The 119,096-nt window shown below is 40.4% G+C and overlaps 4 protein-coding genes across 6 annotated transcripts; 3 read left to right on the forward strand and 1 right to left on the reverse strand.

Moving 5' to 3' along the window:
• Positions 1 to 549: 549 nt before the first annotated feature.
• On the forward strand, positions 550 to 21,959 carry LOC139198606 (ovochymase-2). Its single transcript, XM_070827503.1, has 25 exons — positions 550 to 662; positions 2,896 to 3,026; positions 4,345 to 4,438; positions 5,106 to 5,246; positions 5,487 to 5,584; positions 7,860 to 7,986; positions 8,433 to 8,624; positions 9,726 to 9,938; positions 11,674 to 11,814; positions 12,736 to 12,981; positions 13,093 to 13,278; positions 14,572 to 14,681; positions 14,985 to 15,085; positions 15,689 to 15,966; positions 16,217 to 16,380; positions 16,523 to 16,706; positions 16,804 to 17,022; positions 17,981 to 18,115; positions 18,255 to 18,476; positions 18,561 to 18,743; positions 18,875 to 18,987; positions 19,076 to 19,170; positions 20,088 to 20,377; positions 20,679 to 20,839; positions 21,756 to 21,959. Exons 1-25 carry the CDS (start codon positions 590 to 592, stop codon positions 21,951 to 21,953), a joined length of 4,095 nt encoding a protein of 1,364 aa, XP_070683604.1. The 5' UTR covers positions 550 to 589; the 3' UTR covers positions 21,954 to 21,959.
• A 946-nt stretch (positions 21,960 to 22,905) lies between these two features.
• Positions 22,906 to 77,633, forward strand: fam13a (family with sequence similarity 13 member A). The gene is made up of 24 exons (XM_070856538.1): positions 22,906 to 23,103; positions 27,374 to 27,569; positions 30,185 to 30,394; positions 32,228 to 32,405; positions 34,981 to 35,128; positions 37,506 to 37,589; positions 42,004 to 42,224; positions 48,185 to 48,226; positions 56,367 to 56,408; positions 56,525 to 56,722; positions 57,918 to 58,122; positions 60,990 to 61,048; positions 61,435 to 61,474; positions 66,174 to 66,333; positions 70,926 to 71,142; positions 71,222 to 71,363; positions 71,588 to 71,669; positions 71,764 to 71,969; positions 72,206 to 72,289; positions 72,983 to 73,078; positions 73,994 to 74,077; positions 75,246 to 75,442; positions 76,111 to 76,212; positions 76,335 to 77,633. Exons 1-24 carry the CDS (start codon positions 23,077 to 23,079, stop codon positions 76,456 to 76,458), a joined length of 3,144 nt encoding a protein of 1,047 aa, XP_070712639.1. The 5' UTR covers positions 22,906 to 23,076; the 3' UTR covers positions 76,459 to 77,633.
• A 1,007-nt stretch (positions 77,634 to 78,640) lies between these two features.
• Positions 78,641 to 104,306, reverse strand: herc3 (HECT and RLD domain containing E3 ubiquitin protein ligase 3). 2 transcript variants are annotated; one of them, XM_070856354.1, is made up of 26 exons: positions 104,263 to 104,278; positions 104,132 to 104,157; positions 102,250 to 102,598; positions 100,340 to 100,499; positions 99,835 to 99,911; positions 98,703 to 98,924; positions 98,061 to 98,152; positions 97,598 to 97,728; positions 96,614 to 96,765; positions 95,709 to 95,782; positions 94,952 to 95,076; positions 94,722 to 94,781; positions 92,397 to 92,508; positions 90,913 to 91,102; positions 89,566 to 89,729; positions 89,343 to 89,456; positions 88,825 to 88,848; positions 88,627 to 88,725; positions 88,319 to 88,489; positions 88,077 to 88,220; positions 86,937 to 87,103; positions 85,821 to 85,887; positions 85,456 to 85,538; positions 83,273 to 83,456; positions 81,187 to 81,289; positions 78,641 to 80,620 (listed from the first exon to the last, which is right to left on the reverse strand). In XM_070856354.1, the coding sequence occupies exons 3-26, from the start codon at positions 102,467 to 102,469 to the stop codon at positions 80,412 to 80,414; spliced, it is 3,144 nt and encodes a 1,047-aa protein (XP_070712455.1). In that variant the 5' UTR covers positions 102,470 to 102,598; positions 104,132 to 104,157; positions 104,263 to 104,278; the 3' UTR covers positions 78,641 to 80,411. The 2 variants fall into 2 exon arrangements, with proteins under 2 accessions (XP_070712455.1, XP_070712454.1); XM_070856353.1 differs by lacking the exon at positions 104,132 to 104,157 and having other exon boundaries at positions 104,263 to 104,306.
• Positions 104,307 to 105,879: 1,573 nt separating this feature from the next.
• Positions 105,880 to 115,799, forward strand: ppm1kb (protein phosphatase, Mg2+/Mn2+ dependent 1Kb). Of its 2 annotated transcripts, none has more exons than XM_070827559.1 (7): positions 105,880 to 105,966; positions 106,966 to 107,478; positions 107,589 to 107,689; positions 109,638 to 109,803; positions 110,741 to 110,885; positions 112,777 to 112,911; positions 113,697 to 115,799. In XM_070827559.1, the coding sequence occupies exons 2-7, from the start codon at positions 107,015 to 107,017 to the stop codon at positions 113,826 to 113,828; spliced, it is 1,143 nt and encodes a 380-aa protein (XP_070683660.1). In that variant the 5' UTR covers positions 105,880 to 105,966; positions 106,966 to 107,014; the 3' UTR covers positions 113,829 to 115,799. The 2 variants fall into 2 exon arrangements, with proteins under 2 accessions (XP_070683660.1, XP_070683661.1); XM_070827560.1 differs by having other exon boundaries at positions 105,917 to 105,966; positions 106,991 to 107,478.
• The last annotated feature ends 3,297 nt before the right edge of the window (positions 115,800 to 119,096 follow it).

Consider the following 119,096-nt stretch of genomic DNA (forward strand, 5'->3'; position numbering starts at 1 on the left):
CTCTTAACTTGAAATGCAAGTTATATAAATGCTGAACTTGAAAGTGTGAGTTATAACAATATCAAAATGTGAGTTTGTTTGACTAGGTAAATGAGGTTTTCTTGCACTGATAATGTAAGGTTAGTTGTTGTTTTAACTCTGAGTCCAAAGTTAAATCAACTTAGACAACTTAAAAAACAATGTTGAGACAACTAGAACATTGTAGTCATATCAACTAGATGGACTTTAATTCACGAGTTGAAACAAAGGTTGTCTTCAAGTTGAGTTAATTTGTGTTTTCAAGGCAGCAGGTGAACTTTCATTTGCAAGTTGAAATAACATGAAATGTCTTACAGTGTTGTCATTATGATACTATGGGATTTATGGCTCATCCAGTACGACATGCGAAGGAGCTCAAGGTTCACCTGTGCTTTTAAAGTCCAGACATGAGTCTGGCTCTCCCTGTGTTGGTAATAAGCTGATGAATTGTTGGAAGTGGCTCAGTTTGGTGGATGTCCACTGTCATTAAGAAATGGATGCGGAGCGGTGTGATCGCAGGTCCAAGGGTTTGAGCACCCTGGAGAAATGTCTGATATTTCTCTTCGTGACCATGACCGGTGTCTGCATTGGCCTTGTGGTCGTCTACTTCACTGAGAAAGCTGACTCTTCTACTCATACAGAAGGTGAGTGTGTATGCTATGTATCTGAGGTACAAAACTTTAACTTTAAACTCAGCCGAACAATAATCCTCAACATCACAGTAATATAGCCAAAAGATTTGTATGGAAACACTGTAATGTTGAACATTTCACAAGAAGGAATAAAGTTTTTATTATCAGAGATTTCAGTCGTGTCTGTGTATCTGGACATGCTGTTCAGTGGCTGTGGGGAAATGCAACAAGACAAGACAGCCACAGTGAGGGATGTCAGTGGAAATTTTAAAGAGAGGTTCCTGAGGCCACTGCGTGACTGAGTTACACTGAAAGCAAGTTGTCAAATTGGACCTGCAGTCTCTTTTGATCGATGACAAATTTCACTGCTTTTAGCTGTCGAGTATTTTGGCTGCAGAAGACATTTTATCATAACTTCACCGGGTGGCAAATGACGGTCTCAAGATTCAAGAGTCAAGAGGTTTATTGTCATTCATGTGAAATTGTTTGAATGGGAGCTCCATTACAGGAAGATGTGTATAAAGAAAAGGTATATATCAGAATAAAATAAAGATATATAATATTTATATAGAGAGCAAGTAACAAAAGCAATAAACTGTAGTAAAGATATGTGTGCATAAATATCCAATAAATAGAAAAGTATAACCGTCTAACATCAGATATAAGACAGAATGCAAATAATTAAGTTGCTTATGTAGTCAATGGAAAGGTGCAATACAAGCGTATAGCTCCCGGCAAGTCGCCCTCCTCCTAATCTTGGACTTATCATTACTAATCTGCATTGAGACTTGGAGGTTGAACTTCAGACAGTGTAGGAAATTATACAAAAGGCACACAATCTTCTCTAGGGTTATTTTCTATCTTTCTTCTTTTTATAAATCTTTGAAATTGTATGAATAAAAACTATATACATACACATATACTGTATATTCTAATAAATCATATAACAGGTCTCTGTCTACCTGCCAGTGATTTAAACACTGAGTCAACGTAGACTAAATTCTTGGAGGTGCATATCATGTAAAATCAATGATAGCTAAATAAAAACTCGCGCTGAAGCGAAGTCATCCTTATCAAACTAATGCAGACCTGCAAAAATCAACACACAAAAAAAAAAATGTCACAAATGCTGACAAGATTTTAAAACGTTGGCTTTAGAGATGCTTGGCCCAGACTAAAATATCTCAACAATTATAGGATGGATCACTATTAACTTTTGTATAGACATTCATATTCCCCAGAGGATTAATCCTAGTGAATGCAGCAGTGATTACATGACTTTTTCTCAAGCACCACCATCAGGTCAGTAACTCAAATTACCAGCAGCATGGCTGTAGACTCAGAGATGTCCTTTAATTAGAAATTTGAAACAGGATATTTGGCTGGAAATCAATTGGGGAAATTCAACTTATCAGAGGAGAATTATTGATAATTTGATGTGATGTGTAAAAGACATATGTTAGGATTGTTCCCAGCTGTTGTGAAAACAATATTATGCAAATATCTTGGATAAATGAATACATTATTGGCATTGTCTCAGTTACTTATTTTCTTATCCTTCCATTCTCTTTCCTATTCCAAGGAAATTATAATACAGAGCCGAACTAACAACAAACAGACCTGCATCAGTACTACTGTACTACACAATACCTGTGGCCCTGCACAGTTCCAGTAATTTCATCGTAATAATGTATGTGCTATCACATCAAAGTGTTTACAGTAATACAATACACCAAGTAGTACCTGGTCCTCCTCCACTTCCCCTCCATCTATTTCCAGTTTCATTTTGATTTAAGAAACCCATTTATTTCAGACTATTTATTCTGGTCTTCTTCAGTGTGAAATTGCTTTGTGAAAGCTGCCTTGTTTTCTTTGGAAATTGAAGCAGGTGAATTGTTAGAGTTTGCATGGGTAGAGTATGAGGACTAAAGTGGAGAAATTAATATCAGCTCAACCAATTTGCTTTTAACGTTACAAGTCATCAGAGTCTTCTGCGCACCTATGTGACAAGTGTGAGCTGGTGTTACCGTGTAATACAGCAGCAAGGTTGATTCTCCTGACACTGTTGTAACCTACAAATAGTTGATAAGCTTGGGAGAGGGTAATGGACAAGGCTTCGTTTCTCTAGAGGCAGCAGCATTAGTTTGTCCATGCAGGCTAGAGGCTGGTTTTACTGTATAATAGAGTTTATGTGTCTCTACTTAACAACTACATAACACAGTAATCCTTTCTCACACATTTCCAGGGCTGGACTCAGGGTGTGGTGGTCCTCAGGACCTATCTGGAGAGTCAGGCACCTTCACCAGCTGGAACTATCCCAGCAGCTACGACAATGGCAAGAGCTGCGTCTGGCACATCACTGTGGACCCTGACAAGGTGACATGTAACCGATCGCTGCTCTTCCAAACCTCCACCTGTGAACTCTGTTGAGTTATAGTCCCAGAGACTTCAGGGTACATTAGCAGCCATTAGTATGACACACCCAAATATCTTGGCGCCTTTAAATGGAGACATGTTTCTGGTGTTCAAGATAAGAGAACTGCAGAAATGGCAGAGCCAATAGAATTTACTTATTATTATAATAATTATCAGATGGCAATTTAATACGTGATTTAATGATTTGTGATTTTTGAGTTGCTTTGTGGGTAATAAATGCGGGAGTGGAATAAAAAAAGGCATTATCTGTGGTTCTGCTGCATCGTTCATCTTGAGTCAGACAATGTCGTTGCGATACTAAATCTTTTAATAATTATAACCTAATCTTTGACTGAGCAGTAGTAGTATACATAATAGTATACATAATCAAAAATGGAAGAGAAGAATTAATATTACATTATAAGTAAAAGCAAGAATGAACAGTTGAGCTTTTATTGGGTGTTTACATGTAAAAGTATCAGTTGATGTTGCTGTTCTCAGATTCAGAGGCACAGAATTTCACAGATTGGGTTCAGAGCTACAGAAAGCAGCTTCACTGCGAGTCTTTGTCTTACAGTACAACATTACAGAGTGTTAATCAATAGATTTTTATGAGTTTTATTTATAACACACAAAAGAATCAGAGACTGACAAAACATTATCCGGTAATGGCCCAAAATAATTTCCTCTCAGTTTCTCCCAGTTTCAACACGCTCATCTAGTTTTTTTTTTACAGGACGCTGCTGATCAAAACAACTCACTGGTGTCTTTATTTCAGACAGAGCCTTTTATAGTGTTAGTGCCTGGTGCCTAATCAGTAGAGTTTGTCAAGTTACTGTTGGAGAAACTGTCTTATGTGAGGCCAAGCAGTGGAGGACAGCTGGGATGAATGCAGCAGCAGCGTCGTGGACAGATGGCTGCCTCATCTCCTTCATTCTCCTCAGCTTTCTTCCCCACAGCCAGAGGAGGAAACAAAATCCCTGAGTCTTATTTCACCGTTAGCATGGCTGCCTTGCTGCCCGCCCGATGCAGCGGCTGCTTTCCTCTTGCTCTCTTTATACCTCTGTCTTCCTTGTACTATCTCGAACACACATAAACATACCTAGAGAGGCACGCACAGACAGGATTGCCCATACTCTCACCGATGTGCAAATGCATGCACTCATATACTCGCACCGAATCTTTCTTCCTTCCCTTCCCTGTCAGCAGCCTGTCTCTCTTATCAGCTTCTCAGATTGAAAAAAGAAAGATGAAACACCTCTGCGCGTTTCTGTTGCAGGTGATCCATCTGTGGTTTGAGGAGTTTGCTTTGGAGAACACCCAGCTCTGCACAGCAGACTTCATTACACTGCGAGACTCTCTGGGAATCATTGGTAAAAAATCTCAGGGGAAAAATGAAATAAAAAAGGTGTTGATTTTTGTCACAGACAGACAGACAGACAGACAGACAGACAGACAGGCTGAATCAGTCCACCCATCCATGGGCAAGTGAGCCACACAGTCCTGCTGGTCCACTGCACACTGCTCTACTTACAGTAACACACACTCCACTAGTTCTCCAGACAGACTGCAGAGATTAAAGCAGCATACTTGGTTCATAGACATCTTTGATTTTGAACACGTACCCCTGATGTTTGGCTTTTTTTCAGTTTTCTTGGAGGCAAATTTACCATGGGCGAGTCAGACGGGGAGATATGGGGGGATGTATTTTGTAATTCGAGTAAAAATGGAAAAGACTCATATTCAAAGCTCTGCTTCTTGGCATCAATACACTTGACATTATTAATAAATGCAATATTCTTTCACACTAATAAATTAATGCCAAGTAAACAACAGTAAATACTTTCATATGAAATATATGTAAAACACCTCCTGCAGTAATAAGACTGAAAGAAAGTTTTTGTTATTTTGTGTTCATTTTTATGCCTCTGTGGGGTCCTTGTGTGATATTCTGTTTTGACAATCGACCCGTTTTGTCATTGCAAAGAAGGAGGCTGTGCAGAATTGTCTCTTTTCACATCATTTGTGTGGTATTTGCAGGTAAATACTGTGGCTACACCAAACCGACGCCAGTGGTGTCGCTTACAAGCCGACTAACGGTGTACTTTGACACAAATGACAGAACGACAGACCAGGGATTCAAGGCTCATTACAAAGCTGTGGCTCCAAAGCTCACATCAGGTAAGAGGATGAGTGGAAATCCATTTCAACAAGGAAATTGCCTTCACTCTGGCATAATGTTGGATGTCTGTCTTACATTGTGATTGACCTAGAAAGTAAATACTGTAGGAATGGGTGCTGGATGCAGAGGGGTGGAAGACAGAAAATGGAAATGGGGTTTGTAGGTGGGGGTGGAGTGTCATACTGTGGGTATCCTTGAGGTGTATGTGGAGCTGAAGTGCCGTCCATCCCCGTTGCCAGAAATAGCCGGAGCCGGTGGCTTTCTCCAAGGTGACCAGGGGGATCTGATGACCCCCAGCTTCCCTGAGAAGAACTATCTAAATGGAGCACTATACCAGGTACTGTCACACGTGAACAAAAAGACAATAAAAGCTCAGACGTGACAGCTACGTGGTAACAATTTCTCACTTTACATCAGAGGAAGCACTGCTGACCTTTCTCTGAGGATGTTGGTTGTAGTACGTCATTCTGCACAGTGTAGACTCTGCAACAGACTGCAAATACACATTTTCCTCAGATTACAATTTACCCTGAATATTTAACCTGTTGAACTGATATGTTACTAATATTTCATTATAAGTTGCAACAAGTGATGCTTTTATGTCATGACATGTATGTAAAAGGGGTTGATCACTTGACTCAGCAGTTCCCCTCTGCTTTATCCTTCAGCTTTACTATTTTCACTCTAACATTCACATGAGCATCATTTCCAGACTCAGTAGGCTGTTTTCAGCGATTTCATAACTTAAGACCTTTTTTATTTTTCTGTTTTCTAACTTCAACTTGTTGTCCATGGGCAGACAGACACAGTCAGCAACTAGCTGGGTAACATGGAGCATTTAGTGTAGAGCCTAATATTCCCCTCAGGAGTAGGTGGAGTTCAAAAGAAGAGCTAAAAATATGTAAAAATAGGTCACCAAAAAATGTCTGGGAATGATGATGCTGCTCTGTCACAGCTTGATGTATAAGGTAACTGTTTAGCCATAACAAGTTTAGTGCTATAAGGTGATACAGAGTTGTGTTTACAGGTATTTCTGCTGTCCCCATAAAAAAGAGTTCAGCAAATTGAGCATCAAGTTAAGCATAGCTACAGGTAATTAGCCTATTAGCATTAAGACTAGAAATAGCTGAATCAGATAGCATGGCCTTCTCCAATAAACCTGCCAGTACCTCTTAAGCTCATATATTTTATTCTATTTCAGTTCAAACACAAACAGTAGTAACAATAGCAACTATTGTTTCATAGAGTCTCTGGACTCCCTGGAGTCCCTCATCACTCTTCGCTGATATGTTTACAAGACATATTGGGGAGTGATGATTGAATATCTTGCCCCACCTACAGGGTGGACACTGGGGCTGAGAGAGCAGGCATAATGCTGATGCAGGGGCAGTGAGGGCACTGACGAGGCAGAGGGAGATGTGGGAAATTTTGCTAATTAAATAGACGATGCGTTGTGTCTTTAGTGGGGCAGCACAGTGGTGCAGTGGTTAGCACTGTTGCAAGATGTTACTGTTAGCAAGAAGGTTCCAGGTTCTAATCCATTCTTTCTGTGCCTGCATGGGTTTTCTTCTTTGGGTACTCCAGCTTCCTCCCACCATCCAAAGACACGCAGGTTAGATTAAGCGGTGACTCTAAATTGCCTGTAGGTGTGAGAGTGAATGGTTGTCTGTCTTAAAGTGTTGGCCCTGTGACTGACTGGCGACCAGTCCAGCTGAGATTGGCTCCAGCCCCCCAGCGACTCTTAAAGATAAGCGGTATAGACAATGAATGGATGTTTGGTAGATGGTCTGGAGAGTGAGGCACGTCATGTGTAGCATGTGTTTGCCTGATCTAGCTCCTTTTTGGATGAAATTTTTAAGAGTGAACACATGTTTTAAGTGTATTTGAATGGCTACATTTTGATTAACATATGAATTGTGCTTTTCATGAGGCTCATTGATGACATGGATGCAGGTTTAAGCTGCTGGATCAGTTTAGAGAGAGAGATGAGTTTTTTTTTTTCTTTTTTATTCCTCGTGATTTGAGCTGTACAATTCAACTGCAACTCAATATTTGGAAGATGTCCAGAACATCATTATATTATTATTATTTTGTTAGTGTTGAGTAGCAAGTGGTTCTAAACAAACCCAAAGATTTTAGATTAGCATTTCAAAGGAAATCCATTAGCGTTGGAGTTCAACACAGTCATGGTGACAGCATTTGTGGTCTTGATTGGTGATTAATGCAGCTAATCAAATCAGAGGCCATTTTAATGTCAGGGTTTGCATGCAGAGTTTCGAGGTGTAGTAATATGGTGTCACTTGGCTGTCAACATGATTTCATCTTGCTGTGCTTTAGCTCGACAGGTCACCACCTGTCTAAACAAGAGAAGAATCAGTGGTAAAATTAGTTATGTGTTTATATAAGTGTGCCAAAATGCAGCTCATGTTACGATAATGAGGCTAGATTTAAATTTACTGATTTTAAGAATCATCTGGTATAAACAAAGATGGTGTAGCCATTTGCACTCGTGTTCTTTAAAATCAACTGCGCATTAAAGGGAAAATTATCTGGTACAAACAGGTGCAAATAATTGTTCTGTGTGTGTGTACTGTATTTCTTTGTTGGATCAGTGGAGGATCACGGTGCCTGAAGGTGAGAGGGTTCGTCTGACATTTACGTCCTTTGACCTGGTCCCTGAGGTCTGTGGGGACTTTGTTCAGGTCTACGATGGCGACAAGGCCGGCTCCTCCTCTATAGGTAAGCACGACATGGTTCACATTTCCAGTGCACAGTAAGGAGCACCAGAGGAAAAGGATTTACTTTGCTTTTTATAAAATTAATATTGGTTTTTAAATAAACCACAATATTTTCACACATCAGCACAGATAATGTCAAAGCTGGATGTGTAATTAGAAGGCAAAAGGGATATGTTGGAGTTTCAAAATAGACTGTGGGCTTTGTTCAGCATTAGTCCATGAATAAGAGATGAGCTCAATTAAAAGTTTGAGAAGTTGTACAATGAACAGAGATTCTGGAGTCTATTTTGAACAAATTGAATGTGAGTCTGTCTGCATAGACTTCATTGATAAAGCAACATTGATCAATTGTCAATCATCTGAACTGAAATTTAGGGATGTCGCTGTTATTGCTCAAGCCTCTGTGATTGTTTATTACTTTTTAACACTGACCATAATCTATCAAAGGTAAATTCTGTGGGGGGACGATGCCAAAACCAGTGGAGTCCAGCGGCAACACCATGGTGGTCCGCTTCAAATCTGACAACAGTTTGACTTCTAAAGGATTCAGAGCAACTTACACCAAGTCCAGCCGTCCGCCTGTTGTTATTCCCACTACAACACCCACCACACAAACCTCTCCACCTGCCACATCTTCTGGTAAGCATTGGCTCCAGATCTACTTAACTACTGCTACTTAATTCTACCTATTGTACAGTTAAAATAAACAAGGAAGCCAGGATCCGTATTCACTCATAGTTCCATAACACCGTTTGGTTCGATGGACTTCTTGAGCCATCCAGCTGTTCCCTGCATGTCTCTGTCAGATATATTTGATTGCTTAACTATTAAATTACAGCATCAGCATAGATACTGCAAAAAAAAAAAAAAAAGCTTCGAAAGAAAATCATCCATCACAACCTTTCTTTTTTGCTGACTTTAGAGCTGGTTTATCAGACTGCCAAAGTGTAATCAGTTATCTGATGTGGCTGTGGCTCAGTGGTAGAGTGGGTCGTCCCTCAATCAGAAGGTCGGGGGTTTGATCCCCAGCTCCTATGGGTCAACATGTCGAAGTGTCCTTGGGCAAGACACTGAACCCCAACTTGCTCCTGAAGCATGGCTTCAGTGTGTGAATGAGTATGAAAGAATAGTCTCCTCCAAAATTACATTCCTCCTGTATGAATGATGTGTGAACGGGTGAATGAGGATGTCATGTAAAGCGCTTTGAGTAGTTGAAATAACTAGAAAGGCGCTATACAAATACAGACCATTTACCATTTACCATTTATCTCTTGAAAGTTAATTCAGATGCCCAATAAAGTATAAAGCTCATATGGTCCATGAGGGTTGATTCCAGGACAATCAGAGCATGTTGATACACCTTACATCACTGCTATGCTTCCCTGTGCACAAACACAGCTCTTATCAGGTGACACCGATCAAATAGGGATGAATGCAAGTGGCCCTGTGCTTAGGAGTGGGGAGATCCCCCCTGAGGTGTAACTATTCATCACTGTATTATTTGCAGACAGAGTGGTTCTCTCCAGTGGCCAATTAAGGTACTACATAATGAACCTGTTCATGGAGCAGTTTTGTATCAAAGCACGTTGGTCCTCATCAATTAAACTAAAGAGAATAAACTCTATTTAAGGGAGTTCAGACGCACCGAAAACATAGCTTATGAAAGACAATTTACATAATGAGGCGTCAATATGATAAAATACTGTTTTCAACATTGCTTCCTGTACTGTCATTGGGCAGGTGGTGGTCCAGAGATCCTCAATGGGCGTAAAGGAGTGATCCAGTCCCAGGGTTTCCCAAATCCATATCCTTCTCATCTAAACAGTGCCTGGAAGATATCTGTGCCCAAAGGATTTCTAGTTAAACTGCAGATCACTGAAATGGCTATCACAGGAGAGACTGGGCAATGCAAGGAGGACAAACTGGTCATCTCAGATGTTTACAGCACACTAGGTGAGCCATAACATTTACAGTTTCATCACAGTGATTTTTTTTTCTATTGTTATTTTCATGTTATTTTTAACTTACAATTTAAGTTTGACATACTGCATATTTGTGTACCTTTATCTTATAACAAATGCATCTCATGTGTCTTTTCTGTTTCTTCTGTTTTTTGACAGTGTCAATAACAGCCACTATGGATTAGATGCTATAAACTCCCCTTGTTCTTACATTAGGAATTTGGGTGATCTAGCAATGAGACAAACAAAGCAGCCCAACATGCAGTTGATATTGATTAGCCTAAAATATAATACTTATATCTGGACTTTGGCTTATGTTTGTTCCACGTTGCTAGACTAACAGCTGTGGTAGCACAGTATAACTCAATATCTGTCCCCGCTGTAAAACGGTTGATTAGGATCTTCTTTGCAGCGAGCCCTGCAAACTATAAATTACCTCTACTTGTTATTCACCTTCGTGGCTGCAGTGAGACTGATACAGCTTTATCTGCTGCTGACTTCTCAAGGACTAAAGCGCTGAGGTACAAGAACACATACAGATAGGTGATGAGCGTGTGGTAGTGGTGCATCCTGCTATTTCAGGAGGTGTGTGTTTGTAGAGAGAAAAACGAAAAGTCTGAAAAATCATTGCTTCAAAAGCGGGAATATGTAACTTATAAAAGAGGAAATATCACAATATTCATAAGAAATAAAATGCATCGTAGCTTGTATCAGTTCACTCTTCTTGGTCTCGTATGAGCAGCAGGTAATAATAGCTAATTTCAGCTAATGTTGGCTGAATTTAGAGACATAATACGCTGTAACTGACATTAGAGAGTCAGCTTACTACCTTTATCGGCGTCTACTGATTTAAATGTTTTAGAGTTTACCTAAGCTATGGCTAAAACTGACCCCCTTTAATAGGAAACAACAGTCATGTTAGTACTGTAGATCCCACTGAGAATCAACCCATGAATCTACAGCTTTTGAAAGTTTTCATGCAGAGGCAGATTAAGTTAAATATCATTGGTTACCGTGTGTTAGTGGAATTGCATCATCATGACATGATCATATTTTACAAAATGTTACTGATAAAATAAATCATTCTGAGCAAATGTGATGAAATATCAACAAAATTAGTTCTTAAATTTCAAATTGTTTAGTATTTAAGTCAAGGGTTCTCTGTGATGTAACACTGGACACTGTTGAAAAATATTCATAAATGACTTTACAGTGACATTACAACAAAATGAAAATTATCCTCTGAAAATTAAAAATGTGTTACAATTATTCATCAATGATTAAAGACTAAAAATGAATGTGAAAGATTGATAAATAGGCATAGGAAATCAGTCTGCAACATCTGCAGAGGCACAATCACACATTGCATAGCATTATATGTCTGCTAGTAGTGTTTTCTAGCTTCACCAATACATGCTGTCCTTTGTATCCATGGGCTCTCGGTGGGAACAGTGTTATTTTTTCACCTGATTTTGTGTTCAGTAGCTGATGGAGTCACACTCACAGACAGTAAAGTCACCTTCATTTGTTAGTGTTTCAGCACCCCCCATCCATCAACCGCTAACCACACCTGACACCCATGACCTCACACCAGCACACACAGTCGTACACTCAATAGTGCTCACAGTATCTTCCCTTATGTTTGGCTCCATCCTTCTATTCCTGGCTCTACTCTCTGCATTTACCTCACATGTTTTACCTCCCTCCTCCCTCTCCCTCATCCTCAGGCACACACTGTGGCTACATCCTTCCCCCTCTCGTGGTCAGCGCCAGTGACACAATATCTGTCACCTTCCAGTCCGACAGTCGCCTCACAGACCGAGGATTCTTTGCCAAGTGGGAGGCTGTGTATCCTGAGGATATCGCAGGTACTGAGGACACACAAACACATGGCCACGCACGCTCACACACAGCGCACACACACATATAGGGACATAAACAAGAAACACACCTCAGTGCTGAAGCAGAGCAACACCCCATTAGGACTAACCATAAAACATTTCACACCAAGTCATTGTATGACATTGTAGATTCAGGTCAGGGTACAGGGTGAAGGATAAAAAACAAGATAAGCTCCTTTATCTTTTCTCCTTTATCATGATTATCAGCAACAAAAATGATGTAAGAGACCACATGTAGTGGTAGAGGAAGAACTAAAAGTAGCAATACAATGTAGAAAGGCTCAATTACAAGTAAAGGTCCTGCTTTTAACAAAATTATTATCAGCAAAATGCAAGTCCTTATTATTCAGAATAGAACTGTTAATAAAACTTTCAATACATCTTACAGTATACATGCATTATCATGTAAGTGGCACTTTGTAGATGGTGGTAGATGGTACTGATTTATAACTATCATATGTATAAGATAAGATAAGATTTATTGATCCCTCAGTGGGGAAAGTTTGCTGTTACTGCAGCTCAAGGGGACAGAAATAGTTAAAGAAATAGAAAATTAAATTAACAAAATATATACAGAAGATATCAGCCATATTTTATTAGCTGAATTGTATTTTCTTTATCATAGAAATTAATGTAGAAACAATAACTGTTTTGATATTCACCAAAACTGCATATACTGATACTCTATATCAGCACCAACTAAAGGACTAAAAATTGAGATTAAGCTTTCTACATGAAACTCTGTTTACATGTTGTCATGATGAGGTTGTATATTTACTCCTAAAGACTCTCTCTTTTCACAGGGAGATACTGTAGCTCGTTTACACTTATCTAATTACGATCTCGCATCTCATTTAGTTTCTCCATTGGTCTCTCTTCCTGTTTCAGAAATCCAGGGCTGCGGCTTTTCTTCCACAGAGCAGACTGGGGTTATTAAGTCCCAGAACTGGCCTATGAACTACAAGGCAAACACTGAGTGCATGTGGAACATCGCTGTGCCTTTTGGGAAGAAAATCACACTGACATTCACTCACTTTGACCTAGAAGCCAAAGATATCCTGACATTTAAATGCTATGATAACATAATGGTGTACGACATCAACGGTCTGACTAATTCGCTGATTCAAAAGCATGGTAGGTTGGTTTGTAGAATTCCTACATGTCATTTTTTAATTACACTACACTGTTATTGTATCCGTGTTGCTTTATATGTTATAGACAAAGTATTCTTTCGATACATTTCAGGTCCATTTTGTGGGACTAAGCTGCCTCTTACCATCCAGACAAAGGGCCGCAGGCTGGTGATTCGTTTCCATACAGACTTGTTCACTGAGTCCAAAGGTTTCAGGGCCTACTGGACAACAAACCCCAGTTTGCCTCCTCCCACCGAGCCACCTGCCCCCACCAACCCCTGGGACAACATCCCCATAGGTGGAATATCTACCTGATACTAACATCTGCATAACACTACAGTGTCAACAGTGAATTTATAGCTGCAGTAATCTGTATTTTTCATACTAACAGTAGATCAGTCGGGATGTGTAATGTGAAAGTGCTCACTTATAGTGATGCTACATTTGAGTTTAGGAATATTTTCTGATTTAATAATCAAAAAATAGTCAACAAAATTCTATTTGGTTGTAGCCCCAAGGATAGCCAGATTCCACATAGCTACAGTATACTGGCCTGTGTGTTTTTACAGTAACCACATGTATTGTATGTTCCAAATGTGAAATATTGTATTTTGTATTTAGGATGCAACCTTATATTTATTTCCAGTTTCTTGACCTATGGCATCTCTCCAGCTGCCTGTCTTCAGTTTAACAGAGCAGTATTTCCACCCAGTCTCAATGACCAACACTTAGTTTCAAACAGCTCCCTAAAAGCTGCACAGAGGCCTGCCTTATATTCGTCTGATTCATGCCTCCTCCCAACCTCGACCCTTCATCACACCCTCCCCTCCCATCTCCTCCTTGCTCCGCCCAGAGGTGCAGTAAAACAAGGTGATGTGGTGTGCTGAGAACACTACGTGAAGTGGCCTAGTGCTTCACTTTCCCTCCTAGCTGGCTGTCACCCGATCCTCATTCTTCATCCAGCGATGAGCCCCAGGTGGCTCAGGCTCCTGCCAAGCCAATTGCTGAAATGGAGTTTTATGGATGCACTCCGCTGCCTCTGGGTTTTTTTTCCACCCTGGCTCTGTCCAGAGGTGCCCTGTGTGTTGGGAGAAGGAAGGAAAGAGAGAGTAAGAGATGGAGGGAAAATGTGAGCTAAAAGCGACTGAGACAATTTAATGTCAACTCCTTGGATGACCAAAAGAAATTTATATCTTTATACGTACCAGTACAGGGCCTGTTGTTTGTTTGCAGCAGGAGCGTGGGATCAGTTTTGCATGAAGATGCACTGAAAAGACTGAATAAAACAGGCTAGAATATTAGTGGAAGCCAAAAGCAGAGGGACATGGTTCACTGCAGCCAGCAGTGTCAATCAGGTGCAATTGGAAAATTATTTGAAAAATATGAATCAGAGCAACACAACAGTCAATCAGAGTGTCAGAGCCAGTGACTGAAAGCCACTTCCCTCCAGCACACGGGCTTATCTGTGAGCTACAGATATCTCCTGTATATTCAGGCTTTCTTTATACACAAACAAACCACAAGCAAATTCATACATGCACAGACAAACTGACACGGGATAGATTACAATGGTTTTCTTCTCATTTTCTAGACTGGCCAAATACATGTGGGAAACCAGCCATTCCTCCTGTTATTGTGTCACGTATTGTGAATGGAGAGAGAGCCAAGGCACACTCCTGGCCCTGGCAAGTGTCCATGCAGGTGAGAGACTCCGCTAATAAGTGTAGAGAATTCACACAGAGATACTAGCTAAGTACATCAGCGTTTATAACAGAGAATATTAGTGATTTCAAAAGGGCAAAATCAGATATACTGTAGTTAAACCAGCAGAATTACTGTCTATTCACAAAATGAAACCTCCTATACCGTTTGTATATCTCGTACTCATTCATTGCATGAATATATGCTTTGATATGCAGACATCAGTCAATTGTTTATATCATTTTTAATGATCAATAAGCAACTATCTTTAGTGAAGTCTCTGCTTGTTGCTGTGTGTTTCAGGTCTGGCCGGACAGTCGTCCAGATCCCACATTCCTCCACACCTGTGGTGGTACCCTCATTCATAAGAACTGGGTACTTACAGCTGCCCACTGCTTCATAAGGTAAATGCTCTGTTTGATCATCCTCACAAACACTTTATGTGCAAATTAGTTTTAGAAATGTTTGAGTTGAAGCTGCTAAAGTCATTCATTTTAAAAGCAACAGCTATGCAAAGTAGTTCAGGTTTTTAATGCCACTTTTTGTTCCCTCAAAGTTTCGTCAAACTTTCTGGAAGCTCCATTTGCGTAATCTCAAAGGACAGTTATTGGTGTCTGTGCTTTTACTCCAGGCTTAGTACAGTGCAAGAGCAATGCCTTGTTAGAAATGCCTCAATGCCTTGGCTAATGGTCTATAGTGCCCTTTAGAGAGAGATGCTGGTGCACTGAGGAGCCTGTGAGCTATATTTTTCTTCTGCAAGCCAGGATGTATACAAGGTTACGCAGCACAGAGGTGTGATACCATACAAATCATTATATGCTGTGTAGGGTACAAATGTGTTTGTTTTTGTAAAACTAGAATTCCCACAGTGCAAAGAGACACTGATCCAATATCCTGTCAGCTTGTATGGTGCAGTAACAGTGACACATATCTTGGCCTGTATACTGTGTGTTTACTGTAAACTGTGAGGTAATACTATTGATTAATCTGCTCATTTTCCAACACAGATACGCTGATGAGTTGCAGCGCTGGCGCATGTGCCTCGGCAAAAACAACCTAAACTACACTGAGCCAAGCGAGGACTGCTTCAGCGTTTCTGGTATCTATCGCCACGAGGGCTTCAAGTATCCCACGGTGCCCACAGTGGAGTTTGACATTGCTCTGGTCAGGCTGGACGGAGACGTGATACCCAGTGATGAGATCTCGTACGCCTGCCTTCCCTCTGAAGAGGAAGTCCTACCTGGGGGCAAGAAGTGCTATGCCACTGGCTGGGGAGACGAAACTGGTACTCCCACATTAGCATATTTATACATATATATATATATTAAACTCTAGTCTCACCTTTTTAACTACTTTGAACTCCTTATTTTTTTTACTCACTGAAATTATACAATGATAAACCACCTCAGGAGACAGTTAAAAATTCATTGTTGTATATTTTGCATGCCCTCTGCTGGGCTTCCTGTGTTTATGCTCCTCAGTGTGTCAAGTTAAAGGTTGTTGTAACAATCTTAATTGTTTTGTGTGATTAACAGGTGATTTGATGAACCCTACAGTTTCAGAGGTCTTAAACCAGGTTGCCCTGCCTGTTGTGCCGTATGACACCTGCAAGAGGATGGATTACTGGTGGTTCCAGGTCAAGACCTCCATGATCTGCTGTGGCTATACCCTGCCTGATGAGCTCAAATCTGTCTGTCAGGTAAAACAAGTCCTCCAGGAGTGCAGGACTAATAGAAGACAGTTGTTTTATATAATTCTGACCATCAATGAGGTGATTTTACAAATCTAACTTTACACAAACGTGCTGATGGTGTTTTGGTGTTGATTCATGACTTTGACAGGGGGATTCAGGTGGTCCTCTGGTGTGCCAGGATGCCCCCGGTGGCCCTTGGGAAGTTCATGGTATAACCAGCTTTGGCCCTATTGGATGTATTATGAATAAGAAGCCATCCGTGTTCACCCGCTCCTCTGCCTACCTCCCCTGGATCAAAAATGTCATTCGGAGGGATATCTACAATGAGCACAGTATGAATCCAGCTGGTCTAAACTGACCCTCTGACACTAAGTATGGTTCAAATGCAGAATTCATTGCTGGTTTTCACCCTCTGTCCTCCCTATGTAGCATCTGGCTGTGGAGGGGCAAAGGACGTGAATGGCACAGAAGGCAAAGTGTCCTCCATGGGTTTCCCTGGAGCCTACAACAACAAAGCCAGCTGCCAGTGGAACATCCAGGTGCCTGTTGGCAAACTGGTCCACCTCCATTTCCACAATTTCACCCTGGAAGAGAGTCAGATGTGCATGAATGACAAAGTCAGCCTCACAGACAGATTAGGAACTCTAGGTATGTGAATATCTGTTTCCTTTTTGTCTCTGAAGGATAAATTTGCCGAGTCACCCTTGATGGGATTACTTTATGTAACACCACCTCTCCCCCTCTCACACACTTGAGCACAGTTAATACAGTCTATTAGTATGTGCTCACAACACATGACAGTGAAGTCACACACTCATAACTTGCAATGCAATTACCTATTTCAAATTAAAAACATCAACATTTTAGCCTGACTGGCATGTATATAGTGTTTGAAATGAGGGGAATCAACTTGCGAGGGCCTGAAACAGAAATATGGACTAGAAAAATACAAAAGAAGAGTCAAAATATAAAACATTCAAATAAGAATGTATTTACAAAATCTATATCTACACACATAATGCTTCAATTCAATAAGGTTAAGTTGACTCAAATATAGAGATTGATTCTATTTTTCAAGTCAATGTGTGATTTAGAAATTTACAATATCAAAAACAACAAAGCAAACATAACAAAATAGATACACGCTGATATATACTGTATGTGCTATATGTACTAGAAAACAAGAAAGTCAGTATTACAAAGTCACTGTTACCAACGTGAATTTAAACGTGCATAAAATGTCACACTAAACTAAGGGTCTTTGGAGGTGCTAGAAGCTTCCTGAGGCACAGCAGTGCTTTGAGCTGAATACTACCATAATATGCTCACAATGACAATGCCAGCATGTCGGTGTTCAGCAGATATACATGCAAACATTTACTAAAAACCAACTAAAACCCAACACATCTAGGCAAGTCAACCTTATCCATCAGACTACAACATGCATCTGGTTGTGCAGCCCTGCTGTCGAATGACAATAAATGAACCTTGTACCATGAGAGGAGAATAAGTAGAAAAACAAACAATAGAATTTCATGTTTGCTCTCAGGACAGTGGTTTCTTAGAAAAGTCGGCCTAACAGTTCTTCACGGTCATTTCTCCTCAGGCACACACTGCAGCCATGTACCCCCTAAAGACCTGGTGAGCAATGAAAACACACTTCACATCAGCTTCTCCTCCAATAACAAGGTGGTGGACACGGGCTTCACCGCCACCTGGAGGGCAGTGGACCCTACAGAGGGTAAGACAGGAGAGAAGTAAACCTGACAAGACACTGAGGGAATTGTCTCAAGGCAAAACTAATGTACCTCATTGTCTGCTTTTTTTTTTTTCCTCTTGTCTCTCTCTCTCTCTGTTCCCTGATGTCTACACACACTCAGCTCCTTGTGGAGGGAGCTTCAGCAGTGCTCAGGGTGAAATCATGTCTCCTAACTGGCCCGCTGACTACCAAGCCCAGTCTGTGTGCACGTGGCATATCAGCATTCCTTCAGCAAAAAGTGTCCACGTGGCCTTCACTCACTTTGAACTTCAGGCTGTTCACGCGTTTGGAAAATGTCTGGACTATGTGGAGATCTTCAATGGAGAAACCATGGCATCGCTAGGTTGGTTATTGCACTTCAAATGATCTTGTATCTATTTCCTGCTCAGTTTTTTTACAAACTCTCGTTGCTTTTTCTGTTCTGTAGGTCAATTTTGTGGCTTTGCCCCCCCACCCATGATTAACGTCCCTAGCAACACAGTCATCATTCGCTTCCTTAGTAACGCAGACAATCAGCAGAAAGGTTTCCATGGTTACTGGACCACTGATACTACCGTTATCCCAACTTTACCTCCTCCACCCCCTAACCCATGGGACAACATTACTATCAGTAAGTGAAGGCCTGTAGGACAAACTTGAAACAGCCCTGTCCCTGATGTGGTGGTATTATCTGGTGTTACTGAATGATAACAGATCATAGCTTATTTGTAGATAATTTAATTGTACATTTTCTCCTCAAAGACTGGCCAGTAGATTGCGGAAATCCAGCAGTGACTCCTAATGGAACCACGATAAGGGTAGTTAATGGGATAGAGGCCACACCGCACTCCTGGCCCTGGCAGGTTTCCATGCAGGTACTGTCAGTTCTTGTCTCTTTGTGTGCCTGATTAACAGTTATAGAGAAGAGCTTAACTTGGAAAAAATGTGATTTCTCTTCCCCAGGCTTCACCATTTCCCCCCATACCTTACATGCACGGCTGTGGAGGCTCTTTGATTCATGAAGAATGGATCCTTACTGCTGCTCACTGTTTCATGTTGTAAGATACAACTACGGAAATCCTACAGTACAATCTGTTAGCAGTAATTAGTGTATTTATTGAGTATTATTGTAAGATAAGATAAGAGAGACTTTATTTATCCCACACAGGGGAAATGTACTTGTTACAGCAACAGAAGAAACAGAAAAGGTGCAGAGACAAAGTGACAAAGTGTCAGGAACAGAAGCAGTGCAAAAACAAGGGACATGAAAAATACAGATATACATATAAATAATATAAAATATGTGAAAAAAAATAAAATATATATATGAGTGTATTGCAAAGGATTTTGCAAATAACAATATATCAAATGACAATGTGAAAGGAGTCACTGGAGATGAACCTACAGAGAATTATCACCTGAATTTGCAGCCTCCCTCGACTTAATGAAGCTTTGTATTGAGTTTCAGCTCGCTGTTTAGCTTTCCTTTTCTGCAACTTTACTGTTTTTGTTCACCCTCTCAGGTCTCATTATGTCGTTTTCAGTGAAAAATCTCTAGAAGGCCACTGCACACTGCCTGCTCAGCACCAAACAGAGGAAAGAAAAGTAGTGACTAGCTGGTGAACATAGTTGAGCTTTTAGCAGCCAAAGAGACAGATATTTCCCTCAGGAGTTGGTGGAGACCAAAAACAGAGCTCAAATAGAGTGAATATTGGACTGGATTTGCTGGTTACAGATGTGGCTCCAAATAAATAATGCCACAACTGTTCACCAAGTCAGCTTGAAAAATAATGATTTGTCAGTGTTGTGTACACAACTTGTTTCTGCTGGCCACAAGTGGCTGAAAAATCAGTTATTGCAGATTTGAAAGCTGAAACACTTGTTTTTCTTATTTTTATTTTGACTTGCAGCATGTATAATAGCCAGAGGGAAAAGTAAACCATATTCTAATTTTCAGTTTCCATCCCCTTTCCAGCCCGCTGAATAAACCCTTCTACTGGCGCATGTGCTTGGGGAAGCACCACATGAACTCCTCCATGGACGTTCCCTCAGCAGAGGAATGCTATAAGGTGGATGGTATCATCCGCCACGAGGGGTTCGTTTACGAGCAGGATCGCACTGACATCACCAATGACATAGCTCTGGTGCATTTATCTAAGCCTGTCAATATGACGAGGGAGATCAGCCCCATCTGTCTGCCCACACCAGGGGCTGTGAAGCCTGCTGGGACACCTTGCTTTGTCACCGGCTGGGGAGACGAGAAAGGTAGACGTGATCATGATTTCCATTTCCTGCGCTGTCCCAGAAAGTAGACACACTGCACCAGTGTGATGCTGTTTTGTAAAATTGTGCCTCCAAGTTTTCTTTCACCTTTTCATCTTTTGTTTGGTAATTCTACTGTTTTTTTTATTTTGATTGAATTTTTCATGTGCTGGGTATGCTCCAAGATAAGCATGCCTTGGCTTGTTTATCAATGTTAAGGAGAGCTGGGAGTTTATAATAGTGTGCATATCTGCGTCCTTTCTACAACAACTTCAACTTTATTTTTTTTCCACTTCTATCTTAGGTAACCTGTTCCCCGTAGTGTCTGAGAAGCTAAATCAGGCAGCCCTTCCTATTATTGACTTCCAGACCTGCAGTAAGCCTGCTTACTGGTGGGACATCCTCCGGCCCTCCATGATCTGTGCTGGCTATGAGTCCCCAGATGAGCTCAAGTCAGCCTGCCAGGTGAGAAGACACATTTAAATGGACACACTGGAATTTTTTTGTTGCCGATTATACTTGTTGTTGAAATCCTCTTGAAGCTTTTCTCACACATTATGTAAGTGAACAGGCCTCATGATTGGGTTGCCTTTTATATAACATCCTGTTTTGTTTGCGATCATTCAGCCTTGATTGCAAATGGCTGCCTGGTTTTCAGGCGTAATTGGACGAGAGAACACAGGAACATTGTTTATTTGCCATAATGAGCAAAGGTGCAAGAAGGGACACGGGAAAATATTTAGACATTTAAAGAAACACTTCAGTACAGCACTGAAGCCTTTTAATAGATTTAATTTAATTTAATTTCAATAGAGCTTCATAAAATGGACGCTAAGGTCTCAAACCAAATGCTGTGATAAAAGGTGCATCCTGATACACTGTCTGTGGATACAGACTGCATTAAACTCCCACTGCTGTGTTTGCATTGTAATACAAATTCTGACAATTATTACATCTTGGCCCTGACAAACAAAAGAGAAACTAACGCTAATACTGAAACGACTAAAAACTAAACTAAAACTATACATTTTGAACATAAAAACTATGTTCAAACCCACTCTGGAAAAAACTGAAACTAAACTTAAGTGAAAACAAAAATTAAATATGAAATAAAAGTTAAAAACTAATAAGAAACTTCAATAACTGTGATGCACAAAGGTGGTTTTGTGTTCATTTGTATGTCTTTTGTATGGACTGTATGTCTGTGTTTAATGTCCAGCCTGAACAACACCTACATGTGCCTCCCTTAAGAAAGCCCTGTCACCTTTTAAATAAAGGTTGACAGATTTACAGTGGCTGCCAAAATCCAGTGTTCGCCTAACCCTATCCGCTTACCTGCACAGCATGGCCTTCATCACTTCCCTCTCTTGCTCTCCCGTAGGGTGACTCTGGAGGTCCTTTCGCCTGCGAGGCTCCTGGAACGAACACAACCTGGGAGGTGCATGGTGTCGTCAGCTTTGGAGCTCAGGGCTGCATCAAAGACAAGAAACCCTCAGTATTCACCCGTGTCTCTGCCTTCAGTGACTGGATCAACGACAACATCAAGAAGTTTATGTATGAAAGTGGAAAAACCAACTAAAACTCAGACCTTGGAATAAAGATTTCAACAGTATTTATATGTATTTTCTCTTATTTTTTTTCTGCTGCTACAGAGCAAGTCATTATACGTTTTTATTTATGGTTCATGATTAAGCACTTATCTCTGCTGCTAAAAGTTCCATTCAGTGTAAAACTTTCTTAAGTTATTACAGACACAGACACAGTCCTATAGAGCATTTTCCCTGGCAGAGAGGAAATAGTATCAGAATAACTTTTAATGATTTATATTTATTATTTGCCGTACATTTTGAGGAAATTCCACAATCTTTCTCTAAAATTAGAGAGCTGAACTTGACAAATGATGCAATAAGTTTGATGTACACTGATCAAAACTATAAACTTCACATTTGACACAATTTCACACAATTGTTCTATGTAACTCTTTTGCTGTACTTTCCAATGATTCAGATGCTTAAATGTAGATTCTTATGATTGTTATATGAGTTTGAAAGTTTCTAATTTAAATCAAAAATAACCTAAATTACAAAGAACAATGTTTGATGTTGTTTAAATTATATTGAATATAAAAAAAAAGACTCATTGTCCGAAGGATGACTTTATGTTTCTTTCTCAACAATACTCATAATTCTGTTTTCGGTGTGTTATTTTAGTCCTGCTACAGTTTTGCCTTTGATTTTGTTCAGGCCAAGCTCCCAGCTCCCACTGCTCACAGGCTCCCTCCTCCTTTTTTCCCTCAGTTACAAGCAGATGAATCCTGCAGGCACACATTTTTAAAGTTTGGGGTTTTAACCCCTTCGTCACATGACCGGGCCACTCGGCCAATAGGAGAGCTCGGCTCAGATTTCAGCCTAGGAGGAGAGAGGGGAATAAAGAGGGAGGAAGAGAAAGAGACAAGCACTAATCTGTGCTCATGGTTTGGACAGTCTGCCAGTACTGACAGCACTTTTTTACACTCTCTCCCGGCGTGGATTATCTTGTGTTGGGTTTGTGGACTGTTTGGATGGCACGTTTTAAGGTGAAAGGGATTCCCACCACTGGGAAAAGTCCAAGAGTTTGTCCTGGAACAGAGTGAGGAGAGGAGGGAGGATATCAGCAAATTTTCTCCTCATCTTTTCCTCCGCAGGCGTTTCTTCAGTGAAAGAATGGGGGCAGGAGCTCTGACCATCTGTGTGAGTAGAAGCTACAAAGCCTGAATTGGCTCAAAGATCTCACATTGATCCTGTGATTTAGGGGCTAAACAAAACATAACGGGACTGTGCTGTTCAGTGTCAGTCTATACACTCTTTTGATGGCGTGCGTGTGCTGAATGTCCTAGTGGACACAAGTGACTTTTTAATATGTCAAGGGTGGACAAATCTTCTTCTCCCTGCAGTAAAACAACCTTTCCCTCAGTAAATTAAATTGTACTCACTAAACACATGAGTACTAGCACCAAGATGAATACTTTCACTTACAGTCTTAGCAGAGAAAGCAGATTCCTTGCCAACCAATGTTACTTAAAGTTTTTGCAGTAGCATATCAGCACTAAAACAGGAATAAATACACACAGCAAGCTGCCCATAACCTGTAATTTTTTCCTAGCAGTGATTCAGTGTCTCAGTGAGGTCACTCTCCACAAAAAGTGTTCAGTCTTTACAAGAACGGAAACTTTTTGTGAAACTGTGTGAAGCAGAGACAGAGTTGAGCAGCTGTTGCCTCTGGTGTCTGTGGTGCTTTTGCTACCAGTTGCTTCAATGGCCACCCACACAGGGGCCGAGGCAGAGACAAGGGGAGGGAGAGGGTGGAGGGTTGGGAAAGGAGGGCACATGCTTGGGCTTGCTGTCCTCTTCATGAGCAAGTTAAAGACACAGGAAGATGGTCTTGCCTGTTAGCGGTTTACTTGTGTTTAACCTCTGCACAAAGTGTTTTCTGAAAAGTATCCTGACCAGACACTTGAAATTTTCGAGGCATATCCTCAAGGGGAGACAGCAGCCTTTCAACAGTCATTAGCTCCCAGAGTCTCTCAATAGTCTCCCTTAACAATAGGTTTCTTTCTCACTGTCAGAAGTGGCAGTGTGAAATATTTTAAGGTTGGGGGAGGGGAGAAGGAGATGAAGATTATTAAGCTAATCACAGCAGAGACTATCCTGGTAAACAATAGAGACAAATGGGTACCACCAGGAAGTGTTTCCTTTTATTCTCGATGGCTTTGCTTCACAAAGGCTCCATAGCAGTTTGTGTTGCCAAAGGTCAACGCAGCAAAACTGGTTATAATTGAATGCAAACATTTTTAATTCTGAACATTAGCTACAGTGCATAAAGAAGGGTGACTCTGTGGTGGGAGCGGTAACTCAGAGCGAGGAGCGTGATGTTAATATATTCAGTTTATAGTGACTTTCACACCAACATATGGTGACAAAAGCACAAGTATGTGCTTGCAAGGCAACCTGCTCACAGACAGGGTTTCACATCTACTTGACACTACAGCTCAGTGTTGGTGTGAAGGTGGGAACACAGAATACATGTGTTGTTGGCACATTTAAACTCTTGTTTTCTCAGTTGTAACTGCTAGATGATGGCAGGGCATTCAGGGTAAAGAAAAAGAAAATGTCCAGCATTGCATCTGCCATGTTGTTCCAGTCATCCAGGATTGAAGTTTAAGGAGTCTTTGGAAGCCTTGTAGTTTGCTTTTACAATGTTATAGTTCTTCGTATATTGTGTTGAGTATGTTTGCTGGTTAATAATATTTCACATCACTTTGCCTTTTCATTTTAAAGTTTTATATACATATGCATACATATACAGTATGTATACTGTTTTTTTATGTGCTTTATTTACTTTACTTGTATGACTTGCTTTTTGTTGGATATCTATTGTTCAGGCTGGTATTCACTTTTTTTTGTCTTGTTTAGGATTTGTTTACATCATTTATAGTAAATCACCTTTACTTCTTTTGGATATGTTATTGGTAATTTGCTTGAATGGACCTTTAATTTGAAAAGTGCCAACCAGGTATTTACTTGTGACAGACTGACTATGATAAAGATCTGATAGTATCGTCAGGTCTCCCTTTTTGATCACTATTACAACATTTTTTTAAAAGTGTTAGAAACGGTAAAACGTTTTTTGAACGGCTGACATAGGGTTATGTGTTCAGGATGACATACATCTTTGTATGTATATTGGTGTGTGTGTGTGTGTGTGTGTGTGTGTGTGTATGATAGTAAAGACAGATTTAGGGGACATCTGTTCAGTAAGGCCTGTCACAGTCAGACGTAGCTCAGACTGGCTTAACTCTTTAACACCTGCATGAGTCGTAGTACTATTGGATGCAGTTTTGCAGCTCTAAGACTGTTCAACCTATTAACATTACTACCAACAATGGGGTGCTACACCTGTACAGTATACTATAAAACTGTACAATGAAAGTTGTTTTGTGTTGTCAATCTTCAAAATATATCAGACTTTAAAAGTATTCAGACACAGATTTAATCTTTCTTCTACCATATTGTTAAAATTCACTCAAGGCATTAGGGTTTAGGGCAACTGGTTGTGTTTGATTTTGAGAAAATATAATTGTGGCAACCCAAACCTTTTATACTGTCTGCTAACATCTTCTCACCGCTGAAGACATAGCAAGTCTATTTATCTATCTATCTATAGTTCAGTGTCCATTAAGTTGTGGTGCTTTTTAGGCAGCAACCCAAGCATGGAGCAGCCAGAATCAAAATTCAAGTGTACTTAATTACCATTAGGGAGGCTGCAATTGGCATATTTTTATGCACCTGTCAAAGAGGAGTTGATGACTGAGCACCATTAGCACATTTCCTGTACCAGCTTGTCAGATGCATGTCACATTTATGCTGCCAGAGCATCTGCCGTGGTAAAGATCTTTCCTGCTTAGCCCTCTCAGCACCATCTGTGAGTTGGGTTTTAATCAGCTGATCTGAGTGTGGCACATGCCTGTACCCATTCTGTCCAAACAATTGGCCGAACAGGGAATAAATTCAGTGGTACTTCCTCTTCACCAAACACTTCTACCTTTCCAGCTCAGCAAACCCACTGTGTCACTGTGGACCTCATTGTGGCAAAATCATAGCCGGGGCCTCTCATTTCACCGTGTGGGTCAGTTCACTCGTTTGAAGTGGTGAACTCTGGAACCACAATATGTCACATGGTGCAGTCGTAGCTATGGATACAAGAGTAAAACTTGCTCTGAAGCACAGGAAGTCTTTTCCTCCTCACCCAGTGCCCGAATCTTGCTTCTGGTTTGTGTGTCTTAACTCTCTTGCTCCTAGTACCAACTTCGCAAAGACAGAAATGTCTCTTGAGTCTGTATATGCTGTAGTTGAATGTACCAGACGAATCCGTAGTTTACCGGGCTCTGCCTAATGTTGGCTCGTTACACAGGGATTTCTGTGTGCACTCAGTGTTTACACTCAGAGAAAGACAATGAGAGTGTGTTTTACAGTCTCTGCATCTATTGATACAGACAGCATGTGGCGCTGTTTGCCTTGGCAAGTTATCAGATAAGACGAACAACAGCTGGTGAGTTAACACGCCACATACACGCTCAGCTTTTGGTTTACAAGGTTCGTCCACTGAGGGGAATGGGCTCAGCCTGGCAATTAGAGCACAGCAGTGGAAAGTAACGAAGGACATTTACACAACTACTGTACTTTAGGACAAGTTGTGTTTTACCTCAATGTTTCAATTTACTCCATTACATTTAAGAGGGAAATATTGTATGTTTTACTCCATCCACTGCCTTTGATGAAAACTATGTAATGAGGTTTTGAAATATCGTGTCGGGAATAAATAGCATGTCAACTTAGCAGATGGCTGAGGTGGAACTCCACATACACACATATACACACACACACCAGAATGCATCAACATTACATTACAACTTTTACTTAAATAAAGAATCTTCTACCAGTAAAGCACATAAACACACACACGCCGACTCCTGCATGCCTCTCGCTCTCTCAGTTCATACATGAGCATCATAGACTTCCGACAGCACACAGTGGTAGACATTTAGACTGATAACGCTTTCAGCTCAGCACACCATCCATTCAAATCAATATTCATAGTTGCCATCACTTCACCTGAACATAGATGTGTGTTTCTACATTTGACTGTCTATTTGTGCAGTAGTGTGTGTCACTCTGGCAATACCTTCTAACCAAAGGTGTTGCATGGTAACTTGATATTTGTCGTAGCAACACCTGCACGGCCAGCCCTCCTCTCTCTCTTCCTCCCAGCTCACTCAGCACACGTTGTCCTCTAAGTGCATGGTAGTAGAGACAACACCACACACATCTATGGAGCAGAGTGAGCCTCCCTCCTCCAGGACAGGTGTCTCCGTGGTGTCTAACCTGATGCCGGCTCCAGCGCTGCCCTCTGTGCCCATTAGTGTCAGTGGCTGACTGCTGCTCTCTGCTCTTCTCCCTGCAGCACAACAAGACAGCAGTGCTGGTTAAAGAAGACATGAAGAAGATGGTGCAGATGCCCATACTGCGACCTAGAGCAATGGCAGGCAAGCACACCAAGCTGTTTGGAGCGTCCCTGATTGAGCTGCAGGAGAAGGGCCTGCTGGAGGATGGCGTGCCTCTGGTGGTGAGGAAGATGGTGGAGCATCTCTGCAAGAATGGTAAGGAAAAACAGAACAGAAGAGAATAAAGCAAAAATTAGTTGTTATGCTTGAATCACTGAATTTTCACTTAGTATAAAGAAAATTATACCACTTTTTGAAAGTCAATCAATGAAAACACAAAGTGAAAAGAACAAAACATTAAATTAGCATTTTTATAGAGAAAAAGAAAAAACATTTAGAAAGTACAATATTAGTACCCCCACAATGGGATTAGTTTCATCAGTGTGCTGCCACCTCAGTGTGTAATAATAACTTTAACAAAGGTCCATGCAAACTTGATGTATTTCACAACTCAATTTTCAATTTCAAGTGTTTGTCATTTGATTTTCATATTGTACAGAAATCAATGAAGCTACTCCCTTTGGTGACTGGAACAGCAGCAAAGTATATTAGACAAAAGTCTAAAAGTGTCTTGCATGCAATATAAATTGATCAACAAAAAGGCAAGTTATACATGCATGATTTTATTCTTAGGCTAAAACTTGATAACACATTGGTGTGGTACATGGCACTGACCTACTTTATCATATTCTTCTGTTTGACCACTAGATGTCAGTACAAGGAAGAGGAACTCCTTCCTCATGGCTACTGAAACTGCAAAGTTATCCTATTACTTTACACTTTACACAATCTTCAAAAAAAATTATGTAAGCGTTGAAGGAAATAATAAAGTTGCCTCTGGAATAAACAGTCTGTGGTCCATCCAGAGTTTAGGCTGTGAGAACTACATCCCTGAGGTTTCTGCCTCCACTGCGATGCCATGATGATTCGATATCATTTTGTCTGAGCTGCTCAGAGCACTAAAACATGTAAAATAATCCAAAATATGTCAGAAACTGTGTCTCTGCTCTCACAGTCCACCGTTGCTCTTGATAATCAAAAGAGCACACTCAGCTGTTTTCATGGAAACTATTTCTTGGGTAAAAAGTAGTTCCAAAACACTGCGTACAAAGTCTGTGGATAACTCAGAACTTTGAAAATCTTACCTTAAAACGCAATGAGAGCTGACCGCATGAAACATAGGGTTAGGGTTAGGGTTAAAATTGAAAAATATACATGGAGTGATAACTACGGAAGACGAGATGGGCCATGGCTGTAATCTCGATACCACTAGTTGCGTATTTCATTATCTTGAGAAAACAAAATGCTGATCTCTCTAGATAATGAGATATGAGATAAGATAATGAATTTTAGTGGGATAAATATGGTGAAATTATTAATGAGTGTCTGGTTCATTTGATTAGGCCTTTTTAGATTCACCATCATGACTGTCAGGGACACTACAGTAAGAAAAACAAGAACCTTTTCTTTTCTAGTGGTAATGGGTTGTTTCCTGGAGATAACTAAATATCTTCTGGAGATTGTGGGAAGTTGATCTGAAGATAATAGTTTTAAAAAAAAAAACGAATTTGCAAGAATGGCCGTTCCAGGCTTCCGTAGACGTCACTGAATTAAAGCATTGACATTATATACAACGTGTTCTTGTACAGAATATACAAGAATATAAACAGTCTATGGAGTTAAGCGAGAAAGGACAATAGTTTATGTCGTTGTAGTTTGGGTGAACCACCGTCTAACTGGGTGAACCTCAGTTTTGAAAGGTATTGTTAAAAATATGGTCTCTAGTAACATCTAGTGGTTACTATGGCGACCTACAACAACAGCGCTAAACTGGATTCCACAGCCAGTGACGTAATTAGAGTGTAAATTAGCCTACCAACATTAACCAACTAGATAATTAGTGCAAAATTGGTTAAACGCATAAGGAAGTTTCTGTCACAAATGTCAAGTTGACAGCCTCAGTTCTGTAGAGGTAAGGCTATAAAGTTCAGCACATTTTACCACATACAACGTCTCTAAATTCTCCTCTCCTCTGTCCTGTGCACCTGAATCAAGAGGGATGTTGCTAACTAGCACAGTTAGCTACATTAACAGAATAAGCTAGCAAGAAAATGTGCCATGTGATTAGTTAGCTAGTTAGCCAGTAGCTAGTATAGCTGTTACCACCAAAGGTTTGTGACTAAGATTAGCTTCATCGTTAAGCTATTCATCCTAAAATAGGTGCAATGTTGAGCTAATACAGCGCTAAATAAGTATAGAGGAAATAAACGGATGATAGTATCATTGTTGAATCATAGCATAAATATGAATATAACTGAATTGTTTCCTTTAACTGGGAACATTATTTGTGCTCTGTAAATGTCAAGATAATCAGCCAAATATATTTTGATAAGTTATATTCATAGTATACAAGCAGAAACTTTTACTACATGAAAGATAAAGGGGTGAGAAAAGTCATTTCTAACCTCTGGTGGCAAATGATATCTGCATCAAATTTAAAGGAAATCATATCAGTAGGTTGTTCTTAGTTGGTGACGCTCAGACCAACTTCACAATCATAAAACCAATAACAGGACAAAAAAGAACCAGGCCTATAAATCAATTATTCTGCAGCCCTCCATGCAAAACATGATAAGACCACATTTAGAGGGTCATCTTATTTGATTTAATCCCAAGTTCTGTTGTTGACTAGATGGAAGCTGGCTCTTAATGACATGAGCTAACTGTAACTCAATGCTACAGTTCACAGTGCTTCTCTGATTTCCCTGCAGCCTTGCAACAGGAGGGTCTGTTCAGAGTGAACGGGAGCGTGCGTGCTGTGGAGACCTTGAAACAACGTCTGGAGAGTGGGGAGCATGTGGACCTTCTGTCTGAATCTGATTTGTGTACAGTGGCCAGCTTACTCAAACGGTTCCTCAGGGACCTGCCAGAGGGTCTGGTAGACTCAACAGTGCAGCAGGCACTGATACAACACTACCAAGGTAAATAAGAGACAGTAGGTTCTGTTTTTTACAATGCCAACTTGTTGCTTATTATTTATTCTCTCTTATTTGCTTATCATTTTTAAAGGGTGTGTGTTTATTTGAGTTGAATTATCCCACCAGCTCAAGCTGATCAGGTTTTACACTTTTACAACCATCATGTGATACCTATCCTGAACAACTTTCCACATCCACAATGTGATATTAATACCCTCACAAGTATAGTGAATATCTAGGTCATGACTCTGGATGATAATTGAAGCTATCTTTGGGGGCTGAAATATACTGCCGTCATCTGCACCAGGCAGTGCATATATTGGTGCTGCTGAGTCAAGTGCATGTATGAGAGAGAGAGAGTGTGTGTGACTAGAAAAGTGATGGAACTCACATATCTGGCATTAGTCTTGGGGTGAGTGATTTGGCAGGTGAAATGCCTGTGCTCACTCTCTGCTCTCCTCCCTCACTGGGTCCCTTTAATGGAAGAGGAGTGTACATTTTTGCCATCGTATGCACTTTTCCCTCATACACCCCGTAAATATCAGCCTATTTTTCAGGGCCCGTGGCCAAAAGCTGCATCTGAGAATAGAGAATAGAATTTTTGTGTACTTTTTTAAAATTTGTCTGGCCTCCTTACAAGTATTTAGCAAATTTAAAACATCAAATGAATGGATGGATGGTTGCAGATTGATTAGTAGTGTCACTAATATAGGTTGTGTCAGCCAACATTTAAGTTGACAGTGGCTACACATCTGATTAAGAGCGTTAAGACATGAGTCACATCTTCTTACTAATTCCTTTTAAAGTAGTTACTCCTGATATTTTCTACAGATAGTCATCTCTTATGTCCACTTATTCTCTCGGTTTTAGTGTTGACGCTGTCATGTTTTGTCATGTATTCTTGTTTTTTTTTTTTTTGTATTTTAAAAAACAGAATGAATAATACTGGTGATACCTCTTATTTTCAGAGTGATCTCTTAGATAAACCGAAACGACAACTGCTTGTCCCGCTCATTGTCCACGTTCAGCATATGTCATTCTCTGCAGTGATTTGGTCCTCTGATTGTCTGGCTTTATGCTGGCATGTCTTTAGATGTGCATTGTGTTTGTTTAAGTGGCCTCTACACATGTATAATTGCATAAAGTGGGTTCTTTTTCTATCCCTCAGTGTGTGTTTGTCTAATACACTAACCTGTAAAAACTTGATGACGATAAATAGTTTCAAGCCTCGTCACAGAAACCCATGCATGTACTTCACACACTCGTGCCCACACGTGCACACACAACAGCAGTCTTGGTCACACTAAGCCAACATTTCACCCCTCCTGCTCTTGATTCTCAGACAAACACACACACATGCCCGCCCTCATACACATGCACTCACGTAGATGTTTGCGTCACTCATTCATTCAGGATCAGTAGCCACATCCGTTTATCCAATTCTGACCCAATTATGTATCCCGAGTAATAGCATCAACATATTTTCAGGCTTTTTGCTCTAATGCTCACGTATTACTAGTTACCACAACTCAAGATTAAAAATTACAGAAAAAACAGAAAACTATTTACTAAACTTAGGATTTGAACATTATTCACTAAAAGTCTATTTATGTTTTACGTTTTCCTGCTTCAAAGTAAATCAAGTTTGTCACACCACTCATCAATCCTTATTTGATTCCTGGTCGGTTGATTGTGTCTGAAAAAGCTTGAGCAGAATATCCATGTTGAGACTGAAGCATTTGTCAACTTTTCTACTAAAATCTTTTAGCCAGGAGTTTCAGTTTTCCTGAACGGATGTCAACCATGAAACTTTGATATCTTGTTGTGCGTCTTTAGAGTGCGGTGATGACTTCTCTTGGTCAGATATGAGAGACCTGCTCCTCCAGCTACCAGACGTCCACCACAGCCTCCTCCGCTACCTCTGCCACTTCCTCACCCTTGTGGAGAGCCACCACAAGGAAAACCGTATGACTGCCTTCAACCTCGCCACTGTGTTTGGACCCAGTGTTTTCCAGTGAGTAGAATCTTTTTTTAAGGTAAATGTGGTCAAGGTGTCAAAATAAATATCCATGGGCCAATCTCACCATCACTTTAGCGTTCCTCTTTTTGCTTTCTAACCTTCATATACTACCCAAACATGTATAGACAACAGCTTTATTGAAGGTTTAATACCTTTCAACCTACATTGATTGATTTTTTTGGTCTCTCTGAGGCATCACACCAAGCTGTAAACACAACATGGACATATTATTGATGATATGATGAGTTGATATGGTGAATTGGTAATAGCGGCGTCATGTTTCTGACAACATGATGAGCTTAAGTCCAATATTCACCCTCCTTTTAGGTCTGTTTTGGTCTCCACCGACCCCTGAAGGAAATAGCCGGCTCTTTGTGCTCCACTATGTTCTCCAGCAAGTCGCTAACTTTGTCTGCCTGCCATGTGGTGCCGAGCAGGCAGCGTACAGTCAGTTTATGAGAGCTTTTTTTCCTGAAACTGTTGCCTGCTGTTGCTGGGAATGAAGTAGATGAGAGTGATCTGAAGCTGAATGTGAAGTTGCATGCGGAAAAATCAAAACAATGAGCTGAAAGAGATTTAAATGCTCCATAAAGCTTAAGAGAAACTGTGAAGTCATGTGATAGATTGCTGTAGGTATTTTAATATAAATGACACCCTTCACATTACATTGTGATTTTATCTATTGTTGATGTGAAAATATTGGTGGGTGAAGCTTTCAGCTGTGAATTCTGAACATTTTAGATTACAGCTTGTGATGAAGCAACAACAATCAAAACAATAAAAACATGAATCCATTAAAACATTAATATAGTCATTTGAAATGGTAAAGTTGTACTAATCAGTATAAGTACCAGTATAACCGCCTTATGCTTGTATTATTATCGTACTAACAATCCAATTTCAATCACTAGGTCAGGGTTAAGTTAATGCCACAGTCTGACATTGGTTTTAATGATTAACACTCAAGGACAGAGGAAGCGGCCTCACTAAACTAGTTAAACTAAACATATTCATCAAAGTTTGCAGTCCCTCCCACAGGTCTACTTTAGTGTGCTCATGCCATTCAAGAACATAACTAACATTCCTGAAAATTTTGGCAAGTTTGGTGTCTTCACCGTGACCTTTAAAAACATGTTTGTTGCAGTCTTAGACAACTTGACCCAGTCTGGCAACAAATATGCAGTCATGATATCCAAAGTTGAGGGATTCAGTCATCGCTGCCCTATTTCTGTACAGTGAGTTAGATATAAAACATTGGTTTCATATGTCGGAGTTGTAGGATATGTGGAATGATTCCACTCTCATGACATGTAGTACTCTCAGTCAAGTTTAGCCCACAGACATCACAGCTGCTTTTGTACATTTTGTCAATAACTGAAGGCCCAAAGAAAAGCTTTGTGTACATTTATACACAGAAAAAATGTCTTGGCCTGTATTTCAGAATGGGAGAAAATCTTTTCCCTACAGTACCTCCAACATCTAAGCAGGTTATTCAAGAAAACAACCTATATTGCAAAACACCAATGAATCTAAAAGTATTAACATAATAGTTGGACTACATATTGAGCTGCTGTAAACACGCACAGCTGTTGCAAACTCTGCCAGCAGGTGGTGCTGTAGCTTAGTCAGTGAAGATATAATTACTGTGTAATATCTGTCAGTGACACAAACATTACCTTACATTGCTCTTAAATGTCCAATTAATAAGCTTCTTTATATTTTATTGACACCTACGTTTGAAGTTCTCTGTTACCGTTTGAGGAAGAACTGACTGAAGACTGATTTCCTCTGTCAGTGCAGCTTTTGATCTCCATGAACCACTGAAATCAGATGTTTGACTCTTGAAACTCTGACATTATGAGGTGATGATCAGAGGTCACGCACTTAAGAACACTAATTGAGTCTAGTGAAAGATGTTGATGTCACATGACATATGATAATCAGTTGATGTTAATGTGTTTTCAAATGTTGTGATGATGTTCATAAATAAATTATGCATCAGTGGCTTCAGCTGCCTCCCTGCAGCTGCTGAGTTAAGTACCTCTGTTGTCGCTCGTCTATTTATGATAGGCTTACTGGGCAGTGAGTCAGACTGACTTGTGGGTACCTCCAGTAATGAATGGCCAGGCTGGGGATCCCTGGCTAGTAAAAAGATCAGGACAGAATAGAAAGGAAAAAACCGTCCAGGATACTCTTTCACACTGTACAACCTGTTCTCTGCAACAGAGGCTGCCAGTGCTTGTTATATAATTAGGCCTACAGTGAAGTCTAAAGCTCAGTGTACATCTCTCACAGCTCTTCAGTAGCATCAGACATTATACTTAGTAAGGCAGCTGAGTTCTGCTTTGCAAATCAAGTCATCTAATTGATGACTCACTTTCAATTTCAGTGTCAAAATCACTGTTGAATTAATTCAATGCTGCAAGGTAAAAGGAGAAAATAAAAAAAAATAAAAAAGTAATTAATTCACATATTGTCAACTTTATTTTTACGGCTACTTTCATGTGTAAAGAATGTGATAAAATCTCTCTGAAATCATTTTGGTTGTTAATTGTCTCTCCTCTCCCAGTGTGGCTCCTGGTTTCGAAGCAATGACGGACCAAAATATCTGTAACAAGATCATGGTCAAGCTCATCCAGAACTACAGCAATATGTTTGAGGCGGACAGAGATGGAGAAGGCAGCACAGAGGAACAGCCAACTCTCATCATTGTCAAGGTGTTGTATACTCATAGGAACACCAGATGCTAATGTTTATATGAAATAGATCTGTGTCGGTGGTCAGTTCAATGCAGTGCAGCTGGTAAGACGACTAACTGAGTCACACGTTGTGTCCATGCATTTTAAACAGAATGAGTTCCTCTCTGGCCTGTCCGCACCCTCTGCTCACCCACTTTTTATAAAGTTTATAAATACAGAGTTACATAATGTCAATCTAAAATTGATTTAACTATTGATTTTACATCAGAGCCTCTCAAGAATGACTCCTCCACAGGTGGCTGTTTTGAGTCTTTGGTTGTTGATTTATGTTTGCCGCTTTAATGGTTGATGTCTTTATTGATTAGCTGATTTGTCTGGCCTGCTGCTTTTCCTGGCGGTATCTTGCTGCTGCATCTGTAGCAACCTGAGAAAAATGTGGCTGGAAGAAACAAACCATGAACAGCACAGGGAATTATTTTTATTGAAAATGCAATAAGAAAGTGTAGCATAAAATCACAATGAATATAAGTTTGTTCCAGTCCACTAAACAAGGCTAAATAAGAGGAATAGTGAATGCCACAACAGCTGCAATATGAGTATCTTTTTTGCTCTCGTGTCAAAAGTGGTATTGCAAAACTTCTACCAAATTTCCACTTTTGAAAAGACATCCTTCACCAGAGTTTATTGCAAATGTCTTCGCTGATTAATGACTGTGTTGTTGAAATGTGACATGGGCCATGTGATGCCACGGTGGGGTGACCAGGCAGTGACCTCTGGGATTTAGCTCCACATGGGTCTCACAGAGTACCTCACCTGCCATTTTTAACATCATCAAACACTGTGTTTGGTTCCCATGTCACACTATGCTTAACATGCAAAACAAAACAGCTGAAGATGCAAAACATTTGAGAAATCAAGCAGTCACATTCAACCTGAGCTCATGAAATCCAAAGGTCCAGATTTATGGTAGCAGAAAAATGTTCTTATCTTTGACAATAATAGTGCCATTTTTTGTGATACATTTCAGTCACAAATGTCTGTGATTTGTTGCGAGTTCCTGTAAGAGCACAGTCAAATGAGACCCTGCTGACCTACGGGAAACCCCTTACTCAGATTGCGATCGTCTTACACACAAACATGCACACATACACAACGGCAATACAGGCATGCACAGCCTACGGAGGCCCCTCGCCTCCTGACCTTCCTCGTATGTGCTTCTGAGTGCAACACATATGATCATCGGTGCTGCCGTTTCGCTCAGTCACAAAATGCTGACGAGCAGGACATCAGCATGAAGGTGTTTATGTGAGTGTATGTGTTTGAGGATGCAGATTGTCAGCAGGCTAAAATCTATTCTGAACTCTGTCGTTAAGGCTCACAGAAGATTGCAAATGTGACCATCTTCTCTGGTCCTCTTTTTGGTCCCAGGAGGCGCACATGACACATGCAGACACAAAAAAGTCACCAAACCGCCCCAGTGCAAAGACACTGACGCCAGTTCCCAGGACAAAGGTGCATGTTCGGCTTTACAGCAGCACGCCTGCATGTGTGCGTCTTTGTTCATGCGTTAATTCTCCTCAGTGTACCTGTTATGGAAGTCTTTGTCTGAGTCAGTCTGCTGTGAAATGCTGTGTTGTTGTTTATGCGTGACATTCCCAGCTCAAACTTGCAAATTCCCTTACATAGTCCTTTGTAACACCAACCATGTGATCTGTGTGACGTGATTAACATAACATACCGGTAGTCATGTTTTGGAAAGCTGTTTTCTAACACCAAAGCCATTTCTGTTCGTCTGTGTAGGTTTCTGTGAGCTTTAAAGACGTTATCAGTGTCAGCTGACTTGTATGTACTGCCTGTAATGGTAATCAGGTCACTCAGTGCAAAAAGATAATGACCTTTTTAATACTGTAGTGAGCAAATTACATTAATGATAAGTTATCAGTTGCTCCCAGAATAGAATCTTTAGAGTCTTTACAAGTAGCATTGTTTGGATTTACATTTCCTTACACTTGTTGATATTAAGAAAGAGGTTATTCTGTCCTACAATTGATAGACAAAACATCACGTGCACCGCAAAAGTATTTCTGATTTATTTTTTACTTTATACTTTTGACACTAAAATTTTACAATAATAAAATGTTTCATTATATTTCCCCAAGAGTGGCCACTGTAGCATGCCAGACAAGTCAAGATTATGATACAAGATGTAAAAATGATAACAAAGTATCTGCTTTAGGTTATATTAAGGTCATATATCAGTTGTCCTGGATTGTTTGAAGTGCTAGTAGCTGCCTTAGAAAATGCATCCTTGCGTATTTAACTGTCTATCATACAAATAATGTTCTTTAAATGCACTTTAAATCGTAATCTCTTTTCTCTCCATACATTTTCCAAGGATGGAGATACCCCACCACAAAATGAAGAACTTCTGAACAAATCTTCCACCAACACTACAAAGGCACGGCCGAGGAAAAGGAAGGTACAGAAAATAACAGCATTTGTCACTGTCAATTTTCTCGTGTTAAGGATTTGCTGGTTTTAAGGCTTTTCTCTGGTTGATGTCTATTTCTCACTCTTCCCAGTACATACTTCCTGCTTTCTTATCAGCTTTATTGCCTTGGTGCTGATTAGCCTGAGGTCATCTCTCAGACAGCCTCTGATGCCTGTGTCCTCGCAGCTTGGTCATATGATCCATCCATCCCTCCATCCATTCATTCGTTGTCTATGCCGCTTATCCCTCAGGGTCGCGGGGGGGGGGGCTGGAGCCAATCCCAGCTGACTTTGGGCAAGAGGCAGGGTAAAACCTAGACTCATCGCCGGTCAATCACAGTGCTGACACATAGAGACAGGCAACCATTTACACTCACACTCACACCTATGGGCAATTTAGTTGGTCACATGATGTGATTTGATAAAGTCAGTCTGCTGCAGGAAACAACAACAAGCTTATGTGCAGTGAGAGACAAACATGGGCTTTGGTACGCTCCTCCAACTGTGTCGAAGTATTATTCCAGATGAACCCTGCCACAAAGCTTCATTTGATTTTAGATTTGTTACAATTAAGCCTTAAAAATGTCCTGTTTGTGTACATGAGGAGGGACATTGAGCTCTTGGTTGATCAATAAAAGAGCTACATTTTATGAAGTTAATACTGCTTTAAATTCAGTTACTTTAATCTTGCATAGATGCAAACTTAACAGCATACATGTTCACATCTGTGTATATGCTTCAAGTGATAAAATAATGGGTAATTTCTGTGAGGTTGTTGACAACAGAAACAGACTAAAATGATCTTGGTGTCATTGTTTCAGATACAATTTTGAATAGATCTAATGCCATCAATGTGGTTTACATATCAAGACCAGTGTCGCTGTAGAGATAAAAGAAATGCTGACTAACCATAAGATAAGCTCAGGAAGCTAGAAACATCTGCTGATGCAGGATGTTCGCTTCCTTGAGAGGTTTGTGAAAAATAGTCTGCAGAGCTAGTATGTAACTAAAGCTTATGATTTTTTTTAAATGCCAAAAGTTACTTTAACCTTTATATTAAGAAGGCAGCTCCTCTGCCCTCACTATGCATGTAGGTGCTACTCGCTATGCAGTAAGATAAACACAGTCCCAATAAAGCTGACAGCTGATTGTCTTTGAAGACTTCAATGCAAGCAATTGTTAAAACCTGAGAACAAATGCTGAATCCAGAAACTGGAAGGAAGTTTCACCACTTAAAGATCAACATGAAGTTCTTGTAGAAAGTGCAATGTAGTACTTGATTTTAGTACACATTCACATTGTCCACAAGAGTAAAAAGAGAGAGAACAGTTACTTAACTAGACTACATAATTTACTAGCTAGAATGTTGCATTAGCAACAGATTAGCTCCAGATAGTGTGTATAGTGGCTAGCTCAGTTAGATCATAGAGGAACTGAATTCTTCTAAAACACAAGTCAACAGCTGTATTAAAAGAACTACTCACAGATGATGCTCCTACAAGGACATCTGGGCAGTGGATAAAAGATCATCACAAAATCCTGGATGCAATAGTGAAGCTGCAGCAGCAGCTGCTATAGAATGACGCCAAGGCTGGCTGCTACTAGCAACAAAATGTTCACCTGAAACCAGCTCTACAACCACAAAACTAATATGACAATATCTGTAGTTCAGGAGCTTTTGAATTACTAAAACCATTAACTCGAGTATCCCACTGCTCATCCCTGCAGCTACAGCTGACACAAACAGACACACAGACACTTCCTATGAAAATGAAAATGACTTTTTGACCTCCTTAGTAATTTATCAAGTGATTCATCTTCACTGTAAATATTAACCTTTATAGCTATAGGACACAAACACTGTAGAACCACTTCCATAAAAGCTGTTTCACTTTAATGGCCAGACTCAACACTGCTTTGGCCTCAATGCTTCCTGCTAGGATGAATACAGTTCATCAAAGAGTGAGTTTTGAATTCATCACCGTTCACACATCACTACCAGGGCTGCATTATGTGATTGTGATTGCGGCGCTGTGAGGCAGAAGTGTTGTAAGTCTATAGATTTAACAATATTTATTAGCCTCAGGTCAGGTCTAGTGGTGAGAGAGAGCCACATGAAGAAACAAAGACGCCCACACACACACACCCACACAAGCACCAGTTAGAGAGCCCTAAACATGCCAGTCTTAACAGTTTGATTTATGATCCACCTATCATTAAAAAGCTTCAGTAATCAATGGGGAACGTAGTTTGTTGAACACAGAGATGTTTATGTTAATGCATGAGCTTTGGACACCACAAGGAATACAGTATACAGTAATGCCTTGTTGAATTAATACAGTATTGTAAAAAAAAGCCTTAGGTTACTATGGTAGGACCACGAACATTTTTTAATACTTTTTTCAAAATAGAGCAAACATGCTTATTCTAACACTCACTATTTTGAAGAAATATAGTGATAGTATTTGTGGTGGCTGTGCATGCAAGAACAGTTATGGATCAGATTGCAAAGATTGCTTTTGAAAATCTAGACACCTGGGAAGTCAGTGAATAGAGATTAGTTATCAGAGGAAAGGGCTGTTTTAAAGCCAGCTACAACTGCCTTTTCATTGTGGCATGAGCATGCCTAAGTAAAATATTAAGTTCTAATTATTCTATTTGACTTTCATAGCTGTCTTTAGTATTTCATAAGATATTTCAGTCACAAATTTATAGTTAATCCATTATTTAGAAACCAGGTCATATCCTCATGTTGGTCTGTCAGGCTTCTTTGTCATCTGGCCTGTTTGTGACCCTACTTGTTGTTGCTCTGTTTGAGCTTTCTTTTATGCATAGGCAGAAACTGAGAACCAGGAATGGAGGCAGCATGACGGATCAGCGGTTAACTCTATTGAAACTGACCTTCAGTTTGAGTTTTAGCTATGTCTGTCTGTGAGTTTCCATGACGGCGACTGAAAGCATCCGTTGTTCAGTATACAGTCACACTACGTCATTTCTTTATATCACGTGTGTCTGTTGAGAAATATTATACACTATAGTGGACCTGAATGATCTACTGTCTATAACGTAGCTTAATTACCGCCATACATTGCACAAATATTTACATTTAGATGAATTGGGGTTGAAAGGAATGAAAGAATTAGTGTTCAAAGTGTTTAAAATAGTTTGGATTTGAATTCCGTATAGTAGTAGTATTTGTTGTAATGAGTGAATAAGTTGACAACTTCATTGCCAATTTTTCAATGACACAAAATCTGCCTGCATTAATGTGGTGATTTCTTTACTATATTTTTCTTTTTAAAGAAAAGTAATAGCACAAACACAACAGACAAAACACATGATCATAAAAAACATAGACCAGCTAAGGCACCATCTCACCAACTCTGGTGAAGTTCATTGTCACAACAACCCTCTTCTACCTGGATTTTGGGAACTTGTCCATGGTTTCTCCATCACTTCCTCCTTGAAAAAAGTAGACCATATATCCACATGTATTTACCCTTTTTCTCTCCTTCTCTTTTCTCTGTGGTTTTCTGTGAATAGCAAATTTAGATGAGTCAATTTCAAAGCCCTGAGGGGTAAAATCCATACCAGGTCTAACTAAAGCTTGTGGAGCCAATTATGTTCACAAAGATTCATCCATTAAGTGCACCAGTGACTAAATGGGGACAGCGTCCATAGATTTTGGTCCAACCCATTAAGTTAAACCCTAAATGGAAACGTTCTGCTGATAATTGGTGTAAAGAAAAAAAAGGTAAGCCTTTTAATTCAACCGACAGACGCTAATCTAGAGTGAAGCCTCTTTTGGCATTGGTTGTTTTTGACGATTATCAATAGCAGCTGCTGGCGTCAGACCCGTTTCATTCTCTGTTTACCACAGCCAACTGGCTATTTGGCCCTGGTCTTCATGAGCAGCTAGTCCATTATATATATATACTGTCAAAAAGGTCTGACACATTCTTTAAAACTTCTCACAGACTTCCTTGATTGAAACTCAGTTAAAATGCAGAAGGGTACCCCCAGTGTGGCTGTGATTAGGTTACGGTTCTTCTCCTACACTACTATCGGTGGTTCACGCAGTTTACACCCACTCAGAGTCAGCACGGTAAGGCAAACATCAATCTAACCTTTCAGTTTTACAAGCTAACTTCTTTTCCCCTCTCACCTCTTTTGTTGTTATTTTATTGCTCTCTGCTTCACCTCACTTCATCTTCGAATGCATGTTTTATTGTAACCCGAGCAAAGGTTGAAAGCTGCAGCGTTTTTCTGTGTGTGGGTTGTTGTACAAGCTTGAATGTGCAGAAATGTTAGCTGCCGTGTATCATTTACCTCTCGTGCTGTCTCATATTTCCTGTCACAAGACTCACCTGTTGTTGGTGTCTCTTACCCACTGTGTAAAACAGGTGAGGAAAGGGAAGAGTGACGGCATGATTCAAGTCATCCCTCAGCCCCGCCGCTCTGCTGGGTTGCCCCATGCAAGGCGCCTGTCCATACCAATAGTTTTGCCCCTGACCTCTGAGCTGAAGAGCCCCAGTCCAGAGGCCATGGACACAGCTACCATTCCAGTGGCCCGCCAGGACACTCCGGACATCAGCCCCTCTGGCAGCATGGATGCCGTCAGCAGGTCAGTTTGTCAGGTGAAAGCACGCACCTGTGTCTAAGAAAATTACTGATGGAAACTGCTATTTCCCACAAGCTGCAATGGGATAATTATAATTTTACTAAAATTATTTTATGATCCATTTCAATTATAAAAATAGAGCTTAAAGCTGCATTAATCCTAGGTATTTACAAATATGCAGGAAATGAAATACTATGCAGAGTAGTCAGAGAATAATGTATTATATTTATACATGCTCAATGTGCTTTTTTACATTTTGTATTATTATTCATAAAACCTGTTTTGAAATGCATATCACCAAGAGCAAAAAGTTACAGCTATTCCTGAAGTTTTATGATATCATTAAGTCTTATCTGTAGGCATGATCATTTAAAACTGCTGTAAAATAAAATCTAAGGTCATATAATACAAAACAAAACGTATCTCCTACATAACATTAAACATAAGAAACTCCCAATGTGGAAAAAGAGGGGGGATTCTAGCCGTGTTAAATAGGTTATAACCACTGTTTGCGTAGGTGATGTGCTGTCAGCTAAGGGTGAGGGTGAAGAATCTTCAGTGTCAGACAGCGATCAGGGATCTAAAGCCCAAGCCCCGTGGCAATGTGCCTTTGGCATGCAAACAAGCCTATTATAAGAAGCTGAAACTGGAACCACTTGGTGTCGAGTGTCCTCAGTCCTGGAATAGCAAGGCTACAGCTGTGTCTGTTGTTGGGGCTCTTGCTGCTTTGACCGAGGGCTTAGTCTAGTATTAACCTTGGCTGTGATCACACCTGCACTGTTTGGCTGACTACTGTACTGTCTAAAACGTCTTCTCACACACTCCAAACCCAGTTCATCCACCGTGTTTCTTTTCAGTGGAGTGGTGTTTCTTCCTCTTGATATTGTCCCTCCTTCATTATCAAAAGACTGTATGTAGAATTTGTCTCAGACGAAAAACTACAAAATATAACACAGAGCAAAGTAATAACCGTCATACGTGTGATGCTGAAGACGAGAAATGATGACTCTCTTTGAGCCTCTACTACAGCTTGTCGAACACGCCAGTGCCCTTTAGCGTGACATTAATCAGAGTGTAAAACCGTGTCAGCACCAGGTCCATTAGCACATTACATAAAGGTTTGGTATGTCATACACAGTAGTGCGCTCTCACACTAGCATACTGAATCTCACACATACTAGCATACTAAATTACAAATCTCACTGCATCCACTATATAAATATATACATTATTTTTTAATCATATAAATGTAATATAATTTGTATAATTGCATTTGTGGATTGTATTTTTATTTTAGAATATGTAGTACTTCTGTAAGAGTTTATTGGCAATATTTTTTACTTTTATCAAGTTAACAGTTCCAAGTAGTGATTCTGTGTTTAAAAAAAAAAAATCAACCTTAAGATTTTCTTTGTTCTTTATCGTCAAGATAGTGAACAGCATTGCATATGTGATCTAAAGGTTATTAAAACAACAGGGCCAGCCAGTCACTCTTATGAGATCAGATGTTCCTGTCTACATGATGTGGCAAATTTAATACTTACAAGGTTGTAAGAGCTTTCCTCACCACGTCAGGGAACCAGTAAATCCTCTGGTGGATTTCACCCACACCCTTGATTTCTCCTTGTCAGGTCGCATTGGGTGACTGATATACACACAGCAAGGCAGGGGACCCCAGTGAAGTGCGTCAGCAATCTGAACTCTCTGGTATTTATTAACAGACACCTGCAGTTTGCAAAAAGACTAAAATGATTTTGCTATCTTTGATTCAAGAAGGCATTAAGGAATCTGATGCTCAATAGTGTTAAATTTTAAGTAGTTGTGATTTTGGCCCATAAACCTATATCAAATATATGACAATTTTCCATAAGTGGATCCACCTGTGTTTTCATATCTGTAACTGCTCTCATGCCTGCTTGTCAGCTTGCTGTCACTTTCCGTATGCATGTGTCAGACAAATCTGTGACAGCATAGTGCAGCTCACACAGCAGCACAGCCACTGCTGAATTAAACATATCCGGAACGACAAAACAAAGGGACTGCTTTTGTTCGACATTTAATGTCTTAATTTAAATGCTAAATCGTCATAAATGTTACATTTCATACATAAATGTTACTTTTGTCAGGCTAGGAATATGAAATCAAGAATTTAGAAAGTATGTTCTTGTTGAGTTAAAAAGCATTTCATAAAATGTATATATTGCATTTGACACATGCATGGGTCATTCCAGGGACTACCCCTGTCATGAGTCAGTCAGCTCGCTCAGGCCACAGTCAGCTCACAGCAGAAATCAAATCATCATCCTCAGGGCTTCTTATTAGAGGCTTTAATTTTAGATCTTCCTATGTGTCTACGCTTTGACCTCTGTACTTTATCAGAGTCTAACGTCTGACCACATTAACATCTTTAATATAACACCACTTCATCTCTTTATCAGATACATTAAACCAGTAATTTTGTATGCCCCAATACTCTCACTTGTACCTGAAATATGGCACTAACCTCATCCACCACACAGGCCACGTGAGCCAACATTGCAGCGTCATGTGAACTTATTATGTCCTTAGCATTGCGTAGTAGCAGGTAGGGGATGCATACTGACTTTTGTGTGGAGTTGCCATGGTTCACTGAATCTTGTGATGTAACCATTGGGTTTCTTAGAAGCTCTTTGGAAATAGGTGGGAGTGAGGAACATTGCAGTGTGGTGTGAGTGCAGGTTCCCTGTGGGTAAAACGGCATTGTTGGCAGCCTGTCAGGAAGTGTCATCCATCAAGCTCACAGCACATATTTACAGTAAGAACCTGCTGGCCGGATCAGACTGGTTTCCTGCACTTTTGATGTTAGTGCCTTTTATTCCAAATCTTTCCTTTGTCTTACTAAGATGTTAAATTTATGAAGAGGGTCAGTCAATCAGCTCATAGGATATCCAGAACTACTAAGTCAAAGCCAACCAGATTTGTTGCTTTATTCTTGAATATATTCACATTCATCGAAGAAGCCTCTTTTTCATTAGTCAGAGCCGCTGCCCAGCAACAGACTCAGCTAAGCTACTAAGCTGAGACAGTAGCACAAAAGTCTAGAGAGGTTGTCAGTCAGCAGTTGTATACAGAAGAACAGCGAACAAGCCACGATGGCAGTGGAAGCTGTGAGATGCTGAGATCTCGAATAGAGAACATTAAAAGACAAAACGATTTGTCAAAAAGTCAAAAATGAAATAGATTAACTGACATGGAAATAAGCATTAGATACAGTTCCAATATCAGCAAGTATGTGGAATTGTTTTGGCCGCTGCTTCACACCTTGATGATGCTTGGTCATATGACACACATTGCTACATCAAATTTACTTATCCAAATCAGGTCTCTAAACTCCTCTCACTGGTATTTCTGCTAATCAAATACATATGTTGTATTTTTCTATTTTACTTTCAATGTCAATAAGGTATAGTATAACATAATAATCCTAATAAAGGAACAAGCAAGATGCATGTGTTACTTAAACTCCATTTTCCCTGATGGAATGAGCGTATACTAAGCATAGCTTAGCCAGGCTTATCCAATAAATACTTAAGGTCTGCACCACTACACATTTTGTGCTCTGCAGAGATATTCTAAGAATGTCCACTGTAGAAAATGGCAGAAAATGAACTTGTAGCAGTGCAATGTAAAATGCAGACTTCCATTTTAAATTTGCCTTGCCCTAGCCAGACTTCTTTTCTTGTTTATTTTTCCAGTAGCTGGACAAAGAATAGCTTTACTTGACCGGCTTTTGAACAAAGATAGTGTAATAATTGATTCCACGGTAACTGGCAGTATTGATCCAAAGACACAGTGATGGAACTTCCAAAATAGTGTGCACATCAGAGACGGAATAAGAACTTTAATTAGACCGCAGTGAGTGTTGTAGAGTGATTTTGGATAAAGTGAGGCAGGGCGGAAGGAGAGGGACCCTGCCAAAAACTACAGGAGCCAACTGCAGGATTTTGTGTCCAGCATCCGCTAAGCCAGACCACCTTTGTCTACACATTTTTAAAAATGTTTAAAAAGTGGAGCGTGTCCAGATTGACCAACTTGTCATTGGTAGTTTTCCGTTCGCCCCAAGGGATCAGACCCTTTCCAAGTGCCCCTACAAAGCTTCTCGTTATCCCTTCAGTAAGGTAGTGGGTAAGCAGGATTTCCGCTTTTGCAATTCACAGCGGCAGTGATGGCACACATTATTTTAATACGCTTGCCAGACTGTGTAACACCAGTTAAGAACATGGGTGTGGGGGAAAAAAAACGCATTCACCACTGAGGCTCTAAAAAATGTGTTTGTGGTGGATTACACCTGCACCTAAAACAAGGCTGGAGGAACACATGCACGCTTCCTGTACATTGTGTCATTTCAGAAGACTTCTGAAGTTCAACGAACTTTGGCCCATTTTGATTTGTGCCTGACTGAAACTTAAATCCTTTGTTTTGAACTTGTTGAGGTTCTGCCCAAAGGGCCAAAGTGGTTTCCCCTCCCCTCAACACGCCTGCCCCTTACAGTAAGCCACATGACGGCTCGTCACGTACCAAAACACATCAGAGAACCAAACGTTCACTGAATAGTCTGCTCAAAAACAACTCTTTCTTCTTTGTTTTAGAACATCTGAGACTCAACATGTTTACAACCTACGTTCAGAATGAGTTATTGAGGATTTATGAGTTATCTCATATTTGAAATTGTTTCAGTTTGATTGTTTTTATCATTTTTTATTTTCTGTTCCTCTTAAAGACCTCTAACAAAACCAGCAAAATAGAATATTTTAACAAAACATTGCTGCAACTAGCAATTATTTTTATTATTAATTAATCTGCAGATTATTGTCTAGATTCATCTGTTTCTTTTATTTGCTTGAGAAAATGGCTGAATTGTGTGACAAAGGGCCATATGACCCAATGACTTTCAGTTTACAACTATATAAACCAGGGCTCTATTGATGAGTGAGATATTTTGCAAACTTTTGCGTTGGAGAACAAACAAGTTGCCAAAAAGTCTTGTCATTCAAAAGTTATGAGCAGTTGAAATGTCAAAAAATGTCTTGAATGTCTCTGCGTCTGCTATACCTGGTTTGTCAACATTTTTTTATCCTGATCCTTTTTCCATATACTTTCTGTTGCATATTTGTAAATTTAGAGCACTGGTACAGTTCATATCGTCACATCCAAACAAAAGTCCCAGAAAAGTAATAGTAGGGATGAACAGCGTGCTCAATACCAGGACACTAAAAATGACGCTGCCACTGCATCATATTTAAAAATCCCATTAACTGAAGATTCATGTCTTATTTGTTTAAAAGTTCACAGCAAAACACCAATCTTGAGTTGTCATATGGATTCATTGTAGCAAGACATCAATTAATTTATCAGTAAATAAATGGCTCATATGGCTCATATAAGTGTTTATAAAGGCAGTCATTATTTAATATTCCATTATTTGTTATAGGGTCCAACAGATCAGGTTTGCTTGCAGTGTTTTTTTGTCTTGTTTTGACTTTAGAGAAGATAATACAGTATTCATCTGTGCTTAGGCAAACAAGACAAGGTGATTATGACATTTCTTGCCTCTAAGTGCCAGGATATGAAAATGTTAAGCAACCTCAACACTCAGTGCCAAGACTGAGTTCCTCTTATTGTTGCATAATTTCATCATGTGTTGCTGGCATACATCCAGTAGCAGCAGCCAGCCTATATTCTAGAGCAGCACACATTTTTCTGTTGGTTCATAATAATTACCAGAGACAGGTTCCACAAAGGCACTGATCTGTACCACTGCATGGCTATTATTCTGCAGACAAAGCCAGCCTTATGCTCCTATTTTCAGCCCCAGTGACATGTAGTGATGAGTGGGGTGGGGGGAGTTCATGTTTTTATGCTTTAACACTTCATAGCCACATCCTGTAAGCTAATTACTTATGGGGTTTGTTTTCATATTTCAGCTCCCAAGAAGAAGAGAGGCCAATATCTCCTTTCTACATGAGGTAGGCTTCCTCTCTCTGCGTTTGAAAGATGGTAGGACTGGGTGGGAGTGTGTTGTTTTGGACTGGAGGTGTGGGGGAAGTGGCTGTGTGCTGCCTTAGTGTATTGTCATCAGAAACAATGGAACCACCAGTTAGAGGGAAAGCGGGGCAGCGCGCACATGCAACAGTTTGCTCACCACTGTTTGGTTATTGTGGTGGAGGCAGCCGCTGCACGTTTCAGACACACCACTCAAGCAAAAGACACGTCTTGATGACGACACTGTTTCAGAATGATGTGACGGTCACTGAACAGTTGCTGGGAGGATATTAACTAGAACTACAGAGATAATCGATTAATTATGTCAACCAGTGTTCAAGAAAAAATAGTGAAAAATGTAAACACTTTCAAATTTGCTTCTTTTTTTGCATCAATGTAAACAGAATTTATTTGGGTTTTGCGCTGTTAGTCAAACAAAACATTTTACGATGTCACTTGAGGCTCTTGGAGGTTGCATTTTTTCAGTATTTTTTTATAGACTTGATTAATTTCTTAATGAAAAAAATGATTGGCAGATGAAACAAAAATTAAAATGTCAAGTCAATGGAATCGAATATATAGTAACAGTCAGGTTTTTTCATATGCAAGTGATAAGCTTTGCACACAACTTGACCACAAGTTTAATTATCTGTATTATAGCACATTTAGCCCTCAGTGTATGTTGACCTCAAGCCTTCAAAACTCAGCAGCTTGTCCAGTCAGTGTTAACAGCTGGTTCTTCAGTTAGTCATTTAGACTTGGCACATTTTGACTAGAGTGTTGTTTGCTGATATGACCTTAGAGCTGATATGGATTGTGTGATTGTGTGATTGAGTGTGTTTAAAAGCTTCACAGGATAATTGTCACTCAGAACTGACAAAAAGGGATTGTAATTCAACTTTATATACACTTTATTATTGTATGCTTCAAATAAAAAATGCATGTCCAAGCTTAAACATGAACGCTTTCTTTAGATTTTTACAGCCTGATTAAATGTTAATATTGGACAATCACAGATAATTTGTAGATGGTGTTTTGTAGCAGCAGTAAACCAGGATAGAAAAAAAACCCTTTGTTTTAACTTTGAGTGGAACATCTTGTCTCTTGGTTAAAGTGTGACAGAAACACAAATCCTTTTTATCCATAAAGGAAGGTCGAAGGTCCCAACTAGTGCACTAATCCAAGTCCTGGACATGTGGTCAGTCATACAGTCATCTACGTACAGTATGTGTAGTGAATAATACATAACTATAACCTCTTTTACTGTGTTATGGGATATGTAATCTCTTTTTATGTATTACATAATGCCAGTACACAGCAAGTTACAGCACTGAGTAAACTGGAGATGATGGTTTACAAAACTGCTAACATTTTGAAAGTCACATAAAGTCCCATTTAAAACATTTTATATGTCTCTGTAGCTCATTATATGGCGGGTACATATGCAAAGGTATGCATACATGTCATGTGTATATGGTGTAAGTGCATACAGTAACCATATATGTATATAGCCACTGTAATTTTAGGCTTAAGGCTGAAAATAGTTTAAATTTGAACTCTGAGGGTAAAGTTGAAAGGTCAAGACAACTTAAAGGTCATAATTGGGGTTTGTTTTGCTCACTTTCACAAGTATCTATGTTTCATCAATGACCTCTCAACCTTGTTAGGTTGTCGTCAGTTTTGAAAATTGATTCATGGTTAAAATAATTTATCTGTGAACAAGACTAGGAGGAGGGGTTTCTGAAGTGTGTCAAGCAATCCTGAGGAGGCATCATGGATGTATTATGAGATGAGACCAGGATACAGCACTGAGGCTCAGCCTTGCTTCCATTTTTCCTGGGACGTGGAGGGTTAACCTTTCCAAAACTCAGGATTTTTTTTTTGTCTGAATGACATCACTGGGTGTTGTACAAGCCATTCGCCAGCCAGGCTGGGCCTGAGGCATGATTGGATGAACATTACTGTGTATATACCGTGGGCTTTTTTTTGGCAAATGCGCCGGCACACAATTCTTATTGGACTGAATAGGTGCCATCTTTGGGTCCGGTATCCAGTTCTTTTGGTATGTCCATGGGATACATACTGTCAGCATAAAATACTTGCAACGACAGTGTTATCTTGCTCATGTTTAGCACTTGATATTAACAATTTCTTAGACACAAAGTACATTAAATACAAATTGAAATATTGACCTGGTTATGACACTAGATAGAAATGGACTACAATTATTCCAATTAATTCTAAGGGGACTTAAATGTTATATTCCTGTATTAATTTCAACCCCTAGTCTGTCTCACTCTGAATCACAATCTCTAAATGACTAAGACCAATTTCTGCTGACTCTTTGTCCTTACTTTTACCTCTCTCTGTCTCTCTCTTATTCACTTGTCTTGCTCACGTTCATCACTGACTAACTCCGTGGCCTACTTGTACTTTGTCACATACACACACACATACAGACTTTCTCTCTGCTGAAGTCTACTTGAATTTCTTTACATACTCTCAGGCTGCCACATGGGCCACATCAACCTCAGTCCAGTCAAAATGGATCATAGATCAACATAATTTTCTTCTTTGTGTGTTGACCAAAGACTCTAAAGGTCCTGGCTAATATCTGACTGTGGTGTAATGCGGGATTACCTGAATGGACGCCCCTGGGTACACAGTGTGGGGGATTTAACTGGTATAAGCCTCTGCTGTGGAAGCTTTGGAGTTGTTTCCGCCTTAATTTTTATGTATTAACGAGCACTTGACTTTAAAACACCAACCCAGACATTAACTACACAAAAATATTGTTTTGTTCTCACTGTTATTTGCATAGCAATTTTCTGAGTCAAAAGGCGCTGAATGAAGCAGTTACATGAAGCAAACTTTAAGCTCTGCTGGCTTTTTAAAATCACACCCAGTTAAACAAAAATAGTACAATTAAACTGCCAGACATATTATTTCATGACAGACCTGACTAAACAGTTTATTAAATCTTGAGACACCATCACACTAAGAAGAACAGCTGAAGAGTTGTAGATCACTCACATGACACAAACAGTAACTTTGTGGAGTACAGACATGATTTTGCCCTGGGCTGCAGTATGCCTAATATCGATTCTATGAAGTGCACAGACGGTCAGACATTGTTACAGAACACTGCTGTACTCAAGAAAAGGATATTTGTGCTGGAGAAGTCATCTGAGCTCCACAACACTCTGCCAGTGACTTCGATCGGTCACCGCAATTAAACTTGACAAGATTTTAAGTACACAGCTATATCTAATTTATGCCGTAAATGAGACTTAAACCTCCTGGGATCATTTGTGTGCCAAACCTAAAGATAAGTGCAACAAATTTATGGATTCTGCTCAGCCAACTCCAATATCAGACATCTGGCAGACAGCCAATGAGACAAAATTGGAGATGATTACAATACATTTATTATATAATATGAATATTATGAAGAGTGCCAGCTGACATGAAAAGGCAAGAAAGTCTCATGTTGAGCAAAAAGGAAACACTAAGAGATGATTCAACCAGTAACTGGTAACAATAGTCCTTTGCTTCCCAGATGTTTGGTCAACAACACAAAAAAGAAAATTCTTCAACTGAGATAAAATGCCACAAAATTTATCTTATTTTTCTACATGAGGGGGCCAGTGATATTAACAGAGAGCAGTCAGAAGTGCTTAAGCAGGATTTCATTGAACTGTCTTGTCTGGGCAGGCTGGGATCGACTGTAAGTACATCGATAACTTCAATGTTTTCTGGGGATTAAGGCACCTTTTCAGGGCAGATGGCTTTCACCCATTGGATCTGGAGTTAAAGTATTGATGGACCATTTTTTGGTTCAGTTTGTGACACCCATCGGCCAGGCCTAAGATGATCTATCCCAGCACACAGAAGCCTTGGCGCCACAAAGACAAAACATAGCAGCCTCAATGTCAGTATGTTGACAACCAGCTCATGGATCACTCTTCTAATTCTTCCTCCTTACTTCACTCACCCCTCTCTGCTGTCTTAACTTTTTTGGGAGCCACAGATAAAATGGATGCGCTGCTTAATGCCGGCATTAATTTCACCTCCCTCTGTCACTGCCAAGTCGTGTGCCTCCACCCTAGGCAAGCACATTCTGTTAACACCAACCTTGCCGATAAGGGAGCCGACTAAATGAGAGTACAGCCCTCTCCTGCCTTTCCTGACAAGACTGATAAAGCCAGCAAGGTCACCAAAAGTTTGTCTCATCAGTCTCCCCAAATGTTAATGGATGCCCCTAAGCTGCACTGCCAAGCAGGGCTATCTGACTTCTTCTACCAAAATATGTCTCTTCTTTCTCCCAGTGGGAATGCTCCCAATACCTCATTGCCCCACACTAACCCAGAAGCAGGCTCTTCTTCTGGACTTAATATTCCTGTTTTGATAAGTAGTTGAATGAACAAGATGCTGTAAGTCTGAAAGATAATTCTGAAGATAATTAATTCTGAAAAATAACCAAAGCTGATATCAGTTCCCTGTCACTCACAGTCTGTCTTCAGGCCTGTCAAAAAATGTTGACAAATTGGTAAAGAATGCTTAGCTTTATTTAACATCAGGTCTTTATACGGCAAATAATTCTTACCTAAATAATTGTGTTTATGATATTGACTCAGCATGTGATGGAGCCCTGGATCTATCTATCTATCTATATATATATATATAGATATAGATATATATAGATAGATAGATAGATAGAGAGATATAGATAGATAGCTATATAGATAGATATAGATAGATATATATAGATATATAGATCGATATATATATATATATATAGATAGATAGATATAGTCCAGTACACCATACATACAACAGTGAATTGTTCATTCAGGCCTTTTCTTACTCACTTCCGTCTTATTCAATGACTTTATAGATAATTTCATTGGTAAAATAATGAATGCTATTGATGCCATTGGCCCTACTAAGGTAAATGTAGCAACATGAAAAAATGCCATGTTGGTAAAAAAAAAAATAATAATAAAGAGGGACTTTGGAAATACAATTTGAACTGAGAAATGCCCTCCGGAAAACAGCAATAATGCAGCATAATAATGTCACTTATTTGTTACTGTAGACTGACAAGCCCCTGAACTTTGCCTTGTTCTTCACTGACAAAATTTTGTAAAAATTAGTCAGGTTTGGCCCCAGTGTTCATGTTTGCTCTGAACTGGTCTGACTCGAGCAGATCTCGACCAAACAACTCATTTATGACTTCTCTTTTTTTATCCTTGTTTAGGAGTTATGATGGATCATAGTCATCCCTTTAACTTAAATAAACAGTAGTAAGTTTGTTTTCAGATCAAACGCTCAGGCTATAGGTCAATGGCAGTAAAAAGGTAGGGAGTGACTCTAGAGGTACTCACTTACTTTATAGCTCGCATAAAGTTTTTATAACCTTTGAAAGAAAGCACATAATCATTGTGTTACAAAATCACCAGCTGATCAGCTCCCGATTACGGTTGGTGGTACAATTTTATATTTTTAGGATATGTGTGTTAAAGAAAGGATTGTTGGCTTGGCTCAGTCATATTCTGGTTGTGATAATCTCGTTATGTTTCTGATGCAGTGATTCATCCCTTTGGCCTCATGGTCTCACTTGCCAGTAGTTCATGACTCATCTGCCACCATTAGACTCCCGGCAACAATCCTGTCTCATACCAGATTGGTTTCACACCGTTGCATCTTCAGTTAAAACTAAAGTGCTGTAGCCATTAATGTTTCTTCCTTTGGTGATTTTCCAAAATGCCACACTTCATCTACTGTGCCAAGTCTATTTGGGATGATGATAGCTGCCACAAGAATATTTCATTACAACTTACAGGCAGTCACGCTCACCTGTTTATTTCATTAACGCCCTAAATGTGGCACAAGCGGAAAGAAACCTGATTTCTCATTAAAGACCAATAAAGAAGATTTAATGTATTTCAGGGTGTCATGAAAATGAGCTACAGTCCAGTGCACCATATACAGTACAGAGGGGTTTTTTTTTTCGTTGTAGTGAGACTTAATGTGTTACTATAAAAATCTAGGTGCCATACAGTGTTTTAAATTCCATACAATGTTTTGAGGTAGAAAAAATCATTCAAAGACACAGAAATGGTCCAAAGAATCTATTTACTTGTGCCATTTTTATCAGAATTAAATGTCTCTGATAATTATGTGGGCACATACAAAGAATATGACTTTGTACTTGTGGTTGTCAATTGGTCTTAGTGTATTTGGACAAATAATCCTGCATCAAACCACTTCCCAAGGAGATCAAGGAGACCGGTTCACCTATAGTGCCCAAAGATAAAACCGAGGGGTCACAAAATGACAAGAGATATAAGAAAATGTGTATTTCTGTCTATGTTTGTGACTTTTTCTGTTATTTCTGCCCTTTTCTTATGAGATATGATATTTACCAGTCCCGGCTTCAAAAATCCTCTGAATGAAATAGTCTGAAAGGTAAAACTCATTATTCGGTTGCTAACAACAGTCCACTCCAAGGCTGTAACCTGGGATGAGGAGTCAAAAATAGACAGTGCTTTGTTTTATGGGGACACAGTCCAAAAAGGTGGGAACCACTGTCTTAAACTGTATCTTATATAGTATCAGTGCTGACATTGCAACATAGGGCACAGTGCGCTTGATACATATCCTAGTTATATGATTTACCCTCTCATTACCTTCATATAAAGAGCAGATTGCAGCATGGAGGGCGGTCCTCGAACAGTGCAGACAGATCTAGAAACTTATATATACCCATATGTCATATTTTAGGTCTTAAGGGGTCTATTGTACTTGATGAATTCATGTTTCTAACATTTGCAGGCATTAAGGTCTAATGTTAAGTCAACATTAGTCAGCTATTAAACCATTTCTGTTGCTTTAACCTGTTACATGCAGTGCCAAGTCTATTATTAGGTAGTGGGCTCATATTTTTCCCACTTTGCCTGGAGATAATCGAGCAGTTTAGTCCTTGGCTTCTGGAGCTCCTGTGAGCCTTTGCTGAACTTCCTCCTCTCTGTCTATCCTCTTTACTTTCCAGCTGTGTGAATAAATGAAAGTGACAATTCATGAGCTCAGATGTTAAATGTGTCAAAAAAGCACCAGACATTTACAGCCTTGTGTTTATGATTTGAACTTGCGAAACCCATCAAAGTGATTATCTGGTTATCACACGATAGGGCGTGTGCTCATCTCATCTCATTCACTGTCCTTGCTTATAGCTTTGATAATGTCAAAGCCATTTTACACAGGTCCACCACAGTCACCTTCACAATGTACCATCACTCCGTTATTATCTCTTCCTTTTATCAGTGCACCGTACAGGGCCTCTGCCAAGCTGTGCTGTTACTGTCAACACCGCTGTTTATGGAAGACTTTTTCAGGTCACCCCTATACATGTTGAGAGGTAGCTGTACTCCAGGAAAAGCTGACATGACGTCTATCAGAAGGTGAAAGCTGTAGGGATCTTGCCTAGATTTACTATCCTCTATTTTGTATTCATTTTTCTTCTTTGACAGAACCCTTTAGGAACATCTTTAGGCTTGTTAGTAGCAAAACAAATGGAAACTGAATCACAGATAAAGGCGCTTTGGCTCTTTAGGTTTAGGCTCTTTAATCACAAACTGTTTGGTTAACATGTTTGATGCCACCGTCTGACTCTCAATGTCGTAATAACCCAATATCTTTATATTTAGATAGAGATATGTTAAATTAGATATAGACACACCCCTACACACATAAAATAACCACGTGTCATCCAACAATTAGCTCATTGTTTGCTTGTGACTGTCCTGCAGGTAACATGCCTGTGTGTGTTTTGGGAAAAAGGAGACGGGGAGAGATGAAGCCATAGATTAGCATAGAGAGTAGTGACCCTGTACTCCACTGTAGGACTTACTGGTAGTCATAGAAGCCGGCCACTTTGCCCCCAGAGGACCTACTTATGCTCTGAACACAGCTGAAGTTAACACTCACTGATGCACACTAGATGCCTGGATCACCTAGTGCCAGAACCAGAGCCTGGGGGGATTTTCAGCGTTGCTCAGTGACCTGTTGTAACCACCTGTTTCTGCAACATTTACTCACCTTGTCATCTTGTTTTTCTTTCAGTAACCACCTCTCCCCTGTCCACTGCAGACCAGAGGTGGTGAAGTAAGTGGGCTTTACTGCTGTCACCATAGCAGCATGCAGAGGTCATATAATTAATGAATATATTTAGTCAAATTTTTTAACCAACTTCTCCTCTGGCTTTTTTTTTGGCCATTAAGTTTTCTAGACAGGACGATAAGTTCAGCAGTGGAACAGCATGTCTTTCATGTAAGCCCCTCGGAGGATCAAAATTCAGAGGACTGTGACTTGAGCTCGTGTCCACCATCTCCAAGGGTGACGCCCACTGCTCGGCAGAGACGGCGATACCAGAGAGAGCAGCAGCAGGAGGAGGGGCTGAGACGCAAAGAAAGAAACAGGTACAATGATTCTGGCGTCACCATGATGTTGGTGGTTGATGGTACCCCGCGTGAAATTAGCTGTTTGTCTGCAGTCGCAACACTCAAGTGTACTGCAAAGGTCAGTTCTCATGCCTTCATGTTTAAGTGTCAACCTTCATTTTTAGTGATTCTAGTGCACAAAATGTCCTTAATCTTTCTTATTTTATGACACAGACACTAGAAAATATTTTACCAGAATCGTGAAAAGAAATATTTAAAGTCACTTGTTTTTACTCATCCACTCACAAACAACAAAACCATTCAATCCACCCTCCCCATCACCTGCTGCATTACATAAAACGTAAAAATGTAACAGGGTGACTTCCACATGAGAAGAGAGATAAATATATTAAGACAAATTATATAAGATAAATATGTAAAGAATAAGGGACTGAGATAATGATACCATAACAAAATAGTTTAATATTACTTGCTTGTCACTCAGTACTCCATTAAGCAGAGTGGTTGACAGACTAGAAAATTAACAATTATGGGACAGAGTTCAGTAAGGTGACTCACCATAAGCCATTACAGAATGCCATCTGTTATAGAAATTATCTGTGGAACCCTTCAAGACATCAAACCCTTCAATAAGAGGCATATTGTGGACATTCTTGATATTAGTTCATTTCTAATGAAAACAGAATATTGTTATGACATAGGCAGATCTTTCTCATCTAGCCATGTGCTGGTAAAGCACATCAAGATTGCATTCATTACTAGAGCCTGACTTCACCTCCTCACTGCTCCTACCACTTCCAGTTAGTCTTGCGGTAACAGTAAACAATCGCAAGGTTTCGCTCTGTGCAGTAAGCTCGTCCACTGAGACACAGTACAGTCATAACAACTGGAGTCATCGCAGTAAGAAGCTAATCCTTGTTGATGGAGATCTGGTAGAGTCTGAGAGATCAGTGACACATGGATTAGAGGAGTCCATTAGTCCAGAAACAGCGGAAAATGTCAATAAGAATGTGGACAGTAAATAGAATTAGCACTAAAGCTAAACAGCACATTAAAAGGCAGAGAAGGTATAAGTAAATGAAGTATCGGCATGACCTTGGCAGTAGGTTTCCTGACACATTTCAGCTAATGTCAATCTGATAAAGATAGACCAAAGTGAGATGGAAGGCAGATGTCTCATTTCCTCACCAGTGTCTTTTCCTTCTGAGAACAGAGCTGCATCCGTCAGATCAGACACCAACAAGGAGAACATCCCGTCAAGTGGTGGAAGCAGTTCAGGCAGCGTGGGGGAGGACACGGGCAGCAGCATGGACTCACAGGGAGGCCAGAGTGGCCACAGTGAGCGAGCCCCCAAACCCAGGAAGTCGAAAAACAACCCGACTCTGGTGCAGCGCACTGACAACCAGGACACCCACGCAGTGAGTCATCACGCCTTTTCTCCTCATCTCTTTTTTTATCTTTGTCATTTGTCACCGTCTTGGCAGTGTCTCTCCTACTCTTCTCTGTTATTGTGTGCAACTGTTTTCTCTCTCTGTTGGCTTACTTAAATCTTTTTTTCTCTCACTATGACAGCTCAGTCTTAGGTCAATAGATAAGCTTAAGAAAGCAGGTTTCCTTCAGCTGTTTGTAGTAATATCCAGGCTACTCCGGATTGTAGTGAATTATAAAAATGCTGCAAACTTAACATAGAAAATAATTTACAGGGCTGTCATTGCAAACAGCATCCCCCCTAAAGCACCTGTGATTCAGCGAAGTTGTTAAAGCAGCAGCTCAACCCCCCCCATCATCCTTATTTCTGACTCACTGCAAATAATTGTCAGTTGCTGTTAACAAGAATCAGTAAATGCAGAGAGCGGCGAGTCGGACGATGACAGGAACCAGTGCAGCTGCCTAATGGCTCCCTGCCATTCCCATTGTACAGCGTCTCGTAATATGCAACACTAATTGTTAACCACTTTTTCCAGAAGCAGTACAAATGCAAGGGCCACTTATGAGTGCGCAATTTGCTGCAGCTTTTATCCATCAAAGAATTTGATACACCAGAGAGCAACTTGTCGTTTCAGCTTTTGTCATGTGGATGCTCAGTGTTTTGGCTTTGGGTTTGTTTAGTGCCCAGCATTTGTATCATGTAGTGGGCAAATGATTGAAATACAGTAAAGTACTTCTTGCTTATAGAGCAGTACTTTTCACTGAGAGGTTTTATTGGCTTGTTTTTTTTTTTATTGTCTGGGCCTCACAGTTACCACACAGAAGTAGCTTCTGCTATGGTTGGGTGCTATAAGATATGAGGGTATCTTATATCTCAGGTTATGATACATCATATATGCAATTTGTACAAATCAAAGAGCAGATTTGTTTATTGATTGTTTGTTGAAACACCTTGATTTTTCAGGAATTTCAGTTACAGGATTTGGAAAAAAAAAGCAGACAATCCTTTCAGGTTATTTTGTCTATAAACAGTTTCTCTCAAAATTTACTGGAAACTGTATATGTTTACAATATTGTGAATTTTCGTCCTGACTGAAGTGTGTTCGTAGCACTTGGGATATCGGAAGATAGCTACGTCTACGAGTCCAAAAAATATTATAAATGCAGTTGCAAGAACAATACTTTCCTCTCATATCTCACAATGTGTGATTTGAAAGAGAACTTTTAATTAAGCAAATGCTGGAGTTTACTGATTAGTCAGTATATTGTACAGTTAAAAAACGTTAATTGGGTTAAAAGGAAATTGTCAATGTGTTATAATATCATTGAGGTGATTTTACCTTTTCCCTGTGCAGTTCAGTGAAACCACTTACATACACCGGTTACATCACATATTCAGTCTTAACTATTTGATATAGGATGTGTAATATAATGTAGTTTGTACTTGGGATATCAAATGTGAGAAATTACTCTTTCTTTTGGCCACTTCAAGCCCTGGTACCATAACTGCATGAACAGACGCACATAAAAAACCAAACAGTGGTGATGTATACTTCATTGTGAGGGTAATCTGTTCCACAGAGACTGCAGGAGATTAGTCTGAAAAATGTTTTTTGTTTTAATCAGTGGAATTTCCTTGTAGGAAATGTCTGTGGTGATCTTGCTCACCTCTCTTGCGCCTTCCAGCTAAGATACAGTTAGTCATACCCAACAGTGGTGTAGAGCAGTGAGAGCTCGATGCAAGGAGTGTATAAAGGCGGTCAAAGTCACAACGAGGACATAGTGTGAACTATGCAGCTGTAGTAACATGATCCAGTCCTCACAGACTCCCTTACGCTACAGCTGCATGAAAGCAAGTTGGATTATTATTTACACTTGCCTCATAAATATATGTGCCAATGTAAAGTTCAGCTGGATGGTGTCCTGACCTACAGCCAAGCTGATGGAAATAGATTTGTTCAGTTTACACTCTAAGACTCAAGGAACAGAATCCCCATGCCAACCTCTTATGTAGCAGTACAGATGACACCCAATGCCTTGACACAAATTCGGTACAGTATGAATGTGATAGCTGCTACAATCGGGATTGGCTGAGTGAGGCTGCGCTGAGGGGCTGACAGCAGAGGTTTGAAGTTAGCAAGGGTCCGCTGGTGTGAGCAGCCGTCTGAGGCACTGAGGGTAATAAAGGGCTCTGAATGCCTCTTGAATGTTATCTCTGATGCTCTTCATAGTCAGCATGATACAACAATATATACCTTCTCTTTGGCCAATGGGATCCTTTTGATAAATTTCAGTCATCAAATCACCTATTTTGTGTAAAGTTATTCATACAGCCATATCAAAGGTAAATTTTTATTTTCAGTGTTAATACATTTATTGTTTAAATTACCCCATTTCACGCTTGTCAGACTGAAATATCTTATCAAATATAGGATGAAATGCCATGACAGAATAAACATGGTGAACATGGTAAACATTATACCTGCTAAACATCACTGTGTTAGCATCGCCTGGCAGAACCATTAGCATGGCTGTAGACTGTTACTTATCGACTCCTAGGTATTTTTCGTGTTCTGTTTATTTATCAATCTATGCAATTATGGTTCCTTGTTTCATATTTCATATGACAAGAGCAAGAACTAAAGGTGGTCTTTGTATATCAGCATACCAGCCTGTGAAGTACGTTGTAAGCCTCTGCTTGTTGTACATTTATTCATATTAGCTCCAATAACCTGCCCATGAAAAGTGTAAAGATGCTAATCAAAAAAGGAGCATAAAAGCATTAAGCATCATCTATAGTATATATGTAATATAATCAGCTGTGTAGATAATTTATGTTTGAAATCCCTTTTTCCAGTTCAAGGAATGTGTTGGTGAGAGACCCGGAGGAAACCACATGGAGACATTTCAGAAAGAGTAAGCTCTTCAATACATAATTTGATCCCCTTGAAGATATGTTTACAAAATGACATCACGTGTTGAATCACTTTTGAATCACTTTATCTCATCTTTTTAACCTTTTCCTATAAACTCACATGTTGTCACACCTGCTACCTGAATATTTGTTTTACATTGATAAGCTACTGGCCACAATCTGTTATCTTGAGACATCTGCTTGGTATACTATAATGTTTATAGCATCCACTTTATCTGATAAAGAGAGGCAGCAAAGATATATGTATGTGTATGTGTAACCTGTGGGTGTTTTCTGAGGTTTCTTACTTTCTTACTTACTGAGATAAACAGTGTGATCAGTCAAAAGCTTCTTTACTGAAGTGATTTCTGTGTTGGATTTTTTTCAGGAGTGACATTTTGAGAAATGATGGCCTCCCTTCTTCACAGGTAGGTTCAAGATAATTTCCTACGAGTTTCTCTCTGTCTGTGAGTCTTTTGTGTCTTTATGTTCTCCTCTTTCCTCTTCTTATGCAGTAGATCTGGTCTGTCATGCATGTGCAACTTAAAAAATACAGTATCAGATTTTAGGGAGCTGGGTGTGGAACAAAGGCAACGGCTGGGTATTCAATCTCTGTACTTCTTTGGTAGTGACTCAAATGTGTCACCAGCACCAAGTTTCGAATAACGCTAAAGTATCAAGCATCTTTAAAACAGTTCCTGATATGAGTTTGCACAGGAAAAGTACTGTTGTGGCATCTGCCCTGAAATCCAGGAACTGTGTACCACACAGTGCTCTACATAAGACAGATAAGGGCATTAAGGTTGGATATAAAAGAGACACAAAGCAATATAAGAATTTTTAAAAGAACACCTCAAAATAAAGGAATAAAATAAGCTCAACTGAAATACAAGGGAAGATTAGAAAATGCAGAGAAGTGAGAGATAAATAAATAGTCCCAGATGTAAAAGAAAAAAAAAACAAAGTGGTAAACACAGCTCTAACCACTGACATCTGTTTTGACAGTGTGTCACAAGCCTCCACAACACCATGCTGCTCTCCTACTCGTCAGTGTTTTGTAACACGACCACAGCTGATTTGCTGAAAAGAAATTTCTCAGCACTTCCATAGAAATGTATATTGAAAAAAAGGGAGATTTTAGATTTTCTCACTAAAAGGGATTTACCCACCATTACTTCTGCACAGACATACAGTAGTTCCTCAGTCAGCTGTTGGGAACATTGTGCAAAGCCTGTACTTTTCATTTAAAGCTGTGTGTTGCCGTGAGTGTGACCAGACAGAAACCAGTCACCATCTCCGTCTGCTCGTTTCCAGTTTTAATCTGGACCGGCACCGCTGAACAGAATCATGCAGCACTGCGCCATGACGGCGACTTTCTTTCTGAGCAGCCCAGATGGATTTTAGTAGCAGCTCAGGCTGCAGCTCTTCCACCACCACCACACTGTGCCACTGAGCGGCCATCTGGAGCCGGCCTGGCGCCGCTCTGAGAGGAGGCTGGTGCAGCAGCCTCTCAGCTGGTCAGGGTTACAACATGAGCATGATGGTTGCCATCAGGCCATCTTTGAGCTGAGGTCAGTTTAATTAATTAATAGACTGATCCTGTCTGCTGTTAATTTAATGTGCAGTATTTTGGTGATCTGGCAGAAATTATGAGGTCTGTCATTTAGTGCTTATCTGCTTAATCAGTCATTTGTCAAAGAACAACGCAAAACATTTATTGTTTGCATCTTCCCAACTGAGAGAATTACCTTTTCTTTTTTTTCTTTTTTGAACCAATAACACGACTCCTCCGTCTGAACATCCTGTACCAGCAACCTTATAAAAGTGAAGTGGTAAATGAGGTCTGCAGTGTGTTTCACTACCTCACGTGGGCAACACCGGCGTGTCAATTACACGCCAACACAAATATTATAGTGGGCCTTTCTTGCAGCAGAGCAAGTCTTGATGAATTATTATTTTTGTGGTCATAAAGGAAACCAATCACCCCAGAAAGTTGTGTGTGTGTATGTCAGTCCTCTACATTGTGTGTGTGTGTGTGTGTGTGCATGCATGCGTGTGTGTGTGTGTGTGTGTGTGTGTGTCAACAGTCTGTCTGGATGCCATCTCAGCAAAATGCCCCTTAAATTCCTCAATGTGTTTGTTTGTACACTATGTGTGTAAGCCTCCCAAACGCAGCTTAATCATTGTCTAATTCACCCACCCCCCACCTCCCTCCCTCTCTCTCACACACACACACACACACACACACAGTAGCTCCGTCTATCTCTCCCCTCCTGTGCACCAGCTGGACCTCTCATGATGATGTAATCGTGGCTCAAGTATGTTTGAGTGAACACAGTGGCTGATATTACAGGGAACAGTGCTGTGTGTGTGTGTGTGTGTGTGTGTGTGTGTGTGTGTGTGTGCGCGCACGTACATTCGAATTTTATTTGAACACAGCATGACAGCAGTGAGCTGTAACATCTGTGCTCCTGTTAATCCAGCGTGTTACTCCCCTGAGCACCTTGAAGTGGGTTTACATCGTGTCCTCTACACTGATGCCTGATGTTAGTGAGTCTGCTGGTGATGATTGTCAGCAGATTAATTAATCAGTTCAAACAAGCGGGATTAACTAATCATCAGATCTTTCATCAAACCTCATGTAATGAGTCATTTGCATATAAAAGGATTTGACATCAAAAGTGCAGCTTGCTGAAGAAACTTTTTGACCTCTTTAAAGCAGATAATATTATCATAGAGGTATTATGTCACAAGACATTCAGTTCAGTAGCTCTTCTCTCAACAATCCATTTGAGACTCATAGCATTACATAACATTGACCCAGTAGACTCCTCTGTTTCAAAGTCTAATGAGTCCATACTTTAATTGCATACTTCAATTACCGTCAGCAGTGCTGGTAACTCTTAACAAGAAGATACACAAACCTCAGCAGTTGACAGGGACAGAGTGGCCTATAGAACAAAGCAGGCACCATGGATTAAAAACTTAATGGTCAATATAAGTGACTTTGGAACAGACAGCCGTTATGTTAACGAGGCAGTATGTGATGATTAGGCTTTGAATATCTGTGAATCTGCATACATGACATTTTCAGTTGTTTTTGATTGAGTTACTGGCTTTGCACCAGTTAGAACATTCAAACACACTCAGTGAAAGTTCAGTATGGACCTTGGAAACATCAGCACCAGCATTTCTCTGTCCACTGAGGAATATCTTGAAACATGGTTAAAAGTTCCAAAAAAGCTTTATGATGGACTTTGCTGAGATTCTTTTTTGTGGAATACAGTTTTGTTTTCACTGTTTGACATTTGCATGACTTACTGGGACACTGGAGTAAAACCATCAGCTATTATTAATGTTAGTAGTAACACCTCTGCTTTTGTGAATTATTTAACCACCAATATACAATTAATATGTCAAAATAATGACCATGATCAATGATAATTTCTTCCTTCTCATGTATGGCCTAGTTTTCACTTTTGTTTCTCCTTAAGTGAAGCACATAACGATCCCACCAAACTAACCAGTAGCTACCGAGTGTTTACTGGTGCACACTATTAGCTCTTAAATTAAGTTAGACCTTAAATTTAATTTTCAGAGGATATTTTTAATATCCACAACCATATGTAAAAATATTTGCTTACACAGACACATTAGATCTTTGTTGGTTTCTGATCTCTTTCATTTTGGTTTGTTTGTTCTGTGTTTTGTTTTTGTGCACACTGGTTTTAGAAACTCATGCAAGTGATGTTGTGTCATTGCTCTGAATGTTATTTAGAATAATATTGGATTTCTAATAAGAAGAACTTCAGTGTTGCTTGATTGTGCTGGTGCAGTATGTACTTTCTCATGGAGACAAGGGGAGGGGGGGGGGATTTGTCACTTGAAAACAGTGACGGGAAGCACTACTCCTATTAGTCGATCACAGCCTGCACGTTGTCCCGCTGCTAACACCACTTTGCATCCTACGTGTTCCCCATCACATCAAAGTTATTTCCCGTTTAACAGCTGAGGAGACTTGATAAGTTGCAGATTTTGGCCACGTGCCCCTCAAATCAGTACAGGACCACACACATACACATACGCACACATACACTAATTATGCTGTTACACTGTAATCTCTCATAAACCTGCCAACAACAACAACTTAGTATCATGAACAAAGAAACAAAACAAGGGCTGCTGTAACCAGATTCAAGTGCACCCCTTGCTGTAAGCCGTCTGTGGCATTTATGAGGTCTAGTAGCAGTGTGTCTTGATCTGTTTTTCCTAAAAATAGCTTGGTCCCACGCCCAGACAGAGGAAATGGGACCCTTTGGGTTTAGTGCTAAGTGATCCATGGAAGCGTTCTAAATACATGACCAGCTGAGTATGTTGTTTCCCCAAATTATTTACATTACACTAGAATATGATTACACTGCTTTGATCGTGGGTGATAGTGAGTGGACTTTGAGAAAGTTTGAGATAGGAGTAGAAAGAGGAGAGGCCGGTGGATTAGGGGTAAACAATGGAAGGAAATAGAAGAAGTCATGAGGTGCTGAAAGTGACGGCTTGCATATAATATCTCTTCTTTGAGCTAAATGTTTCTCTGCAGAGAGAGACAAAAAGGGAGAGAGAAAAAAATCACCCAGTCAGCCTACGTGTGCTGGCTCACAATCTGGTTGCTTTTTTTTTTTTTCCTCACCTCCCTCCTCTCCTCCTTCCCTCCCTCTCTCTCTAACACCCCTCCCCTCTGCTCTTGCTGCTGTGAAACAAACAAGTCCAGAGCGGCGCTAGGGTGGGGAAGATATGCATGTCAGGCAAGAGCAAAAGCAACGAGGACTACTGTGGAGAGAAGAGAGAGAGAAAACAAGGGAGGGAAGGAGGAAGGGAGGGAGAGTGGGAGGGGTGAGGGATTCCAGTGGGGGAAAGATGAGGCGGAGCCAATTCACTCCAGCTCTCTTGCACACAGCCAGAGACCGATGGGCGGATGTTTTGGCCACAGAGGCAGCCAATGGGAAGCAGGGAGCAGCCCCCTCTGTTAGGGCAGGGCCAGTCTGAGGGAGTGTGTGGCTCAACTTAAAGAGTGTGTTCACAGGCTGATCATCGTCCTTGAGAGCTCTTTTCTTTTCTCTCATGGTTGTGCAGACGCTAAGGATGAAGATCCAGGAGTCGCCCGTCACTTGTGACACGGGGAGGGTCGGCAGCGGAGAGGTTCGAGGCTCAGAACCGGATTGTGAGAAGACGAGCTGTGAGGACGTGCCCCGGCTGGACCTGACAGCACTGACTGAGGACAACAACTGGGGAGGTGAGGCTATAGGCCAGCCTACTGTTGTTTTTATGCTCAGTTTTTGCTCAGACTTGCAACGCTGCTTTTCTAAGTAGGTCTCATGCTACATGGAATACACACCTTTTCACAAAAACACACATACGCACCCCAGACAACCCACCCACAGCTCTCCACCCAGCTCTGCACATGGGTGTCTGGGTAGCAGCTGCACACCTTCTGTTGCCTGTCCTCCTCCACCTCCTCCTCCTGGTGCTGCTCCTTCTGCCTCTCCTGCTGGATTTAATTGAAAAAGATCCTCTTAAGTCCTCCAGCCACCTATATCTGGAGGAAAAACTGGAGGCGTGCTTGTTTGCTCGGCTGGCAAGATAAGGCAGCGCTGCAGAGAGTGTGTTGTTTTTGCTGCTGTTGAATGAGACTTCATGGAAATCTTGAATCTTGTCTTCGTCCCTCAAGAGAAAATGTGAAAGTGTAGCCAAGTTTAGAGCTCCACCTGCAGTTGTATTTAAAGAGCAAACAGTGGGTTTCAACCAGGATTTAGCATTTACTTGGAAATTTCTGGCACTGAATGGTTTCCAGACTGAGCTGCTGCTATATTTCCCAGTTAAAAATCAATCATTATAAGGGTGGCTGAATGGTGATAACACTGCACCAGTCAAAAACACTGAAGATGCCTTGCTTGCATTCAGAGAGAAATTTTCAGACTAGTCTCTCAAAGTCTCATATTCGCTCCAGGAAAAGTGATGTTGACGTCTGTGCATGTGCATTCAGCGGCAACTTTGCACACGATCAAATGTAAATGAAGTCTGTCTTGATTTATTAAGTCTGGTTAATTTATTGATGCTGGCTAATCAAGTGTAATCTCTCATGCAGAGTTTGCAGAAATAGTCATGAGCATTGCATTATTGATACATCTCTCCGTTCTCCATTCTGCTGTCAGACCTTCTTTGAGTTTGTTATTAATGTATTTGTTTTTGCAGTATTGGCATTTGTACAGAAAGGAAATCATGCACAATCGCCATGCACTGTGATTGTTAGGACATGCACTGTGATTGTTTGTTAGGACATTGCGACACAGGGGAGGTAGGTGGAGGTTTCTGTGTTGAGCACAGAAAGCCGAGTATTTTTGCTGAACTAAACACTGGAATGATAACCAACAGGTTCGTTCATATAGTGAAATGCAGTTAGAGAGCATGTTGCATCATGTGTTAACATTTTTCCGCTGCAATGCTGGTCTTCACTCCCACCACCGTCGCCACCACTGTTTCCTGTTTGATGTGGCAGTTGGAGCAAAATTGTTCCATGCATTAAATGTCTTAACTTCAACAGCCTCTTGTTTAGAGCATTAGCAGACGATGGCGTGTTGTGTGGAGCTCTCTAGTGGCCAAATGTGATACATGAAAACAGGTTAGAGGAGGTTGATGTCGTTGCTTTGCAGCATCTACTCCGTATCAGAAGGCATGTCAGCTCTTTAAATATTAAACATTAGATATATACGATAAGATAAATTAAGATTAGATAAGATAACTTGAGAAATTGTTGTGCAGCTGTTGCAGTACAACAGAGAAAGTATAAATATAGAATATCAATAATGGTACTGGACTGGCTCTCTCAGTTCAAACATGGTGTTTCTGATTGTGCTTGTAATTAAATTGCAATGTAGCAGAGGCTAACTTTCTACAGTGTTCAGGAAATCTACAAACCAGATGGCTGTTTTACACAGACATTATGAAGATATTTTGTATTAGATCTCTAGCCTGTTGTGTTTTTTTTTCTTGGATTTTCACCTCTTCTTAGCATCCCTGTACATTCTGTCCTGAATATGTAACTGAGGTCATGGCAGCGAGGACGCCACTGGGAGCCTCCATGATTGGCTGTGACAGGCCGTTCAGACATACAGTGTCTCCTTTAGGTGCATGAGGTCTCGAACAGATCAGACCCAGTGAAGCATGAGGCCAAGAAGGCCTTGCCATAGCACGAACTGCAACTGTGAAAATGAATCGTGCAAAGTTGAACGTGTTGGTTTTTTTCTGGCATGTTTATCAGAGAGCCAATACACATGAGTACAGAGGGGTTTATGTTCTGGCAAAGTGAGGCAACCGGAATAAGCAGTTAATCAAGCTGTATAACGGCAGTAAGTATTGTTAGGGCATGTGTGCATACTGTACAGAAGGTGTAATACTGTACAAATGGTCTCACGGGTGGTTGAGGGCATTAGGCAGTGGTGTGAGAACTTTGTCCCAGTACACTTTGTGCCAGCGCCTGTCATGGTGACCTGATATTTGCTGCTGATCTGGCCTTTCCTGTCTGCCAGCGATGGTGGAGAGACATTAGCAGACATTTTGACAGGGAGAAACAAGACTCTGAAGCTTTGTGAGTTAATTAAGGTTTAGGGAGATGTTACTGTTACTTTGATGATTATATATGCAACAAGGAGATTGCATGCTGATCCTTTCATACTTCTGTTTCCTTGTTTTCATTCCTTCATCTTGTCCTTTGCCTCTCTTCTCCCCTCTTTTCTTCTTTTTTAGATTCTCCGTTCTTTAACACCCCCTTCCTTGATTTCAAAAGCATTTTTCATCCAAGTTGTTGTGATGGTAAGTGTTGTGTTACATCACTCTCTGTGCTGACTTGCATTGCTACAAGTAACACGTCAGAAAGAAAGAAAGAAAGAAAGAGGCTGTCTGAATGACCTTTTTGAGTGCATGGCAACATGCTTGAATGATCTGGAACATTGTGGCCGAGCATCGCACACACAACAACCTTTAGCGAAATGGCAAACTGGCATGTTTTTTGTTCCGTTAGTCCAGTTAATCCTGAACCATCAGCGAGCAGGCAGTTGATTTAAAGGATTAATTTCAAACGCCATGGAGCCTCACTGTCCGGCCACACCGCACTTGCACTCCGAGCGAGATAATAGACCTCAAAGGAAGACATTCGGCGTGATTGAGAGTTTCACCTGCCGCTGTGAGCGAGCTCTAACATGCCTGAGAGTTGCTACTCGATAAACTGCACGTACCTAGAAGTACAAGAGGACTCCTGGGACCAAAGCTGGAATTTGAGCTACGTTGCCTCTCATACGCCCAGCTAAGAAAAATATGCATGTGCAGTTTTAGACTGGGCGTGCATATTTTCATGGGTGCTTTCTGACACCTTGAACGTTTACTCTGACGGTTGGTTTCCTTCAGAGCTTGTTTTCGCTCTCTCCATCTCTTCTCCCTGTGTAACATCTCTGTATATTTCCAGAGTCTCCTGTGATGTTATATGTCCCTCTTCTTCTATGAAGTCTACATTATTTCTCCTGCTGAGTTTATGTTTCCTATAGAGTTTTCCCTTCTTATTTTAACCGCGAACTCTCTCAGACAACCCGACGTGTCTCTGTCTAGTCTTTCATGCACGTGTACTTGGAGAGTCACATCGACCTGGTCTATGTCTCACCATGCAGATTGGAAACTACAAGACAAACGCCCCACTGTACCTCACAGCAGGGGTCGTGCCCCGACATTATCCCATTGAGAGCAAGGGATTATTAATAGCCCAGGGATTGTCAGGGGTATCTGCATGGCTATTTTCACCAAAGATAATTATTGCCAGGATGGAGACTGTAACCAGGGGATGAACAGAGAGAGGGACGGTGGGCGTGTCTTACCCACAGTTTCAGAACAACATCTGTGACTGTCGAGCCCCAGAGGAAGTTTTTTTTTTTTCCCCACAACGAGCATTAGAGAGAGCAGCTTCATCGCGTCAAATGATTTGCACAACGGTGATCCAAAGAGATGTTAGCAGGGAGAGAAATTACCTTGGAGGAGAATAAGTGCTGATGTTTGGAAAATTAACTTATTGTTGGACTTTCCCTGAACAGTTTGACGCATCTTGTATGTTACTTACTCGTATCGTTAAAAAAAAAAAAAGAACATATTAAAGCAGAAAAGTATATGCTGGTTTCATTACAATTTGGTTTCAAATTGGCAAAATTCCCCCATTTGTTGCATGTAACTAATTTCTTTTCTTATTAACAAAGACCAACGTAAATCGTCTGCAGCAATTTACTGATGAGCTGATTTTGCTGCTTTTTTTTTCTTTTTAAATGATGCACAAAACCTGGAATTTGAAGAAGTCACGTGCACTCCTCACTATTTTCACACACATTTTTATAGAGCAAAAAATCTGCAGATTCATCAGTTGTGAAAAAATCATTAGTTTTAGCCATAGTATGAATAACAGTCCATTTAAATTATTGGTCATTTGAAAGTTGTTTGTATAGTGAAATAGTTGTAGTTCAACCTTTTGAGTTATAGTTATTGTTACTGACTAACAAATGAACCTAAAAAATATGAAAGGATTCTGATTCAATAAGCAGATTTCATACTGGATTTAGAGTTCATGAAATGCTATTGAACTCTAGAGGAGGACGTGTTTTATCCTGTTAGTCTGTAGCTTCGGAGCTCTCGGGGTTAACATTGTGAACCTGCTCTTACTGTACTAAAACAAGTTATGTGTTGTCTGGTGGCAGCATGCACCACATTTCTAAAAACCTTTGTTTGCCGTTTACATCGTCTCTCTGACAGCAGAACAAAGTAAAGTGACACATTTTTGTTGTGCGTGTTACTCAGAACCAGTCCCAGCGTACTCATCACTGCAGAGGGAGAGCATGGACCGCGAGGAGGCCCGGCTGTCCCCTCACGCTGGGGGACGTCTGATCCGCCAGCTGCTGGAGGAGGACAGCGACCCGATGCTGTCCCCTCGCTTCTACGCCTACGGACAGTGCCAGCAGTACCTGGACGACACTGAAGTGCCTCCCTCACCGCCAAACGCACACTCGTTTGTCAGGTAAACGCATGGCGTGGTTTCAATTCCAGAGGCGGTTTGAAGAAGCTGCCAGTGACATTAACATTGCATGTCTCTCCAGCCGCAGGCGGAGTTCGTCTCTTGGTTCCTGCGATGATGAGAAAGAGGAGTTGACATCGGCCCAGCTCACAAAGAGGATCCATGTGCTGAAGAAAAAGATCCACAGGTTCGAGGAGAGGTTTGAAGAGGAGCGGAAATACAGGGTAGGTACAAGCTTTTCATTTACCACAAAACCTGATAAATAAGGTTATTGACTTTCTGAGGAGACTCTGACAACTCATTAAAATAGATTGTAAATGGAAAATAGAATTCTGCAAAGTTTTATGTGGGACCATTGGCGTTTTTTCAGCCTCATAAAAAGCACACAGAGCTGGATTTATATCACAGATTTATATCAGGTGCTGCTGCTTTTTCATTTCTTGTCCAGCCCTCCCACGGTGATAAAGCTGCAAACCCAGAGGTGCTGAGGTGGGTAAATGAACTGGCCAAGCTTCGTAAAGAGCTAAAAGGTAAGACGCAGACACAAACAGCACTCCTAAACACAACTGAAAAAATGTACTAAAATCAGCAGAGCTCATGTCTGTTGCTCCTCTCCCTCATCAGAAAACAAGCTGATGAAGTCCGAGGAGGACCTGCCGCCTCTGACCCGTCAGCGCAGCAACACGCTGCCCAAAAGCTTCGGCTCTCAGCTGGAGAAGAAACCCCAGCAAGAGAAAGTGCCAAAGCCGCCGGTGGAAAGCACCCTGGAGACGATTCTGAACAAGCTGCAGGAGAAGAGGGAGGAGGTGAACCGCCCCGAGGACATCAAGGTAAGACCGTGACCACGTGACACACTCGCAAGGATGAATAAATAAAACATAGACAGATGTATCCAGCGAGCGGACGTTTCATGTAAGATAAACAGCATCAATTTTAAAGCAGGCGGCACGTCTTGAATTTATTACGGTGCTGCAGTATGTGTGTTTAAACCAAACCAAAGGAATGTCAGTGCGCTGCAGAAAGAACTCTGAAACATTTTTACTTACTTCCTGTCCTCTGCTGACAGGATATGACACGGGAGCAAATCGGAGCGGAGAAAGTCGCCCTGCAGAAAGCTCTCCTCTACTACGAGAGCATTCACGGTCGACCCGTAAGTCCTCCTCCACATCCTCTCCGTCAGATAAACACACACAGATACATGAAGGCCAATTCTTGCTGCACGTCTGATCTCGTGGCAGCCATGTTGGCTCAAACACTGAAAAACTTGTTTACCGCTTTATTATGACCCAGATTTCCAGTCAAGGGTGAATAATGTCTCAAGAGTCCAGAGTGCATGCGTCTGGTCAGCGTTCACGATGTGTGTGCCGGTTATTAAATTAATGAATGTGTTTTGTTTTTTTTACTGCTTGACTTTTTAAACTTGATCTTGATTTGGAAATGCAGCAATTTGTGCAACAGAAAATTTGTCCCCTCAGGAGTTTCAACAGCATTTAAAAGACAACTCTGCTGAACTGTAACGGAGCTGACACACACTTTGATGTCAGACCAAATCCAATTGCAATAATTGTGCCGTCTAATCCCTGCTAGTATTGTCGTGTATATATCAGGAAGTGCAGCTGACCTTTCTGCCACCTCTGTTCCTCCTCACGCTGCGCGTCTCCCCTGGTTTGTGGTTAATGACCTTCGCACTCTGAGCAGTTGTTGTGGGCGAGTCTGGGTTAGCTGTCCTTTTGTGTTACGTTAGCGCTGTAGCTAGTTAGTCTGCAGGGAGACAGAAGAGGACAGAAAGAAATAACGCTGTGCTAACAAGATGCTTTTGTTTCCCTCCATTTTGCTGCCTCAGGTGACCAAGAGCGAGAGGCAAGTCATGAAGCCCCTGTACGACAGATATCGCCTGGTGAAGCAGATCCTGTGCAGAGCCTCCACCATCCCAGTCATTGTAAGTGTCACATCTTAACCTCCCTCCTTTCTTTGTTCCTCAGCAGCTGTCCAGTTGTCCCACTGCTCTTGGACAAGCGAGCGGCAAAGATCACTGCATTGTCAAAGCGTCTGCAGACACTTAATCCCAGCTCATGCTGGCTTTGGTGCCCGCTGTGGGAACCGGTAGCAGCCGTGCCACAGACGCGTTATCCACCTTTCAAGGCTCTAAGTCCAGCTTTAGCAGCTCAGTGAATCCCCCGGTCGTAAAGGAGCTCATAGCTCGTAGGTGGCAGATTGAGTTCACAGGAAACGACACGATGAAGAGCTGAGTGCAGGAGAGGGTCAGAAAGTGGAGAAATGGTCAGCTTTACTATGAAATAAAGACGTGTTTTATACTTTAAACGAAACGGGGAAAAAAAATCAGTATTATTGATGCTTCTGTTGCATTAGTAATAATTCTGCCTATAGATATATGCTTCCTTTTCCCTATTGTTTGTGTACTCAACTATTTAATAACAATTTATATTATGTAAGATATGATCTGTATAATGGAGACACGGTATCTCTTATATAATACACTACTGTTCCTCTAATCCCCATCATGCAAATTGGAACTAATGTCATTCTATACAATACATGTCAGGGTGCAGCACTTTTATTATCCTGGAAAAGTCAAATAACCCTATACCCATATTCAGGGCTCTGTTTGTCATGAATAATTAGAATTATTGTTGTTGGGACGTTCTGTGGAAAATAAGGTGATGTTAAGCTGGAAAAGAAAAAGGAAAATCTGCTTAGCTTCAGCTCCGATAAAAGTTTGGACAGGATCTGGTGAAAGCTGGGAGGCAGAGTTGCATTATCTCGTGGTCTTGCTGTAAAAAGCAGAGTGAGCGTCTCAGCGTGGTTAACGCTTCCTTCTGAACCGTCACCACAGGGCTCTCCCTCCAGCAAGCGCAGAGGTCCCCTCCTTCAGCCCATTATCGAGGGCGAAACCGCCCTCTTCTTCGATGATATCAAGGTGAAGAGCTGCTGCCGCTGCTTTAATAATCAGTCGCCAGCTCCCCCGCCCTGCCCTGCCCTGCCCCGCCTCCCCCGAACCCCACCCTCCCCCTTATTTAACCACCATTTACCCCTCTAATGCATCTGATTGCTGCCTGTTGATTGGGTAGTTGCCTGTTTCCTGCCACCAGCATCTGTAGAGACGTTGAATCAGTAGCTGCCTGGATCTGATGTTTGAATCTGTGATTTATTATTATTTTATTTTAACTTTTTTGAATGAGCACTATGTTGTGTGTTGTGTTTTAAGGGATAATTCTGGTTTATTACAACATGGGTCTCATTTTTAGAGTTTTGGTCATTATTCCTAACATTAATAATATAATTTTACTGGGTTAAAAACAGAATTTAAATAAACCTCCAGGTTAGTCAGATTTAACTGGAAGAGAGAGGAGAACTACCTGTAGTATAATTAATCAAATAAAGTAGTTAAGACCATTGATTCCCAATCGCTCTTTGGTGGGTATGTGAAAATATTGATTGGGTAAACAGCAGTTATGATTTAACTAAAAAATAAATCCACACATTTGTGTTTTTGAGGAAAGAAAACAGCCAACTAGCATCACAAATTAGTGATCTTCAGTATATACAAACCCACGGTGTAACAGTAATAACTTTGAAAACTTGTATTTCAGAAGCATTTTTGAGCTTGTTTACAACCTGTCTGATCATCTGAGTGTGTTGAGTTGATGTTGTAATGAGCAAAAGAAATGACGAAGCTACAAGACCCACATCTTGAACCATAAAGATACTGTAGGGGTTTTTCAACAAACTAAACTAAATGGTTCTTCTCACTGGGTTTTGCCGCCGTTTAACGTACACTGGTTACAGTTGGGTCAGGACTGACAGGGTGTATGAAATCAGCTCTTGGTGGATTGTGTGTCTTCCAGTCGACTGCCCTCATTAACTCCATCTATACATGAGACATGAATCACAAACGAGGACCATGGGAGTGTGTTTTGCTGGTGTACCGTGTTGATTTATAACCATCGATGACTAACTCTGCACGATCATTACGCACTGCAGTGTTTGAGCCCGGAGGCCGGTTGACGGCCTCGGCTTTTTAACGCCACAGCACGACGTGGCCTTTTCACGCTTGGCCACTGTTTGACCTCTTTCTGCTCCCGCAGGAGGAAGAGGACGGCTCGGAGGACGACGGAGACTCGAAGACCCAGTTCACCGTGACCGTCCGGCCCGACCTCAGCGTGCTCGGCTTCCTGGATCACATGGACGAGGACACGGACGGTTTCATCTCACCCGTGGATGAACTCTCGCCCTCTAAGAACACGACGGACATGAGGCTGTCCAACCTGCACGCTGCCACCACGTAAGACAACAAAGACTGACCGCACATCTTAACAGTGCTGGAAAGGAACTAAACACAGTTATTCAAGTCCTGTATTTAACTAATTTAGCTACTTTGCTTTGAGTATTTCCCTTTTATTTTTATTTCCCTTTTATGTTACTTTATTGTGAACTACCTTTATTTGCCAGCTTGTGTTTGTGATTTCAGATTGAGATTTTAAAGTAAAAAAGAAATGATGATTTTATAAAATGCGACAAATTGTTAAAGATTAAAGACCTTAATAGAAATCAGAGCCTAATTTAGGCCTCTCGTTATGTTTAAGATGTCTGTGAATGGTCAGAATTTCCACTAAAAAGGCATTTCTCCTTTTAAACTTCATTTAAATAACTGTGTTACGCCTGAGGAGGTCAAATTATTTAGCAAAGCAAAAAACGAAACAAAGAAATTAGAGAAACGTCTCAGAAGTGACTACAGAGTTGTGTAGCAGAGCTTTGGTTTGTCCTCTTTCCTGCCACAGTAAGATTTTAAATGCAGGATTTTTACTTGTAATCGACTATTTTCCCATGTTGTTGTATTGGTGCGTTTACATAAGGATCTGTGTGCTTCGTCCACCACTGCATAATAAACCTCCAACACCTTCAGATGTTCTGGTGTGAGGTCTTTAAATGTTTCTGCTCTCTCCGTTACAGACAGGAACTCGTCGAGCAGCTCCAAGAGACCCGAGAGGAGAAGAAGAGGCTCCGCAAGAACCTGAAAGAGTTCGAGGACCAGTTCTTCAGACAAAATGGAAGGTAAAAGAGAAGAATTTGCTCAGATTACATAAGAGAGAGAGAGAGTGAGTGACATTCGCTTAATGGGTTTTCCACAGCTGAATTTTCTCCGTTTGCTAATGTTTGTTGTCTTGTTCCCATAGAAATGTGCAGAAGGAGGACCGCTCCCCGCTGGCAGTGGAGTACAACGAATACAAGCACGTTAAAGCCAAGCTGCGGCTGCTGGAAGTCCTCATCAGCAAAAGAGACTCGACTAAGTTCATCTGAGGAAAAAAAATAAAAGACTTTTGAACAGACTGACACTTCGGTCACTGGAGAAACGGTCAAACACATCTCACCCAGCCGGAGAAAAGATCCGATTTTCCTCCCCGCCGCTCGTTTAGTTTTTGCGGCTGGTGGGGAAACGGCCCGTTAATCCGTTCTGTCGAGCCCAGCGGGGTTTTCCCTCCGGAGCCCGCTGAGAGCCGCCGACCCACGACTGATTCAGAGTCACCTGCTTCACCTGAGAGCTTCACTTCCAGCCAAACCTCACTGACTGAGCAAAGACGCACACGAATAACCTGAATCACACTTTTATTGCTAATAATTTATTTCTATCCTTTTTGAATGTTTTTATTGGAACAGAAAAGTTATTTTTCTCACGCTTTACTGTAGAAGTCTTAAAAAGAGAAAAACCTTGTAAGTAAAATAATAGATATGAAATGATTGCTATTTTTAAAGAAGGATTTTTGTGATCAAGATTTCTGTGTATTTTTTTAAGGGAGACGTTACTATTTGTATAACTTCAATCAGCTATTAACAGTATTCACTAAATGAACTCTATTTCAGTTCTGAACATCATATAATGTCTGAAATAATCTCATGTCGCTTCTCTAGAAGTCTAATCGAGTATTTCCTCACTAAAAGAAGTGGTTTCTAATTTAAAAACAACCCAAAGACAGTGACTCAGAGTGCAAACAGCGAACCAAAATAGCTCATCGTTTTCAATAAAACTCCTTATTTCCTTCATCGCTGGTACTTTTAAGCATTTAACTGTGTATTTTATGCATTGACGTGCTTTTTCTTCCCCCATTTACTTCATGTCAAATAAGCTATTTCTCGTCTTGAAATCACTGGTATGTTTTTGCTCACACTGACAAACTTTGACAAGGACGTTTGTGAGATACCCGCTGAGGACAGAAATGGTCCCTTGTTTCCTTCTCGTCCTCTCCGGAGCTCGTTCGTGTTCTCTTGTAAATACGGATCACTGTGTATGTTTACATTTCTGTGAGCGACTACATTTTTCCTCTCTTTCTCCAAAATGGATGATTATCAGTGTGAATTTTGTTTTTACTGAATGTCAACACTGGCAAGGCTTAATGAATTCTGAGTGTGTACATTTTAGTACATAAATTGTATTTGTATTTTGTACATAATATGAATGAAATCATATTTTTACTGAGTTTCTGGGCTCTGTGGATTTCTTTTGTGTGACTGGGATGATTTGGAAACTTCACCTGCATCATAAATTCATACATAAATTCTTCTTTGTGGGCTCGCTGTTAAATTCTGCAGCATTGCTAATGTTACTCCACTGATCTGCAGTCTGCATGAATGAACATCCAACAGTGTTTTGGTTTTAAGCACATTTTCTCAGCTGCTATAAGAGGTCCAGGATCATGCTTTCTCAGTGATGTGTGTGGATACACATGAGCCTGCATGTGTGCCAAAGTATCAGTATCAGCCGTCAACATCAGAAAACTCATCACAAAAAGGCATCTAATGTGATGTAAACGTACATATATTTACAGTTCAAATATCAGTTTGAAAACATCCACTCAGTAGCAGCTTTCAGTCAGATCGCATGAGCTTCCTCAGCAGACAGAGTCCCTTCAGCCATCTTGAAAATGTAAATGTTCAAACTCTCATTATTCTAATAATAAACAATTCTAATAAAACTAAAATTTATACCTTATTTTGCAGCTCAAAGTGCTTTAAAAGAAGAAAGTATTAAAAACAAGGCATAAGAAGCACAAACAGCAAAAGCAATAAATAATAATGAAACAAAAAAATACAGAAAAATAATTATGTTAAAATGAATTCATTTTAAAAAAAAAAAGTCTATAAAATCAAATCTATCAGCACCAGCTGCTTCTATGATTCGTGCTGGAAGTTTGTTCCAAAACTTTGGTGCGTAACAGCTGCTTTTTTCAGCTGCTTTCTTCAGTTTCCTCTGCTTCATTGACGGCCTGATAGACGAGTAGAAGGGACTTAAAATCAGTCCTCAGTGTTGTAGGTAACCAAAGAAATGATGCTGAAACTGATCTCAGCATTTTTCAGCTTTAGTAAAACAAAGTCTCTCTCACACACACACACACACTGATAGAGGCCGCCATGCTGGTCTGGCCCTCCTGACTTAAACACTTTACTTTAGTAATAAAATGACGAAACACACGGGAGATGTGCTTTCACACTGTATAGTTTTATTTAAAAAGTTGGCCGGAACAGAGAGTTGTTGTGTAGATTTCAGACAAATATGCAAAAAATCACATTTTCTGTAGCACATTAAAAGGTGCAAAAAAGTCGAGGGCTGCACAAACCTTTGCATAGGACTAAACTCTGCGGGAGGAATCAGCTTTTCAGATTAACCGGACAGATACTGACTGGACGTGTATAAGGTGAGGACATGCAGTAAAGAGCGAAGCAAAGAGGATCAGGTGTCTCAGAGGGGCCCGTTAGGTTGGAGGCCTTTAGGAGAGGAGCCCGGAGTCGTCACTACATCACTGGGCTGTTTCAGGGTGTTATTGCTGAAAGGATGCGTCGGTGTGGCTCGTCAGTCAGCACACATCAAGTCATTTACTGTCTCAAGTCACTTATACACCACTGTCATGTATGAAATATATAAAAAAATATATGTATATATATGTATGTATATATATATATATATGCAAGACCATTTCACACACTTCACACCAATGCATGACCTAATTAAACATCATTTCAGATTAAGAGGTTTGACTGTAGGAATAAATACAGTATCAGGGTGAGTTTTGGAGTAAGTGACATGATAAATACAGTTTATCTGCATGTCTAGGGTTGCAGGTCGTCGGCCCACGCTGTTAAATATGCACTTAATGAGTCGTCCTGCCACAAATCACAATTTCATTACCTTAAAGTTGGAAACTAATTACAATTACGACGATTATATATTTCGTTTTTAAGTTCATTTTGGGACGTACATTTATTCTGGTTGACAGTTAGCTCGGCTCCGTTACACATGAAGCTACAGCGAGCGACTTCTCCTCCTCTAACTCTCCTTCACAAAGCTAATCAAGAATTTTCCCAAAATGCCAATAAAGTTTTTTTTTTTTGCTTGTTTGTTTTTTTTTTTTGCTTTCACTCAAAAACATGCACACAGACGATAACCACTAACACTTCAAAAGTCCGCTCTTCGTGTAGGTTTTGCTGTAGAAGGCAACACTGTTGAATGCAGGTTCAAGACAAAGTCAGCTGCTCTGTGATCCTCAGCTGGAAAAGTGATGAGCGATTGCAAATAATATTCACCGTTTTGTTTCATCCTGCCCGATACTCCTCCATTGTCCTCTATTCATTTCACAGAGGCAGAGAGGACATGCTGGTGTCCAGATTTAAAAGGGTCGGCGGGACGAGCGCTCCTCTCAAGGGTAGAGATTATATTCAAAGTGCTATTTACATACATATGTACACACCTGTATTTTGTCAAAAAAATAACCACTCTATTTAAATTAAAAGTAACAAAAAGCAGATATATTGTCTCAAGGTTACAACATAATTCTTCAAAGGTGAAAAATAGAGTTTAAGGAGTTGAATATAAAATACACAGCTGTGCAAAAGAAAGAAAGAAAAGAAAAGTAAAAAACAAATAAAACTGCACAAACACCCAAAGCGAGTTTCTCAACCTTCTCTGGTCTTTGATTTTAGGTCCCTAAATGTTTGTGATCCCGACTGTTATGTGGACGTCAGCCTTTAAAATATCTCCCCAATGGTCCTAAAAGGTTGAGAAACTTTGCCCAAAGCAATAAACACAATAACACTCTGCATTTTTCAAAGATAGACCTTTCGGATTCAAGATGCTTAACAATCTTGTCAGAGCGTACGAGGATGGTGACCTTCAGCCCCCCCACCCCGTTACGATCCTCTGACTCTGACATGGTGGCGTATTGCTGTTAAAGTGCATTAAAACTGCAGCAGATCTCCCCTCGTCAGACCAGGCTGAAGCCCTCGTACTGCTCCACGGCCTGCGTGAGGCGGCGGCGCAGGATCTCTTTGGTCTGGTAGCGGGGCATGTCGAGCAGGTTGTAGCAGGTGTGGGCCACCGGCAGGTAGTGCTCCTCCGCTGTGGTGGACTGGATGACGATGCGCAGGCTCTCCATGCCGTGGATGGGGATGCGGTCGCTGCCGGTCAGGAACACTGCAGGACGCAGGCATCATCAGTACAGTATATGAGACGCAATAAAGGATCTTATAAATATATTATCTCAAAGCTGAAAACAGGGACGTTTCTCTTATTCAGTGAAAAGCAGAAATTTTAGAGGACGGCGATGACATGAGACATGACATTATTATCATCATTATTATTGTATTAACATATTTATTTATTTTATTTATATTATTTTTTATTTATATATTTATTTTATATTTATTTATAAATATTGTAAGACTGTAAATCTATGCATTCTTGCAATGAAGTATACATATTCTTAAAAAAAGACTGAATTAGATCACATTTAAGCTCTGAAGGAACGAAGCTGTAGGTGTACGTATGGGTCTTTAATTCAGCTCGTACAACCATTTTCACAGCCTCATATTCTACAGACTTCATACAAAGGAGTTTATGCTCCCTGAGACCTCTCTTCCTCCTCCTCTGATGCTTCTCTTCTTCCTCACGCAGAAGCGCCCTCCGCGTCACTACAGTATCTATCAGACGAGAGCGTGAGAATTAAACTGTCGTGCGGGTCGAGGCAGTTCGGTGCTTACATAAGAACTGCTTCTTCTTTTCCAGGGGGAACTCGTGGAAAACCTCCCAGAACAATTGCACCGTTGGATGAGTGGCGGTGTATTCCCCTTTGTAAACAGCATTCTGCAAAGAGAGAGGACGTGGTGATGAAAAGCTTTCAGTGTTTTATCATTTACTAAACCATCTTACATCAATCAGTCAAACTAATTCCTCAGAGGCTTGCATGCATCTTCCCCACCTGCTGCCTAAAAACTGTAGACACATTTCTCTTCGGTTTTCTCATTGATGTGATGCTGTAATCTGACGACAGGGACTTCTTAATGTAACATCTTGTCGGTGACAACGGATGAAATGGCAAACTTGTTTATTTGATTCTGGCCCAATCAGCATCATCATCATCAGGTCATAAGTTTAAAGGTCCCATAGTTTAAAGGTCTTTTCAACATAAATATCTGCCCCCAGTGTGTCTAGAGACCCTCAAACTATGAGAAAAGACCACCCTTTCTCTTTTTCTCCCACTCCATTTCTCAGTAAATGTGTATGAAAACACTCTGTTTAGATTTGGCTCCCCTTATGATGTCATAAGGGGATCTGCTGATCATGTGACCTCCTCCAACCCTTGAGCAGGCTGATTGTTCCCGCCCACTGAAAACCTCCTGAGTCCATCTCGCTGTACGCCACTGTATTTTCCTCACTAATGCCAACTTCTTTCAACATGAAGATGTCAAATGCAAGCAAAGCAAACAGATGTTCAGAAAGAGGCTGAAAACAGCTGCAGCAGCCACGTCTGAAGGAGAAAAAGTATGTTTCTTAAACATTAAACCTCTTCTGGTAGGACCCTCTGGTTTGAACTTTAAAATGACCTTTAATTCGTCCTGCTCTAGAAAATGTTTAACACGCTAAAGTTGGATGGGAAACATTAGACCTGCTAAACATGCAGGTAGAACTGTGAGTGTGTTAGCTGTGCCTAAAGTTCGCAATTTTGTGGTGCTGTCTGAATGTATAGTGGTCTCAAAATATCCCATAATGCATCGTGAAAAGTAGTGTACAACCGATGGCCGCTAACTAAGCTCTATATACCGTCATGCAACAAACGTACGTCACACTGCAGAGAAAATGACCCAAGTAGTGTCCAAAAGTGTTTTTTTCATGTTTGCGGATGAGCACAACACAACCTTGGTCTTGGTATCTGATTTATTACAAGTCTGTCTATTTGGTAACCTCTAGGTTTTCTAATCTGTGCGGTGCTGCGATCTTGGCCTGGACATGTTTTTTTTTAGCCATGTTGGCAGCGTGTCTGCTCGATGGTAACGTCAGCCAGCCCACCACTTTGGTCCAAACTAAAACATCCCAGCAACTACTGGATGGATCACCATGACATAAAATAGCATAAAATCTCCATACTTTTTATCACACAGCAGGTCGACATTAGACTGTTTCATGTGCAAACGAATGTCATCCCCACCAGTCTCAGCCGTACTTTCTCTTTAGCGCTAACTGCCAAATGTTGGCTAGATGTCAACATTTGAAGCATTTTACCAGCTGACATCAGCATTTCGCTCAAAGTGCGGCTGTAACTACAGCCTCACGGGGCTTTCTGGGTTAAAAAAAAAAGTCATACACACCCTCAAAGGAAAAACTAAACCCTTTTTTAGTGTCCTGAATGAGCTGACAGGACAGAAAAAAAAACTGCAGCGGCTGAACAAACCGTCCTCATGAAAGTCTTTGAAAGTTATCATGTTATAATGACTTGTGTGTTATTGTTCACCACTGCTTTGGTGTAATAAACTCTTTTTTGGTCAGTTACACTGTGAGCACTGGGACAAACTTGCCAGATGTTGATGACGTTAAAGTCAAATTTCCAGCTCAGTCCGATGAAACGTGATCATCATCACTTCCACAGCTGTCAATTTGCAAACACTTGCGTCACTGAGGATTTAAGGATTTATACTTGGTCATTCCAATCAGGCTATGGGCTTTATATGTGTTCACAAAAATTGAAATAACCCAGCAGAGAGAGAGACGGATCCCAGAAATGTGTCCAGTAAGTCAGACACACCGTCACAACAAACGCCACACATGCAGCTTTTCAAACCACACACTGACCTTCTCCATCTCCTCCCAGTTGTAGTCGTTGTTGCCGACCACCATGGCCATCAGCTCAGAGGGCTGGAACAGCGCCAGGATCTCCCCCCCGCACACCTTCAGGAAGCCCGAGGAGAAGGCCGAGTACTGCTCGCTCACCGAGTCCGAGAACACGTAGCGCAAGTAGGCCTCCACAAACTCCTTCCTGAAACACACACACACACACACACACAGGTTACATAAACATCCAGATCATTAATTTGTTCTGAGCAGCAGCTGCATCCTCATAGATCAGTTTATAAGGAAATAATTCATTCAGATTTTAAGGTGCGACTGTAAACACTCTCTTCCTTCTCCATTGTGTCTGTATCTGTGTGTGTGTGTGTGTGTGTGTTTTCAGCTAACTAAAGGCTAGCAGGAGTTCATGAACAACCTCCTCATCCAGCCTGATTGGAGTTAGGTAGATTACATCGATGATCTCTTCGGTCCTGCTGTGCGTTCACCATTACAGATACATGAGGTGCAGCTACACATTGTTCATGCCCACTGAGGTTTATCTAAATCTAAAGTCTCTATCTAAAGTTTTGAGAAACTAAACTACAGGAAGATCTACGTGAATAAAACATGTACGAGTGTATGAATATAAATGTTCAATAAATATAAGCATCACACAGAAAATTTGAGCAGCATATATATCCCTGATATATAAACTGTACTGACAGGACTCCGCCTGTGTTTGTCCAATCCAATTTTTCTTAATTTGAACTTAATTGGATACAAATAAATATAATTGTCTTGTTTTTTGTGCAAACACCCACAGGGCATGCACACTTTTTTTTTACAAAATAACAAATAACAAAATATCTTATATATTATCATTATAAATATTATAAACTTAATATAATCATGTTTTCTCAACGAGATCAGGAGAGATCTAAGTGCATCAGTAGGAATAAGTGCAGAGAAAAGACGGCAGGCGCCATTAGAAAAAACAGGAACAGCCACACTCTTAAGAAGGTCAGAAGTTAAAAGTTTAAATGCCTCCAGTAGAATGAGTCATTTTCAGCTTAAAAGCCTTTTTATTTTAAATGTATTGTATTTATAAGGTGCAAAGTACTGATGGGTATTTGCCGATGGGGTATCAGGAATTAACTTATTAACTACTTTCTGGAAAACAAACTGCATAGTACGGATTCCTGCATGAACCAGGGGGTGTTGATTAATTGAGAAATTAAAAATAAAAACCCATCACAGCTTTTGAAAAATCCCACTCTTTCACCGCTCTCACAAATAAACCGGTCCTTAACTCACAGAAATGATGACTGCTGTTGTTTCACAAGTCACCACAACATCCTGTTAAAACGGGAAAAGCTTGAAAATAAGGAAGCAAGAGGCTCCAAAAATGTTATTTTACTGAGTTTAAAGAAGCAAATTAGGGCTGCGGGGCGGAAGAGAAAACTCACTTTTTAGTTTTGTTTAACAAGTAAGCACACATACGTACAGGCACATAGATATTTGTCTGACAAACACACTAAACCTTCGGTCTAAATCAACATCTCTCCTGCCGTGTGTCTGATGCGGATATTCTAAACCACAGCAACAACAGTTTTCTTTTTTATTTCTATTATTACAGCTTTATATCTGTGTGTTGAGGGGATTTTGCAGGAACAACTTGCCAGCCCGCCATCTGTTCAGCACCAGCAGCCAGACAAGCTGACACCGCCCGCCTGCCGCGTCGCTCTCTGTGGACTCCTCCACATAACACTGTAATCAGTGCCACTGACACAAGGACGAGCTGAAGAGAAACACGGTGGGGACGGTGGAGAAGAACACGCTGAATGCCACTTAAAACACCAAGTTCTTTGCTTTGTGTTTTCAACACAGATCGTGACCTTCGGTTGGAACAATGGGGCGCGAGCCGGCAGCTGTGTGGGCACATGATAATCTCAGTGCTGGAAAAAACTATATTAAAAAAAAAAAATAAAAAAAACCTCAGCGTCATCTGTTGATCTTTCAGAGAGAACAGAGTCTGGAGCATTAAAAATATTCATAAAACAATGTCATTCATCGACTAAGGGAAGAGCTGATGAATTAATCTAGAGAGAGATCTAATCTGCTGAAATTGTTGCTTAAAACCCTAAAACTATCCATCTATCTTTTTTTATTTCAAATATTTTTCTCTTTGATCTGTCGGGCTGCCTCACCTGTTGTTTTTGTCCACACTGATGCTCTCTCCTCCAGGGATGAGCTCCTTGACCTCTGTCATCCCATAGTTCTCCCTGGTGATCTGAACATGATGTGAACACAACAAATTAATCTTCAAATGGACTTTTGACTTTGCGGGAACGAAATGCGGACATTGTAGGGTGCGGAGGGTTTGCTTATGATTCAGTTAAAGGGATAGATTTAGTGACTTTACATACTTTTCTTATTGTCAACAAATCACTGGAGCGTATCAAGGGACAGACTATCACATTGCTTGTTTTGGTCTTTTCATCAATAAGAAAAAATCCAACCTTGTCCCTAAAGTTGGCACACACGAGGCTAACGGGTGAAAAGTTACACTTACGGCAAAGGTGAGAAGAAACGTCTCCTCCACATCACCTCCTTCATAGTCTAGAAGCTGTTGGAGACTCCTGCAGCAGAATAAACAGAAGGGATGGAAGGTCAGAGTCACCACCATTAAATATGCTCACATGTAGGACTAGCAGGAGTTCTAGTGCATTTCATATGCAAAACAGCTCCTCATAATGCGAAACAGAAGACTTTGTTGATGGCTGCAATAATACCTTTTTCATTTCAGAACTCTCTGCAACTCTGTGGGATCATGCTCTTGTTTTTTCTACCTTTCCAGACAGTTCATTGCATTCACCTTCATTCACCTGCCGTCCCAGATTTAAATCTGTCCCTGTTTGATTTTTAAAATGAAAACCAGGGATCAGCTGTGCCCGTCTTACAGCTGTGTGGATAAAACAGATATGGAGCACCCAAAATTGTCTGTTAGATTAAAGATGAAGTGGTGGCATATTAGCGAATAATACCATAGGAAATTACTCAGCGGGCGTGTTGTGTTGGTTTTCCTGCAAAGAACATGCAGGATATTTACCACCAAAGCACAGGAAGCTTGGAAAGAGCACAGAGGGCTGGCAAAGGAAATGCTAATTAGTGAAAGAGGATCGAATACCATTGCATTGTAGTTTGTAGTTTCCAGCTACTGGGCTGAGGTCATTCAGCAGCATAAGACAACACAAATGAACTGAATCTCAGACAATGTTCCAACATAAACTATGTCTTATCTCTCTCGTGTCTGTGTGAGGTATCAGAGTGCTGACTTTAGTCTGTCGGATTTTTTAAGACAGTCTAAATAAAAGTCTTTCCGGGGTTTAATCTCAAAATCAATAGTCGAGGAAAGGAAATGCGGACCCTTCCTGCTCTAAATTCAATGAAGAGGTATTCCCCAGCGGGAGCCTGTTTCCCTGCTCCTTCCTAATGAAAAAAACACTGGTTACATAAGCTAATGACACGCTGTTGGAGCTGCGAGGAGCAAAAATGTGTGTTTGAGCAGGATTTGGGACTGTTGCTTTACAATTTTGCACTATTTAGTTACACTTAAACGCAACGCATAGCAAGAATTTTTGTTTGAGCTTTAAAGGAATGAAAGGAGAAAAAGGAGAGGACTTGTCACCTGGCCTCGGTGGGAGAGAGCTCCTTGAAGTCGTCCAGTGTCGGTGACACATCAAGCAGCTTCTTGTAGAGAACCAGAGGGAAGTGGAGGTCCACCACTGTGGAGTTATAGATGGCCAGACCGCAGATGATGCCGATCAGGTGAAACCAGTTCTGCTCAACAAAACACTGGAAACACAAACACACAAACAAGAAAATCATTTTACTGATTCCTGTCTTAATACCTCTGAGAAAACAAAAGGTCACCGTGACTTCTCACACCCCACAAGCTAGAAAATGCTATTTTCAAGAAGTTTACACAATAAATAAGAGGCTTTATGAATTAGTTTGACCTTGCAAAAACAGACGGAGACCAAAGGGGTCATGTTTCATTGGCGGGTTACTGCTTGTTTGACTTGTGATTTGTTCCCTTACAGAGGTCAGTGTTTTGTAAACCTGAATGTCTCCACTGACACTTCACTGTCGTGTGTAAAGCCAGAAACAGCAGCTCTTCCTGGAAAATACAACTGCAGGTCCAACTGCACATTCTGAAGCTCCATTAGCTTAAAAAACGAAATTAGCACTCAAGCAAACAAAAGGACATTTTAGTTACTGAAATATAACCTCAAAACTCTAAAGCTCCTTTTAAGTACTATCTTTATCGGCGAGGAAATATCTGTTTGACTTTACATTACGTTTCAAGTTGGAGCTACTATGCTGGAGTGTTATTTAATCATAACAAAACACTAGTTACGAGTATAAATGCTCTATAAATAGTTTGAATGTATTACAAAGTTCATGTAATTAAATATTTAAATGTCAAGGCAGTGATGAACACTGTTATTCTTTATCACAAGATCATTTTTATAGTCTATGAATAACAACATAACTTTAAAACAATGTTATATCAAGTTATCACATGACTGAAATTAGGTCACATGATTACAGCTAAGCTATTTCCATGACGAGGTGAAAAGGCAGGAAGTGAGCCTTAAATTTGAGAGTAGACTCCAATTATACTATTTGTTAAGAAAAAGCCACATAAATCTACTATGTTTGTTTAATCATTATCATTTACTCGCAGTCAGTATGTTTAGGAACTGAAACAAATGAAAATGAGTAGTTTTTTTTTTAGCTTGTGAATACAGCGAGAGAGACTTACTTTGTCTGAGAACCACAGCAGGTTGGACTCTTTGTAATGTGTGAACATCCCATAAACAGGATCCATCAGCTCCTTTAACAGCAGCAGGAAGAACTCTTTAGTCACTCCGCCTGCGTCCACGGCCTCCTCTCCGTCAAAGATCACCTGGAGGAAGTAGACGAGGAGATCAAACACGTACAGAGGGACAGGAGTTTCTTTTATCAAAATTACAGAACTACGACCTTCAGAAGCGCAGCTCTCACCTTGAGCGGTTTCTTGAGATCCACATCAGAGTACATGGTGAGCTCCCGTAGGGTGTCGCTCACTAAATGGCTCCTGCGCACATGGAGCACCAAGTAAGGGTTCCTAGCGAGGTGGGGTTCCAGCGTGAGCAGCATAAAAACATTGTGTAGGTTTGCACCGCTTACTGCCATCTTGGTAGCGCAGGGTCACAGGATAAAAGTGGGACAAAGCAAGAAAAGAGGCAACAATGTTTTAGCACGTTAAATAAATCATGTGGTCTGACTGTATGTGAGCAGAAGAGAACTGCGCTCGCATTAACAGCAGGTACCTGCATTTGCAGTTCAGCGTCTGTTTGCAGCATGGTCGTCTTGGCTTGAGCGTTCAGTATGAACGGGTAGGCACATAGGTTCACTGAGGGAAAGTCACTCTGCAAGGCAAATAAGGAAATATACTTACTACACATATAACACTTCAAATAGATCTCATGCCAGTTAAGATGTTCAGGTTCAATCTTTAAATCAAATACCTGTGAGGGGGATGATCCCACTTTCTAGAGAACAGAATGAGAGAGAAAGTCAATAATTTATTAGTGTCAGTAATTTGTTAGAGGTCCCAAAACAAGCCAAACACCAAACCAAGCAAAAAGGAAAATAAAGACTAATAACTTTAGACTACAAGACTAAAAGATAGTTTCAGGAGGAGAATAAAAAAATCTCAGGAGCAAAATGTTAACAGTGAATGGATATTTTCAGGTAATTCCTGTACGTGACATGAATGTAATTAAACTGTATTGGGATTTAAAAACTCCCTCCAGTGTATGAGGAGCTAAAGGGGTTCGTCTGTGAACGCAGACGACACCCGTTGGATGGCAAGACCTAATAAACAGCAGCAGCCACACCCACAAGAAGAAAACAAATGTCACACTGTCCCTGCAGACACTGAGAATGACATGAGTTTGTGTGTGTGTGTGTGTGTGTGTGTGTATTTTCAGCAGATGTCAAGTAACAAGGAAGTGAAACATTGCCAGATAATGTCAGCACTCACAATCTCAGCTTTGCTCAGAAACCATTTGAGGTAGTCTTCCTGGATGTCCACCAGGCTGGTGATGTCAGGGATATAAAAGCGGTTGTACTCCACATGGTGGGCCTTTAAGTTTACCTGGTGACAAGGAGCAAACACCTGCCTCAACTTTAGAAAAAAAGAAAAAAAACACATTTCCTCCTCAGACCGCGCTTTAGAGGAGCAGTAGGTGTTTACGAGTGTTTACCTTGTGGAGCTTCTCCAGCAGCCTCAGTGTGGCAACAAAATAGTTCTCGTAGAAGACCGGTACGAGCAGCGTCTTCCCTCCCGTCAGCATAAACACAACGATGCTCTTGTACATGTCGACCATTCTGGTGAACACGCTGCCGTCCACGAAACACCACCAGTTATCTGCAGGGACAGAGAAAAAGGTCACTTACAGAGTGCACTAAAATACAGTTCAGAGGTACTTGTATTTTTCCTTTTTATTCTACTTTCCCCTAGTACTCCACTACATTGTGGAGGAAAATATTGTACACTGTCTATTGCATTTATCTGACAGATTTAGCTACTTTGCATATTCACATTATTAATACAAAATATGAATCCACCAATAAATCATTACTATAAACTGAGCTACTAAGCAATATATAAAGTAGTTAAAATTAGCCTCACCTGTACCAGTTGTAGCATTAAAGTGATGTATGATGTACACTTGGATGCATAATATATGAATCTGAAGTGGGCCGTTCTGCATAATGAGCAATTTTACTTTTGGTACCTCAAGTACATTTTGAATGCCTGACCTTATAACACAGTGTAGTATTTCTACACTGTGTTACTGCTTCATATGCTTCAGTAAAGGATGTGAATACTTCCTTCACCACTCACTAGAAAAAGTAAACTTATTTGTTTTTAGTTGTAAATATGTCTGTGTTCTAACATATTTATGTATGAACAGTTAGTTAGCATGTGGCGTCTGCACATGGGAAATAAACATGCTGTTTGTATTCTGTATTTGTAGTCTGTGCTGTCAGAGCATCAGCGCGCTGCAAACAAAGTTCTTGTCGGATGTTCGGACGGCATCTGAAACCCCCTCGCAGCAACGCCTTTCCAGCATCGGAATTAGCGGGTCTGCATCCCGCAGCTTTTCCAAAACCAAGAATCCAACATTAGGTGGCGATTGGCCCAGTGTGCGGAGACGAGACAGTAAGCGGGGTTTGAAAATCTCTCTCCAGCTCCATTTTGATTCTTCACACAATCTCTTTTCATGTATATCATCAAAAAGTGCAACATCATAAAGGGTCGCTTTGAGGAGTAACTGTCACAAAAGGTTATCTAAATTTATACGACACATTGTACCTGCCAGTACATCATCTGATTTGCTGCAGACCAGCTGTTACAGTATTTATTTACACATTTTCCTGTTTGGTGGTGTATCATTCCTCTGAATAGAAAGCTGAGCGCAGGTGGCGTGGATATGGATGAGGTCGTGACATGACTGGATGTTCTGTGGTATTGGCTGCCAGAGGCGGTTTCAAATGACGCGATCGGTGTTAATAAAGCTTATAGTGTGTGCATGCAAGTATGATACCCAATACTTTGCTGGGGTTGGCGTCTAGCCGCAGGATGGCCATTGCCAGGGGGATAGTGAGGCGGATGTAGTTCTTGGAGTCAAGCAGGGCCGGGTACTCAGACAAGATGAGGTAGATCCTCATGGCCTCGACATCCGGAGGGGAGCGCGGCAGCTGAGGAATCAACAGACTCTCAAAACTCTTGGTGGCCTAAACAGAGGGTCAGACGCAGAAACAGATTGTGTAAATTTCTACTTTCAATAAACACAAATCAAAGAGAGAATACCTGGAGAAAAGTATTTGAGATGTACTGCACTGTGATATGTTTGAGAGCTACAAGTATCAATAAATGAAGCAGAGAAATGTAAATGGATATTTTCAAATTCCAAAAATATCAGTTGCTAAATTTCGGGAGAGGCTTTTAGTGGTTTGGAATCTGGCCTCTGTCTCCACACAGATTATAATTCATGCTGCGTTGAGGTGCATGAACCCCAAACCTAACATTACTGAGCTAATGTTAGAGGTTATGACTCAGTCCTGCAGTTTGTGCCATGACTCCGCAGCAGAACTTGATGTACTTTCAAAACAAGACCCATATTCACATTTGGATGTTTTTGGGGTTTTTTTTAATAGCCACAAGCTAGAAAGCCAATGTTGTGTAACAATCCCAATATTTCTACTTTAACGTCCTCATTATGGTGAAAAAATCTACTTATACCTGCATTCATTGATTTTTTTTGGCCAGCAAGTTTAGCCACTTAAGTGCAGTAAACACATCTGGTGTTGTTGAACCTGTAGTTTGTGTCTAAACGCAGGATATTCACTCTCCATCAGCTCTTGAGGGAAATATTTTGCTCTTTAGCAGCTAAATGCAGCCACTATGTTCACCAGCTGGTCACTAACTTTGTCTGTCTGTCACGTGTGTTTTTCGTTGCTTATGAATTTTTCATTTGTAAGAGGAGCATTGTGGTATTTCTCCTCGATAACGTGACATAGTATTTTATGGCCGCAAGCAAAAAAACAATTACAAAACGCTGGCTCCAGAGGAACCCTGCCACCACTGCCCTTCTTATCAAAATAATAAACTCTGTTTGCTCAGTGGAGAAAAAGACTTTCACTCTCGGACTACAAAAGGAGAAGGGGGATAAATACTGGGAAATTGTTGTAACCAAATTTCACAATTTTACATGCATTATGAAATGTACCTTCTCTCTCTTTTCACTGTTTGTACTGTAACACACCAGACCTTATTTGCTCTGTATTCATACAAAAACTAGATTAAATTTAAAGTATCAAAATAATAAAGTGACACAGTCTTGCTATAACAGCACATTTTCACAGTAGTGAAAATTAAAGCTACATGAATATTCACAATTTTCTCTATTTTCACTTGAGGTCCGACAAGGAACCTGAGAAAAGAAAGAGTTGAAAAAAGTAGACACATTTTTTTTATTTTATAATTACTTTGTACGTGTGTAATTAGAAATACACAACTATTCAACACCTGTTCCAGAAGACAAGAGAAAGCCGGTTTGCTGAGCGTCTCAAAAAGCTTTCTGACAGAGTTGAGATCGATGCCTGGGATCTTTGGGTTGGTTTTGAAGTGGGTGTCATCGCTGAGAAAGTAAGAGCACACACACACAACACAAAGTATTATGATCGTATGATTATGTGTAGACTATCTTTGATGTCTCAGTGATCACACACAGGATAAAAATAGGTCACAGCTCAGATTCAGGGGCTTTGTGGTAAAGCCTCGATGTAAAGACACACGTTACTTTGGATTAAACACCAGTTTATTCCGACCCGTCATGAGGCAGGTCAGCTGCAGGTTCACTGAATGGTAAATACACACACACAGAGCCTGAGCAATGGTTAGGTGAACACACCGCCTGAAGGTATTTAAGCCAATCCCTAAGCAGATCTCCTGTTCAGCCTGGCAGTGAGTCCAAAGTGATAAACACGCCTGCACAAAGCCAACAAACCTCTCAGCATGAAGGACAGAAACTATTTACAGTGTAAGCCTTCACAATCGTACAGCGCCGGTTTTATTTAGTCATAACACAAATACATCAGATCTGATCTTGTGGAGACTGTTTGCCAAACAAAAAACACTGATGCAGACGTGAGTGAGCTGAGCACTGACCCACTTGAACTGGAAAACTCCCAAATGTTAAATGCATGCTGTAAAGTTTTAGATTTATTGATGTACTTATGACATTTGTTTCCTACACTTCCAGGAAAGTTATTGGCTACTATTCATTTTAATGTAGTATAAAAATCAATTAGCACATTAAACTTTAATGTAACTAACTATAAATCAGTTCACATGGACACACATGGATGTCTGGAAGAGTGGAAAGATCCAATCAAATGTCTAAAATGTAAAAAGTGTGGTTTCTTAAATGGTCAGCTGTAATGGAAAATAAAATTTGATTTGGAAATAGGCTAAAACAGGAAAAAGAATTGCGAGGGTCCTTTAAATTTCAAGTTAGCCTAACACTCAGGGATATGGATCTACAGGCCTGGAATGAAGAGGTACGTAGTCATCTTTAGTGTAATAGTGACATGAAAAACACATTAATAGTCTTAAGGACAGAGCAGATCTGTCTAAATCTAGCTGTATACCAAAAATATAAAAAAATTAACTATTGTTGATAAATTGCATTAAATACCAATAATTAGATTCAAGTAGTTATTCTTTATTCAATTGTATTTGTCCAGTGTTTTGTTTTCAGCTGCTGTCTAACAGGCGTAGATGTACACCTTCTTACAGAGTCAAAATTTTAAAAAATTTAATCGAATCAAGTCATATCTTATATTATGGTTGAGTAAATGTACAGTACTGGTTTCAAGTGACTCTTACTTCCTGGTGAGTACTTTATGTTGTACAGTATAAAGTTCTTTATTTTGTACAGTATTAGGTACTTTATGTTGTGTCCAGAGGTCTGTTTTCTGCCCTGATGGCCTCCACAGTTCATTCCCTGGACACGATAAGTATCTGCTGATGCGTCTGTAGCCTTCACACCTGCACACAGACTGATGGTCAGAGAAATCTGGAGTCCCGCAGACGTCACTGACCAAACAGATAGAATCTTTCCCAGCCCTGACGATCAGCACGTTTTGTTCGATAAGACGACATACGGTGGTGGTGTGTGGACCCTGTGACGTCCCAGCAGAATCCGTTCCCAGGAGTCTATCTTACATATGAGTGTGTGCATTCAGCCTCGCTTTCCCCTCAAGACAGCAGGTATTTGTTTAATCTACAGTGATGATGTGTGCGCCGTGCAGTCAGCACAGTAATGTACACAAGATCCACTGTGATAACAGCAATTAAATTTTCCATAACCAATGTGGGGCTGATAAGCGTGACATCACCTCTTTGTGTTCAACTCATACCTACAGTCCTAACTAGTACTTTTATTTTCCTAATGTCATTTTAAAGTTTCTCTAATCTTTCCTTTTTTGTGAAAAATTGAATATTTAAAGGGGAAATGTCTCTTAGATGGGACTGTTAACAACTCATAGACATTGGAAATGTGACTTTTCTGCTAATAATCCAATGATGTTGGGAACCACTGGTTTGATTTTAAAATCAAATTTTTGTATGTCTTGACTGTAGCAGTAAATGCACTGGAGTAAAAAGTGCAATATTTCCCACTAAAGCACAGTCAAGGAGAAGCATTAAGTAGCAGAAAATGGAAAAAAGGACATCTCAAACTGAAAAGTGCAAAAATTGCACTTAAGTGCAGTACTGGAGTTGAGTACTTGGTTACTTTCCACCACTGAAATTTCAACATTAACACACGTGAACATAGTGTTCACTTACCTTTGGTCCAAGAAACTGCCGTTCCAACAAGCCGTGGAGGAGAGTTGAATTATGATGTCACTGTGCACAAAAACATAAAACAGATCCTCGTGTACAGAAACAACAAATTAAATATTTATTTCACAAAACAAAGTCTTATCTGTGAAAATATGGCCAAGTAAAACCACATTTAATACTAAACAGCTACAAGATATACAGTTTACTGTTATGGTTATTATCATTTGACTTACTTTGTTACACTGGAATCTGTGTTGTACATCAACTTTAACCTCCATGAATTCAGTCTTTCGTAATTGATTGGGGAGAGGCTATTGCTGATATTAATCACTCTGAAGTCTTCTGGGGGGACAAAACTCTGCCAAGAGGAAGATAAACAGAGACAACGCAACAGCACTGTCACAAACATTTGGGCTTCAGTCTGGGTTGTGTCTCTTTCCTCTGTGAAGATAAATAAATCAGGCCATGCCTGAGGTCTAAATATTTTTTACTGCACAGGCTGAATGTGTGTTGTGTCTTTATCAGTGCACATTCCTGACAATTTGCTGTACATTTGTAGCAGAAAAGTGCTCCACATGCAGTAGCACTCCTATATAAGAACTGACAAAAGCTCAGACATTAACGCCACCCTGTGGTGAAACACTGAAACTAATAACTTAGAGAGTATCAACAAAAGAAATGTTATTTTGGGTGCATTTTTACACATTTTAAAATGTTTCGTTTTGTTTGACACTAAGGTTAGAGGGTGGGTAATAAACATTTAGTTCAGCTTCATCTGACACTTGATCTCCTCTTTAGGTGACACACTAGTTAAAATTCTAAACCATGTTCATGCTGCAAAAAATGTGGTATTTTGATGATTATTCTTTGAATGGAAACAAAAAAGGATAACTGCTTATAGTAAAGATCTGATGCAAATAAAACAATAATGATTATTCAGGCAGCGAACTTTAAAGAATGGATCACTAAAATACAAATCAAATCACACACCTGTTCATTAGAGTACAATAAGAAACTGTGGTCTCCTCCACAGATGATTTTAGTCACTGTATATTGTTTTGAACCTAATAAAGAAAGAGAAAGAGCACATGTTAGCTGGTCAACATTTAACAACAATTAATCAAACAGATACTTAGAAATGCTGTACGTCTTGCTTTGTTATTACACTGTAAAGTATTCCCAACTGCATCTGTATGAACTGAGCCTTTACCAATACACTGGGCCTCGAGTATACTGATGACACATAGTAAAGTAAAATAATTTACAGTCATCTTCTAACCTGAAAAATATTTTCCTGTAACTAAAGCTCACTGGATTATATTAACGGCAAACACTGTTATTTGTGTAGTAGCTTTGCCTCTTAGGTTTTACTGCAGCTTATTAAGCAGATTCAGTCTTTCATCCGTCATTATACCACATCAGCAAGGCCACACCAAACGTGACAGTTCAGTACTAAAAGAATCATCCGGCATCTGTCGAAAGCTGTTATTAGCTGACCACATAAATTTTAAGTAGTGCCTTTTAAGTCGAAGTCAGTGTCCCTTCAGTTGTCCCGTACTGTGACTGCGCGTTGGTCTTTAAAGTACCTTTATTTATATGGATGAATGCAAAGTGACAATTAAAGTTTCACCTATTTAGCTTGTCTTTCATGTCGCCAATAATAAATCTAATAAATAATAAATGCCAAAAAAAACATTTTTTTCTTTTGTCTTTTGTGCTTTTACTTCCTAGAAAATATGGAAAGCACGTCTAAACACATACTAAACACATACACACTACTCCTACAGAGGCATTAATGAATGGAAAATACTATATGCATTTTTTTTTTTAAAAGAGCTATTTAAGCCTCAATCATACTGTATATACAGTATAGTGAGCAGAAAGTCTTCTACTACCTGTTCTATGGATATTTCCAGTCAGGAAACTGGCCTTGACAGGACATGGGCCTCTGGCATCACCCATGAGTCCTGTGCCCAGCTGGCCGTGGCTGTTACAACCAAAGGTATACACAACACCAGAGGAGGGCACAAACGCCATCGTGTGGTGTCTGACAAAAAGAAACAGAAGCGAGATTTAGGATTTAAAGGGACAGAACCAGCCTCTTTGCATTGGCTTTATTAGTTAGGCATATGAATTTGAAGCTTAAAGGGAGACTTTGCCAAGTGTCATGCCAATCAGTAAATGTAAATGTGGTCCATTGAAGAAAGAAATATCTTAGTGTGTGTTATATTGACCAAGACAATGAAGTTCTGCTGCTGCAATCTGATGTACTTCCTGGTGACCAGCGCTGTCATTTGAGTCACTGGTAACCAGGAAGAACTACAGACTCTGTCAGCTCGGCTACTCAACCTGTTCTGCAGCAGAGGATTTCAGCGTGGGAGGTTTTTGTTGAGTTGCTTTTGTCATTTTTGAGATGCATGGCCGGTGGCCGATGCTAGCTCAGAGAGAGCGGAGTGGAGGGAATTGGGAAATTGGGACTCAGGAGCTCTCGTGCAATGCATCATCGTAAATGAGTGCCAACATTTAGCCTGCAGGGCACTTCCTGAGGTATTTATTGTTTCGATGGACCATATTTACTTTCAACAACGATTGGACATCCACATAAAAAGTGGCAAAGTTTTTCAACTTCAGAGTAGTTAGTGAAGGTGTTTCTAATATTCTGTCCCCCTCTTGCATTTAAATGAGGTGGACAACATACTAAAAATCCCCTTCAAATGAATGCAGTACCACCAGTAGCTGCTGTCTTGAAAATGATCATAAAGCTTACTTTCTGACACAATCTTAACAAAGATAATTGTATTGAGTTGCATCAGATTGTACAGGTGCACCAAATAAAATGATAAACAAACTTTCTGTGTGGGTTTAGAGCAGACTAGTACCTGCCACAGGTGATCTGGGACACCTCAGTGCCCATGAGCTCCAGCACTCTTCGTGGTAAAAGTTCATTATTTGTAGAGCCGTGACCCAGCTGACCCCACGAGCCATCACCAAATGTAAACAGGCCACCATCCTGCCAGAGAGACATTGTGGATTTTATTATTATTGTTGAGACAGAGATTTCTAGCTTGATAGTGCAGTTAGTCAAACTAAAATATTATTTTTTTTCCAGGATCACATTTAAAGCTCATGTGTCAGGTGGTGGATTAAGATTAGTTCCTCCAGCAGTCTGGCTGGAAAAAGATTTAGATTTTAACTATGCGAAAAAGGATATCTTAGCTGATATACATAACAAGTAGTGAGTCACCATACAGCAGGAATACTCTCATGACTAATCTACTAATTGTCCCACATCTGACCAAGCAGCGACTAAAAGCACTGGGGGGGGTGTATCAGTATTCGTACCTTTGTGAGGGCTGCTGTATGTTCATCTCCACAGCTGATGTAAACAACTTTCTGAGATCTCAAAAACTTGATGTGGCACGGGACGGCACGATCTGAGGAAGAAAGCATAAACAAGCAAGCAAGGTCACACTATCGTTCACTGCTACTAGTCTCATGTACATACAAGTGAGTGTGGAGACTCATAAGGGAACAAGGCTTCTGCATTTGAATCTAGTATTGCAGTGGGAATTTTTCTGTGACTTTACTTTTCTGTGGCTTTTTGTTAATAATGACTGGTTAAAAAATAAAAGCCCCTTCAAAAGCCACTTCAAAACAAAAAACCCACGTCCTCTTCAGAGGTAAAGCTGGTACAGCATTGTATGGTATGGTGTTATTGTTCCACAGAGACTTGTTCACTATTTCCATTAATTTGACACCAATTTCTTACGCCTGTTTTTATTTATTCCCCATATATGAACACTCCTATGAAAGATACACACTTCTGTATCCAATGTCAAACCAATTCAATAAGAGCAATGTGTAATGTTGAATGCGTATGATTTGCAAAAGCAGCCATACTGTATCATTATAAGTAAAAATAATACATTATTTATTGCTTTCAAACAGCAGCATCTGGCATCTTTCTATCCAGATGATTGTTACCTTGTTTATCATTGAGCCCCAGTTGCCCAGCTTTGTTCTTGCCCCAACCAAATACAGCTCCAGACAAGGAGAGAGCGAAGCTGTGGTCTCCCCCGGCGGTTATCTGTGCCAGAGGAATTCCTGCCAGAGACTTGAGGGGATGAGGGAACAGCTTGCTGGGCTCTCCTTTCCCCAGACCAAGCTGACCGCTGGTGTTCTGGCCCCACGTGAACAGCTGGCCATCTGACAGGGCAGAGACAGAGAGGCAAAACAGTTCATGATTATTGCCAGTGCAGGCAAGTAACCAACACTTATTTGTACTGTGGTACTATCTGAACCCTCTTTCTTATAGATCCCACCTCAGTCTAAACAGATTTCTACCATGACCTTGACCACTCCAGACTAACCAACCATGCACAAACATTTTTAACTTGATACCTGAACTTTTACCACCTAAAGGGTTTTATCAAAAAACCAAGAAGGTTTGTTTTTTGGCATATGTTTTAAATATCTTTTGCCAAAAAACAAACTGTCTCAGTTGTTGAGCCATGGGCCATTCAGTGGTGAAAAACATGCAACATCTTCAGTGTGATTCTGACTGGCAACAATCTCTCTCTGTTCATCACTATCAAATAAAAGGCAAGATGCAAAACAAATATTGCTAAAGAAATAAGTAATGGGACAGGTTGTCAGGCCAATTACAGTGCTTCTCATATAAAACACTTCTTTCTCAAAATACGAAGACAATGGCTGTGTGGTATGTGTCTGCTATGTGGTTCCCCATATTTATTTTCTGCCATTTTGTTATAGTGTCCATGGTGATAAAATAAGTGGTGATAAAAAGTAAAAATAATTTCATTATAAACAAATTTTAGCTTGTACAGTGTTCTTTGGGGGGCACGTTTGCTTGCCTGGCAGGTGTCTCAGCCTATCACACTCATCCTTGGTGATTGCCAAACAGTCGTCACAGTAAAAAATAAAATAAGTAAATAAGTAAAATAAATTAAGTAAATTAGAACACCCTTTGTCAGTCAAGATGAATTTGAGATGCACTCTGATGCAAAGTTTGAGTCAAACCTGGATTGGAAAGAGTTTGGACAGTAAACAGATACACAGTAAAACAGTGCTGGGACACTGACTGTGTCTTTCACACCTGTAGAAAGTGCAATGCAGTGCTGATTCCCACACATTACTTGAGAGATCCGGTGGTCACAAAGCCTTTTGACCAACCTAGGAAAAACAACAACAAAAACATTTGTTTATCAGGCCAAAAAAAAAAAAAATCAACATTATGACGATTTCTAATTGACGTTAAATGATGAGCAACACAGCTAAAGAAACAAACATTAGCTGTAAAAGGAAAGTACATAAAGGTTTCACTATTCTACTGCTGGAAATTCACTGCATCTGATTAGTTCAGTAAATAATATTATATTTCACATTCAAATTTCATGAGAAGAGATTCATTCATAGCATTAGTGTATTGGATGCAACTTATATCTGTCCTGTCGTCTCTTTTCATTGCTTGAGAGCCACACTACTCATCTGCAATGCTCATATCCAAACCTCCAATGTTTTCAAAGTCATTTTCTTGTAATTCTTTTTTCTCCTTGACAGGCAAAAAGCTTGAATTCCTCCAGAATGTGCTACTCAGTCACCTTGGGATCCGAACAGCCGCCTCTGCAGTCCCCAGGCCGAGCTGGCCCCCTTCACCTGCTCCCCAGGCAAACACTTGGCCCTGTTCATTCACCGCCATAGAGTGGCCCCGACCACACGACACCATTGTGATCGTCTGAGTGTCCAGAGCTCCTACTAGCTCTGTGGAGAGGTGCAAGAGCTCGTCAGACGACATAAGTTTCATGACAAAGCCATAGATTAAAGTATGTAGAGCCTGCAGGTGGCAGTGCTGTAAATACTCCCTTCACAAAAGTCAAATGCTCAATTTACTGAACTGAATTGTCATCTTCATTTCACTTCCATTACCATCTCATTTGGTACGCCTTTGCATGGCATTCATTTCACCCTCACAGACCCAACCCGTGTCAGGCATTTAGCATGGCTAATTTTATCTCATCTTTTGGGCTGCTCAGACCGAAAGTGATAGTGTGTATTGTATATAAGGTAACAACACCTTAGATTCAGAGATTTAGACAATAGGAACTACACAAATAGAGCCAAATAGAGCCATTTCAACTGCAGTTGAAGTTGCAAAAGTTGGCTTGTCTCCATGCAGTACTCTGTGTCACATTATAGAAAAATAGTCGGAAGCACATGCGGTACAGAAACTGTGCAGTTGGTGGAATAGGTTACAGTGTGGTTTCCTGCTATTGGATTGGTTTATCATAGCAGGTTACACTGGTAACATATGCTACAACAGTACAAATACACAGACAATCTGATACTGTGATTTCAATTGAGCTTACACTACAGTATGATTTCAAAACATTTAATCGGCAAGCTACAGTTTGTAGGTTTATCAAAAAGATATATTCAGGTGACTAAACATACTTGTTAAAGGCCTACTGACAAAAATAGTATCAAGTAAAATGAAGTGCTTATACAGAGTGTGTGACATCATCTATGCAGTTTCTATCCTACGCAGCAATCACAAATGTTTTTAAATATGCTAGAGCCCTCTGTTGAACAGGTCTATTCATACGCTCAAGGTGGTGTGATTTTTGCATGTATTCATTGTTGTTACAGGTTCACCCACATGCCTATACAAAGTGACACAAAATACACAAACTTTCACCCACTGACACCAACACAAACCTGCCCACTGTCTGCAGTCACTTCACCAGCTATGAGAGAGATTTAAATCCCGTGGAAATGGCTAAGTCGTGCTATCTAATGTTCCCAGTAGAACCCGCTCAGAAATGGAGGCACTTCCACAACAAAAAAAATCTGCACAGTTTGTTTTGCATGTAACCACATTTTATGTACAATACAATTCAGTAAAATCCATACGCTGTGATATGGAGTTTTGGTTGCTGCCACGTTTTTACTTATGCATAAAGAAAACACATGAGGGTGTAACTCTGTCAAAGCAAGGCCTCTGGCAGCTTCTACACCATATCACTTTTAGTTTAATATGTGTTTTCATTCATCAAGTACTTTTCAGGCTGTAAGATTGAAGCATTGATTAAGTTTTAGATTTGATTAAAAAAGGTTTAGAAATTCAGCCTAAATCTATCATTTCTGATACTAATGTTCATTGTTAGAAACAACCATGCTGGCGACTCTCTGAGGCTGAACTTATTACTTTGAGCAAAATGCTAACATCATCAGCTGACATGCTGATGCTTAGCAGGTAAAATGTTCACCATGTACACCATCTTAGTTCAGTGTGTTAGCATACTAACACTTGCTGAGTAGCCACTGCTGCTAGCATTACCAAGCACTCTACACTGGTAATAAGCATTAATTCAATTCACACAGTCAGCCTTTGTTATGTTAACCCGCATTCTCACATCTGTTTGGTAACTTTCCACAAACACCTACTGAAATCAGGGCTGCAGGGTGATGCAACAACCTGCAATGTGTAATGATTAACCAATGGTCAGCTTACCTGGTGTCCCTGTTTTTTCGTGGCCCAGCTGTCCACAGCTGTTAGAACCACATGTGTACACGCTACCATCACGTAGCAGGAACATTGTGTGTTGCCCTCCACAGGCCACCTCTTTCAGTCCCCTGCCGTTAAACACATGACAGTTCCTTGGCTCAAACATAGGGTTCCTCTCCACACCAATACCCAGCTGTCCATCCTTTGCATTTCCCCAGCACAGCATGATGGTGGCGGGAGGGGGGATGAGCACCGATCTGAAGAGGGAGAGAGAGCAGCAGCCAGATGGAAGAAGATGAAAAGTGTTCAGGCTTGAGAGCAGCCCCGTTTTCTCCTCTTAATGTAAATTCCAACCCTGGAAGAATCAAAAAACAGAGCAATTGAGTCATTTTTCTTCATTAGGAACACATACTGGTCATTGTGCTCCATGTGTGAGCCCCTGATGTTTTCAAGAATAAAATGAGAATAAGAAAAATAATTAAATAAGAATAGGTTTAGAGGTGTGCGTGGATGTGTGTGAGAATGATGTAAGAGGAACAGGCAGTGTGTTTAAATAAACCCTGTCGGTGTAATCCCGGCTTAAGCAGCTCCCAACAGCCCAATCCACATGCAGTACATGCATGTTACTGAGTTAGCCAAGGGTGATAATAAACAAAATGGGTGTAGAACTTAATAAGAACATTACAAACAACATAAATCTGGAGACAGAAAGACAAGGAGAGATAGAAGCAGCACAGAACTGGCCACCAAATAAATTCATACAGACGACGACCACGGCTTCAACTCAAACATCTTTTATGTTCGTTTGACCCTTGTTTGAAAAGGTGTTTGCTGTCTGTCTCCACTGTAGATAAGATTTGTGTGAACCAAAATATCATTCTTGTATGGACTACCTTCATTCAACTGCAGCTATGAGAAGCTAAAATGAATACAGCAAAATACAAAAGCTCTGCAATAAATCCTGCATTTATGAAAGTTATAATCAGAGATGAAACAAAGAGTTGAAAACAAACTGTTTTCTTGTTTCTTTATAAAAGCAAATTGAATATCTTTAAGTTTTACGCTATTAATCAGACAAAACCATCAATTTGAAGATATCAGCATGAGCACTGGGAAATTGCAATTTGTGGGCATTTGTCACCATTTCCTCACATTATTATTATTGGACTAATGCTTTATTAGTAATTTTCTTATTTATTTATTACTATTGAATTACAATATTTCTTATCATTTTATGTGTGTCTTTGTAAAGCACATTTTAATAATTGATTTAATAATTGCTACAAAATTACCATAATCATTAGTAGTAGTAGTAGCAGTGGTTTACTGTAATGTAATACAACAGCATAACAATCTACTGCCTTCAAAATGACCATTTAGGTCAATCGACACCTCTCTATTGTTCCTCTACAGTTTGAACAAAAACATTATAATTAACCAGAGGAAAGGTAAGATGTTGTATCTGACTTAATTATCTTTAACTGAATGCACCTACTAATCTGACAATTGGATGTACACTGAAAGTGAAAAAAAATCTTGCAAATATACTGTAACATACTGTTAAGTATGAATCCTGTTCAGCTCAGGTTAGTAGCTATCTGTGTTTATGTGTGAGCTCTGTATTTAAATGGCCCAGCCTCTTCATTATCTGTAGGGATAATGTATCTAAGGTTGCGTTAGCTTGCTGTTGAGGGAAAGTGAAGAGGAGTGGCCCGAGTCTGCGTTGTGTAGATATGATTAACAGTGTGCAGGCGTTGTTAAATATCTGCACTGACACCAGCTGGTTAAACAGTTCAGTTACGGAACCAAAACAAGCGGCTTGATGTCCAACACAAGCTGTTATAGTTAACAGTTATATGGGTTAGTTAACCTTAGCAAGCTAACTTACAGCATCGTTGGCTGTCAGTCTTACGGCTAAAAAACAGAGAAATCCACTAATTAACCGATGTCTAAATTGTCAGTGCAACGGTAGAGTAATATAACTAGCTACTTCACCCAAAATCATAACGATGTACTTACCTGAACGGATGCATCCTGCAATTGGGCGTCTGGTTTCGGTTCAGCTCAGGAAACAAACTAGGAAGTACCACAGCTGCGTCATCGAAGGAAAGGGAAGGGAAGCTGCGATTGGCCCGACAATACGGAAGTGCGGGTGTTACGACGCATTCCGTGACCTATCACATTCTGTGATTTCGGACAGACTGGGTCTATAGATCAGATCGGCACATCCGGGAACTTCAGCTTGCGACCCATCCTCTCCTTTTGAGGGAAACCAAAACAAACGACACTGGCCGCAGACTTTAATGTAAAACAGCAGTATCAAACAATACCAATAGAAAACCACCTGAATGAAATTACTTTGTATGTACTTGAAGACAAGTCAAGACAGGCAATATACATCCTCTCTGCTTGACCTAGAAATCGCAAGATACTCGGAAAAGATTGACTTCGACGCGTGTCCTACCGCGTTTTTACCTTGTAGAAACTCCAGGTTAGAAAATTACCAGTGATATTTTATCTTCCAGTCCTGCTCTACTAACAGTATGCTAGCTAGCATTAGTACTGTGATCTGACAGCAGACCTAGCTAACATTACTATAGCCTATAAATTAAGGTTATCTTATGTTAGCCCAGTCAGTGTAGCCTGAGCTCCAGCCAGTAGTTAACTATTTGTAGTCTATAAAGAATACGGGTCCGTCTACAAGCTATTTTTTAACAGGCTATGATTTCTATGCAATTAGTAGCAACCTTGATTCTGCAAAGAGAATGAGCACTCAGGCTCTCTGTCCTGCCCTTTTAAGAACAACTCTGATTGGCCGAAAGAAAGAAGCTCTCTGATTGGCCAAAACTAAGCTGCTCCCTGATTGGCTGATAATGAGGAGCTCTCTTATTAGCCAAAAGGAAGAACCACTCTGGTTGAAGAGAAGGGGCTCTCTGATTGGTTTAAAGTAAGGGTCTCTCTGATTGGCTGAAAGAAAGAAAGTTAAGGGCTTTCTGATTGGCTGAAAGAAAGAAGCTCTCAGATTGTGTCAAAGTAAGGGGTTTTCTGATGAATGAGAATGAGAATGAGGGGCTCTGTAATTGGCCGTTTTAGGAACATCAGGTGCTGCAGATAAGTATAGTCTACACAGATGTGGCTTTTGGACAGAATGAAACGTACTTTGAAAACATATAATGTTACTGTTGATTTATAATAGTACAGATTAACAGATTTTTGACTTTGAAAAATTGACAGTTTTTGCCAGATTACAGAGTTGCTGTATGTCAGAAAGTAGGGCAGCAGCAGCAGTAAAGTCTGTGCTCTGTAGCTTTAAATTCCATTGGGGTTAAAGGAATGTGTAAACATTCAGGTCTCAGATGACACTCCAATGAGTGTATTGGTCATAGAGGAAGTATCAGGTGATTGGGCTCCAGAACAACAAGGAACAAAAGGTGTGAAAGGTGTGTATGGAGAAATAAATTATATGATGAAATTCTTTCAAATATTTACTACATCCATTTGGTGCTTTTCTGACTGACTGCAGAGTTGCGGATTAATGATTGGTGTGAACAGCTGTCAATCATCGTTTCGTCGACCAATCGTTTGCACTGTACGTGGGGGCGTCAAAGTAGGCGTAGTCTTTCTCGCACGCTGATTGGCGCGGTGACATCACAGCCCTGTTTGATAACATTGAGGATCCAAAACACGGGGAAGAGACGAGGGCGGCGGTGGTTTTCATTCAAGGTATTAGATAGGATTTTTAAAGGCACCAGCGGAGAATTAAAGCGTATTAATGAAAGAAAACATAAAATGTAGGATTTTTAGTTAACATACCCCAGGAAGCTCAAGGGGATGGACTAGGCCGTGTTGGTTAAACTGCGAACGTCTAGCTAATGCTAGTCACTTAGCTGACTAGCCTGCTAAAGCTAGCTCATCGTTTGTAGCTAGCTAGTTAATGCTAATGCCGCTGAAAAGCAAAGCCGCTAACTTAAACGTTTAGTCCGGTTGTTTTTCGTTACTTAAAAGCCGAGAAATATCATTTGAATTATTCTAACTGATGCACGGATACATTGGTTATATAATAGGCATAACTTGTATACTTTAAGCGCAAGCAGCTAGTTTAACGACTGTCAAGAGTTGCATCATTCATGTAAATTCTTAGCGTTACTTTAAAACACGTATCTTGTTACATTCACTGCCACGTCTGGTGAATCTTGTTGGATAGAAAGCTTGAATAATGATCGTACGTTGTACATAGATGCATTAGTACCTCCCGGTGCTGCTTGAATGTTTGCAGGGTTAAAACAGTGTATAATCGATGATGATATAACTTCAAACATGGTCAGTTCACAGACACGAAGCGCTGTTTTTCTATTAATTTCGCTTTTAGCTGTAGATTTGTAATCTCAGTGTTATATGGATTGAATTATATATGAATATTTGGGATCAGATTTTAAAAATGTGAACCTTTATCTAATTTGTTTTTGAAAAATGTCAAAAATTTGTGAAAATCCATCACAACTTCCTAGGGCTTAAGGAGATGTATTCAAATGCTACTCTGACCAACAGTCTAAAGCTCAAAGATCATGAATGTGTTGCTGTCAAACTTTAATAGAGAGAGAGAGGCAGGAACCAGCCAATATTTGGCATCTTTTGCCGGAGAATTCATTACCATTTATGACATTTAATCAGGTATCAAGGCAGTTACTGATTAATTTTCTGTCAATCAACAAACCATTTCAGATAATTCCTCTGCCTCTGCATCCAGTGCTTCTCCAGTGCTGTCAGGGTGATGTCAGCGGCCTGTCTCGCGCGCCTGGCAAGGTGCAGTGGTCCTCATGTGGGTCGTAGTGGACTTCTACCGATGGCCCTAGTGCCTCTCCCATTCCAGCAGGACAGCCGGTTCACAATCCTCCGGAGACAATTTTACAGCCCTTCAGAATCACGGCTCAGCAACACGCGCTTTGATGCAGACAGCAGTGGCCGCCCCACTACTTGGGATTCATTTGGTATCTGGGACAATCGTATTGATGAGCCCATCCTGCTGCCTTCCAGCATTCGCTACGGCAAACCCATTCCCAAAGTCAACCTATTGAAGGTAGGCTGTGCCTCGCTCATTGGTCAACGTAAGGAGAATGAAGACCGCTTCCAAGTATCCCAAATGACTGACAACATCCTGTACTTTGCTGTGTTTGATGGACATGGTGGGCCAGAAGCAGCTGACTTTTGTGAAAAATACATGGAGAAATTCATCAAGTAAGGACATCATTTAAGATATGACAGCTGTCATTGTCCCAAGAAAGAGTCTTGTCATACCTTTGTAGCTGATTTTCTGATAAATGTAGTGTCGGTTGTTGTTGTTTCAGGGACCTTGTGGCGGACGAGTCTGATCTGGAATTAGTTTTAACGAAGGCCTTCCTCGAAGTAGACAAAGCTCTTGCTAAGCACTTCCACTTCATTCCAAATGGTAGGTTCTTTCATGTTACATGTACATAGATATATTGTGTGTGTATATATACATATTTACATATATACACACATATAATGACACTTTTTTCTTCTCTCTTCAAAACCTAACTTACTGCTTTGAAGCCTTGGATTTTTCAACTCACATGACCTGAGCACTTTTGGTTAGAGGTCTGTCGTTAAACCAGAAGTTATTCAATAATTGATTAACAATAAACCAGCTACAAGTAAAGCAAACGCTAGTGCTTCACCGTTTCCAGTACTGCATCTACACATTTACGAAGGCGACAAATTAAAGGAAAAGTACATGTGTGGGTAAGCATAGTTTATGTGGATCTTTCCATACAGGGCACAAGGGGTTACTGAATGGTTTTTGACGAGTATGAAAATTATGTGAATCGTGTTAGTGATCATGTTAAACACCTTTTGAAATAATGGCATTCATTTGAGGACCAGGCTCTTGGAAAGTTTATGCTAAAGAACATTGAAGCTGTTCTAACATCTTGTGGTGCCTGACACTTAATGTTGATTTTTTTTCCCCTTTAATTTGTCATCCAACTTTGATATTTTTTCAATTTGCAAAGTATGTTGTTTAGCACAGGCTTTGGAATTTATACTAAAAATGGTATAATTTGAGCATCCCTCAAACAAATAGATGCAAAATATTCCTCCCTATAAATCCTGTGGTCTACACTTTTGCCATTGTCATATAGAAACTTTTCAAATTAGCTTGACTAATTAGCTTGGCATTACCTCTGATTAAGGTTATGTTTTGATATAATAGCTAGTATACCTGTTATGTGGCTATTCATCGGCCACGCTGTGTGAAATGTCCCAATATGCCTGTGTGTGTGTGTGTGCATGTTATCTACGGCAGCTGCTGACCCAGCTAAGAGCTGGAGGCCCTTGGCACCAATGTGGATGACGAGAGGCTAGATATTGAAGGAGAGTCCAGCGGGTCCTAAATCCTGGACTACTGGAAGGTTCCCTATCTTTCTCTCACTCCTCTCTGTCTCTCTCGCTCTCTCTCTTCCTGTTCTTCTCTCACCAAGTGTATGCAAAGCTTCTTGTGAGAAAGTGTTTCAGTTTGACAAGTTGAATGAGATGTGTGTTTTCAGTGACAGCTCTAGCCCGTGAGATGCAGCATGTTTGCATATGCAGATAAGGCTAAAGAACAATTTATTTATTCATTTATTTCTTTGGAGAGAGAAGGCTCTAATGCAGGCCGATAAATGTCAACATTCGTAAATTCACTCACTGACATTTGATGCTATTTTATCAAATGTGTCATCTCTTAAGGAGCTTGAGTTAAGAGTTTATGCATAATCCATTAAATATCCACTATCTGCTCAAACATCAGTTGCCAGACCCATAAAGTTAGCTAGAACCATGTTACTGAATCAGATGTTAAAATAACATATCTGTTAGTCTGCCTTAGTAAGAACTGTTACAAATGACCAACATCAAGTAATTCAATTTGATACCATGTAACTTGTGGCAAATACGTGGTCAGTTTTTCACATTTGTAACATTTGAAGTAAGACAAATCACCCCTCTCAGGAAGAATTAAGAGAAATATTTTTCTTTTTTAGATGAGTTTATGTGATGATTTCGTTTTAAATATCAAGATCGATACACGACACTGATTGTGTCTGTTAACAGTCATTATTTTTAGGTCCAGCCTCAGACTTAACTCTGCTGTAAAATTTGCTCTGAACCTCAACTCTGTGCTGAAACAGTTGGACCTGCATGTGTGACTGCCTCCTCTATTGTTACCTGTGTAATCTCTAGTTTGCCACTTTATGACTTCCCACCCATATGTTCATGTTTTAGTGTGTGGATGTGAGAGACGCCAATGAATGTTTTTGTGAATAATGTGAACAGTGACTTTTTGTGTGGACCTGTTATGGCACATTCCACCTCTGATGTTTCCTTTTATGTCTCGGTAGCGCCGGGGATGAATGCAGGAGCCACCTCCACCGTGGCGCTGTTGAGGGACGGCATTGAGCTGGTGGTGGCCAGTGTGGGTGACAGCCGCGCCATGCTGTGCCGCAAGGGCAAGGCCCTTAAGCTCACTGTCGATCACACTCCTGAGAGGAAGGACGAGAAAGAGAGGTAAGATGTGACAACTGTTGTGTGAAACATAATGGCTCCTGAAGACATGAATTGTATTTGTCTTTCTTTAAAGTACATCAGGTGATTCCCAGAATAAGCAGATCTGTCATTGGCCATAACAAATGAAAACGCCTGTGTGTAGCTGCAGGGCCTTTAAGAAACCGTTTCACTTCTGCTACTTTTGTTCCTCAAATAACTAAACTTGATTAACATCTAGTGGCTAAAAGCAGGTACTGACCTGCCCATCTAGCACCTCGGGCCCCTGGTCCATGAATGTTAAACCTGCAGGCAGAAACATGGGCATGATATTTGATCGTGACCTTTCATTTGATGACAAATGACAAAAGTTGTTCAATCTTGTTTTTATCAGTTGATGACTAATTTTTTTCCGGCCTGAACTCAAGAAGGCCATTCATGCTTTAATTTCCTCTTGGCTTGACTACTGTAACTTATTGTGTTCAAGATTAAGCCAAAAAACAATCTCACGCCTTCAGCTTTTAACAGATACTAGAAGACAAGCTCATATTATCCCTGTTTGAGCCTTTCTTCACTGGTCAGTTTTAGAACCCATTTTTAGGAATTTACAGATCACTTTTAAAATACTGCGTGGCTTATGAGCCTTAAAGCGGTCTTAGATCCTTGGGCAGGTCTCTGCTGGTTGTTCTTAAGATCCAGCTCAAGACTAAAGGTGACCGAGCACCTTTGTAACTTTGTTTTCTAAAAGTGCTATATAAATGAAGTTTGTTATAATATTATTATCATCTAGAGATTTTATTGGAAACTAATATTAATCCTTCAGAGTACATTTAATGGTGGCGTTATCAGTACTGAAGGAGTTGTATCTGCAGCAATGAGAAGGATCATTTTTATTATTTTTGGAAAAATCACTCTTTCTTTCTGAACTTAAGTAATTCTTTGTACACATCTGTATCTGAAGGATAAAGAAAAGTGGGGGTTTTATCACCTGGAATAGTCTGGGACAGCCGAACGTGAACGGCAGGTTGGCCATGACGCGCAGCATTGGAGACTTCGACCTGAAAAACATGGGGGTCATTGCTGAACCTGAGACCAAGAGAATATCGGTAGGTTTATAAAACTTTGAATAATGTCTCTCATTTGTCTACCAGGCATTTCAGGCTAATTTCTACATGATTTTTTGACAGAATTCTTGCCTAAAAAGAGTCGGTACAGTGACACAGTCAGCTTCTACACTGTGTTCCAAATTATTATGCAAGTAGGATTTCAGTTAAATAAACTTTTGTTTTTTTGTTTTTCAATGAAACATTTTGCTTGTGTTGTTTCTCCTGTCTGTTTAAAACACTGACATCAATTTCAGACAGGTTTGATAATTTATTTGGCTGGTGAGCCTAATTAAAGGGAAACTACTTAAGGAGGTTGTTCCACATTATTACGCAAGTCACAGGTTTCATGCAATATGGGGAGAAAGAAAGATCTTTCTGCAGATGAAAAGAGTGAAATATTGCAATGCCTTGCAAAAGGTATGAAAACACTGGAAATTTTCATGAAAACCTAAGAGAGATCATCGTACTGTGAGAAGATACGTGTGTGATTCAGAGCTTAGACGGGTTCGTTCAGATAAAGGTGCATTGAGGAAGATTTTTCTCAAGCAAATACATCGTATTAAGACAGCAGCTGTTAAAAAGCCACTGCTGGGTGGCTGGTGGATGGCCACCATGTCCCAACAAGGCTGTTGGGCCATGGTGGCTGGTGGTTGGTCAGCAAAAAGGTGGTGGAGTGATGTTTTGGGCTGGAATAATGGGGAGTGAGCTGGTAGGCCCCTTCAGGGTGCCCGAAGGTGTCAAAATGACCTATGCAAAATATGTGGAGTTCCTAACGGATCATTTCCTGCCTTGGTATAAAAAGAAGAACCGTGCCTTCCGGAGTAAAATCATTTTCATGCAAGACAATGCACCGTCCCATGCTGCAAAAAATACCATTGAATCCTTGGCTGCTATGGGCATAAAGGGAGAGAAAATCATGGTGTGGCTACCATCATCCGCTGACCTCAACCCTATTGAGAACCTGTGGAGCACCCTTACAAGGAAGATCTATGAGGGTGGGCGGCAGTATACCTCAAAACAGCAGCTCTGGGAGGCAATTCTGGCATAATTATATGAAATCCAGGCAGAAACTACACATGGACTCACAAGTTCAATGGATGGGAGAGTTGTGAAGGTGCTATTCAAGAAGGGCTCCTATGTTAACATGTAACTTGACCTATAAAGATGTTTTTGATTGAAACAGCATTTATTTTGAATATCTCCTAATGCAGAGAATACAACAGATTTGCATTTTCAATTCTTTACAAGCTATTGAATGCTTTGAAACTCTGTTGTGCATAATAATTTGGAACACTGTATTTTGAGTTATTTAAAAAAAAAAAAACACTGTCATCATCTGAAGTTTTGTTTAATAAAATCCTGATTATAATATAATTGTTGAGGATTTAAAAAATCGTACCGACTGTCATTTGTATTGACTATTTAGGAAAAACGAACAAAAACAGCATATGTGTAATAATTTGGAACACAGTGTATACACTAATGTATGTACAGCAGCATAATGGCACTTAACAACAGACTTTACAACAAATGTAGTCAGTACATATTTTAACAACACCAGGATGTATGCAACTTCCTTCTACAAATGTGTTCAGTGAGCAAATATTACAGCCTTTGTCTTAAATGTGATGATCTAAACGCCTGACAATGACAGTTGCCCACCTGGATATATATTTGTGTGTGGATGTTCATCTGAATAAACTGCACTGCACAAGTTCACATCTGTTTTAACTTGTAAATAAGTCTGTGTGGACACTCCATCATTAGATATTTTACAGTTCGGTTGTTATTAATATCTCTTATAGATTGCAGTAATAATTTGGTGCTTCTTGGCAGCAGAACAGTTTCAGAAAGGAGAAATGTCGCTAAATATTTCTTTCCCTGTCTTCAGTTGCACCACGCCCACGACTCGTTCCTGGCGCTGACCACAGACGGCGTTAACTTCATTATGAATAGTCAGGAGATCTGCAATGTCATCAACCAGTGCCACGACCCCAAGGAGGCGGCTCAGAGAATATCTGACCAGGTGAGACGTTCATGCTTGGCTTTTGATAGGCCTCACTCTGCTCTCTAGCTCATACGCACATATTGGAAGCATTATTACTGTGGTTTTGTTCCTTGAAGGGTAAAAGATGCTTTCGGATGGCGTGCGGCTGCCACCACAGCAGGCAGCAGCTCTGCCAGCTCCGGGTTACCTCAGAATCTTAAAGTCAGCACACCAACTACATTATAATAGAGGAAATGGATATGATAGGATTAATATAGCATGTTTTGTTAGCTAGTATCATAAAGATTGCTAATTGTCCCAGATAATCAGACTTTGAAGCTGGCGTTGCTCCCAAACCATTTCTCCTCATCGGTTTCTTAACTCAGATACAGTCTCTCTCATATTTCCGCTGAGTGGTTGTGTGCTTCGTGCCAACAGTCCGTCACTGAGCCACGACTCAAATTTGGCCGCATTTGCTAATTTGCGATTAGCTCACAAGCTTTAGCCTTGTGGAAGACTCTGGTGCAATGGGTGCATTGGTAGGTCGACTGGCAGGTTGGCTGTCCAATGATTTAATTTGAGCCAAAGTAAATAATTGGATGGGCTTATTGTAGTCATGTGACAGCCACAGATACCAGGTCTTTTCTTTCTTTTCCTCTAACCGTTGTTGCGCTGTATAATGGTTGCTGTATGTAAAAGATCTATTCGCTACACCTGCCAAAGCTTGGAGGTTTACAATGTGGCCCAGCTTCAATGGAAATCTGCCAGTAAGCAGACACATACACATATTTTAATGTATTTCAAATTGTTCTCTTCTCCGTCAGGCTCTTCAGTACGGCTCAGAGGACAACAGCACAATTATCGTGGTGCCCTTTGGTGCCTGGGGAAAGCACCAGAATTCAGACTCAAGTTTCTCCTTCAGCCGAAGTTTTGTGTCCAGTGGTCGCTGGGCGTAGTCAGCAGGACGTTGGATGAAAAGGTTTGGTCTGTGGACCTAAATTAATGTGTGCAATACAATCGAACAGTGCCCTTGTGGAATTACATTATTAAGAGTGCGTTTTGCCCAAACAATAATACCTATTGTTGTAACATCTTATTTAGAGTAGCATGATATTTATTAGCCTCTGGGAAGTGAGAGGCGATGAATTCATGATGTGCACTAAATGAAAAACATCCATTTTGTACAAGGTTTTGTCTGCTAGCAAGCCACCAACCTTGGGTACTATAAGCTGGGAAGTGTTTGAATGGCAGATAGGAATTCATACATGTCCTTCTTTACATCAGTTAAGATTTAGGCCTAGTGTTCCTGACTGTCTGCCATTCAGATATTTTAAATATCTTTTAAGCTGTTCATAACACCCAAGTTTGCACTTTTTTTAATTTTCATTGTTAACTTGGACAAGTTGCATTTTCAAAAAATAGACGATACACAGTAGTGCGCCTGGATTTTACCAGTTTGAAGCCCGCTGTGTCTAACTTTGGACCATTTCTCAGCTTCGACAGGGCTACATGCGTAGAAAAGAGCAGGACATTACAACAATTCAACTGCATTAACTTCTCAATTGACTGGAATCAGTATGAAAACAAAAATGCTTAAATGTCCAAAGTACACCACAATTTCTGAAACAACTGGAATATAAGTTTCACAAGTAAAATGAGTCTAAATGACTGTATTTCAATTATAGTGTTTCCTTTTCATCTTGCGGAACTAAATTAGATTATACTGGAACATGAACAGCATCAGCTTTTTTAAGCTCTTCCAATCATATCTCCATTTGGAAGGACTTCCCCGTACACATCGTTTTACTCTTTTCGTGAAATGACTCCTGTAAAGCATCAATTGCACATTCTTGATGGTTTGGGAAAAATGAACAAAACCCTGAATGTCCCGTGACATAGTGAACTGGTGAGAGTTGTTTGTATGAGCAGCGTTTCAGTGGTTTAATCTGAGATGAATAAGTATAAGATGCTCAACGTCTCTTGCTATGTAAACATTGCTCCAGCTTGAATAAGTGTTAATATCTGTATTGATATGAAGCAGGTCTTGCCCGGGCACAAAGATGTTCAGGGCACAGAAATGTACAGTTTATGTTTTGTAAATAATTATATTTATGTATTTCTGGAAAACTGGTAGTTCTCAGTCACATTTAGAGTATGTCACACACAGGATCTCTCTCGCCTGGTTGCTTGTTCGGTGTAAAGCTATATAACCTTGATTGTAACTCACAATCAGTAATTCCTCATTTATGCCACTTATTTGTCACTCAGAAAGAGCAAAGCACACTTGAATGCAACACTAAAGAACTGTTCAGCTAAGAGCCATGTATGACAATGTGAATGTTCGCTTAAATGCCCTCCATAACTTAAGAATACAATCAAACCCAGTAGGGTTCAGGAGTAATTAAGCTGTAGAAGTCGTCTTGGCTGGCCTAATATGAGTGGATACATTTAGACTTAAACCATTAGTTTGACTGTACAGTCACTCCTGGTCTTTTGTTTTGTGGTTGTTACAGCTAGACGAATGCAGCACATCATATTTATCGGCGCTGTTCTATTTGTGAGGTGTACAAATGTTGCGTAACATCAGTTTTTCCTCCATTTATACAGCATTTATATGTGTTTTGTAAATACTGTTATTTTTTTCCTCTCAGTCGCATATTGAATGAAACCTTGAATTATTATGAGGACTTAGTCTTTATAATTAACACGTCCTACTCACAAACCTCCTCGCCTGGCAAAGGTATCTGTCGCACTGTGTTTTTAATTTCTTCGTTTGGTTTCATTGCCGTTCAAATATAATCACTGTAGCTGTGGGCCTGCATCTGGGACCTAAATGTGACTGTTTCAACAACACTCTGTCAGTACTGTATTTTGGGTCTGAGTGGCTTGTGAGACACTTCAATTAAAAACTATCCATCAGAAATTAATTCGTGTTTTTAGTTGTATTTTTGTAGGAATTTGGGCAAACATTCTACTGTACCAGGATGTAAATGTTTTACACATTTCCATCTTGTACATTTCATCTGAGAAAATACAACAAATGCTGAACCAGGGTCACTTTGAGAACCATAAATTAATTCATTTTTTCATTTACTGATAAATGAAGCCTGATTAACTGGATTTTTTGAAGGCTGATGTTGATATCAACATTTGAGAGTTAAATAATTTAGAATCGTATCTGCTGGTAATTTTAAGATTAAGATTTCTCAGATTAACTGCTCTTTTTAAACTCTCTTTATTGACTTTAACAACTGAACACACACACCTACATATACAGTGGGGCAAAAAAGTATTTAGTCAGCCACCAATTGTGCAAGTTCTCCCACTTAAAAAGATGAGAGAGGCCTGTAATTTTCATCATAGGTACACTTCAACTTTGAGAGACAGAATGGGGGGAAAGAATCCAGAAAATCAGTATAAAAGACACCTGTCCACAACCTCAAACAGTCACACTCCAAACTCCACTATGGCCAAGACCAAAGAGCTGTCAAAGGACACCAGAAACAAAGTTGTAGACCTGCACCAGGCTGGGAAGACTGAATCTGCAATAGGTAAGCAGCTTGGTGTGAAGAAATCAACTGTGGGAGCAATTATTAGAAAATGGAAGACATACAAGACCACTGATAATCTCCCTCGATCTGGGGCTCCACGCAAGATCTCACTCCGTGGGGTCAAAATGATCACAAGAACGGTGGGCAAAAATCCCAGAACCACACGGGGGGACCTAGTGAATGACCTGCAGAGAGCTGGGACCAAAGTAACAAAGGCTACCATCAGTAACACACTACGCTGCCAGGGACTCAAACCCTGCAGTGCCAGACGTGTCCCCTTGCTTAAGCCAGTACATGTCCAGGCCCGTCTGAAGTTTGCTAGAGAGCATTTGGATGATCCAGAAGAGGATTGGGAGAATGTCATATGGTCAGATGAAACCAAAATAGAACTTTTTGGTAAAAACTCAACTTGTTGTGTTTGGAGGAGAAAGAATGCTGAGTTGCATCCAAAGAACACCATACCTACTGTGAAGCATGGGGGTGGAAACATCATGCTTTGGGGCTGTTTTTCTGCAAAGGGACCAGGACGACTGATCCATGTAAAGGAAAGAATGAATGGGGCCATGTATCGTGAGATTTTGAGTGAAAACCTCCTTCCATCAGCAAGGGCATTGAAGATGAAACGTGGCTGGGTCTTTCAGCATGACAATGATCCCAAACACACCGCCCGGGCAACGAAGGAGTGGCTTCGTAAGAAGCATTTCAAGGTCCTGGAGTGGCCGAGCCAGTCTCCAGATCTCAACCCCATAGAAAATCTTTGGAGGGAGTTGAAAGTCCGTGTTGCCCAGCGACAGCCCCAAAACATCACTGCTCTAGAGGAGATCTGCATGGAGGAATGGGCCAAAATACCAGCAACAGTGTGTGAAAACCTTGTGAAGACTTACAGAAAACGTTTGACCTCTGTCATTGCCAACAAAGGGTATATAACAAAGTATTGAGATGAACTTTTGTTATTGACCAAATACTTATTTTCCACCATAATTTGCAAATAAATTCTTTAAAAAATGTGATTTTCTGGGTTTGTTTTTTTTTTTAATTCTGTCTCTCATAGTTGTGGTATACCTATGATGAAAATTACAGGCCTCTCATCTTTAAGTGGGAGAACTTGCACAATTGGTGGCTGACTAAATACTTTTTTGCCCCACTGTATAGACATACCAGTGAATGTGTATATATACATACACATAATACAGGACACACAAAAATTATATTAAAACAACCAAAGCTTTAGTCATAACTTCTTCCACCTGTCTTAATAATGTACAAATACATTATATCCCCAGCTGCTTCCACCATAACTCTTTCCTCTGTACAAAACATCTGAATGGACCCCAAATGTTGTGAAAGAGGCTGATTCCCCTGAATAAATTAAGCTATTTAAGAGTTTTACAGTTGAAAAATAAACTTATCAGATGCATTATGTGGTTGACAGAGATTCTTGCATGCATTTATCTGTACTGTAATTCCTTATTTCTTAATCGGCTGACACACAGTGATCACCAATACTGATGTATCTGCGCTGACCAAATATCAACTGGTGTCATTGTTTTCCAAGTTAAATTTAAGGTATCAAAGAATTTAACCACCAGGTAAACTTTGTTATGAGTCCGTTGTTTAATGAATATTTCTATTAAAAAACAAGTAAATATTTAAGTCTTATTTTACAATACCAGCTATCGTTTCCAGATATACTGATTCATCAGTAGCTTCAATAAAAAGATCAAAGTTGGCACATCAATCTCTAAGTCATCAGAGTGGTGTGTAAAGGGTTAAAGCGGTGTGCGGCTCGCTGGGCTCTCGGCTGAGTGTGTGGCTGGATGGTGGGGCACCTGTCCCTGCTGTCATGAGCTGATGTTAGTCAGCCTGCACAGTCTCCCTCTGCTCTGTCCGTCTGCAGCCTGCAGCAGCAGCACTCCTGAAGCCGGCTGCAGCAGGACTACGAACCAGCAGCCCCTCTCACAGTCTCACAGCCCGGTAAGTCACTGCAGCAACACTGGATTTAGTTTTGTTGTGGATTTTGACTCTTCCACCACTTGGGTTTGTCTAGTTGAGGATGGAGCAAGAAGAAATAGGTCCTTAAAGTGAATTAAGGAACTCACAGTTCGCCTACCCACAGAGATGTGTGCAGTGTGAGAGTGAGTGCTGTAGCCTGGATTTAAAACACTGAAGTCATGTGCCCTGTGTGTGTTATGTTTTAATGGATGAGATTAGTTTTGTCCGGTTTGGTTAGAAAAACCAGTGGGCTTACAGTGACGGGAAACGATTTGATTATTTCTGGACAGATTTTCTTTAAAAGTTCCAAAAGCTCCTTTTTTAGTGTAAAAGTCACTAAAAAATACCCAGAGCCACCTTTAAAAGAAAGCTCACAGTGAGATACGTACTGCATACGATACATTCTTAGTTTTGTTTTTCAAAAATGACATCTGTGGAATTTTCTCTTAATATTTAAAAAACATGGTTTTATGAAAACACAGAATCTAATCTAAGACTCTAACACGCTGGCACTGTGTTCCTGTGTGTCCTCCAGAGCTCAATCCCACATGTAACTTAAACATCCACCTTAGCCTCACGTGAAGCATAGACGATGATGTAGGTTGTATTAAAATTAAAATACAGCCTTTATACTTAATAAGAAGAATAAAAGGCCACAGCACTGACCCATTGAACTATAGC

Source organism: Pempheris klunzingeri, chromosome 3, assembly GCF_042242105.1.
Source record: "Pempheris klunzingeri isolate RE-2024b chromosome 3, fPemKlu1.hap1, whole genome shotgun sequence".
Taxonomy (NCBI): Eukaryota; Metazoa; Chordata; class Actinopteri; order Acropomatiformes; family Pempheridae; genus Pempheris; species Pempheris klunzingeri.

Bases quoted from the DNA above. Each gene is read 5' to 3' on its own strand.
- LOC139198606 (XM_070827503.1), top strand. From the start codon at position 590: ATGACCGGTGTCTGCATTGGCCTTGTGGTCGTCTACTTCACTGAGAAA. The intron at 18,744-18,874 runs GTAAGTGAAGGC...TTCTCCTCAAAG, and splicing joins ATGGGACAACATTACTATCA to ACTGGCCAGTAGATTGCGGA. The intron at 19,171-20,087 runs GTAAGATACAAC...TCCCCTTTCCAG, and splicing joins GCTGCTCACTGTTTCATGTT to CCCGCTGAATAAACCCTTCT.
- fam13a (XM_070856538.1), top strand. From the start codon at position 23,077: ATGGGGGCAGGAGCTCTGACCATCTGT. The intron at 23,104-27,373 runs GTGAGTAGAAGC...TTCTCCCTGCAG, and splicing joins CAGGAGCTCTGACCATCTGT to CACAACAAGACAGCAGTGCT. The intron at 76,213-76,334 runs GTAAAAGAGAAG...TTGTTCCCATAG, and splicing joins TTCTTCAGACAAAATGGAAG to AAATGTGCAGAAGGAGGACC.
- herc3 (XM_070856353.1), bottom strand. From the start codon at position 102,469: ATGCTGTGCTGGGGAAATGCAAAGGATGGACAGCTGGGTATTGGTGTG. The intron at 89,457-89,565 runs GTAAACACTCGT...CCTTGTCACCAG, and splicing joins TGCTGGAGAAGCTCCACAAG to GTAAACTTAAAGGCCCACCA. The intron at 80,621-81,186 runs GTAAGCACCGAA...TGCGTCCTGCAG, and splicing joins AAAGAAGAAGCAGTTCTTAT to TGTTCCTGACCGGCAGCGAC.
- ppm1kb (XM_070827559.1), top strand. From the start codon at position 107,015: ATGTCAGCGGCCTGTCTCGCGCGCCTGGCAAGGTGCAGTGGTCCTCAT. The intron at 107,479-107,588 runs GTAAGGACATCA...TTGTTGTTTCAG, and splicing joins TACATGGAGAAATTCATCAA to GGACCTTGTGGCGGACGAGT. The intron at 112,912-113,696 runs GTGAGACGTTCA...CTTCTCCGTCAG, and splicing joins CTCAGAGAATATCTGACCAG to GCTCTTCAGTACGGCTCAGA.